Source organism: Bufo gargarizans, chromosome 5 (genome assembly GCF_014858855.1).
Source record: "Bufo gargarizans isolate SCDJY-AF-19 chromosome 5, ASM1485885v1, whole genome shotgun sequence".
Lineage (NCBI taxonomy): Eukaryota > Metazoa > Chordata > Amphibia > Anura > Bufonidae > Bufo > Bufo gargarizans.
This window is the reverse complement of record NC_058084.1, coordinates 344,143,243-344,265,138: the sequence shown is the minus strand read 5'-3', so window position 1 is coordinate 344,265,138 and position 121,896 is coordinate 344,143,243. Positions and strand designations below refer to the sequence as shown.

General features: G+C 44.5%; 2 protein-coding genes across 3 annotated transcripts; one reads left to right on the top strand and one right to left on the bottom strand.

Moving 5' to 3' along the window:
* Positions 1-2,489: 2,489 nt before the first annotated feature.
* Positions 2,490-66,487, bottom strand: HACL1 (2-hydroxyacyl-CoA lyase 1). The gene is made up of 17 exons (XM_044293734.1): positions 66,354-66,487; positions 56,610-56,714; positions 42,709-42,749; positions 42,517-42,597; positions 41,670-41,742; positions 41,445-41,522; positions 40,492-40,586; positions 31,080-31,192; positions 23,675-23,810; positions 22,031-22,136; positions 14,060-14,143; positions 11,691-11,792; positions 9,509-9,663; positions 5,279-5,437; positions 5,041-5,148; positions 3,837-4,023; positions 2,490-2,743 (listed from the first exon to the last, which is right to left on the bottom strand). The coding sequence occupies exons 1-17, from the start codon at positions 66,411-66,413 to the stop codon at positions 2,711-2,713; spliced, it is 1,716 nt and encodes a 571-aa protein (XP_044149669.1). The 5' UTR covers positions 66,414-66,487; the 3' UTR covers positions 2,490-2,710.
* Positions 66,488-66,586: 99 nt separating this feature from the next.
* On the top strand, positions 66,587-118,279 carry BTD (biotinidase). Of its 2 annotated transcripts, XM_044293729.1 has the most exons (5): positions 66,620-66,649; positions 87,632-87,760; positions 98,065-98,295; positions 101,052-101,201; positions 116,974-118,279. In XM_044293729.1, exons 3-5 carry the CDS (start codon positions 98,077-98,079, stop codon positions 118,153-118,155), a joined length of 1,551 nt encoding a protein of 516 aa, XP_044149664.1. In that variant the 5' UTR covers positions 66,620-66,649; positions 87,632-87,760; positions 98,065-98,076; the 3' UTR covers positions 118,156-118,279. The 2 variants fall into 2 exon arrangements, with proteins under 2 accessions (XP_044149665.1, XP_044149664.1); XM_044293730.1 differs by lacking the exon at positions 87,632-87,760 and having other exon boundaries at positions 66,587-66,649.
* The last annotated feature ends 3,617 nt before the right edge of the window (positions 118,280-121,896 follow it).

Here is a 121,896-nt window from a genome sequence, read left to right as displayed (position 1 = left end):
ATTTGTTCATGTGCACAGTTATACAATTACCATGTTTCCCTTCTTCCTTTTTCCCTTTCCCCCCTTCCTCTTTTCCCTCCTTATTTTTATGCACACTGGCACTTCACCATTTTATTTATTTATCTTCCTATACATTCTCTTGTACAGTATACTACTGTGATTTTATATATATATATATATATATATATATATATGTTGGTCTAATGGTGTTTGATCACTGTATAGCTTTATTCTTCTAACCGAGATATAAATATCTTACCTTATGTAACCGGCCTTTGCACAGTGCACTTTATAAACTATGTAGTTTTCATAGTATGACGACTATTTTCAGTGCAATTTGTATATTTTTTATTTCACCAGTACTACATTTTCACGCTTGCAATCATGGATCTAAATATTAACTTGATTGCATTATGTTGTTTTTCGCACCATACCTTATCATGCCCAAGGTCACCTGATTTTGATAATTATTGTTCTTACTATTTTTGTTTATGATCTATTGCAATATTTACGGTCACCGTTTCTTTCCTTTAGTATTGTCAATCTTTATATTTTGTATTTCTTTATATCATCAGATTCACACATTTTTATGTATCATGTACCTTTAACCACCATTGCGTGCGCTGTTTATGTCTGCATACTTACCTTATTATGATGTGTATATAGTGATGTGTTTAACAAATCATGGATTATATGTAGGTGTGTATTATGTTCAATGCATATCATGTTATATTGATGCATATACATATGATATCTTTCGGCTGAGACAATATTTTTTTTTCTACGGGAGGCATACTGTTACACTGTTATGCTGGTGCCCGGATCCTCCTCTTGTGTGATGTGTGTGCGCGTCATCCGGTGGCGCCTCGCGTCCTTACGCCGTAGCCGTCCGATCAGGTGACTGCGTCCCGTGGTGTGGGCATGTCGGCAGGACGCCGGCCGTGGGGCAGCTGGACGCGGTTTTGCGGGATTCTCGCGCTGCCAATGGACATGCACACCTGGGGATAAGTGAGTATCGATCTTTTCATTGGTTGAGAGAGGCTGTAAATATCAGATTCACAGTGATGGCGTTACCCTCTGACGAAGGCACGCAGAAACGCGCATTGGGGTAGCGCCATCCTGGGTAATCCAGCACACGGTTCTCATTAGGTGAGCTCTGGTCTTGTTACTCCCTTCTTGGCAATACGACCTTGGTGCTTTATTACACCTGGTCATTATGGTTGGTTTGTTGCTTACCCCTTACCTTTATTTGTCTAACATACAATTTTTTTACCGCCATGTGGGGGTTCTCATGATAGATAGATATCTCTCTCTCTATCTATCTATCTCTATCTCAACCTTATTGTCCCTTCTCATAGGTTGGGCACTGTACCCAGTATTTCCCTATGATTAACATATATAATGTATTTTTGACCTGTGTTTTTCCCCAGGGTGGCGCTCTTTCTTTTCTGTCCTCTGCTCCTATCCTGTTAATGGCATTACATTTACAGTTTTTTTCATTTATGTAATTTTAATTATGCTCCAATAAAATACATATTTTATATTTTTGGTACTATGAGCTCCATTTTCTTGTGTTTCTGCTGGATCTGAAATGGGTAGAAGCATAAATCGAGTAGGCAGTATATTGGTGGAATCTGGATATATTCTATAAACATTAGCCACATTTGCTTAGCATCCAGGGAGGGCAGGAACGGAGGTGGTTGTTTGTGTGTGGCGGTGTATTCTATGTAATGTGTTGTTTTTGTAGTATCTGTCTTACCAGTCAAGTATGTATATGTGTGTATATATATAAGCATCTGTGAGGGTTGCATGTTACTCTTAGGTGTATGAATGACTAGAGGGCCTGGGGTATGAATACTTAATGAAGGCACTATCTGTATGTTCATCAAATGAAATTATTTTACATAACCTTTATAAATGTCCCACTAGAACTTGTGGTACTACAATCATTGCTAGTTTTAGTTTAGGAATTAATTATAACTGAAATTATTATGACCGTAATAACGGTAAGTACCTTCTTTAGAAATTAAAGTGTAACGGTCATGTTTTCATAAAAAATAAAAATAAAATCAATTTTAGCATGTTACTGCTGCAGCAGCATTATGCATAAAGCAATCTTTAGTTTCTTCACATACCACTGTTTTCCTTGAGTTTTTCCCCTTCGTTATGGATGATTAAACATTTACAATATGAGGACCTTCTCAAGATGGCTCCTTTGCCAATTCTCTGAGGTCAAAACTGCCTTCCTTCACTTCCCATACATGCTTGCTGTAGCCAGCAGCTCCCTGCGAGCCAATCAGATTGGATTACTGAGGGACACGCCTCCTCACTATGAAGCCTAATGCAGGCATGTAGTGGCTTCTAGTGGCTCCTGTCTTGTAGTGGCTCCTGTCTTCTTAGCCGGAGACAGACAAGCCATAGCAACTGTCTTTTAAAAGGGAGCAGTGGGAAGGGACAGAGGACATTAATGAAAGCTGCTATTATAGGGTAGTTACAGATCTTTTATTAATCATTGACAGACTAACTCAGGTATACATGCCTAGCTCTAATAAACTAGCAAATAAAAAAAATATGACAGTTACCCTTTAAGGTTTAATGTGTACAACATTACAGAAACGTAATTAATACAAGTAGATATCCATTTAGTTTGAATTATTGTCATTGCTCCCCGATCAGATTCAGACAGATGGTCACAGGATGTGTTTGTTAATCACAAATTGGAACGAGTCAGCCACGGAAATTCCTGAAAAGAAGAAAATAAAAAGGATCGATAACATGAACTTTACTTTACCCAACAATAAGTAGGTACATACACTCATCACCTATACAAATATACTAGTTGTTTCTTTCCACTTTTGGGTGTTTTACATGTGCCGAGTATCAGGACAATTATGAGAGAGTGTTTGCAGAATGCTCGTTCTCCATAATTCCCTTGTGTAAAAGTGTCAGCAGTCACAATATGAACAAGCAAACAATCGTTCATTGGGTAATTGCATTTTTTATGAGGCACATAAAATCATTACTCGTGTGAACAGAGATGTTCTGCCAGCAAATAATGAAACTGTATTGGGATGAGCAATCACAGTAGTGATCATTCATCCCCATTAAGAGGAGATGACTGCTGTATGTTAAGCGATCATCTCTGCTCACCAGACAATTATTAAGAACATTTGGTTCAATCCCAAAAATTGGACCATGTAATCACCACATGCTACTATATAAAAGGCATTTAATAAGAAAATTGCCTTGGTTTGCACAAAATCGTAAAAGTGCTGCATAGGATGGCTATAAAGAAAATGAAAGCAGTCGGCCAGGCAAGTTTTTTGGCCGGTAGCGATTACTCCAGTTCCACTCAGTCCCATTGCCTTTTGGCCAAGCAAGCGTGTGATCTCAGTAGGAAAAAGGCGAGGAAGCCACTATTTTACTTCTCTGGCTGATACTTAGCTCTTCAAGAACAAAAGCATCAGGCAGTTGAAATCCAACTTGCCCGATCTGCATCTGCAATCAGGGGAGAGTCAAGTGCCCCAGCCCCACATACACATTATTAATATATATGGCCTGCTTAAATCGATACATTATACGAATCCTGAGGTAGCTACTGTTTGAGATTCCATGAAATGTGTTCTGAAGGTGGTGGATCCAGACAATTTTGGCGAGAACTGACTATGGTGTGCCAAACACATCAGCTTACTGGCAGAAAAATCGCCTGGATCCACCAAAATAGAAAGTTCACCTCTATCCAGCAAAACAAGACTTGTGTGCTTTTGAACTAGAGCAAACACTATAGAGCGTTGCAGCCATTCTGGTGTAATGGCTAGTGAATGTAATGACGTTACCTGTGTCTTCCGGTCAGACTGTGGATCTATCATGACATTGATAAGAGATGGCAAATTTTTATCTGAGAAGCTGGAATTCAGAGCTTGCTGCAGTTCTGCGGGAGTACGCACAAAGTATCCTTTCCCACCAAAGGCCATCATTACCTGCTCATAGCGAGCATTTGGCTTCAGAGAAACAGGAGGTGCTCTAGGGGGAAAAAAATAAATAAAAATATATATTTACATACACACACAAACATATATTACTTATATAAAGGATTCTTAGGATGCATACATAATGGGGAATTTATCATGAGGGTAATTTTTTTATTAAGTCTGCACGAGCCTACATAGCCGTAATGTGCCCCAAATTTAATAACTGTCACCTCCTTTTTTTGATAACTTTGGTGCAATTTTAAACTTTGCTCTTTTGTCTAGGATGTTACCGTAGTTTTGACACCACCCTCCTATTGGAGTAAGGCTTTATTCACACGACCGTGTGATGTCCGTGTCCATTTTGTGGCCCGCAATCCACGGGCCCTGGCCGTGTGCCCCCCCCACATTGTGGTGATGACCCATCGACTTCAAAAGGGTCCGCAATCCGGAAGATGGACCAAATATAGGATATGTCCTATCTTTTGTGGTGCGGCCGCACAGACACAGAAGCGCACCGTAATGTGGAGTGCACGCAGCGGTGCCAGGGTTTTGTGGATCTGCAGTTTGTGGTCCGCAAAACAAAAACAGCCGTGGCAGCTAAACAAACCTTCTTTTCCATCCATTTTTAAAAAGTTATCAAGAGCTATGTATATAAAAGGAAGGGGGGGGGGGGGAAATCACAAAAAGACATAAAAGTCAGACACGAAATGGCATGTGTGAAATATTATGATTTTTTTTTCTGTTGCAGATTCTGGATGTAACAGCTGCCTCTGCACCCTCTATAGCTACTCCCTTGTGAGTAAGGCTCTACCTAGATTTTGCTTCCAAGAACTCCAAAGACCCCACACATTTATCCTCAAACATACAAACGCATGTACAAATACTGAGGCATAAAACGCTCAACACTGCCACAATGAAAGCTATAACAGGCTATAAATATGTAGTGATCTCAGAAATCCTCTTCAATCTCCCCTGTTTACACTGTATGTAAAGAATTGCAAACATTAGAATTATTTTTGTTCTATACTTCTATAAAACCCATAAAAGCTGAGAGCATTATGGTACTTACATAGATGCTGGGTCCCCAGCCTTTAACATGTTGGCCCAAGAGTCTTCATCAAACCCATTATAAATTCCATTGTTATTAACAACAATTATTATTATTGGAAGGTTGTATCTATAAAAATAAATAAATATGTGATAACAGAAGAATGTACGATAACATAATACATTTGGTCAATATTACCATCACTTTTCACACATTAAATGCAATCGCATGCAGAGACATGGCTTCAATTTCATCTTACCTGCAGATTGTTTCAACCTCCATACCGGAAAAGCCAAATGCACTATCCCCTTCCACACAAACAACACGCTTTCCTGGGGCCTCATATTTAACAACCATGGCTGCTGCTATGGCAAATCCCAGACCAACACCCATTGTGCCAAAAGTGCCAGCATCCAGCCTGTTGGGAAAATAGGTAAGCTGTTATATATATCACATAATTTAATAATTAGTAACACTGATAAATGAAAGTAGTGCACAGTAAAACCTGAGCAGCTTCATAGATATGTAGGTAGGTAGATATACTCTATCTTCATAGTGATCAGAGTTCTGTTTTTCTGATAAAAAGTTTCAAATCCCTTGCAGAGACAGATTTAATATAACATTCTAGCTGCCACTAGAGGGTGCACAGAAGCTTTCTGCATACTGGTATACTGTACATTTAAAAGGGTTTTCCGAGACTTTCTAACAGCTGGGACCCCAGCCGATCCCACAAAATATATTGTACAGATTTCAAACCAGCACCTGGATCTAAATACTTTTGTAATTGCATATAATTAAAGTTTTGTATGGCCACCGAGTTATTCAATAAAATCTGTGTAGCGCCACCTGCTGTTTGAAAGAGGTCCTGTACTATATGATGTTTTATTTTCATTTTTACATTAATAATGGGATATCCACTTATATAGAAGTCAGATAAAGACAGTATGCAGTTGCAGTAGTTAAGCTCTCTCTAGAAGCAGCTGCGGGCTGCCGGAATATCGGGGCAAATTTACAATGGCAAGCGGTGGCAAAATTTGCCGCATTTCTGGTATATAATGTTTAATAAAGTTTGACCCATTTATGAACCAATGCACCAAAAAGAAAAATAAAAAAGGGAAGAAAGGGATGCTAATAAGCTCTTAACAAGCTCAGCCTTTGATGTCACCAGATGTAAGCCAGCTATCGTATAAGTCAATGTTCGACCCTTTAAATAGGCCTTGAGACATGACTTGGAGGCAGAGCTTGTTAAAGGAGTTCTCCAGGAATTAGGAAAATGAAAATACTTAAAATATTACTTTAATATAAATATATTCCCAAATACCTTTCATTAGTTATAATGGGTCGTTTTGTGTAGGAAGCAATAATTAGTAGAAATAAAATGTCCACCATCCTATTCCTAAATCTTTGTAGGAATGGAGTTCATGAGGAGACATGAAGTACAGAGAGGACAGACAGAACAGGCTGTTGTAATGGAGACTGCACTGAGAGGCGGACGCTCGCTCGGCCGCTCCATCCTCAATGCGCCTGCGCCGATGACGTTACATCTACACCCGGCGCATTGAGGATGGAGCAGCCGAGAGAGCGTCCGCCTCTCAGTGCGCCTGCGCCGATTGAAGACAGGTACGGCACAGGCGCGAGATTTTGAATGCAAACAGGGCCAGCAGAGAACGATCCCGTTCCCTGGCCCTGTCAATCAACATGCGGAGGGGGCGTCATTATGATAGGAGGATGCGGCTGCTACCAGCAAGTAGCCGCCCTACTTGCTGGTAGACAGGTAATTTACATATTATAAAAGTATGTTTTTAGCAAAATCTACTGAACCAAAATGATTAATCACATTATGTATGGATAAATCGCAGTATAGGGATTATAACTACACAAAACAAAACAAAAAAAAAAACAAACACACACAGTTTAGTGGGATGACAGAAGCCCTTTAAAAAGCAGGAAGTGCTCAACCCCATATGCAGTGGTGCATCTATACCGGGGGGAGGGGGGGGGGGGGGATCCTGCACTTGTGGTCCGCTGCGGGCATCCTCCATTGTATTCATTTTTGCTGGGCAGTGGACCACAAGTTCAGGATCTGCCCCCCCCCCCCCCCAGGTTTTCATAATTGGTATTGTCGCGTCCGTGACAACCTGCTCTATCCTGTCAGATGAATGTTGTAAATAACAAAAAATTAAAAACAGTGCCTAAACCACTATTTCTGGTTACCTTGCCTCACGAAAAGTGTAATATAGAGCAACCAAAAATCATATTTACCACCCTATCCCGTAGTTTCCAAAAATTTGGCTTCCAAAAACCGTATGGCATTCCTTTCCTTCTGCGCCCTGCCGTGTGCCCGTACAGCAGTTTACAACCACATATGGGGTGTTTCTGTAAACTACAGAATCAGGGTCATAAGTCTTGAGTTTTGTTTGGCTGTTAACCCTTGCTTTGTAACTGGAAAAAAAATTGATTCAAATGGAAAAAAATTTGCCAAAAAAGTGAAATTTGATCTCTATTTCCCATTAATTCTTGTGGCACACCTAAAGGGTTAACAAAGTTTGTAAAATCAGTTTTGAATACCTTGAGGAGTGTAGTTTGTAAAATGGGGTAATTTTTGAGTGGTTTCTATTATGTAAGCCTCACAAAGTGACTTCAGACCTAAACTGGTCCTGAAAAAGTGGGTTTTAGAAATTTTATGAAAAATTTCAAGATTTGCTTCTAAACTTCTAAACCTTGTAACGTCCCCAAAAAAATAAAATGGCATTCCCAAAATGATCCAAACATGAAGTAGACATATGGGGAATGTAAAGTAATAACTATTTTTGGAGGTATTACTAATCTATGTAAGTCACTGACGACGAAACGCGCGTCGAGGAGCGGCACCTTCGTCCATATCGTCACGTTACAGGTACAGATAGATCATTGATCTTATCCACCATTATGCACTTTACATTGCATGAGATAGATGTTGAGATACACTTGCACTTTAGTTCAGCAGAGATTACCATACCCTGCAGTTCATAAGGTCACGCATATAGTGTTTTCCTTGCACAAATGATTTGCAACTCATGTATATGTATTAAATCCATCATTAGACGCTATAGATGTTGTATTAACAACTTTGGAAACTCATACTATATGTTATTCATGACAGTGTTTTGTACACTTTTTAAATCATTAATAAAAATATATATTTCATATGTAAGGTATTATATATACTCTTCTTTTTGTTGTTGCATTAAATCTTGGAGTATTCCGGTCATGCAGGACCACATAAGCTGCAGACCTTGTTGTAAAGCAAGTATCTATAATAAAAAGTAGAGAAATTGAAATTTCCGTCATAGAGGTCGGGTGCCGGCTATACGATTCTGCAGCCAGCACCCACCTTCTGTATTTGAATTAATGGGCGAGTTATCTTCATTGGTGGTGCAGTGGCCACAGCCCCTCCCGTCCTCTTCCCCTCTAACTTGCCATTGGTGGCGGCTGCGGCACAGGGGGAGGCAGAGACTGCTTCCTTCTCCCCTGTGCTGCTGAGCGAACATGGCGCACGCTGACAGCAGACTGTGCCATGTTCTCTGATACTAGGCTGCGCAATAGCACAGACTAGTATCAGTAAAAGGCAAGTCCTGGTATCGAATCAATAATTCAATACCCGATGCAACCCTACTTACTGATTAGTGGCGGCTTTTGGCAGCTGGCAAAAACTAAATGGCTCAGGTCCTGATCAGTGGGAGCAATGGGTGTCAGACCCCAAATAATCTGATATTGATGATCTAGCTGAAAGATAGCTCATCGATATCTAAAAGTTAGAATGCCCCTTTCTGATGCAGATATAAGCCATCCAATATTTGGTGTAAAGGCAGAGAAAAGATCTTGCGGTCTAAACAGAGATCTGCTGCCCAGAAACTGTGATTCTGTAGGAGGACGAGGGATCGCAATAGCGATTCCTCAGCCTTAGGGCTCATGCACACAAACTTTTTTTTGTATTCCGTACATAGACCTTATTTTGATTCCGTATACGGAACCATTCATTTCAACGGGTCAGCAAAAGATACGGACAGCACTCTGTGTGCTGTCCACATCCGTTGCTCTGTTCCGTGGCCCCGCAAAAATTATTGTGGACAAGAATAGGCATCTCTATAATGGGCCTCCTGTTCCGTTCCACAAATTGCGGAAGGCACATGGGTCGGGTGCATGAGCCCTTATACTGTGAAGGAGATCACAGCATGTAAATGCCCCGAGTAAGCAGCAGACGGTCGGGAAGGAACGCTTCCTTCCCGACAATCGGCAGCTCCATCGGTCTGTGTAAACCCACCTTAAATCTGCCTCATTATCTTTTGGATCCAAGTCTTTTCATGGGATTTGAAGCCCTGTGTCAGAAAAACTGAGCTTTCACCACTATAACAGTATATTAAAAAATGTATTTAATAAATTTAACAGCACAGAGTTTTGGACCCCAAAATATCATGGTGCTGAAAGGTGAACATTCACTTTAACTTACCTGTGACGTGGATAAAAGTTTTGAAGTACAGTACGGCCGATGTCCATTGTGTTGGCCCCCTCACTCACAATAATACAGTCATTAGGCAAAGCCTCCTTAACATGGCGAAACACAGTATAATAGTTCATTGGGACAGATGTTCCCGATGCCAGTTGCTATGTAAAATGGGAAAAAATAAATTAGAAATTTACATAAACACTAATAAAGTTAAAAAGGTCCACAGAAACTTTTTCAGGAATTTTTACTCGGTTATATACACTGAACAAAAATATAAACGCAACACTTTTGGTTTTGCTCCCATTTTGCATGAGCTGAACTCAAAGATCTGAAACACTTTCTACATACACAAAAGACCCATTACTCTGAAATATTGTTCACAAATCTGTCTAAATCTGTGTTAGTGAGCACATCTCCTTTGCCGAGATAATCCATCCCACCTCACAGGTGTGGCATATCAAGGTGCTGATTAGACAGCATGAATATTGCACAGGTGTGCCTTAGACTGCCCACAATAAAAGGCCACTCTGAAACGTGCACAGTTTTGCCTTACTGGGGGTCAGAAAACCAGTCAGTATCTGGTGGGGCCACCATTTGCCTCAAGCAGTGCAACACATCTCCGTCGCATAGAGTTGATCAGGTTGTTGATTGTGGCCTGTGGAATGTTGGTCCACTCCTCTTCAATAACTGTGCGAAGTTGCAGAATATTGGTAGGAACTGGAACACGCTGTCGCATACGGAGATCCAGAGCTTCCCAAACATGCTCAATGGTTGGCATGTCCGGTGAGTATGCTGACCATGCAAGAACTGGGATGTTTTCAGCTTCCAGGAATTGTGTACAGATCCTGTGCAATATGGGCCCGTGCATTATCATGCTGCAACATGAGGTGATGGTCGTGGATGAATGGCACAACAATGGGCCTCAGGATCTCATCACTGTATCTCTGTGCATTTAAAATGTCATCAATAAAATGCACCCGTGTTCGTTGTCCATAACATACGCCTGCCCATACCTTAACCCCACCTCCACCATGGGCCACTCGATCCACAACGTGGACGTCCGCAAACCGCTCACCCACACGATGCCACACACGCTGTCTGCCATCTGCCCTGAACAGTGAAAACCGGGACTCATCCGTGAACAGAACTCCTCTCCAACGTGGCAGACGCCATCAAATGTGAGCATTTGCCCACTCAAGTCGGTTACGATGACGAACTGCAGTCAGGTCCAGACCTCGATGAGGACTACGAGCATGCAGATAAGTTTCCCTGAGACGGTTTCTGACAGTTTGTGCAGAAATTCTTTGGTTATGCAAACCGATTGTAGCTGCAGCTGTCCGGGTGGCTGGTCTCAGACGATCATGGAGGTGAACATGCTGGATGTGGAGGTCCTGGGCTGGTGTGGTAACACGTGGTCTGCAGCTGTGAGGTCGGTTGGATGTACTGCCAAATTCCATGAAACTCCTTTGGAGATGGCTTATGGTAGAGAAAAGAACATTCATTGCACGGGCAACAGCTCTGGTAGACATTCCGGCAGTCAGCATGCCAATTGCACGCTCCCTCAAACATTGCAACATTTGTGGCATTGTGATCAAACTGCACATTTCAGAGTGGCCTTTTATTGTGGGCAGTCTAAGGCAGTGTTTCCCAACCAGTGTGCCTCCAGCTGTTGCAAAACTACAACTCCCAGCATGCCCGCACAACCAAAGGCTGTCCGGGCATGCTGGGAGTTGTAGTTTTGCAACAGCTGGAGGCACACTGGTTGGGAAACACTGGTCTAAGGCACACCTGTGCAATATTCATGCTGTCTAATCAGCACCTTGATATGCCACACCTGTGAGGTGGGATGGATTATCTCGGCAAAGGAGACGTGCTCACTAACACAGATTTAGACAGATTTGTGAATAATATTTGAGATTAATGGGTCTATTGTGTATGTAGAAAATGTTTCAGATCTTTGAATTCATCTCATGCAAAATGGGCACAAAACCGAAAGTGTTGCGTTTATATTTTTGTTCAGTGTATTTTCTCACAAAGTGAAGTAGCCAAAAATGTTACAGGAAAAGAGTGGACAAGAAAAATAATTGTACATAAGATAACTATTAAAAATTAATCATGCATGGCCATTTCACCTCTGAGATGGACACCACGCAACCCACACATTACTTTTGTAACTGATGGTCACCTTTGAGTTCTCCTCGTTTGCCTTTATCTTCTTCCTCAGGCTATTCCACCATCCAGTATTGGGTGGATATTTCCAGGAAAGTTTTTGCAGTTGTCCTAGAAGCTTATGGAATAGTGAAAAGGAGTTAGCATAGGAAAAACCAAACCTTAATGCCAAAATTTTTAGTTTTTGCCGTTTCCTTTTTCACCTTCCAATAGCCATAATTTATTTTCCGTTCAGTCAGTCATAGGAAGGCTTATATTATTATTTTTTAAATGACACCATTTAATTAACCATATCTTCTATCAAATATATATTTTTTATATAAAATCATTCACTGTACACACAGTACAGTTAATCATACTAAATTTATATATTTTCTATTAAAAAGGTTATAGGTGTGAGGGCTTTTATTTGCAAGTGATCTGTAGTTTTTACCGCTACCATTTTGCAGTACATCCAACTTTTTGACAGCGTTTTATTCCGTTTTCCCAATTATCGCCTGCTCGTTGGTTAAGGAGACCGCTGCATTTACATGGCACTTTTACACCAGCAGATTAAAGAGGACCTTTCACCGATCCGGACATTGTGAACTAAGTATACAGACATGGAGAGCGGCGCCCGGGGATCTCACTGCACTTACTATTATCCCTGGGCGCCACTCCGTTCTCTTTGGTCACTAAGTTATAGTAGGCGGAGTCTGCCCTTGTTCTGCTGTAGCGCTGGCCAATCACATCACAGTGCGACCTCCCAGGCTGTGAGCTCTGCGCTGCGATTGGCCAGCGCTACAGCAGAACAAGGGCAGACTCCGCCTACCATAACTTAGAGACTGAAATCTCTGCCTACTATAACTTAGTGAGCGAAGATACCGGAGGGCATAGCGGGAGAACGGAGCGGCGCCCGGGGATAATAGTAAGTGCAGTAAGATCCCCGGGCGCCGCTCTACATGTCTGTATACTTAGTTCACAGTGTCAGGATCGGTGAAAGGTCCTCTTTAAGCTAACAAGCATTGTACAAACTTTAGCGATAATCTGCTTGAACATCGGACAGTCTAAAAGGTCATAGCGCACAGGGGTTTAACAAGGAATTCTACGCAGAAATGTAACTTTGCGTGTGTATGTGCTGGTAGACGAATGAATAGCTCTGTGATCTGATGACCTCAAAACACCATTTGAAAGACATTCTGTCAAGTGATGTGATTCAAAGAAAATAAAAACTGATAACCTGCAAACAGATTGTTTTTAAACACTTGTATCTGAGAAATGGCTGAACATATTTTTTTTATTAAAGACCAATTGAGCAAAAAAAAAAATTTGGCTACTTTCACACTTGCGGCAGAGTGATCCGGCAAGCAGTTCCGTCGCCGGAACTGCATGCTGCATCCGGCAAAACGTATGCCAACTGATGGCATTTATAAGACTGATCAGGATCCTGATCATTCAGAAAAATGCATTGGAATGCCGGATGAGTCTTTCCGGTGTCATCCGGCAAAACGGATCCGGCATTTTTCTTCACCTTTTTTTCAGTCTGCGCATGAGACGGATCCGGCATTTTGAATGCTGGATGCGACATGAATACATTTCTATGTAAAAAAAAATGCCGGATACGGCATTCAGGCAAGTCTTCAGTTTTATTGGCTGAAGATAAAACCGCAGCATGCTACGGTTTTATCTCTGTCCTGATCAGTCAAAAAGACTGAACTGAAGACATCCTGAACGGATTGCTCTCCATTCAGAATGCATGGGGATAAAACTGATCAGTTATTTTCCAGGTATAGAGCCCCTAGGACGAAACTCAAGTGTGAAAGTACCCTTAGCCCAAAATGCAATAAAAAATAAAATAAAAAATAAATAAAAAACTGGCCCAGAGGTGTCTATAGCCTTTAAGGCCTCTCATTCTTGGTGATAAAACTGCAGGACCCAAGTGATTCCAAGAGCAGGTTTTCCTCAGTCAAGAGTCTGAATAGGAAAGTAGCACTCACATATTCACTACTGCTCCATTCAAAAAGGGGAAAAGGGGGACTCAGGGACCACCATTTCTGATAACTCTAGGGGTCCCAGTGGTCAAACCCAAAGATATCTGATATTTGGATCTGGTCTATGGTGCAGTGATAAGATTATGTTCTCGGGGGCATTCCTTTAAGCACTAGTAGTGGCATTAAAAAAACTAAGAAAAACTTCAACATCTCTGCATATACAACATATACTTCCACTTAGATCCAAAACACGATGGCATACAAACTTTGTATATTGAAGGAGGTGAGCTTGCATAACAAATATTTTACATTAAATTGCAAAAGTATTTTTGAAGAAAAGTTTGCAGTGTGAAGAACGGCTGCTGTGATAAGTGCCAATTTATTGAGACACGTCATTACACTGTCTTCAAAATACCTGCTGAGTCACTGCATTAACATCCCCCAGGAGACTTGCCACAGGTTTAACATTATTACCAAGCTCTTCTGCACAAATGTCAACCTGTTAGATGTAATAAAAAAAATAAGAAAGCTTTTAATCTTAATTCAAAAACACATTATATAAGCATGAGTTCTAAAAATGTTATCAACTGTGCACGATCCTTATGCTCTAAACTGGATTTGTTTGGAATTTGTGAAATATATTGGTGCCATATAACGAATGGTAAGAGAATAACTATTCGAAAAGCTCCTCAGTTGTTTCAAATATACTACACTTACCTAAGCAAAGCAAAAATGGTTATTATTTAAAAGGGTCACAGAGTCTTAAAAAAAATCAAAAATACTTTAATACCGTATTTTTCACCCTATAAGATGCACTGGCCCATAAGACGCACCTAGGTTTTTGAGGAAGAAAATAAGAAAAAAAATATATTTTGAACCAAAAGGTGTGCTTTTGGTGGGTTTTGAACTAATGGTGGTCTGTGGATGGCACATCTATAGCATCTTATCTAATGTGTCATCTACAGATCCCCCATAACAGTGTCCCTGTGTAGTGAATGGGGGCCGGCATCTGGTTCTGTAATGGCAATGGCAGAAGGGCCTGGTGCAGTCACTGTATTCTACTACACTGGGCCCATCATGCACCATGCACCTGAGCCGCCTGCTTCATTCATAAAGTGGGCAGAGCAGGCGTGTGACGTAGTGAGCTATGCTGTGAGCGCCCGCCCGGCCTCCTGACTGCCAAGAAGTCAGTAGTATGTAGTACAGCGCTGGATTTAAGATGATTTGAATACTTCAACAATATTCACAAGTTAGATATGTTTATACTACAGTGAGCGGGGCCCAGTGTAGTAGAATACAGTGACTGCACCGGGCCCCGCTGCCATTACAGAACCAGATGCCGGCCTCCAGCCCCTCCTCCCTCTTAGCCGATACACCTGAAGGTCGCAGCATTCGCCCCATAAGACGCACTGCTATTTTTCCCCACACTTTTGGGCGGGGAGTGCGTCTTATAGGGCAAAAAATACGGTATGTCAGAAACACATCAAAAGTTCTGATCTGTGGAGGTCCTGCTGAGACCACCATGATCTCTAGAATAAGGGCAGAGAAGGGAGTACATTCTGTACTCTCTGCAGGAAACAGGCTCACTAGAAAGTCTATGGGCCTGTCTTAATTCAGTCCTCTGCAGAGGAGAGAGATCGAGATGCACGCACTTCTCTCTCGTTCTAGCAATCAGTGTGGATCTCAGAGCTCAGACCCCCACAGATCAACACATGTCTCTATGACCAGGATATCAAAAGTTTTTCCAAAACTCAATGACCCTTTACTTTATCATATAGTCTTAAAGAGACAGAATTGAGGCACTTCAATAATATTTAAGGAAAAATCTGTAATGGATAATGCCTCCCACTATACAAAAAAGACCCAGGGTGTCCCAGGGAGGGGTAAAGGACAGTGCCCGCCCAATGCGACCACAGAGGACACCCTTAAAGGGTAACTCGGCACAAGCTCCCGAGTACAACAGCAGAAACAGAAGAAAATGGAGCTCATAGTACCAAAATATAAAAATATGTATTTTATTAGAGCATAATTAAAATGACATAAATGACAGGTAGGGCTAGTACCCTACGGGATAGCCTCTAACCAGACTATTTACAACCAACATCTCACCAGCTTTGTGTCGGACAAGGGAGTCCAAAGACCGGGTTCAGACCCTGCGGCGGATGTGCCGCATGCCCTAATATGGAGCGATCTTTTGACTTTGTGGACTCGTCTCGAGCTAAATCTTTCGAAATCAACTAGTCCCTTACATGCTCCAGCACGCGAGTGGTGTATTATGCCTTATGCCCCTGCCCCAAGATATAAGTGGGTTTGACAACACGCGAGTTGAGGGTCCGCGTGCGGGAGCATGTAAGGGACATCCTTAAGGCACAGGAAGTAAAGGAGGTTGAGGTCCTTAAACCAGTTGCAAGGTATTTCAAGGAATTTCACTCATGTAACCCGAGCTTTCGCAAGGTTAGAGGGATGGACTGCATCCAGGTTGACCTACGTGCAGGCAATATATCCAAGAGGCTAGCCCAAAAGGAGAGCCGTTGGATCTGGACCCTTGGGACCTTACGTTCCAGGGGCCTTAATGAGAATTTGGGCTTTTCTTTTTTGTAACCGCTGGGTCCACAACTGTGGATCCCATTTCTTTCTTTTAACAGTTTGTTTGTTATTATTATTTCTACTAATTTGTTCCAAATATATTTTGTCTCTCTCTCTAGCACTTAAATTCTGTGGCGGGACACCATGTTATCTTGCCTCCCTCTGATTCGTTACAACTGGATTCTCCTCAGCCTGTTCCATCCTGGGTAATCCAGCACACGGTCCTCGTTAGGTGAGCTCTGGTCCTCTTACAATGTAATAAAGCAGCACGAAATGCCAGCAGAATGCTTGGATGTATAGGGAGAGGTATAAGCAGTAGAAAGAGTGAAGTGCTTATGCCGCTGTACAGAACACTGGTGAGACCTCACTTGGAGTATTGTGCGCAGTACTGGAGGCCATATCTCCAGAAGGATATAGATACTCTAGAGAGAGTTCAGAGAAGAGCTACTAAACTGGTCCATTGATTGCAGGATAAAACTTACCAGGAAAGGTTAAAAGACCTTAATATGTATAGCTTGGAAGAAAGAAGAGACCGAGGGGATATGATAGAAACTTTTAAATACATAAAGGGAATCAACTCGGTAAAGGAGGAGAGCATATTTAAAAGAAGAAAAACTACCACAAGAGGACACAGTTTTAAATTAGAGGGGCAAAGGTTTAAAAGTAATATAAGGAAGTATTACTTTACTGAGAGAGTAGTGGATGCATGGAATAGCCTTCCTGCAGAAGTGGTAGCGGCAAATACAGTGAAGGAGTTTAAGCATGCATGGGATAGGCATAAGGCCATCCTTCATATAAGATAGGGCCAGGGACTATTCATAGGATTCAGATATATTGGGCAGACTAGATGGGCCAAATGGTTCTTATCTGCCGACACATTCTATGTTTCTTGTTACTCCCTTCTTGGCAATACGACCTTGGTGCTTTTTTACACCTGGTCATTATGGTTGGTTTGTTGCTTACCCTTTACCTTTATTTGTCTAACATACCATTTTTTACCGCCATGTGGGGGTTTTCATGCTAGTGGTGGCTATAGGTAGTCCATTCATAATATAGTATATGAAGGAAAGCAGCGATTTCCAGCAATGTACACTCACCTAAAGAATTATTAGGAACCCGGGAATGTAGATAATAGACACGCGGCACTCACCAGGGTCGATGCTTCATAGATGCTTTAATTGCCGTTCAGCAAAATAGCGTAGAGTGCACAGGCTGGGGAGCGGACAGGCCCAGGTGTGGTTAGGCGGTGATGGCCGTTTCGCGCTAGATCGCGCTTCCTCGGACCGCTACTCACGTGCAGACGCACAAACGTGCTTTTTAAAGGGCAGACCCAGGTCATCCCCATGCTGACCATGGACGCTCCCCAGGTGCGCACTGTGAACAATACAGAAAGGGATCGTTACATTGTTATACACACTCACTGCAAAGCTCTTCAGCATGACATTTTGTAACACACCATCACATCAAAAGGAGGAGACAAGTTACACTAGCAAAGAAGAGGGAATACTTGATACACAAATCAAGGAGGTATACATTGGAATTATAACAAAGAAGCTAATTCCCTGTCGCTGTATAGTGTATGGGGGAATGGAGCACAAATGGAGGAGATGGAAAATAGATGTCTGGAAATGCAGATGGTCAGATTCTGGTATGGGCGCAGGAGACTTGCAAGTCCTTGAATATGTTGTTGTCTTGACTAGGGAGAAGGGGACTCAAAGGAAGACAGCCATGTCGTTTTTGTCATTCAGACCGTGTGGTCCCATGGCTCCCGTTTTGATGATCCATTGAGCCTCCCGCTGTAACAGAAGACGGTGGCGGTCCCCACCCCGTGGGATGGGGCCCACCGCCTCTATCCCAGCGAAGGAGAGGCTCGACGGATCACCATTGTGGGTTGAGCGTACATGGTCAACAAGGCGCGGAGAGCCATGTCCCGTCCTAATGGAGCCAAGATGTTCCTGTATACGCTCAAACAGGGGCCTAATGGTTTTGCCAATGTAGAACCGGTTGCAGGTACATGATATGACATAAACCACATGGGTAGTGCGGCATGTAATGAAATCATTGACTATGTGTGACGCCCCCCAGGGACAAGGACTTCCCCTGTGAATTGTAGGGGCAGAAAGAACACGTCCCACATTTAAAGTTACCTTGAGGTCTCCTGCTTTGGAGCCAATTGGGCTGTTTGGTCCGCCCTAATACACTGTGGACTAACCTATCCCTTAAGGTGTGACATTTCCTAAAGGCGATTAAGGGTCGCTGGGAAGCTAAGTCCCCCAGAACCGGGTCACCCTTCAAGAGATCCCAGTTATTGAGCACCGTGTGTTTTACAATGTCTGCCGCTGGACTGAATAAAGGTGAATCCATCTTCGTTATCTTTGTGGACCTGATCACTGAGTAGACTATGTCTGGGGCGGAGAGCTGCTCGATACATCGCATCAGTGACGTCTCGCTTTAGATAACCCCTCTCAAGCAGCCTGTCTTTGAGTTGGTGGGCCTGCCTGAAATAGTCCTCCTCTGTGCTGTTAATCCTGCGAAGGCGTATAAACTGCCCATACGGGACGGCTTCCTTAACCGCAGGGGGATGGAAACTTGTCTGGTGGAGCAGTGAATTGGAGGCTGTGGGCTAGCGGAAGCCCGTGGTCTGCAAAGTACCATCTACAACGGAGACCTTAACGTCCAGAAATTCTAGACTATTGCCTCCGAAGTTGAGGGTGAATTTCATATTCATGCAGTTGGTCTCGTTAATATATTCCACAAACTGTACACACTGAGTTTCGCTGCCTGACCAGACCAGAAACACGTCGTCCACATACCGCAAGTAGAGGTGGACATATCTGAGGAAGGGGTTCTATATGGAGAAGATGTAGGTCTCTTCGAATACCGCCAGATACAGGTTAGCGAAGGTGCACGACACAGGAGTGCCCATCGCTGTACCTAGTATCTGGCGGTACCACTGACTTCCGAATTGGAAGACGTTGTTGGATAATATCAGGTCTAGGGACTCCTGAATGAACTGTGAAAAAATGTTGCCTTTGTTGGAGCTGCTAAGGACTGTTGCTATAGCTCTAAGGCCTGCATCATGTGGAATTCTGGTATACAGGCTCTCCACGTCCAAGGACACAAGGTGGAATTCCTCCTGCCACTCAACAGAATTATTAGGAACACCATACTAATACGGTGTTGGACCCCCTTTTGCCTTCAAAACTGCCTTAATTCTACGTGGCATTGATTCAACAAGGTGCTGATAGCATTCTTTAGAAATGTTGGCCCATATTGATAGGATAGCATCTTGCAGTTGATGGAGATTTGAGGGATACACATCCAGGGCACGAAGCTCCCGTTCCACCACATCCCAAAGATGCTCTATTGGGTTGAGATCTGGTGACTGTGGGGGCCATTTTAGTACCGTGAACTCATTGTCATGTTCAAGAAACCAATTTGAAATGATTCGAGCTTTGTGACATGGTGCATTATACTGCTCGAAGTAGCCATCAGAGGATGGGTACGTGATGGTCATGAGGGATGACCAAATTTGGACTCTACCATTTGAATGTCTCAACAGAAATCGAGACTCATCAGACCAGGCAACATTTTTCCAGTCTTCAACAGTCCAATTTTGGTGAGCCTGTGCAAATTGTAGCCTCTTTTTCCTATTTGTAGTGGAGATGAGTGGTACCCGGTGGGGTCTTCTGCTGTTGTCCGCCTCAAGGTTGTGCGTGTTGTGGCTTCACAAATGCTTTGCTGCATACCTCGGTTGTAACGAGTGGTTATTTCAGTCAACGTTGCTCTTCTATCAGCTTGAATCAGTCGGCCCATTCTCCTCTGACCTCTAGCATCCACAAGGCATTTTCGCCCACAGGACTGCCGCATACTGGATGTTTTTCCCTTTTCACACCATTCTTTGTAAACCCTAGAAATGGTTGTGCGTGAAAATCCCAGTAACTGAGCAGATTGTGAAATACTCAGACCGGCCCATCTGGCACCAACAACCATGCCACGCTCAAAATTGCTTAAATCGCCTTTCTTTCCCATTCTGACATTCAGTTTGGAGTTCAGGAGATTGTCTTGACCAGGACCACAACCCTACATGCATTGAAGCAACTGCCATGTGATTGGTTGACTAGATAATCACATTAATGAGAAATAGAACAGGTGTTCCTAATAATTCTTTAGGTGAGTGTATATGTGCCAGCTGTTTGGTGTTCAAAGATATGGTGTTCAGAATGAGCACCATATTTCTGACCCACCTAATCCACTTTTTCTAACTCGGAAGACAGATAAAAAGAAAAATAGACATCGTCCTTGTCCACTTTATTACAATTCTTATTTAAAATTGTCAGAAGTCTAGTGTGTTGGGCTTTGCTTTTTTGTGGTGCCTGAGAGAGTGTCCCTGCTCAGGACCTTTCATGAAGATTATACTTAAAGGGGCATTCCCATCTCAAACATTGATGGTATATCACTAGGATATGCCACCAATGTCAGATAAGAACGGTTACCAGAGGTGGGACCCACACCTTTCTCCAGAATGGGCCCCCCGAAGCGAAGGGGAAAAAAAAATAAAAAAAAATAAAAAAATAAAAAAAAAAAAAAAAATCCGGTGAATGGAGAAGTGTCCGTGCACTCTCCATTCACTGCTATGGAACTTCCAAAGACTGCTGAGTATGTTCACTTGGCTATTTTTGTAACGCCCATAGCACTGAATGGAGAGCACGTTGCAGATGCTCAGTGTGTTCTCCTTCACTAGGGGCAGTTCTGGAGACAGGAGCAGGTGGGAACTGCAGATGTGGGAACTGCACCTATTTGACATTAACGATATATCAAAGATGCAGTTAATGTCCCATCTGGGACCAAATACAGACTACAGTCACATTGTCTGATTGACACCTCCAAGATTCCTCTACCCTACTCTAACCTGTCAGCAGTAGGGATGAGCGAACCTGAACTTTACAGGCTTGGGTGGTGTAAGAATACAGTTATAACAGAATTCGTAGACTGAATGCAAAATGGAAGCCTTTAAGAGGCATTCCGTTTTAATCCGTCATAATTGAAGTCTATGGCCAAGCATAGACTTCATTATGAATGATCAAAACAGAATGCCTCTTAAAGACTTCAGTTTTGCATTCAGTCTACGAATTCTGCTATAAAGGAATCTATAACGGAATTCCTACACCACCCAAACCCCGAACCTGTAAAGTTCAGGTTCGCTCCTTCCTAGTCCGCAGGATATTGGCCTTCAAATTGCCTACATTACCTTATTGATCTGTTCATGTTACCCCTGTTCTTTTAGGCTGGGTTCAGACCTGAGCGTACGCTCTGTATGCGCGATTGTACGGGCGTTTGCAATAGCGCATACAGAGACATTGTCGCGCATTCCCGATGAAGTCTATGTACGGGAACGTGCGACAAGACGCCCCAAAGAAGCGTTGGGCGTTTTACAGCGCGATCGTACGCGCTGTAAAACGCTCAGGTGAGAACCATTCCCATAGGGAATCATTGGTTCTTGCCTGTTGAGCGTTGAACGCGCTGTAAAACGCTCAGGTCTGAACCGGCTGTTAAGGTTTTTCTGACTCCAGAATCCAGAGAGAGACATCGCGCCTCCTGTCTACTGATTGACATTTCCTATCACAGGCAATGTCCTTCCCTTGACATCTACTTACTTTGCCAGATATCCAAGAGGGTTTTTAACAAATTTGTCCTAGGCTGATTTTCTACCCTATTATTTTTTGGTAAAGCATAAATGGTCAATAAAAATAAGTTTTTGAGTAAAAAACCATGCAGTCAAAACAAGCTCATTACTGACCTGAATAATCTTTACATCTGGTCGGAATCGTGGTGGGAGACCAAAGTGCAAAATCCAGTTCAGTCTGGCACCCAGCAGCAGAATAACATCAGCATTGAGCAATGCACTGGCAAAAGAACAAGCAAATGGCAGTAATAGAAGAAGTAGTAAGAGCAAAGGACTAGATTACAGAAATATTGTCTGTGCATATCAAGCAGCGTAAGGCAGAGCCACCTGAGAAAGCAAGAAGCACTTTTAACCCTTTAAAGGGTACCTGTCACTAGTTTTTTTGCTGCCCTAACCAAGAGCAGCATAAACTAGTGATAGATAACCTTAGCAAATCTAAAGCCACCTAAAGCGGAGCCGTCACCTCTCCTAACATGTCTGCGTTAGTAACATGGGCAGCATGGTGGCTCACTGGTTAGCACTGGTGCCTTGCAGCGCTGGGGTCCTAGGTACGAATCCGACCAAGGACAACATCTGCATGGAGTCTGTATGTTCTCCCCATGTTTGTGTGGGTTTCCTCTGGGTACTCCGGTTTCCTCCCACACTCCAAAGACACACTGATAGGGACCTTAGATTGTGAGCCCCATTGGGGACAGCCGGATGCTAATGTCTGTAAAGCGCTCCGGAATAGGTCAGCGCTATATAAGTGCATAAAATAAATACTTGCATTCCCTGTGCAATAACAATTCTGGAGCATCTATTCTTATGCCATTCCTTTATTATTCCTGATAGAAGTTATAAATGAATCACTAGCAGCCTGCAATGATGGTCCAGATGGGTGTTACCAGTTGGGGGATGTGTTCCTGCATAGTCTGACACTGTCCAATCAGTGCTGCCAGTAACAGACTGGTAACACCAATCTTGAATCAGTACCAACTGCTAGCAATTCAGGTAAATTAGAGGAATAGCACAACACAGTCATAAGATTAGACGATCTAGAGTTTTTACATGGGGAATGCAAATAGTCACTAAAGCAAAACATGTCAGGATAGGATACCGGTCCTCTTTAAATCCTTTCCGACATGTGACGTATTAGTGCGTCACATGTCAGGTCTTTAAAGACGGCCCCTGTAATGCCGATCTCTGACTTTTATCCCCTCATATGCCATCGTCAAATTTGACCATGACATCTGGAGGCGCAAAAACACCCCCCTGGCGGGGCGCCATAGGAACGTAGTAAAATCCTAAAAAATTGCTGATTTGTCTTTTTTTTTGGGTTGCTTCACCTCCCCCCCCCAAAAAAAAAAATAGAAAATTATCAAAGTTGTACACACCCCAAAATGGTATCAATTAATAGTACAGATCACCCCCCCCCCAAAAAAAAAAAAAGAGCCCTCATACTGCTCCGTACACATAACCACAAAAAAGTTAGGGGTCAGAATATGAAAGGTTTTTTTTTTCCCCAGTTTTAAAACGCAAGAAAAACCATACATATGTAGGATCGCTGTAATCGTCCTGAACTGGAGAACAAAAGTAATTTTTACCACATAGTGAACACAAAAAATAATAAAAAAATTTAAGTTGCGGAATAGCATTTTTTGGGGTCCAATTTCACTCCATTCCCCACTACATTGTATGCAATATTACATTTGTCCGTTAGAAAATACAACTTGCTCTATGAATACAAAGGAGAGATTATACAAGATTCTGGAAAAATACCTGGACCTGGCAGCAGCAACACAAAATGGATGATTGTCAGGTACAACACCTTTGCCCATTGGAGTGGGCAGAAAAGGCAGTCCACATTCTTCCACCAATCTTCGAATGCTGACCTCTGCACGTGAGAATGCAGCACCTAAAACACATGAGCTGAAATCAGGAGAGCTATATAAAGATAAAGAGGGGCTTACTATTCATGACTGTATGTTACATCAGCGAGTATGAAAACCTACTGTAAAGTTATAAAGCGACCATGGGAACCAACAAATTACTTTTACGCATAACTATAGTATGCAGTCAAGAAGTTGAGTATGTAGGCTTTTCAATATTTTACTATATGCTCTGAAGTAAAATCTGTTTAAAAAAATAAATAAAAAATGCTGTGAAAAATGCCGCTGGACACAGATAAATTAATGTATTAACTGATTCGATGTGGGATAAATAAATATTGGATATTGAATCGGCACAGAAAAGCATGTAAACCTCACTTACGGTACTTTACTTAAGGGTACAGAACCTGCTGCCGATTTTACGCTCAAGTAGCCATTTAATTTGAGCCTTCTGCTTCTAACAATCCCAGATTCTAGTAGTGGTTTAGGGTCCATTCACATGTCCGCAAGCGTTTTGCGGTCCGCACATGGCCGGCACTATGATAGAAATGCCTATTCTTTTCCATGGCCGCGGACAAGAATAGGACATGTTCTATCTTTTTTGCAGGGCTGCGGAACGGAAGTGAGGATGGGGACAGCACACCGTGGGCTGTCCACATCTTTTGCAGTCTATTGAAATGAATGGGTCCCCGCCCGTTCTGCAAAATTGCGGAAAAGATGCAGACCCATTTATGCGGACGTGTGAATGGACCCTTACCAGAGAATTAGAATTTATAAACTATTGCATGCTGCTTTAAAACAAACTGCACTTGTCTAGCTATAAACTACCGCCCTAAGTGCTCATTCACCCGATTCGGGTGCTGCCAGAGTGTAGAACGGACTGCACACAGACTGAACACTGACTCATTAACCCCTTAAGGACCGGGCTCATTTTCACCTTAAGGACCGGGCCATTTTTTGCAAATCTGACCAGTGTCACTTTAAGTGCTCATAACTTTAAAACGCTTTGACTTACCCAGGCCGTTCTGAGATTGTTTTTTCGTCACATATTGTACTTCATGACACTGCTAAAATTGGGTCAAAAAAGTTATTTTTTTTGCATAAAAAAATACATTTTTTACCAAAAATTTAGAAAAATTAGCAAATTTCAAAGTTTCAGTTTCTCTACTTCTGTAATACATAGTAATACCCCCAAAAATTGTGATGACTTTACATTCCCCATATGTCTACTTCATGTTTGTAGCATTTTGGGAATGATATTTTATTTTTTGGGGATGTTACAAGGCTTAGAAGTTTAGAAGCAAATTTTGAAATTTTTGAGAAATCTTCAAAATCCCACTTTTTATGGACCAGTTCAGGTTTGAAGTCATATTGTGAGGCTTAGATAATAGAAACCTCCCAAAAATGACCCCATTCTAGAAACTACACCCCTCAAGGTATTCAAAACTGTTTTTTCAAACTTTATTAACCCTTTAGGTCTTCCACAAGAGTTAATGGCAGATAGAGAAACAATTTTGAAATTTCTATTTTTTGGAAAATTTTCCAATATAATCAATTTTTTCCAGGAGTAAAACAAGGGTTAACTGCCAAACAACACTCAAAATGGGTTGCCCTGATTCTGTAGTTTGCAGAAACACCCCATATGTGGTCGTAAACTACTGTTTGGCCGAACGGTAGCACATAGAAGGAGGGGAACACCATATGGGTTTTGGAAGGCAGATTTTGCAGGACTGGTTTTGTTTATACCATGTCCCATTTGAAGCCCCCTGTTGCACCCCTAGAATAGAAATTTCAGAAAAGTGACTCCATCTAAGAAAGTACACCCCTCAAGGTATTCAAAACTGGGTTTACAAACTTTGTTAACCCTTTAGGTGTTCCACAAGAGTTAATGGCAGATGGAGAAACAATTTAGAAATTTCTATTTTTGGGAAAATTTTACAATATAATCAATTTTTTCCAGGAGTAAAAGCAAGGGTTAACTGCCAAACAACACTCAAAATGGGTTGCCCTGATTCTGTAGTTTGCAGAAACACCCCATATGTGGTCGTAAACTACTGTTTGGCCGAACGGTAGCACATAGAAGAAGGGGAACGCCATATGGTTTTTGGAAGGCAGATTTTGCTGGACTGGTTTATTTACACCATGTACCCTTTCAAGCCCCCTGATGCACCCCTAGAGTAGAAACTCCATAAAAGTGACCCCATCTAGGAAACTACGGGATAAGGTGGTTGTTGTTTTGGGACTATTTTAGGGGTAAATATGATTTTTGGTTGCTCTATATTACTCTTTTTTGAGGCAATGTAACAAAAAAATTAAATTCTAAAATTGTTTCTACATTCGCTATTTAGTTTTGTGGAACACCTAAAGGGTTAACATAGTTTGTAAAGTAACTTTTGAATACCTTGAGGGGTGTAGTTTCTTAGATGGGGTCACTTTTTTGGAGTTTCTAGTCTAGGCTACATCAGGGGGGGCTTCTAATGGGACATGGTGTCAAAAAAAAAAACTGTCCATCAAAATCTGCCTTCCAGAAACCGTATGGCGTTCCCTTCGTTCTATGCCCTGCCGTGCGGCTATATAGCCATTTACGACCACATATGGGGTGTTTCTGCAAACTACAGAATCAGGGCCATAAATATTGAGTTTTGTTTGGCTGTTAACCCTTGCTTTATTACCGGCAAAATGGATTTAAATTGAAATTTTGCCCAAAAATAGGTGTTTTGGCACAGTTTTTATTTTATATTTTTAACACCGTTCATCCGAGGCGTTTGGTCAAAAGTTATTTTTATAGCGACGACTTTTACGCACGCGACGATGCCCAATATGTATGGCTCTCAGACTTTGGACACACTAAGCAGGCATCCTAAAACTGCGGCCCTCCAGATGTTGTAAAACTACAATTCCCACTATGCCCTGATGATGGCTGTAGGTTGTCTGGGCATGCTGGGAGTTATAGTTTTACAACATCTGGAGGGCCGCAGTTTGAGGATGCCTGCACTAAAACTAATATTTTTTGGGGAAAGAAAAATAGTTTTCGTGTCTCCAAAGTCTGAGAGCCATAGTGTTTTATGTTCTCTAGTGAACTGTTGGGGATTATAAAAATTTAGTACTCCATGGAAGTGTGATACTCCCTGAAGCAATTGATAATGCAGAGGCCCGGATGATCGGGGCACGTGTCACACTGAGTTGTGGTGTCCTTCCGTATCCCCCTCTTGTGACACACTCTGCACTTTTTTTGGGTTCGTCCCTTCTTTCCAGTATGGGGGACCACACCTGGAAAGTGTTGGCCAGGGACGATCCGGGCGCCTCCAGTTCCCGAGGTACTCCGGCCTGCTCTTTCCCGGTCCGAAAAGATCAGGTCCTTGAGGACTGCCTCATAGAATTGGAGGAATGTCCCTGTGCTGCCAGCGCTTCGGGATAGTACAAAAGAGTTGTACATGGCAACCTGCACCAAGTAGACCGCAACTTTTTTGTACCATGCCCGGGTTTTGCGCATGGCGTTATATGGCGTGAGGACTTGATCAGAGAGATCAACTCCTCCCATATACCGATTGTAGTCGACGATACAATCGGGCTTGAGGACCGTTGCCGCGGTACCTCGCACAGGGACTGGGGTGGTGCCGTTACCGTGGATTGTGGACAGCATAAGGACATCCCTCTTGTCCTTATACCTGACCAGCAACAGGTTTCCACTGGTAAGTGCACGGGTCTCACCCCTGGGGATAGGTACCTGGAGGGGGTAGGCAGGGAGGCCGCGCTGATTTTTCCGCACGGTCCCACAAGCGAACGTGGATCTGGCGGCAAGGGACCTGAACAAGGGAATGCTGGTATAAAAGTTATCCACGTACAAGTGGTAACCACTATCCAGCAGTGGGTACATAAGGTCCCACACGAGTTTCCCGCTAACACCCAGAGTGGGGGGACATTCTGGGGGTTGAATACGGGAATCTCGCCCCTCGTACACACGAAATTTGTAAGTGTACCCTGAGGTACTCTCACAAATTTTGTATAGCTTCACGCCATACCTCGCCCGCTTTGTGGGAATATATTGGCGGAAACTGAGTCTCCCCTTGAACGCAATGAGCGACTCATCAACCGCGACCTCCCTTCCAGGTACGTAGGCCTGCTGAAATGTGGCCCCAAAGTGATCGATGACCGGCCGTATCTTATACAGCCGGTCATAGGCAGGATCACCTCGGGGTGGACATGCTGCATTATCGGAATAATGCAGACATTTCCGGATGGCCTCAAACCGGTGACGTGTCATGACCATACTGTACAGTGGGGTCTGGTACAAGACGTCCCCACTCCAGTATTGTCTGACACTGGGTTTTTGGACTAGACCCATATGCAGCACGAGGCCCCAAAATGTCCTCATTTCGGCTGCACTGACCGGCGTCCAGCCACCGGGTCTAGCCAAAACTGAGCCTGGGTTTTGAGCGACGAACTGTTGGGCGTACAGATTCGTCTGCTCCACCATCAAATTCACCAGTGGGTTACTGAAAAAAAAACTAAAATAGTCTATTTCAGTAAACCCCACTGTGGGAATCTGGATTCCAGGATTGCCAGCGAAATCCGGAATCTCAGGCTCAAAGTCCACTGGGGGACACCAGCTAAGTTCATCGGCAGGGGTCTCCGGTGGACTTATTTGGTGGGCCGGGAAACCAGTACGAACCCCAGGGCGGCTCGTACTAGGGTGGGCCACAGGATCCCTAGCATGTGGGGCCCCTGGCTCCGCCTGGCGGCGTCTCCGCCGCCTTGGTGGCTCATCGTCATCCGATGATGATGAGGAGGATGCGGATGATAAGAGGAACGTGGGGTCATCCTCATCCTCACTGGGGCTCTCAGAGTCGGAGGCAATCTGGGCATATGCCTCCTCGGCCGAGAACACCCGGCGGGCCATGGGTGTGTGTGCGTGTAGGTGTGCGTGTGTGTAAAACTTTATTATATGTGCGTGTGTGTGTGGGCAACGGGTGTTCGCGTACTAAAAAAGGCAAAAAAAAAAAGGGCAAGTGTTAGGAAAAAAAAAAGTTAAAACTTGCTGATCAGCGGTACAACGCTGATCAGCGGTCGGTGGGGTGTGGGGCGGGCGATGCGCTAACAGTGGACGGACGCTAAAAAGTGCCGGCCAGTCAGCGCACGCAGAAAAAAAAAAGTGAGGAGGGGGGCTGGTGGGGGGGCTGGTGGGGGGTGGGGGGGGTCTGGTGTGGGGTGGGGGGGCTGGTGGGGGGGGGGGCAAGTGGCAGGGGGGGGTCTGGGTTAGGGTTAGATGGATAGATGGAAGTTTGGATAAGTTTTTTTTTTTTTTTTTTTTCTCCTAACTTACTTTTCCCTTCTTTCCCTGCCTAACGGTGCCTCTCCCTCACTGACCCTAACCTACCTGGGTGGCGATGGGTGCAGGAGGGTGATGGATGCCGATTAGGGGGACACAGGAGCTGGTGCTGGACGATGCTGCCGGGTGCTCGTGCAGAACAGGAAGAGGAGGGGAGAGAGGAGCGCAGGAAGTTTGAATCTCGCGCCTCTCTCCCCTGCACCAATCAGCACCCTGGACAGCAGTGTTCAGCACCAGGGCCAGCACCGCCTCCTCAAATCCTCGGACTGCGATTGGTGGTGTATAATTACGCCACCGATCGCAGTCTTTTTCCGGTTCATCGGGTCACAGGACACCCGAATGGACCGGAAACGCAGAAAACCGCAGGTCTGAATTGACATGCGGTTTTCTGCGATCGCCGATACGGGGGGGTCAAATGACCCCCCCCTGCGTTGTTACGGGATGCCGGCTGAATGATTTCAGCCGAAATCCCGTTCCGATTAACCCCCGCGGCGCCGGAGTTACGGTTTTAAGTCAGGACGTACCGGTACGTCCTCGGTCCTTAAGGACTCGGGAAATAGGGCGTACCGGTACGTCCTCGGTCCTTAAGGGGTTAAAAGGAGCTTGTGCTCCCCCATTTGAAGAGTGGTGGTCACTCCTCTGTGCTGCACTATGGGGCAGCCAGACATAGACAAGACTTGTTTTTCGGCTATCACCGGCAGTCCTATTGAAATGAAAGGAGTGGCAGACTTGCTTCAGCAAATATACCTATTCTAATGAACAGTGGGAGCCCCAGGCGCTTCTCCCATCCTGTGGATAGAGGAGAACCCCTTTAATGTGAATGGGTCAGTTTACTGTTCAATGACAATCACATTATGTATCATCTTGCCCATTTTACACTCCATTTAAGTCCATAGGTTGGTGAAAAAATAAATAAAACAACAGCACATTGACACTATTTGTGTGCGGTCGCTTTTTCACTGATGGTTAGAAAAAGCTGGATGCAAATTCTTAAATTTTTTTTCCTACTGAAACGCAGGATATACTGATAGGAAATAAATAAAATAATAATAATAATAATAATAATAATGCCAAATAGAGCCTAATCGGAGACCATTGTGATTCAAAAAGGATGGAAAATCTGAGAACTCTGAATACTTTTACATTCTCCAAATGAATAGCCCCCAATGGATCAGGGTTTAGTCCCGGTGCTATCCGTTCTACAACCAGATGAAAAAAAAAAAAAACATTCATCTCAATGAGCACTGCTGTTTATATGACCAGTATTTTCTGATGCCGCCACGGTCCCTCCCGTGACAGAGGCGAGAAGATCCGATAGACTTGCTGCATGTGAGGCTGACAGGTCTCTCAGTTTTCCTCTTTGTATGTTGTCGTTTGGCAGAATCTCACCTCTCCTCAGGTTCTGCTCATCATCAGTGATGAGGCTCTATTTAGATCTGCCTCACACTGCTGACCATGTGGTTGATATTTCCTCTTGGAGTTGCTAGAGCTTGTTTGTCTTGGATCTCCTGCTTCTACATACGCCTTTAAGCTAAGTACAAGTTGCCTGTTCTGTTTGTTGTTCTCTGGTGTGTTTTGGTTCTAGGCCTCAGGGAGACACGGGTTTCTTCATCTGGGAAGGAACCAGCTGTCTCATCTCCTGCTACCTATCCTAGGGCTCGTCAGTTTTAGCAGGGCATAGGTATCCGGCATATAAGCATTTCCACCATCAGGATCTGCTCATACTGGCAGGAGTTAGGGAAAGGCCTAGGAATTACTAGGAGGCCACCATCCCTCTTCCTTAGCTTTTGAGGCCTAGACTGTTTAGTTATTTTGTGTGTACCTGGTGTTTTCCCCTTCCCCATGACAGATGCTTGCTCTATACCAGCTTCTGTGGTGGATTATATACTTCATAATAAAAATTAAAGTATAGTAATGTTATTGAAATATCATTTTAACAGATTATGAAAAAAAACTGCCCACATACCTTTCCCAACTATTATCAAAGGGTTCTGGGCATTTTTCAGCTCAGCAACTGCCTTCTGTATTTCTGATGAGTCAGCCAAGCTGATAGGACGTGGTAAACAACATTCTGGAAATCTACAAAGATACAAAGCACAGTTTATTTAGTAGTTTTATTATTGTAATTCAAACTTTGAAAATGCTTTAATTGGAAAGCAGCACCTGCATGATCATGCATATACAGGCATGCGTGTAAAGGGTACGGATGCCTTTGTGGCATTTTATTTATTTATTTTTACTTTCATGCTTGTATTTTTGTTTGAATAGCATGTGTGCAATAGTGTTGCATGAAGTATTTTGCATTGCGCAGTTTGCGTTCTGCAGCTTCCATGTATCATGGTGCAAAAACGCAACAGCACTCCGCAAACACAAAGTACATACAATAGTACAATACTAATGATACGTTATAATTGTGGGATTCTTGGCAAATACATTTTGTACAAAATTTGTGCCAGCGTCAAGGCGCTCTCTAAGACAGGAACTTGCACTAAACATAACCTCTGTTGATGCCATACTGGCCTCCATTAAATTCAGAGAATGCAGGTTCCACATGCATGCTAAGCCCACACTGTATTATACCTCTTGATGCCACAAAGGCCTAAATTCTGAATTTAAGGGAGGCCAGTACAGCACCAGAGGAGGTAGTATTTAGTGTAGGTTCCGGTCCTAACAAGATCGCCTTGATGCTGGCGGACAGGCACAAGTAATTTTTTTGTACAAAACGTATTTTCCAAGAATTTCACATTTATAATGTAGCATTAACATTAGTTCATTTTGTATAGCGAGTATTGCACTATTGTATTGACTTTATTATTTGTGTTTGCACAGTGCTGTTGCATTGTTTGTTTTTGCGCTTCCAGCCATGGTGACATGCACCTGCGCACTGGGATGTCTAACTAACCTCCATTTGTTTTTCTTTGCAATCACGGTACACAGCAGGCTGCAGAATGCCATACCAGCAAGAACTGTCAAAAAGCTCGCCCGACAACCACTTTAGAAGCAGTATAGGCTAATGATATTATATCGCACACTATTATTTTGCAAAGTCCTACACTATAATTGTATTTTATATAACTAGAGGTACACTAAAAGTCATGTATATAAAAAAAAAATATATATTTTTTTAAAATTAATGCTAAATCAGAGTGACATGAGATACATAAGCAGACTTGATACACAGACAGACCTACAAACATGGCCAAAACTATGTGACCACCCAAACATCACACTCATATGGGCTTGTTGAACATCCAATTTAAAAAAAACAAGCACGTTAACAGCCTCCACTCCTCCTTCTGGGTAGGTTTTTCCATTAAAAACTTTAGAGTTACACCTGTTCAGCCACGTGTGTACTAGTGAGGTTGTAGGATACAATAGGCCGCGTTTTAACCCCAAAGGCATTTAATGTGGTTTTGATGTGTGGGTTAGGCTACTTTTACACTTGCGCTAGGTGCGGATCCGTCTGGTATCTGCACAGACGGATCCGCACCTATAAATGCAAACGATGGTATCCGTTCAGTGCTAATAACTGGTCTGGGGTATACGTTCCACCTATCAAAAATTATATCACTGTTGTTCGGAACTGCTATAATTGCTGCTAAAACTAATACTTTATTAATTCAGTATTAATACTGAATTAATGTGAATTAATAAAGTATTAGTTTTAGCAGCAATTATAGCGTTCCGAACAACAGTGATATAATTATCCGTTCAGTGCGGATCCGTCTGCAGAACAGCTTTTTCAGATCTGAGTTTTCACAATCGTGAAAACTCAGATCCGACAGTATATTCTAACACAGAGGCGTTCCCATGGTGATGGGGACGCTTCAAGTTAGAATATACTAAGAACTGTGTACATAACTGCCCCCTGCTGCCTGGCAGCACCCGATCTCTTACAGAGGGCTGTGATCCGCAGTGTGGAACACCCCTCCCTTCCCAGTATTAAAAGCATTGGTGGCCAGTGCGGCCCCCCCCCTCCCCAGTATTAAAAGCATTGGTGGCCAGTGTGGCTCCCCCCTCCCTCCCTCGTATTAAAAGCATTGGTGGCCAGTGCGGCCCCCCTCCCTCCCCCATCATTGGTGGCAGCGGAGCGGCATTTCCGATCAGAGTCCCAGTTTAATCACTGGGTCTCAGATCGGTTACCATGGCAGCCAGGACGCTACTGCAGTCCTGGCTGCCATGGGTACTTAGCTTATACTTACCTGTGCGGGGGGGGGTTGTTAGCCACCAATGCTTTTAATACTAGGGAGGGGGGGGGGGGGGGCACACTGGCCAACAATGCTTTTAATACTGGGGAGGGGGGGCCTGCACTGGCCACCAATGCTTTTAATACTGGGGAGGGAGGGGGGGGGGTCTGGTCTTAATTGTGCGGATCACCGCCCCCTGTAAGAGATCAGGTTGTGCCAGGCAGCAGGGGGCAGTTATGTACACAGTTCTTAGTATATTCTATACTAAGGCCCCATGCACACGGCCGTGTTTCACAGCCGTGTGCGGCCCGTGGAACCGCGGCCTGGATCCCTCCTGAGAGCAGGAGAGCACGGCGTCACTGGTTGCTATGACGCCGTGCGCTCCCTGCTGCCGGCACAGTACAGTAATACACTGGTATAGATCATACCAGTGTACTACTGTATTGCGGCGGCAGCAGGGAGCGCACGGCGTCATAGCAACCAGTGACGCCGTGCGCTCCTGCTCTCAGGAGGGATCCAGGCCGCGGTTCCACGGCCCGCACACGGCTGTGAAACACGGCCGTGTGCATGGGGCCTAACTTGAAGCGTCCCCATCACTATGGGAACGCCTCTGTGTTAGAATATACTTTCGGATCTGAGTTTTCACGATCTAACTCAAATCCGATGGTATATACTAACATAGAGGCGTTCCTATGGTGATGGGGACGCTTCAAGTTAAAATATACCATCGGATTGGCGAAAACTCTGATCCGATGGTATATTATTAGGGACTCCTGACTTTACATTGAAAGTCAATGGGGGACGGATCCGTTTACAATTGCACCAATATTGTGTCAATGTAAACGGATCCGTCCCCATTGACTTCCATTGTAAGTCAGGATGGATCCGTTCGGCTCCGCACCGCCAGGCGGACACCAAAACGCTGAAAGCAGCGTTTTGGTGTCTGCCTCCAGAGCGGAATGGAGGCGGAACGGAGTCAAACTGATGCACTCTGAACAGATCCGCATCCATTCAGAATGCATTGTGGCTAAAATGAACCGTTTTGGGCCGCTTGTGAGAGCCTTGAAACGGATCTCACAGGTGGACCCAGAAACGGCAGTGTGAAAGTATCGTTATTTAAAGGGGTTATCCAATGCTATAAAATGTCCCCCCCGCCCCCCATATGCCAGGCCCACACCCTGTAGCATAAAAAGGTGGAGCCACTCTCCCACCTCAGTGAGGTTTCCTGTCCCTGGAGCAGGAGACTTGTAGTAGTTTCTTTTCAGGGACCCATGGCTTGGAAATCCTAGGAGAGCCTAGAGAGCCATGGGTCACGCCAGCCCTTACCGGTGGTTCACTGAGGGACGGGAGTTGGTCCGGGCCGGCTGCTGATCCTGGGGCTGAGGGCACCGGTCCCTCAAAGGAGAGGCCCGAGTGCTGCCGCAAGACAGGCGGCGAGAGGGAACAAGCCAAAGGGGCTGTTTTCCCTGGATGCGCACCCAGCGGGGACTGCGGGCGAAGGCCGGGCAGTGGAGCGTGTCGAAGCGCCAAACCGGAAGTCGCAGGAGTGACGTCAGCTTTGACGTGCGTTCCACTGGCGACTTTCGGTTCCAGGCCGGATATGTAAGTACCCATGCGTTCCAGCAGATCGGAACACAGCAGGACGGAGGAGGAGTGGAGTGGATAGCTGTGCTCTCACCTGATTACCAGAGCTTTGCCAGTTGTTTTTTGCCTGCAGCAGACTGAGAGGTTGGCGGCATCTTAAAGGCGCTCCCAGGGAACATGCGGAACTCTCGGAGGAGAGGTGCTGTTCCCTGCAGCATATTGATTTCAGTATTCTCTATACCTCCAGGATAAGTATGGAGGAGGAAAAGAGACCTGAGGAGACGGAACCAGAGAAGCAGCCGGTATAAGACGGACTCTGGATGGGGTAAGACAATGAGTTTTGTTAAATCACCGATTTGTGTCCCCTTGTTGGTTGTAGATGGCAGCTAAAAAAGCCGCATCCAAGAGAAAAAACAAAGAGTGCGCTCTGTGTAGATGCCCTTTGTCAACGTCCTATAATAAGAAGTTATGTCAGGACTGTATTGAAAGAACCTTCGCGGAGGAATCCCCCAATCTGATGCGGGACATTAAGAATCTCATTAAAACAGAGGTTAAGGAATCCCTTAAGACAGCGAAAAAGTCAAAGCCGGTAGAGAAAACAGACTCAGAGCCAGAGTCGGTTAGCGAAAATGAGGGGGATGACAGATCGGAAGATTCATCATTCGCGGAGGAGGAGCAGGAAAAGAAATTCCTGTTCCCAGTATCTGATACTGAAAAATTGTTAAAAACAATTAGAGCGACATTAGAGCTGGAAGGCGCCAAAGAAGATAGGTCGGTTGCAGATGTAGTCTTTGAAGGATTACAGGAAAAAAAGAGAAGATGTTTCCCCTTGCATAAGAGCGTATCCGCACTGATAGAAAAAGAGTGGAAAAAACCTGATAAGAAGGCCTTTATTAGTAAAAATTTTAAAAGAAAATACCCGTTCGAGGAAGAAGCTTCTACTTCGTGGGATAAAGCGCCAAAGTTGGACGTAGCCCAGCAGTCCGTTGGGCCCAGTTTCATTCAAGGATATTGCAATGGGAAATATTGAATTGGACAAAACGAAAGGAGATAACGTTAGACTCCCAGATATGTCTCAGCCAGAGGACTCTGATCTCCCTCAATTGGTGGCTGGAGTTACGAAATTTAGACCAGGGTATTCCATGGAGTTACCCCAATCCAGTGGTGATCACTACGGATGCCAGCCCTTGGGGATGGGGGGCTCATTTCCAGGGTCAAGTGAGGCAGGGAATCTGGTCCCCGTTACAGAGACAGTTCTCGTCCAACAGGAAGGAATTAAGGGCGGTGTTGTTGGCTTTACGAGCAGCTCGGCCAGGACTCCAGCACCAACATGCCAGAGTAATGTCAGACAACAGAACAGTAGTTTCGTATCTGAACCGCCAGGGAGGTACCAGATCCCTATCTTTGATGAGGGAGACAGGGATGATATTCTCAGAATTTCAGGAGGAACTAACCCATATATCTGCCCTACATATAAGGGGGGTAGAGAATGTCCAGGCCGACTTCCTGAGCCGTCATCGTTTAAGGTAGGGGGAGTGGTCCCTGAATCCGGCCATATTTGCAAAGATTGTGGATCTATGGGGAGTACCAGATATAGATCTATTTGCTACCAGGGAGAACAGACAGGTAGAAAGGTTTTGCTCCCTCAGTCCCTACGAATCCCCTTATGGGATAGATGCCTTTCTCCTGGATTGGAGATTCCGTTTGGGATATGCTTTCCCCCCCCCCCCCTTCAGCTCCTACCCAGAGTTCTCAGGAAGATAAGGGAAGAGAGGTCGAACCTAATAGTCATCGCCCCCTTTTGGCCAAGGAGAGCCTGGTTCTCTCTACTCAGATCCATGTCAATAGCGGAGCCATGGGTTCTTCCCGACATTCCGGATCTCCTGAAGCAGGGCCCAGTGATACATCCAGAGGTAAGGTCCCTGCACCTTACGGCATGGAGATTGAGAGGGTGCACCTGATTAAGAAAGGCTTCTCTGAGGCCTTGACCTCCACCATTCTTAGTAGTAGGAAGAGGGTAACAAATGCCATTTATGCAAGGATATGGAAAAGATTTCTTTCCTTTTCAGGTCGGGACACTGATGTTTGGCCTGAGAAGGTTTCCACAAAACAGGTCTTAGAATTTCTACAAAGAGGTCTGTCATTAGGTTTGGCCAAGAGCACTTTGAAGGTACAGGTTTCGGCCCTCTCGGGCCTATGTGGTAGAAGTCTGGCTATGGATCCCTGGATAGTCAGGTTCTTTAAGGCAGTTGATAGGGTTGCGCCTGTTAGGGGTCCTAGGTTTCCCCCCTGGGATTTGAACTTAGTCTTAAAAGCCTTGACCAGTCCCCCCTTTGAGCCTATGATGGAAAGTTCTATTAAAAATCTTACTTTAAAGTTAGTCATGCTAATAGCATTAACGTCAGCCCGTAGAGTTAGCGAGCTTCAGGCACTGTCCATCAACTCCCCATTTATGTCCATACGTGAGGATAGAGTGGTTCTTAGGCCAGATCCAAAGTTCATTCCCAAGGTACCTTCCAAGACTAACAGGTTGCAGGAGATTGTCTTGCCAGTCTTTTTTCCAGACCCTAAAAATGAGGAAGAAGATAGATGGCACTTACTGGATGTGAAAAGATGCCTGATCCATTATCTGGAGAAATCAAAAGATTGGAGGAAGACCTCTTCCTTGTTTGTATTATACGCTGGGGCTCGAAAAGGTAATACGGCCTCCAAGAGTACTATTGCTAGGTGGATACGAGAACTTATTTGCCTAGCCTACTCGTGTTCTGGTCTTTCCCCTCCACTGTCACTGAAGGCTCACTCTACCAGGGCAATGTCTACTTCCTGGGCAGAAAGATCTAATGTCTCTATTGACCAGATCTGTAGGGCAGCCACATGGGCTTCTCCTTCTACTTTCTATAGGCACTATAGACTTCAACTTGACTCTGTCTCTGACCTCCTCTTTGGTACTAAGGTGTTAGAAGTGGTCACCCTCCCTTGAATTCTATGTAATCTCTCTCAGTGGTGCTGTCGTGGGGGAGGGGAAAAATGATGATTACACTTACCGGTAATCGGATTTTCCTGACCCCACGACAGCACCCGTCTAATTCCCTCCCCAAGGTGGTGGTGGGTGAAAAAATTCACGTGGTGATGCAAAAAAAAAAGTGTATATATGTATATATGGTATTAATCAAAAGGGGAGTCCCTCTCATGCTCTGTAAACCCACTGAGGTGGGAGAGTGGCTCCACCTTTTTATGCTACAGGTTTCCTGACCATGGAGGAGGAGCCATCTCTCAGTGGTGCTGTCGTGGGATCAGGAAAATCCGATTACCGGTAAGTGTAATCATCATTTTCCTGGCATCTACCAAACACAGACACATCATGAGACTGCCTGACATTGAAGAGCAATAACTGAAACAACGGGTTCTCCAGGGCTTTACCTAAATTCTCTGTTTCAGTTAACCTGTGGAAGGAAGAGAATTTCAGCAGTAGTTACCCTATTCCACAATCTCAATTGTGAACACATGCCCACCTGTCTGTGGGCTCTTCTGCTGAAGACTAGCCTGGAAGTGCTCCAGTTTCTTCCTGTTCAGCTGCATGTACAGTGCATTTGTAAAGTCTTCAGACCCTTTGACTTGTTCACATTTTGTTATGTTGTAGCCTTGTTATTGTTCTAAAAATTCAAGTTTTTCACTATCATTCCACACTCAGTATCCCAAAAGTGAAAACAGAACGTTTGAAATCTTTGTTAATTTACTGAAAAGGAAAAACAAAAATCTTGCATTGACACAAGAATTGAGACCCTTTACTCGGGACTTAGTTGAAACACCTTTGGCAGCGATTACAGATTATCCATTCCTCTTGGATATGATGCCAAAATTGCACACCTGGATTTGGGAATTTTCTGCCATTCTTCTGTACAGATTATCTCAAACTCTATCAAGTTAGATGGGGACCATTGGTGAAGAGCCATTTTCTGGTTTCTCCAGAGGGGGTTGATTGTTTGGCTGGGCCACTCAAGGACATTAATAAAGTTGTTCCCTAAGCCACTCCTGTGTTGTGTTTGCTGTGTGCTTAGGATCATTGTCTTGTTGGAAGATACACCTTCAGCCCAGTCTGAGGTCCAGAGCACTCAGGATCAGGTTTTCATTAAGAATATCTCTGTACTTTGCTCCACTCAGTTTTACCTTAAAACTCACCAGTCTCCCTGTACCAGCTGCAAAAAAAACAAAAAAACACTCCCACATCATGATGCTGCCAGCATCATGCTTCACTATAGGAATGGTATTGGGAAGGTGATGAGAAGGGCTTGCTTTCCTCCAAACATGACCATTACAAAAGAGGTCAAAAATCTTGGTTTCATCACAGCAGAGAATCTACTTTCCCACAGCCCGAGAGTCATTTAGGTGCTTTTTTTTGCAACCTCCAGTCGGGCTTCATGTGTCTTACTAAAAGGTAAGGCTTCTTTCTGGCCACTCTGCCATAGTTACCGTATTTTTCGCCGTATAAGACGCACTTTTTTCCCCCCAAAAGTGGGGGGAAAATAGCAGTGCGTCTTATACGGCGAATGTAGCTGATTTTGCCCAGTTTTCAATGATACACCCGCCGCGATGCCGCGCGGCGGGTGTATCAGCTGTGAGGGAGGAGGGGCTGGGGGCGGCATCTGCATTAATAATGACAGCGGGGCCCGTGCAGTGACTGTTCTACTACACGGGCCCCGCTCACTGTATAATCATATCTCTCTAATAGTGTGTATTACCGTACTTAAAACTAGCAGCGCTCGCCGTTCGGAGCAGAGAGGAGGCAGGAGGCAGGCCAGGAGGACGGGCACTTGCAGCGTGAGTCATACGTCACGCGCCTGCACCGCCCACTTATGAATGAAGCAGGCGGCGTAGGCGCGTGACGTATGACTCACGTTGCAAGCGCCCGTCCTCCCGGCCTGCCTCCTGCCTCCTCTCTGCTCCGAACGGCGAGCGCTGCTAGTTTTAAGTACGGTAATACACAGCGCTCATTAGCGCTCATTATGCGATTACATGCATACAACAATTAACTATTAGAGAGATATGATTATACAGTAAGCGGTGCCCGTGTAGTAGAATAGTCACTGCACGGGCCCCGCTGTCATTATTAAAGCAGATGCGACCCCCATTCACTACAGGGACACTTATGGAGGGGATCTGTGGATGACAGCATAAGATGCTATATATGTGTCATCCACAGATCCCCCCCATAACTGTCATTCACAGATCCTCATAACAGTGCCATCCAGAGAGGATCCCCCATAAGTGTCACCCACAGATCCCCCATAAGTGTCACCCACAGATCCCCCATAAGTGTCACCCACAGATCCCCCATAAGTGTCACCCACAGATCCCCCATAAGTGTCACCCACAGATCCCCCATAAGTGTCACCCACAGATCCCCCATAACAGTGCGTCACCCACAGACCACAATTAGTTCAAAACCCACCAAAAGTGCACCTTTTGGTTCAAAATATTTTTTTTCTTATTTTCCTCCTCAAAAACCTAGGTGCGTCTTATAGGCCGGTGCGTCTTATACGGCGAAAAATACGGTATTTCACATACTACTGGCCATGTAGCATAATCTTTATACCCTAATGAACATACCTCAATGCACTTCTGTCAATCATTTTATTTACAAAGTCTCCAGGAATATCGATATAACAGGCACCAGGCCGGCCGTACATGCTAGTTCTCACAGCCTGGGAAAAGAAAAGTATTCAAATGACTACCCGTTTGACACACTGATCTATTGTCATGTGAGCCTTTAGGCCGCAATCTGCAAATAAAGAAAACATATATAATATAACTTAACCCCTTCTCAGCTTGAGCTGTAGATGGTGCCTGCTCAGGGGCCGAGTGGGTGCTATAGCTGTTGGGTTTCTGCTCTTTTAATCAGCAGACACCTGGAGCTAATGCGTATGATCAGCGATAACGCCGATAACAGACATCTAACCCCTCAGAAGTCACGATTGGGGAAGTCATTCATTAGTTGTAGTAGCCTCAAACCATGGACCATTTGTAGCAGGACTCCATAGGAACATAGTGATGAATCTCCCACTTTTTTTTTTTTCAAAGTATTAAACAAAAAAAACAAAAAATTTTTTAAAAATATGGTATTTCTGTAATAATGGTAACAGGTCAGTTTTACTGCAGAGGGAATGCCTTAAAAACCAAATCACATCATATGAAATATTAAATGGTGACATTAGAAAGTGCAACTTGTCCTACAAGAAAAAAACCAAGCCCTTATACAGCTAGGTCAGGGCTGGCCAACCTGGGGCTCTCCAGCTGTTGCAAAACTACAACTCCCAGCATGCCCAGACTGCCTACAAGTATCAGCCTACAGCAAAGCATGGTGGGAGTTGTAGTTTTACAACAGCTGGAGAGCCACAGGTTGGCCAGCCCTGAGCTAGGTGAACAGAAAAACAAGCAGAAAATTATGACTCTGGGAAGGCAAGGAGTGGGAAAAAAAAAAACTAACTAAAACACAGCAATTATCAATAGATTATGACTAACACATACGGTACATTCTATCCTCTTCACTTTCAACAACATACCTTTTCAACCACAGATGGTATGGCTTCCAAGGTGCTAGGTCTAGCAGAAAACTTACTATATAGTCTACAGGTTTCAACCTAAAAATGAAGAAAGTCACATTACAATCTAAAATGAATGATTGAATTGGTATAACAGTCTTATACTATCATAATAATAAATAATAATAAAAAAAAAAAAAATGAATAATTAAAAAACTCCCAAACAATGAAAAGGATTGCTGATACCTGAGGGAATTCTTGGAAAGCACCCATTGTCTCTTGGTTAGCATCAGAAGAACCTCCCAAGACAATAACTGGCCTAAAATAAAAATACAACACCATGATTCAAAAATACACCCTGGGGTCTGCAAGGTGAACTCCCACAGCTTTGGTTTAACCAAAGTGACAGTTGGGTGTGCGGCTCGATAGGTTTAGTACGTTACAGGATACTGTAAACAAAGGAAGGCTGAGCATTGTACAAGAAGGGACGGCTACAGTGGTTGTCCACTCCTTTTATACTGACAGCTTATTATCAGGATAGGTCGTCAATACCAGATAAGCGGGTAGTAGTTGCCAAAACTACACAGTGCCGTCCATTGTGTAGTGGTCACAGCTAGTAACTGCAGCACTGCTCCCACTGAAGGGAATAGGAGCAGCATTACACAATGGATGGGGCTGTGTCGTTCCAGCACTGGAGCCATTAACAAAACAGCTCGGTTGCAGGGAGTCTGACCCCCACCTATCTGATATTAATGGCCTATGCTAAGGACAGGCCATTCAATATAAAAGAAGTGGATAATTCCTTTAACCTCGGTCAACAGTAGCAGTTTGAAGTTTCTGGTACTTTGGATGGGAAAATAAAAAATAAAACAAAAATAATAGCAAAGTCTGCAGCACCAACCATTCTTTACCCCAAAAAAATGCTGACAATTAGCCAGTGATTGCATCTGCGTTGGAAGCTCAGTTAGGGGCCACCGCAGCAGGTTTTGTTGCACGCTTTGTTATTTTGTGTGGTAGAATGCCAGATTACAGCTACAGGTCCACTTTAAGATTGTCACAAAATCACACAAGGAGCAGAAATGTAATTTCTTACCAGCAGTTCATATTCGAATTCGCCATGCCGCCAAGAGCGTGAATAAGGCCTGGGCCAGACACGACAAGGCACGCGGCAGGTCTGAAAGTGAAAAGGACTCTGCATTAATACTAACAACTACAATTTCCAATCCCTTAGTCAAGTGTTGTCATTATTATGTGGCATTATATAAACTCTGGATTTTCTGCTTACCTGCCTGTGAGGTATCCAACAGCGGAGGCAGCATAGCAAGCCTGAGGACAAAAAATAAAAATTAAAAGGGGTTTTCCCACAATTAATAGTTGTCCCTATCCAGTGGATAAGTGTCTTATTGGTAAGGTGTAGCCACCACAAACCCCTCTAATTAGGATTTGGACAGAAGGAAGGTAGAATCACATCCTGAATTCTATGAAAATCGGAGACCACCTTAGGCTGAAAGGATGGAATCTGTTTAATAATCACCTCTCCTTCTAAAAATGGTAGTGTAGGGAGGGAAGGCAGAGAGAGCCTGAATTTCTCAAACCCGTCTAGCAGATGTTATAGCTAAAAAGGAAGGCCATTTTGAAAGTAAGCATTTTAATAGAAATCTCAGTTAATGGTTCAAACGGCTTTAGTGATAGGGCCGAAAGGACAGTATTCAAATCCCGGGGGGTTGGGGGGACAAGGGTCAAGGGTCTTAAAGAAGGGTTCATTCTGGATGCTGCCTACAAGAATCTTTCAATCCATGGATGATCTGCTAATCTGGAATCAAAGAAATAACTTAAAGCAGCTACCTGGACTTTAAATGTAGATGCTTTAAGATTGCTGTCTAGCCCAGCTTGCAAAAACTCTAGGATCTTTTGGTACTTCGGGAGACTTAAAAGGGGTTTGGGCTATGTCCTAAGTCTAAAAAAATATATATATTTTCTTGAGGTAACCACCTTCTACTCTTCAGGATAGTGGAGACTACTTTGGCGGATAATTCTAGACCAAACTTCTCTTTCAAAATCCACACGAAAGATGGAAAATTTCTGGGCTGGGATGGACTAGCGGACCCTGGTCAAGGTGGATAAAAATCTATGATTTAAAATGGCCTCAGGATACAATATTTTCAACATACAATGGTATTTTCTGACCCATCTTAAGTTGAAACCAGACTCAACATACAGTCGTGGCCAAAAGTTTTGAGAATGACACAAATATTAGTTTTCACAAAGTTTGCTGCTAAACTGCTTTTAGATCTTTGTTTCAGTTGTTTGTGATGTAGTGAAATATAATTACACGCACTTCATACGGTTCAAAGGCTTTTATCAACAATTATATGACATTTATGCAAAGAGTCAGTATTTGCAGTGTTGGCCCTTCTTTTTCAGGACCTCTGCAGTTCGACTGGGCATGCTCTCAATCAACTTCTGGGTCAATTCCTGACTGATAGCAACCCATTCTTTCATAATCACTTCTTGGAGTTTGTCAGAATTAGTGGGTTTTTGTTTGTCCACCCGCCTCTTGAGGATTGACCACAAGTTCTCAATGGGATTAAGATCTGGGGAGATTCCAGGCCATGGACCCAAAATGTCAACGTTTTGGTCCCCGAGCCACTTAGTTATCACTTTTGCCTTATGGCACAGTGCTCCATCGTGCTGGAAAATGCATTGTTTTTCACCAAACTGTTGTTGGAAGAAGTTGCTGTTTGAGGGTGTTTTGGTACCATTCTTTATTCATGGCTGTGTTTTTGGGCAAAATTGTGAGTTTACTGTTGGCATGACACAGGACTGATGGTAGCGCTCACCTTTTCTTCTCCAGACAAGCCTTTTTTCTGATGCCCCAAACAATCGGAAAGAGGCTTCATCGGAGAATATGACTTTGCCCCAGTCCTCAGCAGTCCATTCACCATATTTTCCGCAGAAGATCAATCTGTTCCTGATGGGTTTTTTTTGGAGAGAAGTGGCTTCTTTGCTGCCCTTCTTGAGACCAGGCCATCTTCCAAAAGTCTTCGCTTCACTGTGCGTTGAAGATGCGCTCACACTTGCCTGCTGCCATTCCTGAGCAAGCTCTGCACTGAATCCTCTTTAGGAGACGATCCTGGCGCTTGCTGGACTTTCTTGGACGCCCTGAAGCCTTCTTAACAAGAATTGAACCTCTTTCCTTGAAGTTCTTGATGATCCTATAAATTGTTGATTGAGGTGCAATCTTAGTAGCCACAATATCCTTGCCTGTGAAGCCATTTTTATGCAACGCAATGATGGCTGCACGCGTTTCTTTGCAGGTCACTATGGTTAACAATGGAAGAACAATGATTTCAAGCATCACCCTCCTTTTAACAGGTCAAGTCTGCCATTTTAACCCAATCAGCCTGACATAATGATCTCCAGCCTTGTGCTCGTCAACATTCTCACCTGAGTTAACAAGTCGATTACTGAAAAGATCTCAGCAGGTCCTTTAAATGACAGCAATGAAATGCAGTGGAAAGTTTTTTTGGGGATTAAGTTAATTTTCATGGCAAAGAAGGACTATGCAATTCATCTGATCACTCTTCATAACATTCTGGAATATATGCAAATTGCTATTATAAAAACTTAAGCAGCAACTTTTCCAATATTTATGTAATTCTCAAAACTTTTGGCCACGACTGTACAATGTCTCAGATTCAAACCCAACGAATCTTGTCAACTTCTCTGGTAAAATAACTGTATTAGTAGCTAGTTAGCAGCTATTCCAGACTGTTATATATAAAGACTTGTTTTATCTGTCTTCGTTATCTGCTTATTTTTTTCTTAAATCTTCATTTTCTCTTATCTTGGATGACATTTCGGGGCTGTGGACCAGACTACTCAACTTACAATGGTTTCAACATACAATGGTCGTCCTGGAACCAATCAATAATGTGTGTGTGTGTGTGTGTGTGTGTGATATAGACCACTGTATATGTTTAATTGTTTTGGTAAATAAATTCCATTAATCCATTCACAATGTCATGTTCTTCCAGAGGTTTTTGTAAGATTATTGGGCAGTTTCTCTGCCTACAAGATATTATCACAGATGCTTGGTTTACTTTTGCAGTTCTCTGCTGAGTCAAATTCAGTTTTGAGATCACATGCCTCTTCTTTACAGCAAAAATGTTATAACATGAACAGAGTTGAGAAAAATACCTTAATCCCAACTTCTACAAACCTATGAATATAGAATCAACCTAATCAAACTAATATAAAAAGTTGTTATTCTAAAAATCTTCATCTACTTGCATATTATAAGTTATACCAGCAAGAATTAGTCTTTATGTAGAAAACTATGATTTAAATAAAGCCTTACTGACTAGTGATTTAAATCAGTTTGATTTAAATCAAATCCACCCTGACCCTGGTAAAGAAGATCCTCCTTCAATGGAAGGGTCCACGGAGGCTCTACTGCCATCCTTAGCAGACTGGAGTACCAGGACCTCTTTGACCACATTGGAGCTATCAGGATAACCGAGGCCCCCCTCTCTTTGTATTTTCTTCAATACCTGGGGAATAAGGCAAAAAGGCACTAGTTCCTGACTCCAGTCCTGTGCTAACTTCTCTTTTGCTAACGGGCTGTCCAAATGGTTGAGGGAGAAGAACCTCTCTAATTTCCTGTTGGCTCTTGAGGCAAAAAAGGTCCACTGTGGGAAGACCGTATCTCTGGACTAAACGTTTTTTGTTTAGACACCATTCTCCTTGTTTTAAGGAGACTCAATTTAAGAAGTCTGCCATGACGTTCTCCTTCCCCTTCAGATGCACTACTGACAGAAACAGCCTTCTCTCCTCCGCTATATAAAAGATCTTCTAGCATAGAAGCAAAAGGGAAGGGACTCTTGTTCCCCCTTGACGGTTTATGTAGGCCACTGCTGTAGAATTGCCGGAATAGAAGACAATATTCCTGTGTTTTACCTCTGGTATAGCCAACTTCAGTGCCATCCCTACTGCCTTTTAACTCCTTGAAATTGGAGGATGCTTTCCTTGTGTTCAAGTCCCATCTCCCCTGCCAGCACCAGTTCTGGGAGTGGGCCCCCCCAACATCAAGGGCTGGCATCTGTGGTAATTATAGTTGGGTCTAGAAATGACCATGGAACCACTGCGGATAGATTCTCCGGAATTGTCCACCACAACAGGGAGAGTCTTCTCTTTGAAGAAAGGTGGAAACGCTGATCCAAGAAAGAAGGGGAGCCGTCCCATGATTTTAGGATGTTTGCCTGAAGCTCTCTGTAGTGGATCTGTGCATAAAGTACTGCTGGAATCGCTGATGTCATCTGCCCGAGTGCCGCCATTGCTTCCCTGAAAGTACACTGGTAAGAAAGGAAGACTGACCATACTTGTTCCCTGATTGACTCCTTCCTTGGATGCGGAAGAAAACTTCTTTGCAGACGGGAGTCCAGCTGAATTCCTAAGAAAATGCAAACTTGAGAAGGAATCGGTTTATTTTCCATCCGAGATTTTTCAAAGTGGAGCAGAGGAATTTTATATATTTTTCTAGTCTCTTTTGACTGAGAGACTATTAAAGGGATTCTGTCATGAGATGTTACCCCTATAACCTAAACATATGCTCATGTCTGGAGTAATAAGAATCCTAAGCTGGCCTTATTAAACTTCACTGTGGCTCTATTTGCCCCAAAACCTTTTTTTTTTTTTTTTAACCTGTCAATCACTCACTTAAGGTGCCCAAGGGGTGGTCCGTTAATACAGGGTACCCGGCTGCACCCCTCGCTGTCCAGTGCCCAACGCCACCTTCCCTAGTTCCCTAGCTCAGCGCCACCTCCGCAATCCTACCCGTCCCTCTGCCAGATCCCGCGCCTGCACACTAGGCTCAGCCTGATGCACCGCGGGCTCTTGGCAGTGGCTTCGTTAAGCGAAGTGCGCATACGCCTGCCTGATGCACATGGGCACTTCGCTCAACGAAGCCGCTGCCAGGAGTCCGCAGCGCATCAGGCTGAGCCTAGTGTGCAGGATCTGGCAGAGGGATGGGTAGGATTGTGGAGGCGGCGCAGAGCTAGGGAACTAGTGAAGGTGGCGCTGGGCACTGGACAGCGAGGGGTGCTGCTGGGCACCCTATATAAACTGACCACCCCTTGGGCACCTTAAGTGAGTAATTGACAGGTTATAAAAACCAGTTTTTTGGGCAAATAGAGCCACAGTGAAGTTTAATAAGGCCAGCTTAGGATTCTTATTATTACTCCGGACATGAGCATATGTTTAGGTTATAGGGGTAACATTTTATGACAGAATCCCTTTTTTAAAAATCGTCCAGATAGGGCACTAGTGTAATTCCAGACAGCTTTACAAAAGCCGCTACTTCTGCTACTACTTTTGGTAAAGACTCTGGAAGCCTGAGAAACTCCCTGAACCCAGACTGCTGTTCTTAAAACATTTTGGGAGGAAGCATGGATTGGAACATAGTAATATGCATCTTCCAGATCCAAGCTTGCCATCCAGCAATCCTGGAAGAGGAGATCTAAAGTTGATTTTATAGTCTATATACGAAATTTTTTGTAGACCAGAGATTTGTTTAATTTTTATTAGATTTCAAATTTACTCTGAATGTTTTATTTTGTTTCTTCACCAAAAATAGAGGGGAATAAAACCCTTTGCCCCCCTCTGTTTTGGGTACCGGGCAAACTACCTCTTTGTCCAAGAGGGAGAAAACTTCTAACGCCAAAGCATTTCTTCTTTCTGGATTTTTGGGACACGCTGTCTGGGCAAAAAAATCCGGTGGATGAGAAAACACAGATTCCGGCTGGAATTCCTATACTTAGGATCCATTTGTTCTGAGAAATGAACCTCCAGGCTGGGAGAAACTGAGACAGTCTTCCCCCCCCACCTGAGATCTGGCGTCATTGTTGTTTGTCCTTTGGTCTATTGTCTTGGGGCTTGAACAAACCCCCCACCCCCCTAGATCTTTTAGGAAATTTCTCCCCGTCTTTCCTGTCACCCTGCCTATCCCTTTGTCTTTTAAACTGGCCTGGGATTTACGAAAAAAGGAAGTTTTCTGTGGAACCGGGAAACCCCTCTTTATCTGAGGCCCTCTCTAGGATGTCATCAAGCGAGGAACCAAACAGCCTAGAACCCTCTGGAAGAGAACAGAGTCCAGACTTGGAACCCTGATTCCCCCTTCCATGATTTAAGCCAGATAGCCCGTCTAGCAGCGTTAGACATGGCAGCTGCTTTTGCAGAAAAGCGGATCGCATCAGTAGAAGCGTCCGCCAGGAAATCTGCGGCCTTAGAAAATGTAGGGAGGGAAGATATTGAGGACAAAATACCTAAAGAGTAATTACTATGAGCCTCCAGCTGATCTAACCATAGCCTTAAGGACCTGGAGACCCAAGAGGTGGCAATGGCCAGCCTAAGACTTGTTGCAACAGACTCCCAAGCACGTCTAAGATAAACGTCTGCCTTTTTTTTTTTTTTTTTTTTTAACCCCTTAAGGACACAGCCCTATTTCACCTTAAGGACCAGGCCATTTTTTGCAAATCTGACCACTGTCACTTTAAGTGCTGATAACTTTAAAACGCTTTGACTTACCCAGGCCGTTCTGAGATTGTTTTTTCGTCGCATATTGTACTTCATGACACTGCTAAAATTGGGTCAAAAAAGTTAATTTTTTTGCATAAAAAAATACCATATTTACCAAAAATTTTGAAAAATTTGCAAATTTCAAAGTTTCAGTTTCTCTACTTCTGTAATACATAGTAATACCCCCAAAAATTGTGATGACTTTACATTCCCCATATGTCTACTTCATGTTTGTAGCATTTTGGGAATGATATTTTATTTTTTGGGGATGTTACAAGGCTTAGAAGTTTAGAAGCAAATTTTGAAATTTTCGGAAATCTTCAAAATCCCACTTTTTATGGACCAGTTCAGGTTTGAAGTCACTTTGTGAGGCTTACATAATAGAAACCACCCAAAAATGACCCCATTCTAGAAACTACACCCCTCAAGGTATTCAAAACTGTTTTTACAAACTTTGTTAACCCTTTAGGTCTTCCACAACACTTCATGGCAAATGGACATACATTTTTAGAATTTAGATTTTTTGGAAGATTTTCCAATATAATCAATTTTTTCCTGGAAAAAAACAAGGGTTAACTGCCAAACAAAACTCAAAATGGGTTGCCCTGATTCTGTAGTTTGCAGAAACACCCCATATGTGGTCGTAAACTACTGTTTGGCCGAACGGGAGGACATAGAAGGAGGGGAACACCATATGGGTTTTGGAAGGCAGATTTGGCAGGACTGGTTTTGTTTATACCATGTCCCATTTGAAGCCCCCTGTTGCACCCCTAGAATAGAAATTTCAAAAAAGTGACTCCATCTAAGAAAGTACACCCCTCAAGGTATTCAAAACTGGGTTTACAAACTTTGTTAACCCTTTAGGTGTTCCACAAGAGTTATTGGCAGATGGAGAAACAATTTAGAAATTTCTATTTTTTGGAAAATTTTCCAATATAATCAATTTTTTCCAGGAGTAAAACAAGGGTTAACTGCCAAACAAAACTCAAAATGGGTTGCCCTGATTCTGTAGTTTGCAAAAACACCCCATATGTGGTCGTAAACTACTGTTTGGCCGAACGGGAGGACATAGAAGGAGGGGAACACCATATGGGTTTTGGAAGGCAGATTTGGCAGGACTGGTTTTGTTTATACCATGTCCCATTTGAAGCCCCCTGTTGTACCCCTAGAATAAAAATTTCAAAAAAGTGACTCCATCTAAGAAAGTACACCCCTCAAGGTATTCAAAACTGGGTTTACAAACTTTGTTAACCCTTTAGGTGTTCCACAAGAGTTATTGGCAGATGGAGAAACAATTTAGAAATTTCTATTTTTTGGAAAATTTTCCATTTTAACCCATTTTTTCCAGCAATAAAGTAAGGGTTAACAGCCAAACAAAACTCAATATGGGTTGCCCTGATTCTGTAGTTTGCAAAAACACCCCATATGTGGTCGTAAACTACTGTTTGGCCAAACGGGAGCACGTAGAAAGAGGGGAACGCCATATGGGTTTTGGAAGGCAGATTTTGCAGGACTGGTTTTGTTTATACCATGTCCCATTTGAAGCCCCCTGTTGCACCCCTAGAATAGAAATTTCAAAAAAGTGACTCCATCTAAGAAAGTACACCCCTCAAGGTATTCAAAACTGGGTTTACAAACTTTGTTAACCCTTTAGGTGTTCCACAAGAGTTAATGGCAGATGGAGAAACAATTTAGAAATTTCTATTTTTTGGAAAATTTTCCATTTTAACCCTTACTTTATTACTGAAAAAAATGGGTTAACAGCCAAACAAAACTCAAAATGGGTTGCCCTGATTCTGTAGTTTGCAGAAACACCCCAAATGTGGTCGTAAACTACTATTTGGCTAAACGGCAGGACATAGAAGAAGGGGGAACGCCATACGGTTTTTGGAAGGCAGATTTTGCTGGACTGGTTTATTTACACCATGTACCCTTTCAAGCCCCCTGATGCACCCCTAGAGTAGAAACTCCATAAAAGTGACCCCATCTAGGAAACTACGGGATAAGGTGGTTGTTGATTTGGTACTATTTTAGGGGTAAATATGATTTTTGGTTGCTCTATATTACACTTTTTTGAGGCAAGGTAACAAAAAAATTAAATTCTAAAATTTTTCTACATTTGCTATTTAGTTTTGTGGAACACCTAAAGGGTTAACATAGTTTGTAAAGTAATTTTTGAATACCTTGAGGGGTGTAGTTTCTTAGATGGGGTCACTTTTTTGGAGTTTCTAGTCTAGGCTACATCAGGGGGGGCTTCTAATGGGACATGGTGTCAAAAAAAAAAACTGTCCATCAAAATCTGCCTTCCAGAAACCATATGGAGTTCCCTTCGTTCTATGCCCTGCCGTGCGGCTATATAGCCATTTACGACCACATATGGGGTGTTTCTGCAAACTACAGAATCAGGGCCATAAATATTGAGTTTTTTTTGGCTGTTAACCCTTGCTTTATTACTGGAAAAAAAGGATTCAAATGGAAATTTTGCCCAAAAATGGGTGTTTTGGCACCGTTTTTATTTTATATTTTTAACACCGTTCATCCGAGGGGTTTGGTCAAATGTTATTTTTATAGCGACGACTTTTACGCACGCGACGATGCCCAATATGTATGGCTCTCAGACTTTGGAGACACTAAGCAGGCATCCTAAAACTGCGGCCCTCCAGATGTTGTAAAACTACAATTCCCACCATGCCCTGCTGATGGCTGTAGGTTGTCTGGGCATGCTGGGAGTTATAGTTTTACAACATCTGGAGGGCCGCAGTTTGAGGATGCCTGCACTAAAACTAATATTTTTTTGGGGAAAAAAAATTGTTTCTGTGTCTCCAAAGTCTGAGAGCCATAGTGTTTTATGTTCTCTAGGGGACTGTTGGAGATTATAAAAATTTAGTACTCCATGGAAGTGTGATACTCCCTGAAGCAATCGATAATGCAGAGGCCCGGATGATCGGGGCAAGTGTCACACTGAGTAGTGGTGTCCTTCCGTATCCCCCTCTTGTGACACACTCTGCATCTTTTTTGGGTTCGTCCCTTCTTTCCAGTATGGGGGACCACACCTGGAAAGTGTTGGCCAGGGACGATCCGGGCGCCTCCAGTTCCCGAGGTACTCCGGCCTGCTCTTTCCCGGTCCGAAAAGATCAGGTCTTTGAGGACTGCCTCATAGAATTGGAGGAATGTCCCTGTGCTGCCAGCGCTTCGGGATAGTACAAAAGAGTTGTACATGGCAACCTGCACCATGTAGACCGCAACTTTTTTGTACCATGCCCGGGTTTTGCGCATGGCATTATATGGCTTGAGGACTTGATCAGAGAGATCAACTCCTCCCATATACCGATTGTAGGCGACGATACAATCGGGCTTGAGGACCGTTGCCGTGGTACCTCGCACAGAGACTGGGGTGGTGCTGTTACCGTGGATTGTGGACAGCATAAGGACATCCCTCTTGTCCTTATACCTGACCAGCAACAGGTTTCCACTGGTAAGTGCACGGGTCTCACCCCTGGGGATAGGTACCTGGAGGGGGTGGGCAGGGAGGCCGCGTTGATTTTTCCGCACGGTCCCACAAGCGAACGTGGATCTGGCGGCAAGGGACCTGAACAAGGGAATGCTGGTATAAAAGTTGTCCACGTACAAGTGGTAACCCTTATCCAGCAGTGGGTACATAAGGTCCCACACGAGTTTCCCGGTAACACCCAGAGTGGGGGGACATTCTGGTGGTTGAATCCGGGAATCTCGCCCCTCGTACACACGAAATTTGTAAGTGTACCCTGAGGTACTCTCACAAATTTTGTATAGCTTCACGCCATACCTCGCCCGCTTTGTGGGAATGTATTGGCGGAAACTGAGTCTCCCCTTGAACGCAACGAGAGACTCATCAACCGCGACCTCCCTTCCAGGTACGTAGGCCTGCTGAAATGTGGCCCCAAAGTGATCGATGACCGGCCGTATCTTGTACAGCCGGTCATAGGCAGGATCACTTCGGGGGGGACATGCTGCATTATCGGAATAATGCAGACATTTCCGGATGGCCTCAAACCGGGAGCGTGTCATGGCCGTACTGTACAGTGGGGTCTGGTATAGGACGTCCCCACTCCAGTACAGCCTGACACTGGGTTTTTGCACTAGACCCATATGCAGCACGAGGCCCCAAAATGTCCTCATCTCGGCTGCACTGACCGGCGTCCAGCCACCGGGTCTAGCCAAAAATGAGCCCGGGTTTTGAGCGACGAACTGTTGGGCGTACAGATTCGTCTGCTCCACCATCAGATTCACCAGTGGGTTACTGAAAAAAAAACTAAAAAAGTCTATTTCAGTAAACCCCACTGTGGGAATCTGGATTCCAGGATTGCCAGCGAAATCCGGAATCTCAGGCTCAAAGTCCACTGGGGGACACCAGCTAAGTTCATCGGCAGGGGGCTCCGGTGAACTTATTTGGTGGGCCGGGAAACCAGTACGAACCCCAGGGCGGCTCGTACTAGGGTGGGCCACAGGATCCCTAGCATGTGTGGCCCCTGGCTCCGCCTGGCGGCGTCTCCGCTGCCTTGGTGGCTCATCGTCATCCGATGATGATGAGGAGGATGCGGATGACAAAAGGAACGTGGGGTCATCCTCATCGGGGCTCTCAGAGTCGGAGGCAATCTGGGCATATGCCTCCTCGGCCGAGAACACCCGGCGGGCCATGGGTGTGTGTGTGTGCGTGTGTATGTGCGTGCGTGTAAACCTTTATTCTATGTGCGTGTGTGTGGGGGCACGGGTGTTCACGTACTAAAAGTCCAGGCAAAAAAAATGGGCAAGTGTTAGAAAAAAAAAAAAAAAAAGTTCAAACTTGCTGATCAGCGGTTCAACGCTGATCAGCGGTCGGTGGGGTGGTGGGGCGGTGGGGCGGGCGATGCGCTAACAGTGGACGGACGCTAAAAAGTGCCGGCCAGTCAGCGCACGCAGAAAAAAAAAGTGGTGGTGGGGGGGTCTGGTGGGGGGGGGGGGGGTCTGGTGGTGAGGGGGGGGCTGGTGGTGGGGGGGATGCGGGGGGGGGCAAGTGGCAGGGGGGTCTGGGGTCTGGTAGCTGAAAAAAAAAAGTTTGGAATAAATGTGATATTTTTTTTTTTTTTTTTTCTAACTTTTCCCTTCTATCCCTGCCTAAAGGTGACTCTCCCTCACTGACCCTAACCTACCTGGGTGGCGATGGGTGCAGGAGGGTGATGGATGGCGATTAGGGGGACACAGGAGCTGGTGCTGGACGATGCTGCCGGGTGCTCGTGCAGAACAGGAAGAGGAGGGGAGAGAGGAGCGCAGGAAGTTTGAATCTCGCGCCTCTCTCCCCTGCACCAATCAGCACCCTGGACAGCGGCGTTCAGCACCAGGGCCAGCTCCGCCTCTGCAAATCCTCGGACTGCGATTGGTGGTGTAAAATTACGCCACCGATCGCAGTCTTTTTCCGGTTCATCGGGTCACAGGACACCCGAATGGACCGGAAACGCAGAAAACCGCAGGTCTGAATTGACCTGCGGTTTTCTGCGATCGTCGATGCGGGGGGGTCAAATGACCCCCCCCTGCATTGTTACAGGATGCCGGCTGAATGATTTCAGCCGGCATCCCGTTCCGATTAACCCCCGCGGCGCCGGCATCGCTATTTAAAGCCATGACGTACCGGTACGTCATGTGTCCTTAAGGACTCGGGAAACATGCCGTACCGGTACGTCATGTGTCCTTAAGGGGTTAATCTAAAGGATCTCCTAAGCAGCCTAAATCATCAAATGGTAGAGCCGATTTTTTTGGGGGGGATATTTTAGCTACCGGGGCATCTACCAGGGGGGCTCTGTCCCAGACGCCCGCTACCGACTCCTTAAATTGACATTTTCTCTTTACAGAATTAGGAATGACTTTTTTTTCCTGATAAGGGCTTCCATATTTTTATAACTGAGAAAAATATGACTTTTAGGGCCGAGACCCTCAAAAAACCTGGTCAGCAATAGATTTAGGTTGTTTTATATCCTCCAATTGCATGGTGGCTTTAACGGATTTAAGTAAAGGCTCGGTATGTTCCGGTGGAAAAAGAGCCCTCCCCAACTGAATCCTCATCTGAAGAGAAGAAATCATCTGATAAGGCCTGGCCGGATTCATCATCCTCCCCAGAAAAATCTGAATCAGAGTCCTTATTATAGGTAGACCTTACTGGAGACCTTGTGCGACTCCGACCTAGTGATTTAAGCTTGACATAGTGGTTTAATATAAGAGGCTGCTAAAGCTACTCTACATTCTCCACATTCCTTATGTTTAGTCTTGCTGGATGATTTCTTTGGCGTTTTTGCTACCTACAACAATAAAGCAAAAAGAACACCCACAATTAATTAGGAGAGGATACATCCTTAGGACCGATACCAGGCTTGTGGGCCTTGAGGGCTCCAGGGGGTCAGCACGTCCTGCATCACCTGGTTCCGACATGCTGGTGGAAAGCCAGATCCTGCACAGCACTGTGTGCACACAGGGCTGGCTGCCTTCTCCTGCTGCCAATTTATCAAACTCTCCTCGGCTCCTTTTTAACCCCTAGGCCCAAAAATGCCTACTCCAATGTTTGAGGATGCCCACACCTCTCCCATCCCAGTGCCCGGAAATTACATCAATGAGCCGGAAGGGGCTGTCCCGGCGTGCATGCACAGAACACAAGAGAAGCGTGCGCCGCCATCCTGGAAGCGGAACGCCGGGCACCCTGCTGCAATGGAACGGGAGCTGCCTGAACACCAATGAGGCAGGGAGAGGAGCAGGCTCTGGCAGCGGCTCCGAAGGAGACTGACGCCGCCTTGGATAGGTGCCTTTTATGGCATATTAGACCCGGACCTCCCCAGTCGCCCGAGGTGAGAACCAAAGCAACGGTAGGAGCCAGAGCTTCTCAGGTACCTCCTGTCCTGGATGGGAGTTCCCTGTCATACGGGTGCCGTCATGGGTGAGGGGAAAACCCCTTGAAGTGCATTTACAAAGCAGAGAAGCGCGTATTTGTATGGTATATTAAAATCGCACTCACTTTACAATGAGCTGGTAGCCTTATACACAAAACAATGGCAAAAGGCTAGCAGGGATCACAGATTTCAGTTTACAATGTGCAGCTTTGGTGGGGTCTTGGCAGACATATTAAAGGGGTTGTGCAGGCTGTATATATCGATGACCTATCGTCAAGATAGGTCATTAATATCAGATCGGGGTCTGACACCCGGCACCCCCGCCAATCAGCTGCTTGAAGAGATGGTGCTCCATGCAAGAGCTGCTTCCTCCTCATTACACTGCCCGTCGTCTCGGAAGTGGAGTGTAATTACAAGTATTTGCTCCACTCACTTGAATAGAGCGAGTACCTGTAATTACACTATGCCACCACTGCGAGGGAGGAAGCAGAGCTTATATGGAGCGACGCACCCTCTTCAAACAGCTGATCGGCGAGGGTCCCGGGTGTCAGACCCTTGCCGATCTGATGACCTATCCTGAGGATAGATCATCAATATATACAGCCTGCACAACCGCTTTAACTACCATTATAAAGTGGGGAATCGCTGTGTTATCTATTGTCCAGCCCCGGTAGTGCAAGTGTCCTGAAAGGTAGATGCTTGTGGACACAGAAGTACTTACCGCCTGCTCATTTCTCATGCCCACATACTTGATCCCAGCAACCTGAGCGGCGACGGCGACTTCAATGATAGGAATTCCAACTATACCAAACATATACTTCACATCCTGGAATACAGAAAATATCAGTAAGATGACATACAAAGCGATGTACAGTACAGACCAAAAGTTTGGACACACCTTCTCATTCAAAGAGTTTTGTTTATTTTCACGACTATGAAAATTGTAGATTCACACTGAAGGCATCAAAACTATGAATTAACACATGTGGAATTATATACATTACAAAAAAGTGTGAAACAACTGAAAATGTCATATTCTAGGTTCTTCAAAGTAGCCACCTTTTTGTTTTGATTACTGCTTTGCACACTCTTAGCATTCTCTTGATGAGCTTCAAGAGGTAGTCATCTGAAATGGTCTTCCAACAGTCTTGAAGGAGTTCCCAGAGATGCTTAGCACTTGTTGGCCCTTTTGCCGTCACTCTGCGGTCCAGCTCACCCCAAACCATCTCGATTGGGTTCAGGTCCAGTGACTGGAGGCCAGGTCATCAGCACCCCATCACTCTCCTTCATGGTCAAATAGCCCTTACACAGCCTGGAGGTGTGTTTGGTGTCATTGTCCTGTTGAAAAATAAATGATGGTCCAACTAAACGCAAACCGGATTGAATAGCATGCCGCTGCAAGATGCTGTGGTAGCCATGCTGGTTCAGTATGCCTTCAATTTTGAATAAATCCCCAACAGTGTCACCAGCAAAGCACCCCCACACCATCACACCTCCTCCATGCTTCACGGTGGGAACCAGGCATGTAGAGTCCATCCGTTCACCTTTTCTGCGTTGCATAAAGACACGGTGGTTGGAACCAAAGATCTCAAATTTGGACTCATCAGACCAAAGCACAGATTTCCACTGGTCTAATGTCCCTTCCTTGTGTTCTTTAGCCCAAACAAGTCTCTTCTGCTTGTTGCCTGTCCTTAGCAGTGGTTTCCTAGCAGATATTCTACCATGAAGGCCTCATTCACACAGTCTCCTCTTAACAGTTGTTCTAGAGATGTGTCTGCTGCTAGAACTCTGTGTGGCATTGACCTGGTCTCTAATCTGAGCTGCTGTTAACCTGCGATTTCTGAGGCTGGTGACTTGGATGAACTTATCCTCCGCAGCAGAGGTGACTCTTGGTCTTACTTTCCTGGGGCGGTCCGCGTGTGAGACAGTTTCTTTGTAGCGCTTGATGGTTTTTGTGACTGCACTTGGGGACACTTTCAAAGTTTTCCCAATTTTTCGGACTGACTGACCTTCATTTCTTAAAGTAATGATGGCCACTCGTTTTTCTTTACTTAACTGCTTTTTTCTTGCCATAATACAAATTCTAACAGTCTATTCAGTAGGACTATCAGCTGTGTATCCACCTGACTTCTCCACAACGCAACTGATGGTCCCAACCCCATTTATAAGGCAAGAAATCCCACTTATTAAACCTGACAGGGCACACCTGTGAAGTGAAAACCATTTCAGGTGACTACCTCTTGAAGCTCATCAAGAGAATGCCAAGAGTGTGCAAAGCAGTAATCAAAGCAAAAGGTGGCTACTTTGAAGAACCTAGAATATGACATTTTCAGTTGTTTCACACTTTTTTGTTATGTATATAATTTCACATGTATTAATTCATAGTTTTGATGCCTTCAGTGTGAATCTACAATTTTCATAGTCGTGAAAATAAAGAAAACTCTTTGAATGAGAAGGTGTGTCCAAACTTTTGGTCTGTACTGCTATGTACAATGATGGGGATGACTTCTCCCAATCTCCACATCTATACGCTCAGCTGACAGGACATCGCTTCAGGTGGGTATAAATAACACTACTCCCACACTCAGGCTGGGAAAACACCAAGAAATACGCTCCTCCGGGCAGCATTATTTCCCAGCTGAACCTTGAGGCATTATAATGATTTATAAGCGTACGCCCATATGGCGAGCTGCAGTCATACTGCGGTTAGTGAATGCAAGCAGATGACCACATGTGGCTACCACATGCATAATCATGCATTTAGGGGGTGTTTTTTTTGCTTGTGATCATTTATGGACTGTTTCAGCTATTGTAAATTTTGGTGGTTCATGACTTCCTGAGCATTCTGATTAAGGCTACTTTCACACTTGCGGCAAAATGATCTGGCAAGCAGTTCTGTCACCGGAACTGCCTGACGGATCCGGCAAAACGTATGCCAACTGATGGCATTTGTAAAACTGATCAGGATCCTGATCAGTCTTAAAAAATACCTGATCAGTCAGAAAATGCATTAAAATGCCGGAACAGTCTTTCCGGTGTCATCCGGAAAAACGGATCCAGCATTTATTTTTTTCACCTTTTTTTTCTGTCTGTGCATGCGCAGACCGGAAGGACTGGTCCGGCATGCCGGTATTTTGAATGCCGGATCCGGCACTAATACATTCCTATAGAAAAAAAATGCATGCAAGTCTTCAGTTTTTGGGGCCGGAGATAAAACCGTAGCATGCTGCAGTTTTATCTTTTTGCCTGATCAGTCAAAATGACTGAACTGAAGACATCCTGATGCATCCTGAATGGATTACTCTCCATTCAGAATGCATGGGGATAAAACTGATCAGTTATTTTCCGGTATAGAGCCCCAGGACAGAATATGCCGGAAAAGAAAAACGCAAGTGTGAAAGTACCCCAACTTGAAATAGTTATATATGTGGTAAAATATGGTAAAGGAGTTCTCACTTCGGTAAGTGGCATTTATCATGTAGCTAAAGTTAATACAAGGCACTTACTAATGTATTGTGATTGTCCATATTGCTTCCTTTGCTGTCTGGATTCATTTTTCCTTCACATTAAGGCCTCATGCACACGATTGTTGTGTGCATCCGTTCCGTCATTTTTCACAGTTTAGTGGAGGTCCCATTCATTTTTTATGGAGCTGTGAAAAAACCCTGATAGTCCTCCCATTTTTTTTCTGTGCGTCCGTGATTCCAGTCAGTCAAAAAAAAATAACCTGTCCTATTCTTGTCAGTGGAAAACGGAGGACAGACCCATTCAAGTCAATGGGTCCATCAAAAAAATAAATAAACGGATGCACAACTGGTATGTCGTCCGCGTCCGGTGCAATAAATTACACTTTTCATTAACCAACCTTTTTTTTTTTTTTTTTGTCTGACAGGGGAAACACAACTGAAGCAAAAAAATCAGACACGGACCACTGAAGCCAAATCACTGACAGTGAAAAAACGTTGTGTGCATGAGGCCTAACACTGCTAGTTTACACGGTTATGACCACCTGCAATCCAGCAATCGTGGACGTGCTTCCACACTAAAGGAAAAAAGTGCTGGCCTATCTGGCGGCCGGGATTGTGGGTGCGCACATAGGCATGCTCCCATCCCAGCCACTGCTGCAGCGCAGGTACGAAACAATCAAGCTGGACTGCAGGGTGGTCACAAGCCCTGGAAACGAGCAGTGTATAATGCGATGGAAAACTGGAGGATCACAATAGGGTTGGACGATATCAAAAATATTCCCACGATAATGATAAGAAATTTATCGCGATAACGATATATATCGCGATAAATGCCCATTTAGACGAAAAAAATCACTTGGGGCCACAAGGAGACATTATATTGTATGGGGGCAGCCACAAGGAGACGTTACACTGTATGGGGGCAGCCGGGCAGCCACAAGGAGACGTTATACTGTATGGGGGCAGCCACAAGGAGACGTTATACTGTATGGGGGCAGCCACAAGGAGACGTTATACTGTATGGGGGCAGCCACAAGGAGACGTTATACTGTATGGGGGCAGCCACAAGGAGACGTTATACTGTATGGGGGCAGCCACAAGGAGACGTTATACTGTATTAATCATTGGTGGCAGTGGCCACAGGGTCCCCCTCCCATCATTGGTGGCAGGGGGGCCCCCCTCCCTCCCCAGTATTAATCATTGGAGGCCAAAGGGTCATCCCCCATCATTGGTGGCAGTGGGCAGTTCTGATCGGAGTCCCAGCAGTGTAATGCTGGGGCTCCGATCGGTTACCATGGCAGCCAGGAAGCTACTGAAGTCCTGGTTGCCATGGTATGTTAGTGAGCAGCATTATACTTACGTGCGCCGTGGCCGCTCCTTCTTCTGTCTGTGCGGCGCATTGCTAATGCTTATAGCATTAGCAATGCGCCGCACAGACCTATGAGAAGGAGTGCCCGGCGGCCACGGCGCACGTGAGTATAATGCTGCTCACTAACATACCATGGCAACCAGGACTTCAGTAGCTTCCTGGCTGCCATGGTAACCGATCGGAGCCCCAGCATTACACTGCCGGGACTCCGATCAGAACTGCCCACTGCCACCAATGATGGGGGACGACCCTGTGGCCTCCAATGATTAATATTGGGGCGAGGGGGAGGGAGGGGGGCAGTGCCCACTGCCACCAATGCAGGGACTTAAGAACATTCCCGGCACCCGACCTCTGAGAGGACGCTGTGATCACCTGAGGGGTTAATTGCGCGGATCACAGCGTCCTCTCAGAGGTCGGGTCACAGAATTCCTTCCCTCCCTCACGCTGGCCGAATGGCTTAAGTACTCTGTAAATGTGCTGTACGGTTCATGCTGGGGCGGGCGGCCGCGGACGCAGATTTAGAAGCGGTCAGCGCACATGACTGCTTCTATGACGTCACGAAATACCGCGGTATTTAGGAAACTGCGATATCGCTGTTTTTGTGATACCGGTATATCGCCCAACCCTAGATCACAATACATTAGTAAGCGCCTTCTATTTAGTTTGTCCACATGATCAATGCCAGTTGCTGAAGTGAGACGACCCCTTTAAACATATACCTTAAGCAGCTGTTCACCTGTATGGCCAATGCGTTGAACAGCCACAAGCGGGTGGGCATGTTTTGCGGGTGGTTGACCACATGTACAACGGGTGCAGTCATCACGAGTTGGAAAGTGCCAGGTCTGTCTCAGAAACCTAGTTCCCCATTGACTTCTACTGGTAAAGGAGACGCTGCAGTTCCTAACCTCATCACCACCGCGCCATATGGACATACCCTAAGGGCTCATGCACATGACTTGTATCCATAGTGCGGTCCGCAAAACAAGGACCCGGGCCGTGTGTAGACTGCCATTTCAATAGAAATGTCCTATTCTTGTCAGTTTTGCAGACACGTTCTAACTTTTTGCCACTGAACAGACGTGCGGATGCGGACAGCACACAGTGTGCGGTCTGCATCTTTTGTGGCCCCATTTAAATGGATGGGTCCACATCAGAGCTGCAACAGAATGGCCTAATGCTGTGTGTCCCTGCCCGACATTGGCTGTAATGAATTGTACTGACGGCATTATATCAGTACAGTTCATTATAGCTCATGTCGGACAGGAACACAGAGTATTCTAAATAATTATAACGCCGTGAGGTCCCATTACAGGAGCAGCATTCAGTCCGGGAAATAAGGCTCCCATATGGAGTGAATATGCTCTACTTTCATACAATTTGATTTAATAGAGAATGGGGTAACTAGCAAGTTTCTAGATCACTTAATTTCAAAAATATGCCACTATCCACGTGAAAAAAGGAAAAATTAAGTCAAGGCCACTAGTGGTCTCACTTCCACCTAAATTGCAGTTGACTGCCTGATGTCATTCGTTTTCTATGGTGCCAGATTGTGTCATCCTATCCACACACATAAAACACACGGAACGGACATGGAAACTAAATACATTCGTGTCCATGAGGCCTTAGGCTACTTTCACACTAGCTCAGAATGCATCAGTTTGCCTCCGTTCAGTCACCATTCTACTCTGGAAGCAGACATTAAAACGCTGCCTGCGGCGTTCTGCTATCCGCCTGACGAAGCGGAGCCAAACAGATCCGTCCTGGCTCACAATGTAAGTCAATAGGGACGGCTCGTCAGGCGGATAGCAGAACGCTGCAGGCAGCGCTTTGGTTCCGCCTCCAGAGCAGAATAGTGACTGAGTGGAGGCAAACTGATGCATTCTGAGCTTGTGTGAAAGTAGCCTAAGGCCTCATGCACACGAACATACTCTGTTTCCATGTCCGTTCCGGTTTTTGTGGATGGGATGTGGACACATTCATTTCAGTAGGTCTGTAAAAAAAAAAAAAAAAAAGCGGACAGCACACAGTGTACTGTCCGCATCCGTAAGCCTGAAAAATATAGAGCATGCCCTATTCTTCTCCATTTTGCAGACAAGCAGAGGCATTGTTAAAATGGATCTGAAAAAAATAAATATGGATGTAACACGGATGTCTTCCTTATTTTTTTGCGGATCCGTATTTTGTGGAAGGGAGACACCCCTGCTTCTGAAATGCATCTAGCTGTGCAGCTGAAACAAGGAACAATATGGCTGAAGCCCAAAAAACACCAGTTCCTTCACAGAAGCATAGGCATTATGCATATTTTTATTTATTTTTTAAAGCTCAGGATGCATTTAAAGGTGTGGATATTGTAATGTGTTTTTCCTGAAACCACTGCAATAGCGAGGGGAAAAAAAACAAAAAAACAGCGCTTACACAAATCGGAGCAAGACCAGTGGCGTAACTACCGGGGAAGCAGGGGAAGCAGCTGCTTCGGGGCCCGGGCTGCCAAGGGGGCCCGGCGCCCCAAGCAGCGTGTGTGACAGTTTATTTTGAAGTTAGATAAATATCGTGTTCAGGGCCCCTTCACAGCCGCTAGAGTGATCTAATTTTACTGTCTGCTAAAAGTCTCCTGGTCTGGGATTCGAACCCACAACCTCCAATCTATAAGTGAAACAGTGGCAAAGCATTTACCCTCACAGCCATAAAGGCTGCATTACAACTGACTGTAAAAAAAAAAAAATACATCTATACACATGACAGCTGCCCAAACACACCTAGCACTGCTATATCTGTATATGACAGCTGTCCCTGCACATTCAGCTCTGCTACATGTCTATATATGAACAGCTGCCATGTGTATAGATGTACACTTAGCCAGCTATAACAGTAGAAGTCTCATATTTTTTCACTCAGCCTCAAGGCAGCTCTTATGGTCTAGTGGATAGCTGCTCTGCCTCTGAAGCAGAAGGTCCTGGGTTCGAATCCCAGCAGACTCTTTTCTCAAATACAAGCACTGACTCCATATAAGGGCATACAGGGCGGGACAGAATACAAGGCGGGACACAGGAAGAGGCTGCATCGCATCGCTGACATGGAGGTAAGTAGAAGTGTTTATTATTTTTTTTTAATACCCGACTGTTACTGCCATGGGGGAGCGGAAGGCACCTGATACTGGCACATGGGGGGAGGGGGGTTGGCACCTGATACTGGCACCTGGGGGGGGGGTTGGCACCTGATACTGGCACATGGGAGTGGGGTTGGCACCTGATACTGGCATGGGGGGGGGAGGGAGAGAGGCACCTGATACTGGCATTGGGGGGGGGGGGGGGGAGGGAGAGAGGTACTTGATACTGGCACTTTTTTTGTGGTGGTGGTGGGGGGGGGGGGAGATGGCACTATGATACTGGGACATAGGGGGGGGGGGGGGGGGGAGGGGGAGGCACCTGATACTGGCACCTGGAGGGGAGAGGGGGGGTTGGCACTTGATACTGGCACATGGGGGGGGGGCACCTGATACTGGCACATAGGGAGGGGGGAGGGAGAGAGGCACTTGATATTGGCACTTTTTAGTGGGGGGGGGGGGAGATGGCACTATGATACTGGGACATGGGGAGGAGAGAGGCACTTGATACTGGCACATGGGGGGTGGGAAGGAGAGAGGCACTTGATACTGGCACATGGGGGGGAGATGGCACTATGATACTGGGACATGTGGGGGGGGGAGAGGCACTTGATACTGGCACATGATAGGGGCACTTACTGGCACATTATTGGGGGGCATTATGGGGGACACTAGGCCGGCAGCCTATCAGAGGCCGGACACTGAGCGGCATCTACTGGGGCACTATATATGGGGCATTTTATACTGGTACATTTTGGGGGGGCACTAGCAGGAAGGGGGGAGAGGAGCACTATGGGGGAAGTTACTGGGGGCACTATATAGGGGTATTTTATACTGGCACATTTTTTGGGGCACTATGGGGACATTAGCTCAACTGGGGGCATTACAAGGGGGTATTTTTTGCACTGTCACATTATAAGGAGAATTATTACTACTGGGGGGGGGGGGGGGCATTATGGTGGGTTTTATTACTGCCCCATGGTATGACCCCCTAGTAGCGGCACCGGCCTCTCCCTGCTCTGCTATCCCTCTGCCCCTTCTCCAAATCCTTATTATAAAATCTTTCTCATTAGGATAAAACACAACATCAGCTCCGCCGAGCCCCGGCCAAAGTGTGGAAGTGGCGTCCGAGACCCCCAAGGACCAAGCCAAGTAATTGTAAGTGTTCATGTGGAGTATGTTTATGTTATACACATATAGCCTACACTGTGCCACACAATATACAGTATACCGCTACACTGTGCCACACAATATACAGTATACCTCTATACTGTGCCTCACAATGTACAGTATACCGCTACACTGTGCCCCACAATATACAGTATACCGCTACACTGTGCCACACAATATACAGTATACCTCTACACTGTGCCTCACAATATACCGCTACACTGTGCCACACAATATACCTCAACACTGTGCCACACAATATACAGTATACCGCTACACTGTGCCTCACAATATACCTCTACACTGTGCCACACAATATACAGTATACCGCTACACTGTGCCACACAATATACAGTACACCTATATACTGTGCCACACAATATACAGTATACCGCTACACTGTGCCACACAATATACAGTATACCTCTACACTGTGCCCCACAATATACAGTATACCTCTACACCGTGCCCCACAATATACAGTATACCGCTACACTGTGCCACACAATATACAGTATACCTCTACACCGTGCCCCACAATATACAGTATACCGCTACACTGTGCCACACAATATACAGTATACCTCTACACTGTGCCCCACAATATACAGTATACCTCTACACCGTGCCACACAATATACAGTATACCGCTACACTGTGCCACACAATATACAGTATACCGCTACACTGTGCCACACAATATATAGTATACCTCTACACTGTGCCACACAATATACAGTATACCGCTACACTGTGCCAAAGGAGTGGGGTTTACACAGGAGGAGGGAGGTGCGAAGCGCGCTGAGGGGGGCCCTTACAAATATTTGCTGTGGGGCCCAGTCACTTCTAGTTACGCCCCTGAGCAAGACTATGGTGCAAAACGTACCTTTGCAAATATACCCTAAATGTTCATGTCCACCGGTCAATTATCATATTTATTGACCGGTGTGAAATGCCATGTGTATCACCAGCGCCCGTAGCAATAACTACATTTCCATCATGTGTTCAACCCACTGATCATGCACCGGAGGGCTGAATAGTCGCCCCTTATGAAGGGGGTGTGAGGTATATGCATGGGGGGGGGGGGGGGGGGGGTGTCGTCTAGGCTTGAACTTTTTGCACGAGGACCCAGAGTCTCTGAATGCAGTTCTCTGACCAGCTGTAATGTGAACAGGAGTAATAAAGGGCATACCATGGGAAACCTCTCAATATCACCGAATCAGAAGTGGAACTACAGGTCTCAGCATGCACAGTCTACATCTGTCATATACAGACAAGCAGCGTTATGGACTCCAAGAAGTCTCTGCTTCGCAAGAAGTTCTGCAGCAGCGCTGAACACTCTGTAACGGATCTTACTTGTGCAACCAGAGCCTCAGCAATGATCTGCGCCCCGGTAACGGGCTCCTGAGACGCCATACCCTCCGTGCACCCGCTGTGCCGCTGACTTCCTTGCACTGCCACTGCGAGACGTCACATCAGCTTCGTCCCGCCCACACCACGCCCCCCAGTGACAGCTAGAGCGAAAGCGGGGCGGGGCATACACCTCTGTACCAATCAGACGCAAGGTACAGTACGGTTCCGTCGTGAACCAGCAGGGGGCGTAGACGGTACAGAGTCCACAGTTAACAGTCCACAGGAGATCCGTGTCAGGGGTGAGTGGTGATCGGGCTGATATGGTGTGGATTATGCAGGGCTCGGGTTTACATGTTGGGTGTAATGGATTTGCTGCAGAGATTTTTCACAGCAAATCTAACTAAATAAATCTTCAGGGAATCCTTAGGGCCTGTTCACACTGTGGATTTTGCTGTCAAAATCTTATGCATATAACACTGCAGAAACCGTGTGGTGGTTGTCCGCACACCATGTCAGGGGCCCCCAGAGCAAAAAGCTTGGGGGACACCTAGTGGCCTAGTCGCTGTCATGTTAAATTGAAGGTGTAATGGTTTGGTCCATATGGCTATGTATTCTATAGGGCTGGTGTGGTGTCTCCCCCCTTTTTCGTGTGCTGTCCGCATCAGTATGTCCGTTCCGTTGCCCCGCAAAAAAAAATAGTGTAAGTCCTATTTTTTTTCTAGTTTGCGGACAAGGATAGGCATTATTACAATGGATCCACAAAAGAAAAGTCATCCTTTTTTTGCGGATACGCAATTTGCGGACCGCAAAACACATACGGTCGTGTGCATGTAGCCTTACTTAGATGATTTCTTGTTTGTAGGTAGTTCAGGGTCAGACGTGTTTTCAATTGTTAGTTAAAGAGGATCTTTTGCAACACGCCAGACCTGCAGGGTATAGCGAAGTGAGGTCACGGTTATGGGCAATCGAGGGTTGCTCACTGTATTGGAGAACCCTGGGCAGGCATGTGGCAGTGAAGGAGAGGTAGACACAGTTCCTCTGGGGCACACTCGGTATGTAGGGGCCAGGCCTGATGGTGGATGAGGTGCCCTGGATGTTACGGGTATTTTGAGTGCCTGGGGCAAGGTCCCTTTAAGGTTCGTGACGCCAGTGCCTTTGACGGTGGCACACCGGTTGGTAGTTGGAATGAGTGAGGCACACAGATGAAATAGTGAACCAAACGTTACTTTACTGAACAATCCAACTTTGTACATGCAGGTGGTTCACAGTCTCTTAAATCACAGCTTCACAAGTAGGCTTATTCACAAGATGGCAGGTATTGATTATGCAAGATACTCAGAGGGTAAATCCACAATGCACTCAGAATCAGGTTGTACCTTTCCTCAGAAATAGCGTACACTGTTCCTTCTAGAACTCCTGTCTGGCTTTCTATCCCAAGGCCCGGATGCCTAAATGGTGGCTTAGTTCCTTGGTAAAATATATCTTCCTCAGGTATTAGATTCTTGCTTTATTTTCTACTGCATCTGCCCATCAGGGTTACTTATCTTTCCCTGGGATTTCCTTACTTGTTTGGTGAATGACTGTGGGTTTCTCCCAGGAGGTTCTGTCCTGCCACTGGGGTGTCTCTACTGAGCTAATCCTAGCCTCAGGAGCTTCAGGTGGACGAGGTGACTCCTCTAGTCCCCTGGAATGAACTAACTCTCCCCTGGCTGGGCCTTCCTATATGTATCTAGGGCTCTCTAGTTCCCCCTAACGCCTGGGAGGCTAAACTACACCCTGACAGGCCTGACACCCAGATAACACAGGGAAAAACATGCACATGTCATTCAATGCAATGAAACACATTAACCTGTGTAGTGCCCACCTTTACCTAGTGGGACACTACACTTTCACTACAATATAAAATCTAAACTAAGCATACAGACATGGAGAGCGGCGCCCAGGGATCTCCCTGCACTTACTATTATCCCCGGGCGCCGCTCCGTTCTCCCGGTATAGGCTCCGGTATTTGCTGATTTTCAGCTCAACTGGGTGGAGCCTGCCGGCGTCTCCTTCTCCCAGGCTGTAGTGCTGGCCAATCGCAGCGCTCAGCTCATAGCCTGAGAGAAAAAATAAAACTTGTCTGTATGCTTAGTTTAGATTTTTTATTGTAGTGAAAGGTCCTCTTTAAGTTTGAAGAGTGTTCCCGTTTGTTCGGTATTCCAATAGCGTTACAAAAGACAGTTTTAGGCCGAATGCACACGGCCGTGAGCGGTCCGTGGAACCGCGGCCTGGATGCCTGCTGAGAGCAGGAGCGCACGGCGTCATTGGTTGCTATGACGCCGTGCGCTCCCTGCTGCCGCCGCAATACAGTAATACACTGGTATGATCTATAGCAGGCATCCAGGCCACGGTTCCACGGCCCGCACACGGCCATGAAACACGGCTGTGTGCATTTGGCCTTACCTTGTGATTGTTTGGAATTTTGGGGTATAATTAGTTATTGATTCTGCTAAGATGGAATTTAGATTGCCTGAAGATAAATTGAATAAGATGTGCGCGTAGTTAGTGGTTATGTTGGCCAGGAAGGAATCCACCTTGAAAGAGATGCAGTCATTGCTTGGGCAGCAGAATTTTGCTTGTAGGGTGATTCCGTTGGGCAGAGTCTTTTCTAAAAGACTTTATTTCGCGACAAGGGGTTTAAAATCACCTTTTTCTCAAATTCATTTGACAAAGGAATTGAAAAAAAGATTTAGGTGTTTGGCTTGAATTTTTTGGGTACCGTATTTTTGCGCCCCATAAGACGCCGTTTTTCCCCCCAAATGTCCCTGCGTCTTATGGGGTGAATACTAATGAGCGCTTCCATTATGGAAGCGCTTATTAGGACCGGAAAGCGATGAAGGCTCTTTACCCACCGCTTCCTGGTCCTCTGCTGTTGGCTGTGCCTTGGCTGCGCACAGCGTGGGGGCGCTCTGTGTCACAGCACAGCCGCAGCAGGAAGAAGACAGAGCGTGCTGGAGGTGAGGAGTGGCGGAGTCCAGAGCAGGAGAGGTAAGTGTTTAGTTTATTTTATTTGATCTGTGGCATGGGGGCTCATAAATGACACTGGGGCTTATAGATGGCATTGGGGCTCATAAATGACACTGGGGCTTATAGATGGCATTGGGGCTCATAAATGACACTGGGGCTCATAGATGGCATTGGGGCTTATAGATGGCATTGGGGCTCATAATGGGGGCTCATAAATGACACAGGGGCTTATAGATGGCACTGGGGCTCATAAATAGCACTGGGGCTCATAAGATTGCATGGGGGCTCATAATGGGGGCTGATAAATGGCATGGGGGCTCACAATGGGGGCTGATCTGAGGCATGGGGGGGCTGATCGGAGGTCTAAATGAGGGTCTTATTAACACTGGGGGTCTGATTGGGGCTGTCATATGAGGTCTATTAATATTGGGGGTCTGATTGCTGGCCTGATCTGAGGTCTAATGAAAAATATTTTTTTCTTATTGTCCTCCTCTAAAACCTAGGTGCGTCTTATACGTCTTCAAAAAGTGATTTAGTGATAAAATGACTTAGGCCTATAGTTTTGTGCTGTTTGAAATTGAACGTATGGGTCAAGGCGAAATATATACCTGGAAAAAGTAATGACCTTGCTGATTCTTTATCACGTTTGCAGTGGGAGAGATTTCGGAGTTTGGCCCCCTACACAGAGTCGGAAGGGACGCCATGTCCGGGACATCTATGGAATGTCATTTGGGACTAACAATTCATAATATTAGGAAGTCTGTTGCTGTAAGGACATAGGCTAGTTATATGGCCGCATGGAAAGATTGGCAGCTTTTCTGTAGTTTTGTTGAAGCTGACCTGCAAGATGATGATTTCAGTTTAATCCTTCTTTATGTCTGTGATTTAATTCAGAAAGGTTTAGCGATCTCCTCTATACACAAAAAAATGAGCAGGGATTTATTTATTTTTATTTTTTTTTCTTTTGGTAAAGCAACCAGTGACTAATCATTTTGTTGTCAAGCAAATGTTGAAAGGCTGTGGTAAGTATTTTATCAGTGGAGATTTGAGAAGACCTATCTTCATTGATATACTACAATGTCTGTGGGTTGTTTTGGATAAGATTTGTTTCAATAATTTTGAGACTTGTCTTTTCAAATCAGTTTTTGTTTTGGCATTTTTTGGGGCCCTACGGATAAGTGAGTTGGTCTCTGGAAGCAGTTTCTCACCATCTGGTTTATTATTTGAGGACATAAAAGTTGAGGATGGTTCTGTGGTTGTGGAGAGTAAGGAGGTCAAAAACAGACCAACTGGGTAGAGGTTGTTTATTAAGACTGTTTAGCTTTATTGGTTCATCTATTTGTCCTGTTGAGAACATTATTCGTTGGGTAGAGATTAGGCCAAAGGTTGGGGACGTTTTATTTTTTAATTCGGTTTTTAAGAAGTGTTTGTTGAAATTAGGTTTAGGGAGTTTCTGTTTTTTGTCTTTCTTTCAGGATCGGAGCTGCAACAGATCAGCTAGGTTGGGACTGAATGATGCGTTGGTAAAAAGATCCGACGGTGGGAATCAAATAGATTTAGATTATATGTTAGACCTGAGTTGCTAATTACGAATGAATTTTCTCTTTAGATCCTATTGTTATATGGATCGTGGGCCACTCCTTCGTTTACTGGGCTTAGAAGCAAGCTGGCTCAAGATGTTATTCTGAGAATTTAGGTTTTAATCGTGAAATGTTTAATATTTTTTGGTATGGAGTTTGAGGCTTGAAATGGAGGAATTTGCTTAATGAAATACGTAAATTAAATAAAGAATTAATGGGAAATAAAGATACAATTTCAAAATCTAACTTTTTTAGCCGATTTTCCATTTTAATATTTTTTTACTTTTACAAAGCAAGGGTTAACAGCCAAACAAAACTCAATATTTATGGCCCGGATTCTGTAGTTTACAGAAACGCCCCATATGTGGTTGTAAACTGCTGTACGGGCACACGGCAGGGCGCAGAAGGAAATTAATGCCATACGGTTTTTGGAAGGCAGATTTTGCTTGACAGTTTTTTTTTTTACACCATGTCCCATTTGAAGCCCCCCTGATGCAACCCTAGAATAGAAACTCCATAAAAGTGACCCCATCTAAGAAACTACACCCCTCAAGGTATTCAAAACTGATTTTACAAACGTCATTAACCCTTTATGTGTTCCACAAGAGTTATTGGAAAATGGAGATGAAATTTCAGAATTTCAATTTTTTTGCAAATTTTTCATTTTTCCAGTAACAAAGCAAGGGTTAACAGCCAAACCAAACTGAATATTTATGGCCCTGATTCTGTAGTTTACAGAAACACCCCATATGTGGTCGTAAACTGCTGTACGGGCACACGGCAGGGCGCAGAAGGAAAGGAATGCCATACGGTTTTTGGAAGGCAGATTTTGCTGGACTGGTTTTTTTTGACACCATGTCCCATTTGAAGCCCCCCTGATGCACCCCTAGAGTAGAAACTCCAAAAAAGTGACCCCATTTTATAAACTACGGGATAGGGTTGAAGTTTTGTTGGTACTAGTTTAGGGTACATATGATTTTTGGTTGCTCTATATTACACTTTTTGTGAAGCAAGGTAACAAGAAATTTTGGCACAGTTTTTATTTTTTGTTATTTACAACATTCATCTGACAGGTTAGATCATGTGGTATTTTTATAGACCAGGTTGTCACGGACACGGCAATACCTAATATGTATACTTTTTTTTATTTATGTAAGTTTTACACAATGATTTCTTTTTTTTAAAACAAAAGAAATCATGTTTTAGTGTTTCCATAGTCTGAGAGCCATACATTTTTCAGTTTTTGGGCGATTACCTTGGGTACAGCACAATTTTTGCGGGATGAGATGACTGTTTTATTGGCACTATTTTGGGGTGCTTGTGACTTTTTGATCGCTTGCTATTACACTTTTTGTGATGTAAGGTGACAAAAAATAGCTTTTTGGACACCGTTTTAATTTTAATTTTTTTACGGTATTCACCTGAGGGGTTAGGTCATGTGATATTTTTATAGAGCAAGTTATTACGGACGCTGCGATACCTAATATGTATACTTTTTTTATTTATGCAAGTTTTACACAATGATTTCATTTTTGAAGCAAAAAAAATCATGTTTTAGTGTTTCCATAGTCTGAGAGTCATAATGTTTTTTCATTTTTGGGCGATTACCTTGGGTAGGGTATGATTTTTGCGGGATGAGATAAAAGTGCGTGGGACTTTTTGATCGCTTGCTATTACACTTTTTGTGATGTAAGGTGACAAAAAATGGTTTATTTAGCACAGTTTTTATTTTAAATTTTTTACGGTGTTCATCTGAGGGGTTAGGTCATGTGATATTTTTATAGAGCCGGTTGATACGGACGCGGCGATACCTAATATGTATACTTTTTTTAATTTATGTAAGTTTTACACAATAACAGCTTTTTTAAAACAAAAAAAAATATGTTTTAGTGTCCATATTCTGAGCCATATTTTTATTTTATTTTTTTGGGTGATTGTCTCAGGCAGGGGCTCATTTTTTGCGGGTTGAGGTGACTGTTAGATTGGTACTATTTTGGTGGGCAAACGCCTTTTTGATCGCTTGCTGTTGTACTTTTTGTGATGTAAGGTGACAAAAAAAATGGTTTATTTAGCACAGCTTTTATTTTTTATTTTTTACGGTGTTCATCTGAGGGGTTAGGTCATGTGATATGTTTATAGAGCCGGTCGATACGGACGCGGCGATACCTAATATGTATACTCCCCCCCCCCCCCCCCCCTATCTTTTACCAATTTTTTTGAACTTTATTTGGGGAAAATTACGTTTTTGTTTATTTTTACTTGAAACTTTTTTTGGGGGGAAAACTTTTTTTTTTTTCACTATTTTTTGTCCCACTTTGGGAACTGTTGGGGGTCTAATCCCTTTGCAATGCATTCCAATGCTTCTGTATTGGAATGCATTGGCTGTATGAGTAATACAGCGAGTATTACTCATACAGCTTCGGGCCTGAGAGATCCAGGGGGCTGGATCTCACAGGCACGTCACAGAAAGGCAGCGGCGCTGCCTTCCATGGCATCGGGCCCCCCTACAGCCCCATGGGGACCCGATGGCACCGCCGCAACCGCAGGTAAAAGCCGCAAACCGCAGGTCTAAATTGATCTGTGGTTTGCGGCGATCGCTCCGCAAAATTGATCTGTGGTTTGCGGCGATCGCAAGGTGCCTGCTCAATGGTACGTCATGTGTCCTTAAGTACCAGGCCAACATGCTGTACCGGTACGTCATGTGTCCTGAAGAGGTTAATAATGGTTTCATGAACATGATTGCGCAATGGCTGCCGAGTTTTGGTGGGGCCACTCCTCTTTGAGTCTTGGCGTGTGGGAGTTTGTCGCCCAGCTAATGCTGGGTGGACTGGTTATTGTTTTCTAAAAAGTTTAATCGATGGTTTTATTTGGAATGAATTTTAATTAATTTCTGCAAATTTCTATTTATTATGGTAATTTATTATGCTAAGTTATTTTTTTATTATAATGTTATCCTTAATAAACATCGCAGCCATATATTTCCAAATAGAATGTGTCTGTGTGTTTATTTAAGGTTGGATTAATGACTATGTGACTTGGGCCACCATGTCCTTTCTTGGTACGTTTGCGGCTTTAAACCAAACTTCCGCAAGTAAATTGTGCTGTGTGAACGGGCCCTTAGCATCAAATTGTTGATGGAGACACTTGCCAGGCACTTCGCCGGTCTCCATTTCTTGGTGGCATGCCGTCACGTGACTGCCGCTGTCAGGGGCAGCCTGGAGCACTCACATGCTGACACTGTCTCCGGAGGACAGGTTATGGAGACCAGGCAAGTGTCATCATGGGGAGCGCCAGGGGATCGCTGAGGTGCTTGCGTCTTTCCAAATGATACAGGTAACCAAGTGGTTCTTACCAGTGTCGGACTAGGGTACTTAGGGCCCACCAGTGTAACTGATTCTGGGGGCCCACCTTAGGGCTCCTGCACACTAACTTATTTTTTTTCCATGTCTGTACCGTTCACTTCATTTCAATGGGGCCACAAAAAAAAAATGACTCTGTGTGCATTCCGTGTCTGTATGTCCGCATGGCAGTTCTGCAAAATGATAGAACATGTCCTATTGTCGGCATTACAGACAAGGATAGAACTGTTCTATCGGGGCCGGCTGTTCTGTTCCGCATAATGTGGAATGCACACACCCGGTATCCATGTTTTGCGGATCCGCAATTTGCAGACTGCAAAACATCCAATGGTCGTGTTCATGAGCATTTATTTTACAGTGATAACAGAAATGTTAAAGATGAAGTATGATGGCAGACATTCACAGCAAAATGCGCAAACATACATGTGGCAGGATTTACACATATATGGATATCCTGCACTTTAGTCGGTCAGAAACAAGACACATGCAGCGCACACCAATCACTCATTGGACACATGTGGCACACAAGACACTTATACGTGGCTCACATGCCACTGATGCATATGTCACATGCTGCACATACACCATTGATACGTAGAACATGTATAGCACACACCACTCACACATAGGAAACACACAATGCACACACCAAGACATTTATGCCTAACCCTATTATGTGTAGCACACTTAAAGGGGTTGTCTCACTTCAGCAATTGGCATTTATCATGTAGAGAAAATCTAATACAAGGTACTTACTAATGTATTGTGATTGTCCATATTGGCTCTTTTCTATCACATTATACACAGCACGCAGTGGCGTAGGGATCGCCATAGCAACCATAGCAGTGGCTATGGGGCCCTATGCCACTGGGGGCCCGTCCGGACCGCATTAATTTTTTATTTTTATTTTTTTATTTTATTAACACACAGGCAGCCAGGCCCGACCGCCCGCCCAGTGTAGTGGGCGGGGCGCGGGCGGTCCGCGGCTCGGGCCTGGCTGGGGGGAAGGCAAGGAGTAGTCAGGACTGGAGGCTGAAGCAGGCGGGCCCGGGGCGCACTGCCGCACGAGCAGAAGAAGAGGTAGGCGGTGGAGGGGGCCGGAACGCGGGCTTACCTGAGGGACGGAGGCGGAGCCAGGCACCAGAGCCGCAGCGCAGGAAAGATTCCTCCTAGTAACTAGAGGGAGGAGGAGGCGGACTCAGGCGGTGGAGGGGGCGGGGCCGGGCCGTGGAGGGGCGGGGCCGTGGAGGAGGGGGGTTACCTGTTGTGGAGGGACTAGGGAGGGAGAGGGAGTGCGGCCGCACTGGCGCCAGTCAAATTCGCGTTATGGCGCTGGGCATTGTAAACCAGTGGCTGTGCACCATGCCAGGTACCATGGGGTGGTAGTGGAGTAGCCTTCCTTGGAAGCATACTGTAGCAGCATCGAAGGTTTGACAAAGAAACTTGAGCCATCATGGATGCTACCTGCTGACAAGGCCTCACCAGGAACTGTAAGTGTTCCGCAACTGTATCCACCCAGAGTGCACTAAGATTTGTACATCAGCTACAGAGTCTAACCATTATACTTGCCTACTAATTAAAATGATTGTAACCACTAAGAATAGCATAAGCCCTAAAAACTGTCATTCCAGCGACCCTTTTAATGTCTATTTTACACTGAGAGGAATACTACATTTCAATACAAAATATTGCAGTGTAGTATAAAAGCGATCAGACGATCACATGGTCAAATTCCCTAGTAGAACTAAAAACGTTAAAAAAATAGTTAAAAATGTAAAAAACATATATATTTTCCATTACAAAGTGCTTAAGTATGTCAAAATACTGTATGTAAAAGTATTTAAAAAAAGGTCATAATTGGTATCACTACAACCACAACAAACCATACTAGAAAGCTAAAGCAATACTTATCTCTTTGGGTGAAAAAAAAAAATAATGTTTAGGATAAAATGTGATCAAAAAGTCATAAGTACTGTAAAATGGTACCAATAAAAGCTACGACACGCACTGCCCAGAAAAAAATAAGTCGGAATACAGGTCCATTCATGTAAAAATAAAAAGTGACTGCTCTCAGAATATGATACACAAGCTATTGTCAACCTTGGTTACCCCAAAAATGTTTTTCAATACTGTATACCCCAAAATGGTGCAATAAAATATACAACCCGTTCTGCAACAAAACAAAAATAAAACAAGCCCTCATACAGTTACGTTGATGGGAAAATTAAAATGTTATAGGGAATATGGGGATGAGGATAGTTTTTTAGATTTATATGTGGTAGGGATCAAAACCTGACTAACATGTTAAGATATGAGACTGATAGAGATTAAGGGCACTTTCTCACTTGCGTTAAACATTTCCGGTATTGAGTTCCATCCTAGGGGCTTAATACCGGAAAAAAACTGATCAGTTTTATCCTGATGCATTCTGAATGGAGAGCAATCCGTTCAGTATGCATCAGGATGTCTTCAGTTCAGTCACTGTACGGTTTTTGGACTGAGAAAATACCGCAGCATGCTGCCGAAACACTTGCCGGAATGCCGGATCCGGCATTATTTTACATTGAAATGCATTAATGCTGGATCTGGGCCTAAGTGTTCCGGAAAAACAGATCCGGTTTTGCGGTCTGTGCATGCACAGAACTTTAAAAATGTTAAAAAGATAAATACCGGATCCGTTTTTCCAGCTGACAACTGGAGAGACGGATCCGGTATTGCAATGCATTTGTGAGATGGATACGCATTTGGGGGATATCTGTGGATGACGCTGAAGGGGGATATCTGTGGATGACGCTGAAGGGGGATATCTGTGGATGACGCTGAAGGGGGATATCTGTGGATGACGCTGAAGGGGGATATCTGTGGATGACGCTGAAGGGGGATATCTGTGGATGACGCTGAAGGGGGATATCTGTGGATGACGCTGAAGGGGGATATCTGTGGATGACGCTGAAGGGGGATATCTGTGGATGACGCTGAAGGGGGATATCTGTGGATGACGCTGAAGGGGGATATCTGTGGATGACGCTGAAGGGGGATATCTGTGGATGTCCAAAAAATAAAAAAATAAAAATAAAAAAATGGAGACAGCACGTCCAAAAAGGTGACAAAGGCTATCACTAAGCCGAAATGTTGCATCTGGAATTAAACCTCACCTTTTTGGACGTGCTGTCTCCATTTTTTTATTTTTTGGACATCTATAAGTTGTCAATATTGGGGGGCCTTTTACCACCTCCCTTGGAGACGAGCACCCGCAGCATTTTTTCTTAGGAGTGCTGTCCACCCGTGTTTTTTCTAGGGGATATCTGTGGATGACACTGAGGGGGATATCTGTGGATGACACTGAGGGGGATATCTGTGGATGACACTGAGGGGGATATCTGTGGATGACACTGAGGGGGATATCTGTGGATGACACTGAGGGGGGGGGGGAATCTGTGGATGACACTGAGGGGGGATCTGTGGATGACACTGAGGGGGATCTAGGGAGGGGTGTGGGGATGTTGGGGTGGGAGGTCCTGGAGGGGTGTTTGGGTGGGAGCTCTGGAAGGGGTGGGAGGTTCGATAGGTATGTGGGGGTGGGAGATCCGGGAGGGGGGCCCATACATTTTTTTGCTATGGGGCCTAGTCATTTCTAGCTACGCCCCTGACAGCACGTATCCACTCTGACCACTCTGCAATCCAGCAGAGGTGGCCGTGCTTGCACACTATAGGTAAAGGTGTTGGCCTATGAGCACTTCCAGCCTTTCCCTATAGTGTGTAAGCACGGCCACTACTGCTGGATTACACGGTAGTAATAACCACAGATACGTGCTGTGTATAATGTGATGGAAAGGAGGCAATATGGACAATCACAATACATTAGTAAGTGCCTTGTATTAACTGCATGATAAATGCCATTTACTGAAGTGAGACAAACTATTTAACCCTTTTAAGCATAACTGTCTGGCATGAAATTTACCAAATATTAACCTCCTGTGGGGATTCGCTCTGGTAGACAGGACAAACGGACACAGTATAGAGGCAAAGAGCAGTTTGTAACTCAAACTTCAGTGTTTTATTCACACTTATGGCAACAAAACAGTACGACAGTCCATTTGCAGTTTTGGTGTTCGTTCACACCTAGACAGTTCATACAGCAAAAGAGTCACCTGTTATACTAGTGGTTAGTTCACACCCGATCGGCATTGCTCAGGACAGAGCAGACCTCCCAAACTCAGGCCTCCAGCCTAGCACACGGCTCAGATCCCAATCCAGCGATTGCCAGGGCTCCTCTGTCAGACAGAGGTAATTACCACCAGCTGACACTGCTGGCTGGGTTTTTTATATAGGCCAGTCAAGACCCGGCCTGGAACATTATGGGGAGTAGTCACCCACCCAGCACTTTGACTACTCCCAGTAAGAGCCGTCCCGGAACAGCTATTACAGCTATACTAAATAGCAAGAAGTCAAACAGCAATTGCTGCTGACACATGAAAACTAGCTTTTACTCCACCGAGGCCAGGAACCTCGGTGACACATACCTTCCGTCAATGACTGTCCCTTGCGCCTTCCTACACTCCTCATATTGTACATAATCTACATTATAATGAAAAGGGTTGTCCTGCCATAATGACTATTGCCTATATACAGGATAGGTGATAAATATCAGATTGCTGGGGTCTGACCGCTGGAACACCCACTGATCATAAAAAAAGGGGTCCTGAGACATTGGGGGGTCCCAGCAGTCAGACCCCCATCAATCAGACACTTATCACCTGTTGTGTCATAGCTGTTGGACCTTCTCACATTCCCTATCCTTAAAGGTTTTCTTTGGGTGTAGTAAAAAAAAAATTAAAAATTAAAAATTTGGACATTAAATGGTGTTCATGACGGACCCATTTTGGGTATGTTATAGATAATACAACTGGATCCGTTCATAATGGATGCAGACGGTTGTATTCTCAGTAACGGAAGCATTTTTGCTGAACCCTGCCGGATCCAGCAAAAACGCTAGTGTGAAAGTAGCCTTACACCAGTATGAGGCTGCATCACTGTGCGATACTGCCACCTAGTGGCTACAATAATTATCTCTCCTGAGAAACAAGATAAATAATTACTGTATTTTTCACCCTATAAGACGCACCGGTCTATAAGACGCACCTAGGTTTTTGAGGAGGAAAATAAGAAAAAAAAAATGTTTTACCAAAAGGTGTGCTTTTGGTGGGTTTTGAATTAATGGTGGTCTGTGCATGACACTATTATGGGGGATCTGTGGATGATGCACTGTCATGTGGGGGACCTGTGGATGGCACTGTCATGTGGGGGACCTGTGGATTGGACTGTCATGTGGGGGACCTGTGGATGGCACTGTTATGGGGGACCTGTGGATGGCACTGTTATGGGGGACCTGTGGATGGCACTGTTATGGGGGACCTGTGGATGGCACTGTTATGGGGGACCTGTGGATGGCACTGTTATGGGGTGGGGGACCTGTGGATGGCACTGTTATGGGGTGGGGGATCTGTGGATGGCACTGTTATGGGGGGGGGGGAATCTGTGGATGACACTGCTATATGTCATCCACAGATCCCCCTCATAACAGTGTCCCCCAATACACCGGCCCTCTGCTCACAGAAGTATTTATAAACATTAAAGGGGTATTCCCATCTTAATGATCACTGTTAAATCTGTTAATGATTTAACAGTGATCATTTTTCTAAATATATTTAACTAATATCCACCCCTTAGAAGAAAATGAACATATACTTACCTGGCTGTTGTCTTCCGTCTCCCCTGGTTACGGCCACCGCTCTTCTCAGGAATCGTGGTGGCCGCGCTTGCGCAGATGACTTCTTCTCTTCTCCCGGCCGGCCGCGCGCAGTCCCGAAAGCGCACGTCGAGGCCGCGCATGCGCTATGGTGATTTCTTCCTGGCCAGTATAGTATACTTGCCAGGAAGAAGTCAACAGGGCGCATGCGCGGCGGCGTGCGCGTTCAGTCCTGCGTGCGGCCCGACCGGGAGAAGACTTCAATCAAGATGGAGCCCGCCCCATGCCGAAACCAGGAAGTGGACAGCGCGCCGGGAGCAGGTAAGTATAAAACAGCGTGATGAGAATACCCCTTTAATCCTTATCCTGTTAATAAGTTTAACTAAAGCTGTGCTCTCCCATGTTCCCACAGCACTTACAAACCGGATTCCAAAAAAGTTGGGACACTAAACAAATTGTGAATAAAAACTGAATGCAATGATGTGGAGATGGCAAATGTCAATATTTTATTTGTAATAGAACGTAGATGACAGATCAAACGTTTAATCCGAGTAAATGTAAATTTTAAAGGAAAAATACGTTGATTCAAATTTTCACGGTGTCAACAAATCCCCAAAAAGTTGGGACAAGTAGCAATAAGAGGCTGGAAAAAGTAAATTTGAGCATAATGAAGAGCTGGAAGACCAATTAACACTAATTAGGTCAATTGGCAACATGATTGGGTATAAAAAGAGCTTCTCAGAGTGGCAGTGTCTCTCAGAAGCCAAGATGGGTAGAGGATCACCAATTCCCACAATGTTGCACAGAAAGATAGTGGAGCAATATCAGAAAGGTGTTACCCAGCGAAAAATTGCAAAGACTTTGCATCTATCATCATCAACTGTGCATAACATCATCCGAAGATTCAGAGAATCTGGAACAATCTCTGTGCGTAAGGGTCAAGGCCATAAAACCATACTGGATGCCCGTGATCTCCGGGCCCTTAAACGACACTGCACCACAAACAGGAATGCTACTGTAAAGGAAATCACAGAATGGGCTCAGGAATACTTCCAGAAACCATTGTCAGTGAACACAATCCACCGTGCCTACCTCCTTGCCATCTGAAACTCTACAGTGCAAAGAAGAAGCCATTTCTAAGCAAGATCCACAAGCTCAGGCGTTTTCACTGAGCCAGGGATCATTTAAAATGGAGTGTGGCAAAATGGAAGACTGTTCTGTGGTCAGACGAGTCACGATTCAAAGTTTATTTTTGGAAATCTGGGACGCCATGTCATCCGGACCAAAGAGGACAAGGACAACCCAAGTTGTTATCAACGCTCAGTTCAGAAGCCTGCATCTCTGATGGTATGGGGTTGCATGAGTGCGTGTGGCATGGGCAGCTTGCATGTCTGGAAAGGCACCATCAATGCAGAAAAATATATTCAGGTTCTAGAACAACATATGCTCCCATCCAGACGTCATCTCTTTCAGGGAAGACACTGCATTTTTCAACAAGATAATGCCAGACCACATTCTGCATCAGTCACAACATCATGGCTGCGTAGGAGAAGGATCCGGGTACTGAAATGGCCAGTCTGCAGTCCAGATCTTTCACTTATAGAGAACATTTGGCGCATCATAAAGAGGAAGGTGCAACAAAGAAGGCCCAAGACGATTGAACAGTTAGAGGCCTGTATTAGACAAGAATGGGAGAGCATTCCTATTTCTAAACTTGAGAAACTGGTCTCCTCGGTCCCCAGACGTCTGTTGAGTGTTGTAAGAAGAAGGAGAGATGCCACACAGTGGTGAAAATGGCCTTGTCCCAACTTTTTGGGGATTTGTTGACACCATGAAATTCTGATTCAACATATTTTTCCCTTAAAATGGTACATTTTCTCAGTTTAAACTTTTGTTCCGTGATTTATGTTCTATTCTGAATAAAATATTAGAAGTTGGCACCTCCACATCATTGCATTCAGTTTTTATTCACGATTTGTATAGTGTCCCAACTTTTTTGGAATCCGGTTTGTACAAACAAGCTTCCATAGCAGGCAGAGCGGACGGCAGCAGTAACGTCACTCACTGACGTCGCGCGCCTGCTCCGCCTGCTTTATTCATAAAGTGGGCGGAGCAGCCGCTCAACGTCAGTGAGTGACGTTACTGCTGTGGTCCGCTCTGCCTGCTATGGAAGCTTGTTAGTAAGTGCTGTACGGATACAGGGGAGAGCGCAGCGTTAGTTAAACTTATTAACAGGATAAGGATTAATGATTACAAATACTACGGTGAGCGGCGGGGCCCAGTGTAAGAGTACAGTGACTGCACCAGGCCCCGCCCCTTGCTCCGGACTCCAGCCCCTCCTCTCTCCCGGCTCATACATCTGGAGCATCGCAGACTGCGATGTAAAATGGAAGCATTTGCCCCATAAGACACAGGGGCATTTTCCCCCCACTTTTGGGGGGGGAAGTGCGTCTTATGGGGCAAAAAATACCGTACTCCTCAGTCTTATCTCCGGGCGCAGGAGACTAGGGACCTAATGAGGAATCCCCCACCTCCCCAGTGGGCCAGTCCGAGCCTGGTTCTTACTGTAAAAACTGTACTGTACGAGAAGGAGGGCATCTCAAGTCAGTGAGGGTACAACTTTTCTGTAGTGCCATAGTGAGAGACATGAATCGCCACCTCCTCTCCCACTATTATTTTTGTGACCTTTTTTCAGTATTTTTTTATGGAATTTTTTGCACTTTTGCCTTTGCTGCAAAAATGCCAGCTCCGGGGGTTATCTGTAAGTCTTTAAAGGGAACCTGTCACCGGGATTTTGGGTATAGAGCTGAGGACATGGGTTGCTAGATGGCCGCTAGCACATCCGCAATACCCAGTCCCCATAGCTCTGTGTGCTTTTATTGTGTTAAAAAACCGATTTGATACATATGCAAAATAACCTGAGATGAGTCCTGTATGTGAGATGAGTCAGGGACAGGACTCATCTCAGGATAATTTGCATATGTATCAAATCTGTTTTTTTACACAATAAAAGCACACAGAGCTATGGGGACTGGATATTGCGGATGTGCTAGCGGCTATCTAGCAGCCTATGTCCTCAGCTCTATACACAAAATCCCGGTGACAGGTTCCCTTTAAGAAATATGAAATGGAAAGCACATAAGCTTTTTTTTTTTTTTTTTTTTCTGCCTACTACAATTTTTTTTTCAGGCATTTTTTCATCTCCTCTATAGGGGAAAATGCCTGAAAAAACACATTTGGTTTGAAAAAAAATTGCACTAAAAAAGCAAAAACAAATGCATTATGATAAAAAAAAAAATTCTATGGCACATTTATGCATTTAGGAGCCCTAAGTCCTTCACACTAAATTTTTTCAGTGGTTTTAAATGCTTGTTAAAAACACTATTCTCTGCATATTTGCCGGTTTAAACTGCTAGGTGGAGGCTTCCGCCTAGCAATGAGCCTGGTGACATCACTGACACTAATGGGCAGGCTTTAGCGGTGCCCTAGCCTATAAAACTGGGAACACTGCTAGGAGGAAGGCTCCGCCTAGCAGTGTAAAAATGTAATCAAATAGCCCTTGTTATACAGCGCAGGGCAAGGGAGAGCATCGGAGCATGAATGCCTATCCCAGAGGGGCGGCTGAGGTAGAAATAGGGAAATGTCACGCGGACAACCCCTTTAAGGCTCCATGCAGACGAGCGTGTCCGGATTAGGTCCGGATGTGTTGCAGATGCGTTCAGTGAAAACTGCGATTTCGCAAGCAAGTCCATTCAGTTTTGTTTGCGATCGTGTTCATTTGTTCAGTTTTTATCACGCAGGTGCAATGCGTTTTACACGCGCGTGATAAAAAACTGAATGTATACAAACAACATCTCTTAGCAACCATCCCTGAAAAACGCACTGCATCCGCACTTGCTTGCAGATGTGATGCGATTTTCACACAACGCACAAGTGATGTGTGAAAACCAACACTCATGTACACAGACCCATTGAAATGAATGGGTCCGGATTCCGTGCGGGCGCAATGCATTCGCATCATGCAGTGCACCCACGCGGAATACTTGCTCGTGTAAAAGGGGCCTTAACATTATTTGCACCAAATGTATGAAAAGTTGCATGTTCTTTGATAAAGTTGCAGCATCCCCAAATATATCTAGAGATGTTACTCCACTTGTTATGACATCCCCTACTGGAGTGACATTGTGACAATTGCTTGACTTAATGTCTTGTATCTGGCATACACCTAACTAACGTAACTTACCATACCTACCTTTCAAAAGTGTTGAAAAGTCAAAAACTTTTAAGCATGCATGGGATAGGCATAAGGCCATCCTTCATATAAGATAGGGCCAGGGGCTATCCATAGTATTCAGTATATTGGGCAGACTAGATGGGCCAAATGGTTCTTATCTGCTGACACATTCTATGTTTCTATGTAACTTCTGTGCAAATAAACGCAAAAAGTCACAAAACCCTATTTAGCGATTTTTTTTTTTGAAGGCAGAATTCTGGAGTATAGGGCCTGATAAGTATTTTTTGTGGCTTTTTTATTTTGTTAGATTTGTAACATGCATTTTTAGGAGTTTTTCAAGTCCTAGAGAATAGCCTCTAGGAAAAAAAATGGAAAAACGCTATGACCTGTGCTTTCTTTTGGGAAAAAAGGCCACAAACACTGTGCATGTAGACCGCATTTATGACCCTAAAAAAATATAAAACAAAACAGCAAACTGCAAAACACTGCAAGGGAGATTTATCATTGCTTTAATGCCACTAAGCCCTGTCCCTTTTCTTGTCACTTTTGATAAGTGCAGAGAACCTATAAAAGTTGCAAATTATGGTGCAAATATAGTGTGCTTCCGTGCTACTTAATTTGTGACTTTTTTTACACGACTATTGTGGCACATTATGGAATACCCAGGTGGCACATTATGAAATACCCAGGTGGCACACTGTGTCACTCACAAGCTGGTGTCTTTCAGGAAGGGGACAAGATTCCTGCCATCTGTACAGCCAGCAGTGTTTTGTAGAGTGACCGTGCAGAACATTACTTGCTGCAGTGACGGACCAAGCAGCTTGCCCCCCACCCTGTCCTAATAGTACCACTGCGCTGGGAGTGTCAATACTAACTTCTCATTCCCAGCACAGCGGTCCTAATAGGACAGTGAGGGGGGAAAGCTGCTGTATCCTGTATCCTCTGTTGTACTGTGCAACAATGCTGCGCACCTCTGGCACTTGACAGTGTCCCTCTAAGCCTTCAGAGGTAGTTAGCAGGGCTGTCAAGGACCTGAGAACTGCTCTGTTCAAATAAATATTAATGTACAGTGGCCAAATAATTGACTATAAAACAGACAGCATTCAGATAAATAATATTAAACAGCAAGCAGTCATTGTCTGTTTGCCTGGTAGTCTATAGCAGTAAAGGTGCTAGTGTCAGCATCCCTGGTGATGTTGGTTAGAAAAATGTCAAAATTCCAGTTGGTCCAGGGCAACTGTCAGAATCTATGCCTGGTGGTCTAGGACAGTGATGGGTTTAATTTCAGTATCCCTAGTGGTCTAGGACAAGGATGGGCAAACTGCGGCTCTTCAGCTGTCGTAAAACTACAATTCCCACCATGGGAGTTGGAGTTTTGCAACAGCTGGAGAGCCGCAGTTTGCCCATCCCTGGTCTAGGACATTAAGGGGGTTAATTTAAAGAATTCCTTAGGACAGTTTAAGAGTTAATGTCAGTAACCATTGTGGTATAGGGCAGTGGGATAATTTCTGTATCTCTGGTGGTCTTGGGCAGTGAAAGGGTTACTGTAGGTATTACTAGTGGTCTAGGACAGCGAAGTGGTTAATGTCAATAAATCTGGTGATCTAGGGCAATGAGGGGGATAATGTCACTAGTGGTCTAGAGCAGTAGAGGGGTTGATGTAGGGATCCCTGGTGATCTAGGGCAGTGAACGTATTAATGTACATATTCCTGGTGGCCTGTGACAGTGAGAATGTTAATGTAAGAATCCCTTGTGGTCTAGGGCAGTTAAAGGGTTATTTTCAGTATCCATGGTGGTGTAGACATTGAGGGGTTATTGTAAGGATCCCTGGTCATTTGGACAATGAAGTACACATTATCCCTGGTGGTCTAGGACAGCGTGGGGGCTATTATCCATTTACCTGGTAGTCTAGTATTTTGAAGGGGGTTAAAGGGGTTATCTGACTTTAACTGATGACCTATCCTCTGGATCACTTGAATGGAGGTGAGCTGTTACTAGGCCTTGAGACTAATGGTTGTGATGTTACTGGCCTATGGTAAGTTGGTAGAAGGCTCAGAGTTCACAGGAGCGTCAGAACCTTCTCAAACAGCTGATCAGTGGGGGTTCTGGGTGTCGGGGCCCCCACTGATCAGAGGCTGATGACCTATCCAGAGGATCGTTTATCAGTTACAAAGAGTTGGATAACCCCTTTTAGATAAGGATCCCTGGTGGTCTAGAATAGAGAACAGTGAAAGGGAGGCTAAAATAATACAGTGGACTGATAGACTTTGACTTACCAAGACCTCATCATAAATTACATGCCGTCTCCGGCTGTCCACGCAGTAAACTGAAACTGCTCGGGCTGCCTGAGATTTTGATCATTATTTATGCTAGTTTCTGGTGTAAATAATTATTTAATGAGCCAGAGCCTATAGCCCCGTCTACACATCGTCCTTGCTGATTTCTTGCTTTGTAAGGGCTCATGCACATGAACGTGTGTCGTCCATTTCATGCATTGGGGACTGCAGTTTGCGGTCCCCAATGAACCTTCCAGACCCATTCAACTTGAATGGGTCAGTGATCTGTCCGCACCGAAAAAAAAATAGAACATGTTCTATTTTTTTGCGGTGTGGAGGCACAGAAAGAAACCCCATGGAAGCACTCCGTAGTGCTTCGGTGGGGTTCCGTGCCTCCGTGCCCCACCGCACTTTCCAGATTGCCGACCCATTCAAGTGAATGCGGTGCACAAATGGCTGGGCCCCATATATTGTGGACACGCTGTTTGCGGGCTGCAATACGGGCTCGGCCGGCACATGTGCATGAGCCCTAAAAGCCTGGCAAGGTTGGTGCCAATTTTCAGTTGCTACTAAAAGTTGCAATGGCATTGAAAACCGGGATCTTGTGACTCTTTCTTGCCAAAAATGGGGGGGAGTGATAAATTGGTGTATGTGTGGGGGGAAAGCTCACTACCAGGCTTTGCTGCTCGTTGGCCACTGCAGAGATGGGCAGGGGATAGACCAGACTCCTAAATATGTGTCCACTGGGCTTTTTTCAGTGCTCCTATTCATGTCACAGAGTTTAGTTGGACCATTGAAGCCTATGTTCAAATTGAATACATTGCAAAAAAGGAGTAAAAAGCACAGCAAAGCTTTATTCCAGCAGATGAAAATAGTCTAAATTTCTATTACCATAAAATATGAGAGGAAGATATGTACAGAATGTGTTCTATATTAGAAGTTTCAACAAATTAGTAAAGCCGTGCCTCAGGATCTAGTGCGTGCTACCGTACGCCAACTTGCTGACTGATGCGTGTATTTGACACCTGAGCTCAGACGTCCACGATTTCATTGTTGTCCATGTATTGGAGCAGGTTGCTGTACTTGGACTCTCCATTTGTTCTTGCGTCATCTGCCAGCTTTTCCTTGGTCGCAGGATTCACCATGTGTGCTCCCCTCCCAGTGATATAAGACTTCAAGAACTTGAAAAACTGTACAAAAAAGTAAGTATAAATTAATTAATTGTTATTATTTTTACTAATATGGTAAATTTATTTTTATTTGTGGAGGACACATTATAAAAAAAAAAAAGGCAGTATTTTGTGAAAATTGCATAAAAATATTATCTCATCATAAAAAAAATGCAAAAACGGTGGCAAGCATACTAGAAAAATGCTACAGGAAATGTACCTGTATAAAACAGCATCCGATATGAGTCCAGGATAAAAAACAAAACAAAAAACCTGGTCAATTATATAACATAGATATGTAATACTGCCATACACATCTGCCCTTAAAGAGCATCTGTCAGCAGGATAAAGCCTATTAATCCCGGCATACTGCCTGGTAGGGTTGATCATGCTCATTAAATCGATGCCTGTCTTGTCAACATCGGTTGTGGCATTCCAGAGAAAAAAACGACTTTTATTTTTCATGTAAGTGATGGCTTCAGTGTATTGAGGGGCGTGGCCAGCACTGGAAAGCTGAGTAGTCTAGGAGGGGATTGGCCCCGCCCCTCTCTGGAATTCTGCATCCAATTTTTACAAAACAGGTATCATTTTAATCAGCAGGATCAACCCTACCAGGCATTATGTCTGGTTTAATAAGGTTGATCCTGGTGACAGATGCTCTTTAACCAGTAGGAACAATCTGATAAGATGTGGTTCATGGGAATATCTGCTGTATTTTCTGTGAAATGCAACCACTACTAAAAGGAACAAACTTGATAAGATCAGGTTACAGTTGCCAGAAAAGTTACGGTAGTTCACGTTACTGTAATCTTTACAATTTATTTACAGAAATAATTACATATTAAATGATGACACAATGATGTGCAGGGTAGGTCATTAATATCAGATTGGTGGGGGTCCGACTCCTAGCACCCCCACCGATCAGCTGTTTGAAGGGGTAGCAGTGCTTGTTCGAAACACTGCTTCCTGTTCAAATGACCTGCCACTTCTTGTCAGTGTCATTACAACTGCTTGTCGCAGTCAGGCTAGGTCTACACGACGACATATAGGGCTCAACTACACTGCAACATTTGTCGCGCGGCTATTTTTATAATGATAGTCTATGGTGTCGCAATGCAACATGCTGCGACTGTGACGCGACAGTCGCAGAAAAATCCATTTCAAATGGATTTTTTGCGACTGTCACGTCGCAGTCGCAGCATGTCGCATGTTGCAGTGCGACACCAAAGACTATCATTATAAAAATTGTCGCGCGACACTGGTGCAACCAATGTCGTCGTGTAGACCTAGCCTCACTCTACAAAGGAGACGACGCTCAGGTGATTTTGAAAGCATCCGCTCCAGTGTTAGCTGAAAAACACTGGACACATGAGCAGTTTTTTACTGCTGGCCTTTTTTGTTCTTTAGGTGGTGTTTTTTTGTCTTCATAGCTTTTTTTTCTAAAATACAGATTGGCGTTTCCCCTCTTCTCTATGGGAAAATGCCATGAAGGCAACGCTAGTGGGCAAACACGCTGTTTGAAAAAAAAAAAGAAAAAAACACCCGGAAAAAAAGTACATGCAGTTATTCTGGCATATTTGGGTAGTGGTAAAAAACTGGTAAGACATGTGTGTAGGGACCCTGGTACTGTCAGCTCTTCATCATCATATTTGTGGGATGATCACTAGTACATTGTTGCAGTGTTTTTGCTCGGCACATGACATTTTTAATCTATTAATGTATCAGTACAATGCATATAGAGTATAAAGTAATGGGCACATAAAGGCATAAAAATAATCTTTACCAAATCCCTGTTGTATGGATTTCCCAAAGATTTCCATTCTCTTTCTCGGGAGGACTGAGCGGCTATGCTTGCAATAAGTAGCGATACTATATAGGCTGCTACAACATGGGCTTCTTTCATCCTAATAAAATATGGAAAATGTATACAGAGATGCAGAAGATACAGAAGATGTAGCATTCCTGTGTGTGGATTCCTCCCTATGGGGGGAAGAAAGCCTCTTACCTTGTGAAGAGCAGCAGCCGTGCTGTGTGTCCACCACTGCCTCCTTGTCATCCGCTCCGCACAGTGACAACCACATTCACTGACTCAATTTATACGTCGTAATGACAATACGCTTCCCACACTGAAGTTCTGTGCAGATGAGCAGGATCAGTTGACCAGCTTTGTTCCCCCACAAATGGAGAAGCAATTAGAGCCCTTTTGAGATAATTTTTAATTAGTAAGAGGGATTGAAAGAAAAAAAAAAGAAAGAAAAAGCTCAGGAATAAAGCAAAGTTTTTCTGAAATGTCTCATTTGGGAAAACTTTGAGTGGCCACTCATGTTTGGAGAGGTGCTTCACTCTTACGTCAGAGATGCTCTTTTCAGAGATGTGTCTTTAAAAAAAAAAATCCAGATGATTAGAAGTGCTGTGTTCATTTATTTAAGGAAAATGTGTGTTCATAACTTTAACCCTCCATCTGCCGCTGGATTGCTAGAAATTGCTGTGCTAGTTATAATGAGTATGGAAGACTAGAGCGATGATGTCCCTCGTAATTACAAATAATTCTACAACTGAAATGTTTCTTATGCATGTCATTAGTGTATGACTTATAACATACATGTAAGAGGTTTACAAGGGGCAGTGTCAATATATACGAGGGATGTTCAATAAGTTATCTACCCCAGTGTTAGGGTCCATTTACACATCCGTATGTGTTTTGCGGATCCGCAAAAAATGGACACCGGACACATTGTGCTCTCCGCATCCATTCTTCCCCATAGAGAATGAATGGGTCCGCACCCGTTCCGCAACTTGCGGAACGGATGCGGACCCATTATTACAGATTTGTGAATGGAGCCTTAAAGAGCGGAGCTTGTCTGCGCAGGTTGAGACATGTCTGGATATGCAACACACACAGTAGCAGTTCAGTATGATGAAAGCACTGGAAGTGACAGGAAGTGCAGTATAGTGCGGGTCTATAAAGAAAGTGAGGGATTTAGAGCTTTGTTCTGTGATTAAAGGGGTTGTCTCATCTGAGACAATGAGGGGCATAATGCTAGGGTATGTCCCCATTGTCTGATAGCTGCTGGGACCCGCACCTATTTCGGGAATGGAGCCCCGCAAAGTGGTGGCTGGAGGACTCCGGTCCTGCCACCACCAAGCGTTCTTCCCATAGTAGTGAATGGGAGCACAGCGCGCATGACCAGCCACCACTTCCATGGGTCTGACGGAAATAGCTCAGCCGACGCTCGACTATTTGCAGCGGCCCCTTACAAAATGAATGGAGTGTGGCTGCACATGTGCAGTGCGCCCTTCACCACTTTCGGGGCTCCGTTCTCGATATAGGTGTGAGTCCCATCAGACAAAGCTACCTAGCGATATGCTCCCATTGTCTGAGATGAGACAACCCTTTTAAATTCCTTACAAAGGAAGAAAAGAAGCCTAAAGTAATCCATGAAAGGATGATTGCTGTATGGTGATGATCCACCTTCGTACTACCAAGTAAAGTATTAGACCAAGCAGTTTCAATAGGGTAGGGAATCGATTGAAGATGACCCTAGTTCAAGGTGACCTGTCAAAGCATCTACAAAGGAAATGTGTCGCAAAGTGGAGGTCATGATTTTTGAAGATCGTCGGGTCAAAGTCAGTGTTATAGCTCCTGAATTGGGGATTTTAGTTGGCACAGTTTCTAGTATCATTCATAATGTTTTGATGATGTGAAAGGTCAAGGACTAACTAATCATCAGGGCTCAGACACCCTGTACCCCCTCCTGATCAGCTGTTCGCCGATAGCTTCAGCGCCAGAAGCAGACAGGTCCATCAACGGTGTAGTGGACTGAGCTCGTCATTGCAGCGCTGCTCTCACTGACTTCAATTTTGACAGGTATAATACACTGCATTCAAATCAACTGCAGTGTATTATTTGAGTGTAGTGGGACGAAAATAAAAAGTAAAATGTTTTATATATTTAGAAAAAAAATGTAAAAAATGTGATTTACACTGTGACGAATACCACACCTCGTGCCCGCTTAACGTCACCTACGTCAAGCTCACGAGACGCAGTATGGTCACAGGTTACGACAGCGTGACGTTACGCCCTCCAGAGGAGCAGGTAAGGTCAGCTTGGTACAGTTTACACAGATACCTTCTGTCCACGCGGGCACAGAGAGGCAACAAGCTGAGCCTTTTCACTGCCACAGTGAACACAGCGCTGTCTCAGCCCGGGTATCTGCCACCAGCTTCTCGTTTGATATAAGCCCGGTCCGCTAATGGGATTATATAGGGTGAGAAACCAACCCGTGGTAGCTTATAACTAGGCCAAAACACGAACGTGTGGATTCGTGATCGAGATACAAGATAGCACACGATTAAATTATATATTTAATCGCCGTAAGGGCACACTAGATATAACACAATATACACAGAGAATATATACAGTGGTCTAAGGTTACAGATACAGGTTATATGGGTACAACAGGGTTAAGCAGAGTAAAAGTCAGTTACTGGGTAAGATGAAAGTTCCTCTGGGTTGTGAGGTGTTCTTTGCTGTAGTCACATGAAGGGCAGTGATCTCAGCTAGTTCCTGGGTCCCCCTAAACACATTACACAATGTGACCCTTCTTCAGAAAAAAGACACGCCCGCTTGCTGGCACAGGCCTTTTAACCTGTAGCCGGCTTTTGGGAGGGGTTCACTCCCCTCCTACTGGACTGGCTGCAAATGACTCACAAAACCCTTTGGGGTTCATAGCTCCAGTCCACAAGGTCACAGGGAGATGGTTCTGGGACCAACGGATCCGCCTGGGTTCCGGCTACAACTAGAGTCCAAACATGGTGCCGCTAGTTGGTTTTTGTGGGGAGATATGTATATCTCCCTTCCCTGGCATCCCACTATCAAACCATGAACATGGGCACGTTCCTCGTGGCCACCGGGACACAAATATGTATCCGGTTTGCGCCTGCGATGGCTGGACGATTCATAATTCCTTATGAAATGTAGGTGCCAACATGTCTGGGAGGTAGCATTGATCCTGGGCAAAAGCTGAGACCCCGTTCCCTGCTGGGGGTTTTCCTGCAGATTTGGTTGCCTTCAAGCTGGCTGGTTGAGGTGTGACATTATCCACTTGGGCCTCCTTAAAGCCTGGACCCCTGGGGCTTTTTCCCTTGCTAGCTGACGATCAGATGGCTGGGGGGTGGGAACATATTTTGCACGTACACTGACTGTGTACAAGCCAAAAGATGAATCAACTGACAATCAGGGCTGCCAGTAAATAATAATCCATATTCTTGACATACCCCTGGCATAGCCAGACACCTCTGTATGCAAATGTGAAAATACACTTAGGGCTCATTCACACAGCCGTTGTGCGGTTTGCGGTCCCCAAAACACAGGCAACATCCATGCGGTGGCTGGGACGGATCGAGACCCGTTCAACTTGAACGGGTCCGTGATCCGTCCACACTGTAAAAAAATAGAACATGTTCTATTTTTTTGCGGTGCGGAGGCACGGACAGAAACACCACGGAAGCACTCTGTAGTGCTTCTGATCCGTCCTTCCATTCAAGTCAATGGCTCCGCATCCGTGATGCGAGGTGCACGTGTATTGCAACGGCCACGTGCAGGAGGCCTTGGGTTAGATAGAGAGCAGACACCTGAAAATATTGTCACGTGTGTATCCCTCTGTGGGTGGCTGTGGAGGATCATTGTGAGTGGCTTTAGTAATAAGAGTTTGGAGGTGGCTAAATAGTGTGTGTCAATGGGAATGTTGCCTTTGGACTACACTGATAAGACACACAATTTAGTTGCTATGGCTGTAATAACTCTTTCATTTTATGGCTTTCTAGCATTAAAAAACTGTTTATTATTATTTAGAGTATTCTTTAACGCTTCCCCTCACTTTCAAAAAAAGTTTGCATAATGGCTGTGCTTCATTGTGCAATCATATGGAATATGTCATTTTTTTCCTTTTCTTAGCCTAATTATTCCCCTCTTCAGCTGCGCATCTAGATGCATTTCACTCAGAAGCAGGCTCAGGATCTCTAGCTCTGACACTCCCCCACTTTCTGCCATCTTCTGAGTCTCTGTTACCAGGGCCAGATTTTACCTTACAACAGGCAGTGGACTGCAAATTGGATGCAAGTGAGACCCCTAGTGGCCATGATGGTACAGCTTTTTTCAGAAAGAAAATGAAGTGATTTAGAAATTTGCTAGTTACACCATTCTGTATTAAATGAAATTGTGTGAAGGTACAGTAAAAGTCTTTAAATGTAATACATTTATAACAGGGGCACTCAACCTGTGGCCCAGGGGCTTCACGTGCACTGGCGGATCCAGGGAGGGCAACGGGGCAATTGCCCTCTTCCCGCCAAGCTGGCGGCGCGGCCCTGGTGAAAAGTGGGGGGGCGTCAGCAGCAGGCCACAGGGAGATGAGCGCTTCCATTGTGAAAGCACTCATCTCCATAGTCATCTGTATCGCCGTCCTCAGGACAGCAATACAGATGGTTGTGCTGCAGCGGGGCAGGGGAGGGAGAGGCGTCTCCCTTACCTGTTCCTCTGAAAGGTTGCCGGCACTAGGCCAGAAGCCTATCAGAGGCAGGTGGCGTGATGTCATTGCGCCGCCTGAGCCGTACAGTGCGGGACACAGGCACTGTGGATGATGTGTGCATCGCATCGCTGACATGGAGGTAAGTATAAGTGTTTTTTATTTTTTGTATATTTTTTTTTATATGTACAGTACAATACTTTTACTGGTGCATAATTCTGGGGGGCTCTTGTTACTGGCACTGGGAGGGCTCTTATTATTGGCACATGATTGGGGCATCTATGGGGGCACATCTTACTGGCACATGATTAGAGGGCATCTATGGGGGCACTTATTACTGGCACATTATAGGGGGCTCTTTTTACTGGCACATTTATTGGGGGCACTTTTTACTGGCACATTATTGGGTGGCACTATAGGGGCATCTACTAATGCCACAAAGACGGGGTATTTTATATGGGGGCTTCTGTACAGTAGCTTTTTATACTGGGACACATTATGGTGGGTGCTATGGGGAAGGGGGGGAGAGGAGTACTATGGGGTCATCTACGGGGGGCACTAAGAAGGGGTATTTTATACTTGCAAATTATGGGGGACACTGAGGGCATCTACTGGGGCATTTTTATACTGGTACATTATGGGGGGCACTAGGAGGAAAGGGGGGAGAGGAGCACTATGGGGTCATTTACTGGGGGCACTATATAGTGTTTTTTTTTTTATACTGGCACATTATGGGGACATTAGCTCAACTGGGGGCATTACAAGGGGGGATTTTTTTGCACTGTCACATTATAAGGAGAATTATTTCTACTGGGGGGGCATTATGGTGGGCTTTATTACTCCCCCATGGTATGAGCCCCCTAGTAGCAGCACCATCCTCTCCCTGCTCTGCGACCCCACTGCCCCTTCTCCAAATCCTTATTATGAAATCTTTCTCATTAGGATAAAGCACATCAGCTCCACCGAGCCCCCGGCCAAAGTGTTGAAGTGCCGTCCGAGATCCCCAAGGGCCAAGCCAAGTAACTGTAAGTTTTCATGTGAAATATGTTTGTTATACACATATAGCATACACTGTGCCACACAATGTACAGTATACTGCTAGACTGTGGAGTCTGTTCTATAAGCACCATTGTTTTGTGGCGGCGGACAGAAAATAATCGGGAAGTGCCCCTCCCGAGACCAGGCTCTGGATCCGCCACTGTTCATGTGGCCCCCAGCCATCTGGTCACAGGCATGCTTTTTTGTGTCTAGTTGCTGCTCCCATGTATTGTCCATGCCAGGGAGAAGAAGAATAATGATGTGTAGTACAGGAACACAGAGATAAATACTAATGCTATCCATTTTCTGTAGGAACGGGGAAGAAGAGGACCCCATTCTCCCAATATGTGGCAGTCCTGTAGAAGAAACCTGCACCTACCAGACATTCATGGCATGTACTTTTGATATGCCATTAGTGTGTTGGATTAGACATCAATGTCTAGTTTATTGTGGCCCTGAGACTGGTTCATATTGACTATTTGGCCCTCAGACAAGAGACTGTTGGTCATCCCTGGTTTAGAACAGGGACAGTTATAACTTCCACTAGTACTTGGACTAGCACAAAGGTTCTTTTATTACTTTGACCATCCTAAATAATGCACCTGTGGTGATGATGAGGTCACTTTTACTTTTGTAAGTGGCTAAGAAGTCTTCAATTCTCATGTAAGATGGAAATTAGGCAGCATCCTACAGTGAAAGGAGCAAGAAGGCTTGAAACAACTTCTAAATACTGAATTGTGCTCCTTTCACCAATGGAACGGAATTATATGATGATTACGGTACTGTACTTCTGCAGACCATGCTGACATTTTACAGGTTATGTGGTTAGTGGACTTTTGAATTGCAAGATTACAAAAAAAGCTAAATAATTCTGTAATAGCAATTACATAAAAATACCTATTTCGTTTGTTCTGCAGACAGAAAAGATCTTTGTTTGACTTCATACAGATTTAGACCTACTCCTGAGAAACCAACAATTTTAACCAGCTTTTTCTTCAGTTTAACCCCATGAGGACATGGCAATATTCCATTTTTGCGTTTTTTTTTGTTTTGTTTGTTTTTTACTCCCAGTCTTCCCAGAACGATAACTTTAAAAAAAAAAAAATTCTGTTCACATAACTGTTTGAGGACTTGTTTTTCTAATGGCACCATTTAATATTGCATACAATGTAGTGGGAAGCTGGAAATAAATTCCACAGGGATAGTTTTATGGGCTTCGTTTTCACGAAGTTCTCTATACGGTGAAACTGACCTGTTCCCTTCATTCTCTGGGTCAGTACAAATACAGCGATACCACATTTATATATATTTTTTAATTTTTTTTATTACAGAACTTTAACATTCATACCTAAAATAAGCTCATAACATGTATTCCTTTTAAAAAATTGTAAAAAAATATATATAAAAATCATAAATTTTAGGAATGCTGTTTGTTCAGTTTCCAATGGGCCAATAGGCAGCTCCTTGCTGCATCTAAAGTACGCATAACAACCTATCTCTGTCCCAATGAAACAGATCAGCCATTTGAAAACCAGGTGGCGCTCCATGCGAGCGTTGCTTCTTCGTCATTACACAACGTTTAGTCTCCAGTGGAGCGGCAGCGTAGACTAGTACTCGCTCCATTCACTTGAATCCGAGACGAAGTGCAGTGTAATGAAGAGGAAGCCGCACTCGCATGGAGCGCCAACTCCTATTTTAACAGCTGATCAGCTGAGTTGCCGGGAGTCGGGCCTCTGCCGATCCTGATGTTAGGTCATCAATAATTATGGCTGGAGAACCCCTTTAAGGGACGATAAGTATAATAGCATTTGAATTTTCTTTACTATTGCCATTTGGTTCAGGCAGCCGGTACATCTGCAAGTCCATTCCACAGCCTGGTTCCAATCTTGTTTGTCAAAAACCCGCAGACACGTATAACTTAAAGGATAACTGTCACATTTAGACCCTAGTTTCAATTTTCATATATGTAGTTACTAATAACATGATATTCCAGAATCAGTTACTATTAGGCTGACTTACCCCATATTTAATAAGATTCAGCCCTTAGCAACCAGTCTGCATAAAACTGCAATTTCACTATTCAGTTCAGATGGCCGCCACTTCCCTCACCCTGAGGCTAATCCCGCCTGCCCTCACTAGCCAGTAACAATAGCCCCCCCAAAAGTGTCAGTAACCAGAGCCCTCCCCCTAAAGGGTTAATCTCCTGCAGCACAGTGAAAAGTTGAAATAGGGCCACCAAGGATTTATTAATCACCACAATCCAATACTCAAAAAATAAATAAAAATAAATACAACAGTTATCCTTTAATTACTAAGACACTGCCCTACTTGTAGTTCCTGATATGTGAGATATTTCGCCTTTACTGTAAGGCTAGTTTCCCCCGGAGGTCTTTTTTTATTTATATTTATGTATTGTTTTTTACTGTGTTGTATTATATACATGAATTAGTAAAGTTATATGCAAATTACTGTGAGCCAGCCATTTTTTAGAATTTTTTGTGTTTACTTACATCACTGAGGGGTGGTCAGTGGGCTGTGAGCATCCTCTATTCTATTGTTAATTATTTTGAATAAAACAATTGTATCAGACAGGAAGAACCCCTGTCCCCCCCCCCAACTAAAGGCCCCTATTAGCTGATGAAAGACAGTGGGGATGTATATAAATTCTGGTGCGCTGTAGGAACGGTACATCGGCATCTCTACCCATGTCCTCAGTAAACAATGCCAGCTGCTTATTTCTAGGCTAATAACAATTTTCATACATTTTTTTTCTAGACACAACTCCCTATGACAGAGATGGGCATCAAAGTGGTAATCCAGGTGGTTTACTGCTGTTGTGTGGCGCAGGTCGCCTGTACAATCCACTACTACACTGCCGCGGTGTATGAGCACCATGCAATACTGAATGACAACTCTACAGCGCTGGCCAGTCGAACATTTGCCTTGAAATTTATGTCCAAAAACCTAGATATATATGAACAGCAAGTGATTGCTGCAAGTAAAAGAGTGAGTAACCTATTATAACGGCCAAGCTATTGTATTAGTGACGCTGTATGTCTTTATGTTCCCACCGTTCACTTTCGCCACTTGCTTTGCACTTTACCCTTGCTTTATATGACTTCACGTACTGCAGTAGGGAGACTTAGAAGCCCTTCTCCCTGCTTGGCTCATAATGCCAAGGCTTTATATTTCGTTCGTGCAGCCATGTTGTAATCTGTGATGCGAGTCCAACGTAAATGTTAAATGTTTGTCATCAGCAGAAGCCGTGCACTAAAAACCAAGCAGAACCGCAGAAGAAGTATTTTTAGCATTTGATTTTCTGACAGACACAAGTGGTATACAGCAAGTTGTAGCCGTAGTACAGAACATTATATTCTCATATATTTGCAGTTCATAGCCAGACAAAGTAAATTCAGCACAGGCTTTAGACAGTGTTCTGCCCTCTATGGATTCCAATGTCTATACGTGGCAGCAGGCATACAGATGGCAGACCTTTGATGATGATGGGTGTGGAAAGGAGCCCGGCAGTGCTGCAGAAAACTTTTTCACTCTTAAAGGGGTTGGCCATCTTTTGGGGGGGGGGGCAGACATGCATAGGGAAACGCTTCCCAGTGCTGGGTCTCTGCTCCTATTCTCCCCAGCCTCGGCTGCCTTGCTCGGGTTCCCTCACTGTCAACATCAATTTTGACACCACTGAAGCCAATCGCTGATCGCAGCAGTGACCTGCTCCCCTTGTGTCATTCCAGTTGATCACATGACACAAGAGGAGCAGGTCACTGCTGCATCCATCGATTGCCTGCATCAGTATCAAAGCGGATGCTGGCGGTGGGGTGACCCAAGCGAGGTAGCTGAGGCCAGGGAGTTAAGAAGCCGGGGTCCAGAGAACAAGTAAGTATGCTTCCAATGCAGGTCTGTACAGAGGGGGGAAGGTGCCACCCCCCCCCCCCACCCCCCCACTACTCCAAAGGTGGTTCTCTAGACTACATGTAATATGATGTATAATTCTTGATGTTTATCAGACTATTGCCAACCAGGATATGTCCTGAGAACATGTTTAGCCCAGCCCAAAATAATCTTTTCCAACTATCTGCTTGAGCCTATCCTGAGTCCATACGTTCTTGAGAGGGTTAAAGGGATTCTACAGATATCGATGACCTATTCTCCAGTCTATATTAGGTCGGTTGGGGTCTGGCACCCGCACCAACCAGCTGTTTACAGGAGGATCTGTGCACAGAGTAGTTTCTGGTGCCACCATACTAAAGCTCATCTCCCATTCACTTGAATAGGAGCTGAGCTGAGCTGCAGTAACCCAGTATGACCACTACACCGTGTACAGATCTGTGTGCATCCTTCTCCAACCAGTCTGATATTGATGACCTGTCTGGAGGATAGGTCATCAATAGCTATAGTCCTGAAAACCTCTTTAACCCTTTTAAGTCCTTAATGGACTTTATTGTTCAGATACCCTATCCTCAGGATAGGTCCAAATAGAGAATTGGAAAAGGTTATATTGAGCTGGGCTAAATATGTAGTCAGGACAGATCTGGGTTGGTGACAGGCTGATGAACGTCAAGCATGGCCAGAAGGTCAGACCAGGGATCATTACAAGAATAGTGAGGTCAAGTAAAGTTAAGCATGCTAGGTCTAACACAGGGAATAAAAGAAATAATAAGACAAGAAACTCACCCTAGAGGCTAGTAACAATGAACTGCAAGATCGGAGCCATACCTTTAAAAAGGCATTCTCATCTATACCATTCATGGCTAGGATTGCGATACCTGTCTTGTGTGGTGGCCAGATCATTGCCTTTATTTCGACAGGGAATGCGAGCACATAGGGCTACATTGTATTTATAGCTTCCAAATTACAGAAACAGTAGCTCTGTGCTATGTTGTATCCATAGCCATCATGAATGATGGAGATGGTGATAGCTATTTTAGGACCTGAAGGAGTTACATCCCATGTCATGTCAGGTCCCAATCCTACAGCTAGAGACAGGTAGTTTAGAGAGCCTGGAAGCATATCTCTTGGGACATGCGCTGATGTGATTATCCCTTTAAAACAATATTCCCATCTTTAGCATTTTATGGCATATCCAAAGAATATACCATAAAGATATAATTGCGGTACCACTACTAGGACCATAACCTGTCAAGCAAAAGTGAGTACAATGACCTGCTTTTGACGATTCACAGGCATCTCAGTCTCCATACAGTTTAATGGGGAGGTGAGATTAGTAGGAGATTAGGGAATATCCTTTTATGCCTTAAAGGGAACCTGTCACCTCTACTATGCTACCCTCACTGAGCTTTTCTAAATGTTCATTGTGTTACCCTAAACATATAAATTACACTTTTAATTTCATTTGCAGACAAATTCAATAAGTATTATGCATTTCTGTACTTCCCGCCTTTTTGATGCAAATTAACATAAAATAGTCATATCTTACTTGTGTGACCGGAGAGGAGTCATATTTTCAAGCTCTGACACATCTCTGGTTAATTTGCATATGTATCAAATTGTTATTTTTACATAATAAAAGCACACAGAGCTATGGGGACTGGGTATTGCGGATGTGCTAGTGGCCATCTAGCAACCCATGTCTTCAGCTCTATACCCAAAATCCCGGTGACAGGTTCCCTTTAACCAGTGGTATGGGAACTGGTTACACTTTCCATTTTACCCCCCTCTTGGGGTTGTCCACCCTTATGTAGCAGATGTGTTACGTGAAATGCATTTAATAAAAATTTCTTCCATGACAGGGTGTTGAAATTATTGTCTTCCCTGAAGACGGAATTCATGGCTTTAACTACAGCAGAGCGTCCATTTACCCATACTTGGATTATCTTCCTTCTCCAGATTTGCTGCCATGGAACCCATGTCTAGATCAGGACAGGTTTCAGGATACTGAGGTAATAAGGATATTTACAGTATTGTTGACGAGGTGCCCACAGACTCTTCCTGACTGCATATGTCAGGGAAAGAAGGATCAGACATATTGTATTTCAACATACCCAGTCCCTTGGTGTCTGGCATCAGGGTAGGGTACCCGAATACATGTTGGACACAAGTTGTACGTTAGAGGAAGCCACCTACTGTCTGTGTATAGGGGTGTCTCTCCCTTCCCCTGACAGTAGATGTCGGAAGAAAGATTGGGTGTGTTGGATTTAGGCATGCCTGATCCCTTGTTCCCACAGGAGATCAGCTATTGCCAGAGGTGCCCGGCAATTGCTTAGGCTGCTCAAACCCATAAGTTGTATGTCAGCTGAACCTTCTGATTATCTAATGACTGTGAGTGTCCTGACCCTTCCTTGACGGCATATTTAGCAGCAGTGGTGACAGGTCCTTTTTATTGTATAACATATAGACATTGAGTATTCTGTAATATTTACAGGCATACATGGCTAATAAGGTTATAATAGTCACTTACTCGTAAAGGGAGTCTGTCTCCAGTGACCGTCCCATCAAAAAAAGGAAGGACATAGGTAGTTTTAAGAGTGCTGAAGAGAGCATAGCATTGGTGCAACATGAACAACGATGACCCCCCTTCCCCCCTTGCTGCGCCAAATGGCTCACTTGCATATTTAGAAAAGGCTTAATTATATTTTGGAAACGGATCCTTGGAATGGGAAACAGAAAAAATAGTTTACTCAGGTTACCTAAAGCTATGCCCTTAGTTACATAGGGAGGTCGCAGATAACAGACTTCCTTTAAGGGCTCATGCACACGAGCATGTGTGCCTGCCGTTTCTTAGAGACCGCAAAATCCACCCCCAATGCACAGGCACCGTCCGTGTGGCCTGCGCTGACTGATGCAGACCCATTCAACTTGAATGGGTCTGCGATCTGTCCGTGCCTAAAAAAATAGAGTATGTTCTAATTTTTTGCTGTGTGGTGGACCGAAATGCCACGGAAGCACTCTGCAATGTTTCCGTGGCCTTCACCCTCCATGCCTCCACTCTGTATCTTCCAGATTGTGAACCCATTTAAGTGAAAATGTATGCGGGCCACAATACGGGCACAGCCGGCACACATTCTTGTGCATGAGCCTTAAAGGGGATTTTGTTATGTTAATTAGACATGTCATCACATCATTCGATTTTTGGCAGCTCGGAACCCCATTGGTTCTCAGAATGATCTGGTCTGTTGCCTTCTTTCTAGCTCTTGTTGAATAAAATGTTGGAGTACATTATGCCATATTCCCACCAACGCTATGGCTTGTCATAAAGGTACACTTTGGTAGTAGCACTTTAAAGAAGCATTCCCATAAAATGTTTTATTTTCTGCCCAGTTAGAAAGGTACAAGATGTGAACTATAGTGAAGGTAATTTTACCAGTGACTGTATTTGTAAGTTATAACCTCCCTTCTAATCCTCAGCTGTGTCATGTGACTATCACTCTGACTCTCCAACTGAGTCTCCAAAGTCAATTACTTCTTTATTCATTCCTATGAGACCGACATTGAGGTTCCCATAGGAATACATAGAGAAACTGGCTTCCTGTCCACACATAAGATGCTGTATTATTATCTTTTTTTTTTTTTGGCGGCATAGTTTTTTGGGCGGCATAGAAAACGGCGTGATGACGTGAACACAGCACGTCTCGTTCTCCCCTCGCTGGCCTGCTCCCTCCAAGTTCCTGGTTCATCCGAACAGCTGAACAGCTGATGCCGCACAGCTGACGCCGAAGCGCCGATGTATTGAGTGGCGTCTCTGCGCTATACCTAGGTTGGCTCCTGGATTGCCCCGTTTGCCGTTCGTGGCTGCCTGGTTGCTGTTGCGGAGGTGGCCGGGCGTCCTGCACGGGATCTTCCGCCGCCTTCCTCCTGCTGTCGGTTCCTCTCTCCTGCTCTGTCTCTGGATTCAGCTGCTTTACCATTCCGGGGACCTCCTGTCTTCCTCCCTCGCTGCTGGCTCGTTTCTCGTCTCGTCTCTGCTTCTGGATCCGGCTGCTTCACTGCTCTGCCTGCTGCTTCTCTTCAGCTGACGTGCGGCGGGTCCTATGGTCTGCTGCCTTTCCGGTCTTCTTGCAATCTGGACTGCCTGTTACTCTGGTGACCCTGGTGACACCCGGCGATTAGCGAGAGCTCCCTGTCTCCCTTTCTCCTCTGGACACGTGAGAATACAGCCCTCGTTGACTTTATTTTTGCTGCACTGTTGGTTCTTGTGTTTGCTGGGAGGACGTATTTTTGCCTGATTTTTTCCTGCTTCTCTCTGTGGTGTTAGGTAAGGGGGGGGGGGGACGGAGGGGTGGGGGAGGAAAAAAGAAATAAGAGAGGCGGAGAGGAAGGGGTTAAAAGGAGGAAGAATAAGGGGAGAAAGAAGTAAAAAGGAGACATAAAGGAGTGTATAAATTGGGAAAAAGGAAGGAAAGGCTGAGGTGAGGAGAGTGGGGGGAGGGTGGGAAAAAAAAAATAATAAAAAATAATAATAAAGAAATTTAAAAATTAATAAAAAAGGAAGAAAACGAGGGGAAAAAAAGGGAAGAGAATGGCCCCAAAGCAACGATCAGTGGACTCCTCTGCAACTAAATTGGGGTCTAAGACACCAGAGAATAAGATCGACAAGTTTTTGAAATCGCCCTTCCTTAACGAAAAGAACTCAGCTAAAACTAAACTCTCTGCTAACTTGAAGAAAAATGCTAAAACACCCCAGTTTGAGGAACCCTCCGAGGACGGATCAATGGAGGCAGACCAGGAGGTGGTAGAGGAAGGTTTCCCTGTACAAATGCGAACAGAATATGATCCGTCTGTTTTGGATAAAATCCTTTGTGCCGTGGAAAACAACGGCACTCTGGTGCAGGGGATGTCTGCTCAATTGGGTTCATTGCAGAGCGACATCTCCTTAATTAGAGAAGACTTAGTAAAGATCCGTGACCGAGTACTCAATGTGGAAAAAACAGTTGTTTCCCTGCAAACCGATATAGTCACTTTAATGCATAATCTCGGCAGTGATAATTTTGCAGGTCGGGTTTTTTTATTTATTTATTTTTTTTCTCATTTTTTCTCTCTTTGATTTGACTGATGTCCATTAGAATTGTATCTTGGAATGTCAGAGGTCTCGGGGAAAGGGTTAAAAGGCAAGCTATCATGGATGCAGTAAAAAGATACCTTCCAGCAATTATTTGTATAGTAGAAACTCATCTTACTAAAGAAACCCTGTGCCGTCTGGCAACGGGATGGCACTCTCAATCTTATCACTCCACTTTCAGCGGATCTTCCAGGGGCGTTTCAGTCCTGATTCACAACTCTGTAGATTTCATCCTTATAAAATCCCATATAGATGATCAGGGTAGATTTATTTTCCTACATGGTAAGCTGTATGGCCACAGTTATATTCTGGCTTACTTCTATATACCCCCTCCATTTTCAATGTACCCATTGATTCAGTTAATGCTTTTTTCTGAAAATAGATCAGAATGTCAGTTAATCCTGATGGGGGATTTTAATGCAGTCATGGACCCCAATAAGGATAGATTCACTTTAGATGCAGATCGGGGGAGGAACCCTTGTAACTCCTCGTTGCCCCAGTTTTGTTTAGAGGTAGGAGTGGTAGATATATGGGAACACCTCGGCGGAGGAAAGAGAGTATACTCTTGTGTCAGTAGGGGCGGTAGAGCAATGTCTAGGATTGATCTAGCATTCACCAATGAGAGCAACTTGAGTAATATCCGTAAGATACGATACGGAGTAAGAACTGTTTCGGACCACTCACCCGTATTAGTTGAGGTTCGCACTGGGGAGAATAAGGATAGAAGGGGGTTAGGATTCAAGCTGAACCCATATTGGCTCACCATTTTGGAGAATCCTCAGTCTATTAAACTACTGATATCCTCCTTTTGGGAGATGAATCTTCCCTCTGCTAGCATCAATATAGTATGGGATGCCTTGAAAGCATACTTAAGAGGGGTCTTTATAAGTGAGATTGCTGCAGCAAAGAGAACATTTAGGGAAAAAGAGGAGGAATTGGTTAAGATTGCTGCATCTACAACTGAGCGATTTACCAGTCAACCCACGGAATACAACAGGGAAGAGATGCAGAAGGCTAGCTGCTTTTTGGAGAATTATCTAGTAGAGAAAGCAAACCATAGAGTATTCTTTAAGGGGCTTAAATATTTTTCGGAGTCTGGACGCCCTGGTAAGCTCTTAGCAAGAATAATTACACAACAAGATAGGAAAAATCAATCTATCACCTCAATCCGTAACTCAGAGGGGGAAATTATAACAAACCCAGAAGGGATTAGGGATACCTTTCTACAATATTTTGCTCAGATATACAGATCCTCTTCTGGTTTGTCATCCGAACTGGCGATGCGGTTCTTGGAGAGGATTCCACTTTCTACCTTAAATGAAGCTCAAATAGAATATCTGGAAGAGGAGTTGTCTCTCTCTGAGCTGAGGGAGGCTCTGGGGTCTATCTCGGGGAGCTCATCGCCAGGATTGGATGGCCTTCCATATGAGGTTTATCGTAAGTATAGCGAGACGATTCTCCCCCAGATGCTAGAGGTGTTTTCCCAAGCAATACAGGGAGGGGGTTTACCATGCTCTATGATGGAGGCTCTCATTGTCTTAATTCCAAAAAAGGATAAAGACCCGGCAGAATTGAGCTCCTATAGACCAATTTCTTTATTAAATACTGATGTTAAGTTACTATCAAAAATTTTGGCTAGGAGGCTCTCGCGGGTTATATCCACTATTATCCACTCAGATCAAAATGGTTTTATGCCAAAAAGGGGTACCCATCACAACCTGCATAGGCTATTTATGAATATTCAGTCCCCGGGGAGCGGTGCCCGCTCCATCCTGTCGTTGGATGCTATTAAAGCCTTCGACAGGGTGGAGTGGACCTTTCTCTGGGAGGTGATGAAAAAAATGGGCTTTGGCCCAAGATTCTTGGCGATGGTACAGCTTTTTATAACTCCCCAGCTGCCAGGATAAGGATTAATGATATGACAACAGAGAGCTTTACACTAGGAAGAGGCACCCGTCAAGGCTGTCCTCTTTCCCCCCTGCTATTTAATATTTACATTGAACCTTTAGCGGCTAGTATAAGGCAGGATCCGAGGGTGGCTGGTTTTGGCACAATGGGGAATCATGATCGAGTATCCCTTTATGCTGACGATATCTTGATTTTTATGCATCAAACAGACACTACTCTTCCCCGCATAATGGACCTGGTTGGTCTCTTTTCCGATCCTTCTGGTCTGGAGATCAACTGGGAGAAGACCGTTCTCCTCCCTATAGACGAACTGCGGGGTGAATGGGATAACCAGCTAACGATCTCTGATTCAATAAAGTACCTGGGGATAACAGTTTCTGCCAAACCCCAGGAATACCTACAACTCAATCTGCTTCCCTTGCTGATAAAGCTGAGGGCTAAAATTAAGATATGGCAAAAAATCCTGTCAGCGAGAGCGGACAGAATTTCATTAATAAAAATGGTAGTGCTGCCCCAGGTTCTTTATGTCTTGCGCAATTCGCCTGTATGGATCGTAGATAAGTACTTCAGATTGATAGAGCGGATGCTTAATGATTTAATATGGGGGAGGAAGCGTGTGAGACTGAAGGTACTCTACTTCTCTATGCCCTATAATCGGGGAGGTCTTAACCTCCCCTATTTTAGGGGCTATTTTGTGGCCTCTCAACTTTGCTTGTTTAATGATTGGGGAAATAGCCATTTCTGCAGTAAGGTGGTGAAAGATTCAGGTTTTGCGGATTTTTTTTACAGTACTTGAGTCTGACTATCTATCAAATGTACTAAATGGGTATACACTTTTCTGCAGAATGGCTATAAAGACTTGGCGAAATATAAGGAACTGGTGTGGAGCTGGGGCATCACTCATTTGTACTCCATTATGGCATAATCCAAAGCTTTTGAATTTAGATGATTTGAGTTGTAGCCAGTATTGGAGGACCAAGAATGTTCAGTACCTGCATCAAGTGGTCAGTGGTGGACACATTTTGCCCCTTGCGGAACTAAAGCAAGGGGCAAATTTAGGTGAGGTGGCTTGGTATGCATATTTTCAACTGAGGTCAGCACTCTCTAACACTGTGAATCGCTATCTTTTTACTATAGATACTCCTGAATTTTTACACGATTTAATTTGCAAGAAAATTGTCACGAGAATTAAAGTATCACATTGCTATAGACACTTAATGAAAAAAATAATTTCTGATGTTCTTTCACCAGGACAGAGAGCCTGGTCATCTTTGCTCTCAGAGACGGGCCCTCCAAATTGGGAGAATATAGGAGAATATTGGTTTCACATAATTTTAACCACACTGTTGTACAATTTAACATTTTGCACAAAATATATGTGACACCTATATGGTTATATAGGAGAGGACTTAGAACCTCCTCTGACTGCCCACGCTGCGGTGAATCCGAGGCAGATCATTTACATCTGTTCTGGGACTGCCCAATGGTGAGCAGGTACTGGAGATTGGTTCAAACCAATCTGGCTCGTAAACTCAACATTGTTGTTCCTTTGTCCCCCAGGATATGGGTCCTGGGAGACTTATCGGAGGTTAATTACCAACCAACAAAAGGCCGATTGCTGATTAAGGTGATGTTTCTGGCTAGGCTTATCTCCAGAGCATGGTTTTGCTCTTCCGCTCCAGACTGTAACAACTGGCTGGGTCTGGTTGAGAAGGTGAAAAGCTACGAGAAGATTTTGTACAAACAAAGAGGATCCTACTTAAAGTGGAGTAAACTGTGGAAAGATTGGGACACGATTAATTAACTCGGAATTCCTTTTTTTTATTTTTTTTGGTCCTGCAAGGTGGGGGGGGGGGGGGGGATGGTGGGGTGGCTCTGGGGAAGATCCAATTAGTCCGGTTTCTTTTTGTATGCAATGTATTGGTGAAGAATGCGAAGTCATAATGGAGTATTGGAGTATCTCTAGAAATGCTGGAGGTTGGCAGGACCCACCGGCATCAGATATTGGTTAATTTTTGACCTACCTAAAATATTGAGTAATACATGGGCGGGGGCCCGGGGCTCGGGATCTCGGGGGGTCCGGGCATCGGGCGTGACCCGGGATGCGGCTCTTCCTGTCGGACATGAGCCTCAACCACGGGCAGTGATCTGACATGTGTGGGATGGGTGCTACCATTTGTCTTCTTTTAATGAGATGGAGTCGATGTTGGGTTGTGCTCTCTTAATGAGACAGTGCTGGTTTTGGCTCTGTTTTTGTTTATATTCTCTTCAATTGCCGGAGACTGCTGAGCGACATTTGACTCGAGTCTTTTTCTACACGAGACACCGTGGTAAACACGTGAGTTATGCTTAAACAGAGCATTAATACTCAACTTAACCACACGGGGATGAGGCAGTAAAACATGTGAGTGGGCTTTACACCACTGTGATAGAAGACTGCTGGACCCCCCTTTTTTCTTCGGTTCTATGGAAGTGTGCGATTAAAGATCGTTGTGAGCTCGCCCTGCACGGTGTATGTGAGCACCAGATGATTCGCCACACGAGTGTTGATCCTGTCGATCGTGCTCACTTATGTTTGAGGGAAGCTGTATGCGGTGCATGTTCGCTGCTTGGCGGGCCGCCCGGGCTGCGGGCCTCTGTTCCCTGCCCCTTATAGAGATAATAATATTAAATAAGATGTTTTTGTCCATCTGCATTATTAAAGCTTTTGATGCCGGGTGGATCCTGCTTTCTTCCCAGGAAGTGAGATCTCCATTTGATTTTGTTAACATGCACATAATTATGGTCACTTGCATGAAATTATATTTAACTATGTTTAAAAAATTAGAATTGACGGACTTATGGATTTTATAGTATTGTAAATGTAATATTGGTATGTAGTTTTTGTATGATAAAAAAAAGAAGAAAAAAAATAAAAAAAAATGCTGTATTATTTGAAGAGTCAGATTTTTGGTAACATGACACAACTGAGAATCAGAAGGGAGGTTATAACTCACAAATACAGTCACTGGTAAGAAGATACCCTTCACTATAGTTTACATCATATGCCTTTCTAACAGGTCAGAGAATTATTATTTTTTTTCTTTAAATGCAGCTCATCTAGCATTTACATCAAGATAAATATACTTGCATAACATACCAGAACAAGGTTCTCAGGTCTAGGGATCGACCTATTATCGGTTTTACCGATATTACCGGAAGATATTCAGGATTTTGAAAGTTATCAGTATCTATTTTGGCGATATTCCGATAACTAATCGGGAACACGGATCGCGCTGCCGTCAGCGCTCTCCGTGTTCCCTCAGCAGCACAGGGGAGAAGGAAGCAGCGTCTCCCTCCCTCTGTGCTGCCCCTGCCATCAATGAGAGGAGGAAGGACAAGTGGAGGGGAGGGGCTGTGGCCACTGCGCCACCAATAAAGATAACTCTCTCATTAATTCATATACAGGAGGTGGGAGCTGGCTGCAGAAAGAATCACATACCCGGCTCCCGACCTCTATGACAAGTAGCTGTGATCTGCGGTAGTTAACCACCCCGCGGATCGCAGCTACCGGTCAGTTATCTTCATTGGTGGCGCAGTGCGTCCCCCCCACCCCCAGTATTAAAAACATTGATGGCGCAGTGCACACCCCCAAGCCCCCCCAGCATTAATCATTGGTGGTGCTGTGCGCCCCCCCCACCCCAGTATTAAAAACATTGGTGGCACAGTGCGTCCCCCCCCACCCAAGCCCCCCAGTATTAATCATTGGTAGCAGTGGCCACAGGATCCCACCCCCTCCTCCTCAGTGGCAGTTCCCATCGGAGCTCCAGCAGTGTAATCCTGGGGCTCTGATCGGTTACAATGGCAGCCAGGACTCTATTGAAGCCCTGGCTGCCATAGTCAGCTCTCTGCTGCTGTGTGCACAAAGCACTGGGCAGCAGGTAGAGTGCGAGATCCTATTCACCCTGATAGATCTCTATCAGGTGAATAGGACAAGGGTTCTAGTCCCTAAGGGGGCTAAAAGTTTGTAAAATAAAAAATGAAAATTTATTCTGTCGATCCCTACTCAGGTCCTACCCAAGTGTCATTGATTGAGAGGGCCAGCTTGTGTAGAGAGTAGTATCAGATAGCCCATATGTTTTCAAGTATGTAACACTGAAGATAAAAGGCTCAGACTGCATAGGCTGTAAAGAGAATTCTGAAGCTTTGTTTCAGTGATGACATGCTTGTCTAACCGGGATCAAAGGGAATGAACACTTTTAGAGGCACAGTACGTTAAATTGGATGCGTCACTTATGTTCGTGGTTTTGTTTGCCTAAGTGAAGATAAAAGAAAGTAATGTTCACTGACAAACTGTTACATTCATCAAGAGGTTCTTCTGAGCTTCCCCTAAAGTATTACAACGATTCATATTTGTTTCTTTATTCTTATAGCGTTACATAATAACTACTAGCAATCTTGAAATTGTGTAATATGCTTTATATTTCTTTTATATTTTATAGTATAATAACCTAGAAATCTGTAATAAACCTGCTGTTGCCATTGTCATGTGGTAGAACAATCTGTTTTTACAGTGATGGCTTAATCAAATACTTTATTGTTGCCTTGTGAGTCCATTGGCTGAATACAGGCTTGTCACAGCGAACACTTGTTATTGTCTACCGCTTTCTGCTCATAAATTCATTAGTTGTGATAATAAACAAAGCCATAAATCAGGCAGATCCTTGAAGTTTTTCCCAGGGTAATCAGTTTATTTAAACACGGGGACGGACTGAGTTTAAAAAGGTAAAGACAAAAAAAAAAAAAAAAAAAAAAACTGTTGCTGCTCTGATTCCCCGCTCCTCTCTATTTCCTGGTCTTGGACTTGACTCTGAGGATAACTCATGGACTGCTACAATAATGGTTGCCAATCACTGGCTGATGTTGGTCGAGATGGCCATAAAAGCCATTGGGGAAAGGTCAGACAATGGTATAATACAGTGATGCCCAACCATCCGGCCCGCGAAGCTGTGTCATGCAACCCTTGCGACTCCCTGGAAAAAGTCTAAGACGTATCAATACTCCGACTTTTCCCCCATATTCATCAGTGCTGTGAACGGCACAGGCAGCTCAGCAATGCTGCCTTTTCCTGAAATAACCAATAGCAAAGCTCCTTACAGCAAAGAGCTTTGTTATTGGTTGCATAGGCGCGCACTGGAGCGATACAGTTTCTGCAGCAGGGGAAGCCGGCGGGAGCTGGAAGGAGGAGAGGCCGGCTCCATGGGTGGCTAATGTAAGGGGAGCGGGGGGCGCTGAGGACCTTGGGAAACATGACAGGGTGGCTGGAGAGGTAAGGAGCTGTGTACTCATGTGACTGGTCCCCGGTGACCCTGCTCCCCCCTCCTCCTATCAACCCACTAGTGACCCTGATTCCCCCTCCTCCTGTCACCTCACTAGTCAGGGCCGTCTTTAATATTGATTGGACCCTGGGCAAAAATTTACTTGGGCCCCCTGGATCCCGCCTTCCCACACCTTAGCAGGCAATCACGCCCTCCACCACAACACACACACACACAAAATCCACACATCTGGTAGAGTACAGTGAATGACTGTATATACTTCCAGTTCTGAAGACTCCAGCAGCTCAGGACCAGTGCTCTGGGCAGCTGGGCTCAGGCTGGAAGTAGGCACCGCTCTGCAGGAAGGAGACCAGGGCTCGGCTCACCCTAGTGTTACAGTGCACCCCACAGCATGCAGTATAGCACCCTATAGTATACAGCACCACACAGTATGCAGTATAGCACCCCAAACTATACACGATACAGCCCTCCACACTATACAGTACAGCAGTATAGCACTCCACCCTATACAGCACCCACAGTATACAGTATACAGACCCCCACAGTATACAGTACAGCAGTATAGCACTCCACGGTATACAGGCCCCCCACAGTATACAGCCCCCCACAGTATACAGGCCCCCACACAGTATACAGCACCCCACTATACAGTAGTTTACAGTATATTAACATAACAGACCCTGTCACCGTTTTCTGATGTAATCTTCACACAAAAAAGCTCCACAGTTAACTTTTCCTGCAACACTCCTGGTAGGACCTGTGATGACCTCATAGCCATGTGACCAGTAATATTGCTAGGTTACTGGTTACATGGTGATGATGTCATCTAAGGTCCTAGATCACAGCTCTAACACAGTACGATGCCTGGACTCAGTGCCGGTAGGCATGGCAGCACCCCCTGTGTAGCTGACCGCCTGACACCCAGGGCAAGGGCTAGCAGGGCTCAAGAGGCAGCTGCCTTGGGCCCCCCAGGAGCAACTGGGCCCGGGTCAGCTGCCTTTTTTGCCCCTTGGTAAAGACGGCCCTGTCACTAGTGACCCTGCTCCTCCCTCCTCCTGTCACCTCACTAGTGACCCTGCTCCTCCCTCCTCCTGTCACCTCACTAGTGACTCTGCTCCCCCCTCCTCCTGTCACCTCACTAGTGACCCTGCTCCCCCCTCCTCCTGTCACCTCACTAGTGACCCTGCTCCTCCCTCCTCCTGTCACCTCACTAGTGACCCTGCTCCCCCCTCCTCTTGTCACCCCACAGGGAAGAAGCTGAACAGACTCCAACGACTATGATGGGATCCGTTCAGTTTCTGTTCGGGATCCTGTCTTTTTACCGGATACAAAAGTGCTGCATACAAGTCCTTTTTGTCTAGTCTTTCGACAAAATCTGTGACAGAGGCTCCAAACGCAGCCTCCAACGCAGATTTGAAGGCCTACGTATTATGTTTTTTAGTAATGCTCACACGTGCCTCACAGTGTTTGCATTTCTTTCTGGTAAAGCTACCTGGTTCTGGCCCGCGAAATTTATACCATGTCTAGTGCGGCCCTCAGACGAAAAATGGCTCAGCACCACTGGTATAATATATTCAATCATTTTCTCCAGCACCACAATAAAATCAAAGTTTCTCTTTCTTGAAGACACATCGGATCACTGCAGTACATATTGAGGATAGGGACAAGTGAAGTAATAATTCCGGCTCATCTGAGCCAATACATTCTAATACTGTACGGAGCTCTTGCTCCGTACAGTATTGAAACAAATTTTTATGTGAATCGACTTCGGATGTTTCATCCGAAGTCGATTCGCTTATCCCTAATTGAGGAGACAGCACCAAGACCAGACTTGTAGATAAGTTTCGGATGACTATGCATCTGTAGTCGAAACTAAGTACAAACAATTGGTATTCCCGATCTACTATTTAAATAACCCACCCACATGATCACATAATAGACACACTCAAAATGTGAATACTAGAACCCATCAAGTGAAACTAAAAACATAATTGTAGTAAGAAAAAAAACACATGCAGTATCTGCATTGGTGAATACAGGGGCTTCAAACATATGATTGCAGAAACTCAATATTGACATTAGTTAATCTTAGTAAAACTAAGCGAACCCAAAACTGTGTACATTAGCACATTAAAACAGAATTTTGTAGCTCTACCAAAATAAAATAAAACGAGCTATTTTCAGATATGGAACATTAAAGGGATTTTCCGAGATCTTACTACAGATAACTTACCGTCTGGATAGGTCATCAGTATCTAATCGGTGGGGGTTCGACATCCAGAACCTCTGGCCAATCGGTTGTTTCAGAAGGCAGTGGCACTCGCAGTAGCCTCGTGGCCTTCTCACAACTTTCCCTAGGCAGAGTGACGACACGTTTATTGGTCACATGGCCTAGGCACAGGTCAGCCCTGTTGAAGTGAATGGGGCTGAGCTGCGATACCAAGCACGGGGAAAGCCGTGGCAATCACAGGAGTGCTGGTGCCTTCTCAAACAGCTGATCAGCGGGGGTCCCAGGTGTTGGACCCCCAACGATCAGATACTGATGACATATTCTGAAGACAGGTCATCATTAGTAAAATGTCGGAAAACCCTTTTAAAACTCTTCTCAGATTTAAGTATAGTATAATTTTGTTTGGTTAAGTTGCAATGTCATTTCTCCTTTTACATCAAATCCACATAAGATAGCACTTTTAGCGTTGGGAGACCACCTCGATAATTAGTAATAATATTACACTTGGATCTAAAGGAGTTTATTTTAGCGAAGATGTAATTTGTAATGACACAATTATTTTTTTATTTGATAATACTTACTATCTTCAATGTCATGATGTTTCAATGGTGGCCAAATTCTTCCCTTCTCTTGCATCTAGTAATGTCCTATTGGGAAGATAATTTTTTCTTTACACTTCCTAGTAACCCTTTTGTTGACTCAATAAATCTGTATCACAGATACATTGATTACCTCCTATTTATTCGGGAGGGGGATGTGTCTGCCATACTAGTTTTTGAAGTTATAATTTCATTGTAAATCTTTTAATTTGATATTTACATATCTATTTAATATTACCTCCATCTTTTTTCACTACTGCTACCTGCCACAAAGAAATGACAGGAAATACAATTCTGCGAGCCAATAATCATCATCCTTCCCACGCCATCAAGTCCATTTCAGTGGGAGAGATGATCCGAGCAATCAGAAACTGTAGCACGGATGAGGCTTTTCTCCAGGAAAGCAGCAGCATACACTCCCATCTTTTAAACAGTACCTATCCTGCTTGGACCCTGGACAGAGCATTTAAAATTGCATCAAATAAAAGTGGGGAGGATTTTACCATTTGGTGGCATTAATACCGGAAATATTGCAGGTTCTAAAAGAAAAATAAATAAATTGAGCATGGTAAAAATAAAGAAGGTAAAAACATAGATGCTACATATGGTTCTCGCATATAGCCGGAAATTTCTCAGGATTAAAAATATGTTACCTGTATCATTTGAGGACGACAAGCTACAGTAGCTAGCATTCTTTCAAATGGTTGCAAAATTATATCTAGAAAGTCACACCTTTTAGGTAATCTACTTACTGATTCTTTTTCTTTTTGATTCAGAGACAAAAAACCTGATTAAATTATACTGGTGTTTTATAGGTACGGTTTGCAACCTAGAAAAAGAGAATACTGAAACATTTGAATAACCAGATTAATATATAGCAGCAGCAAAGTACTTGACCACTGTACATAACAGACCAGAACCGTACGTACATTTAAAGCCTTTAAAATAGATAAAATCTCTAGATCTCCACATGGAACTGATATCAAACAAAAGGCTTTAGAAAAGGAAGCCTTCTGGATTTTTCTTTGGATACTAGAAGAGAGTTAATATTCCATTACTGAATATAGCGGGTTTATTTTATTCTATATTGGTAGAGCTATAAAATCTTGTTTTAATGTGATAATGTCCGCTTAACCTTACTAAGATTAAAGGGATTATCCCATGACTAATGTAAAAATGAAAATCAGACATCATATACTGTAGTACATGACAACCTCTTTCTAATAAAGCTAGAACCAGCCCTGTACCTCACATGGATCCAGAGGTCTCCCCATTCATTGCTCTGCTAGATTTATATCAAGCTGACAGCTCAAGGGGAGTGTCCTTTCTGCTGCAGCTAAGGGGGCGTGTCTATGCTCTCCCTATCACAGCTCAGGGGGCATGTCTCAGCTCTTCCTATCACAGCCCAGGAGGCAGTTGAAGGATGTGCGGCCTTATCAGTGAGCAGGTCAAAGAAATAAGAAATAAAAACAGACAGCAGGTGCCGCCATACAGATACATTTTATTGAATAAGTCGTGGCTATGCAATTGCAATTGCAAAAATATTCAGATGCCAGTGCTGGTTTGATAACTGTAGAATATTTTTCTTTCGAGGCACAAACCCCTTTAATTCCAACATTAAGTTGCTGTCATGATGTGGTCATGTGTTTGAAGCCAATGTATTCACTTATGCAGATATTTTATGTGTTTTTTTCCTACTTCAATTATTTTTTTAATTTGTTTCACTTGGTGGGTTAGGTATCCACACTTTAAGGGCCCATTCACAGGACCGCATCAATTCCTCAATTTTGCGTATCAGATGCAATCACATTAATTTCAGTGGGGCAGCAAAAGATATGGCACACACTGTACTGTCCGCATCTATATGTCCGTTCCGTGGCCAGGCAAATAAGATAGAGCATGTCCTATTCTTGACCGTTTTTGCGGACAAGAATATGAATGTCAGTCATAGAGAAGAACATTCTGCAAAATGACGAAGCCACATGGCCGTGTTTTGCGGATCCGCAAAAACACATACGGTTGTGTAAATGAGCCCTAAGTATGTCTATTATATGATCATGTGGGTAGGTCATTGAAATTTTAGATCTGGAATACCACTTGTTTGTACTTTTTTATGACTAAGGATGTGTAGTCGTCCAAAACCTGTCAACTAGTTTTGTTGGGGTGCTGTCTCTCCAATATGTACCATCATCCTTTGTGTCTTCAATAAGGAGAACCTTGGATTTTATTCTGTAGCTGGCCAATATTATGTTACTTACTTGACCTAGCAAGTTCTGTGATCCTTGGAAGTGCTGGGAGCACAGGTGAGCTGGATCTTTGCTGTTGAATCCCCCAATGCTCCCCACTGGTCTTTGCTTACTGTGCTGCAGTGATGATGCCATGTTGACAATACGTGAGCACTGCACCACCTGAGTGGTGGGGAATTCAAAAGGTAAGGGACGCTTCTTTTATTTGATATCGTTGACTGCTCCAATTTTTTTATGATTTCGGATAACCCCTTTAAGCCTCTAGTGATGTATATAATGTTTTAATTATAAGATTAGCAGCACCATGAAAAATGTCATCTTTAATAGTTTTAAATATTTTCTCTTTGATCCACAGGTCCTTCAGAGGCTTAGCTGTATGGCGTCAAAAGGTGCCATGTTTCTGGTTGCAAATTTAGGAACTAAGAGGCCTTGTGACCCCCTGGACCTTCAGTGCCCACCAGATGGAAGATACCAGTTTAACACAGATGTTGTATTTGATGACAAGGGTACCCTAGTTGCCAGTTATTTCAAACAAAATCTATATTTTGAATATGGTTTTGACACCCCCTCGGAGGTACAGTATGCATTTTTTGATACACACTTTGGTAGGTTTGGACTCTTTACTTGCTTTGATATCTTGTTCTATGAGCCAGTTGTGAATCTCATTAAAGAGCACCAAGTGAGGCATCTCCTGTATCCCACAGCTTGGATGAACCAGTTGCCTCTTCTTTCTTCCATTCAGATTCAGAGAGCCTTTGCTACCAGGTTCCAGGTAAATATCTTAGCTGCAAATATCCACCACACAACACTGGGAATGACTGGAAGTGGTATATTTAGTCCTTCAAACTCCTCTTACTATTATGATATGGACACTGATCAAGGTCACCTTATTGTAGCCAAGGTCCCAGTGGATCCATCAGAAGATATTGGCCCAAGACATGATGAAAAGGTTTCACTTGAGCACGCCGACTCACTTGGGGGCAGTCACTTCCACACTAGTGTACAGATCTGCGACAAGATGGACAAGACAGAACATTGCATGGAATCAAGAGGGCACAAGCAAGAAACCTTTTTTCATGCCAAAATGATGTATGACAACTTCACTTTCATCCCTCTAAAAGATAACGATGGGAAAGTACATGTATGTGCTGGTGCACTGTGCTGTTACCTTACTTACAGGAAACACAATGTGTCCAATGAGCTGTATGCCCTTGGAGTATTTGATGGTTTGCACACCGTACATGGCACATACTCCCTTCAGATTTGTGCGCTAGTGAAATGTGGCGGTCCGGATATGGTAACTTGTGGTCAGGAAGTGACTGAGGCAAGCAGCACCATGAGCTTTCAGTTATGGGGCAGGTTTAGTACCAAATATATATTTCCCATGATAGTAACGTCAGGAGTCACTTTACAGTTACCAGACCACTGGGGCTGGAAGGACCAGAATTGTTATATGAAGAAAACAGACCTGGAACTGGGGTTAGTGACAGCAGCACTGTACGGGAGAGTCTATGAAAGAGACATTATTTCAAGGTAGCATCAGCTGGCTCGAATGTTTCACATGCTATCCGTGAACTACGGTACATGGAATGAACCTGCAGCACATGTTGAACCATATAGTCTGTTCTATCCCTTTTCTAATGATAAAACTCAAAATTGAAAGAAAAATTACTTCTGTATTTTGAATCTTTATTTTGGCTCTTTTACTGTGATGCACATCTAGGTATGGGTGGTGTTATTTCCCTGTCAATGCAATATGGCATTATCCAAGTAGGCTATTTTGTTTGCCATAAAAACGATGTGAAACGGTTTTTACAGGATTTGGGTGCTTGTATGCTTTTGTCATATTTTCAGTAGAATCGAGGTAAAAACCGGTGGAGCATTGTTGCTTGCTAGGTGGTGGAGCACAGCCAGGAACAGGCAGTCAGATTGGTTTGACTGCCTATTCCTAGCTCTGCTCGGCACCAGTCAAGCTCCCCCACTCCAGCTGTTTTCCCCCTCAATTCTGCTTGCACACTCGGAGAAATCCTTTCTACCTTTCCGGAGCTGGCAGCTTCCATTCCCACACTAACCGATATGCCAGACTCCAGATATGTGCATGGCTGGCACAACTATTTGATGTAAACCCCTGCCTACCGCGCTCGTATCATGCACTGACTTGCCCTGCATTATTTTAGTGCCTTCCTGTTTATTTATTTTCTCTATTTCAGCCTTAGTTATATGTTGCGGCCACCTCGCTGTGCCTTCAGCCGTTTTAAAATGGCTAAGGGTACTTTCACACTTGCGGCAGAGGATTCCGGCAGGCAGTTCTGTCGCCGGAACTGCCTGCCAGATCCGGCAATCCTGACGCAAACGGATGCATTTGCGAGACTGATCCGGATGCGGATCCGTCTCACAAATGCATTACAATACCAGATTCATCTTTCCGGTTGTCATCCAGAAAAACGGATCCAGTATTTAGTTTTTTTCCTAATCTTTAAAGGTCTGCGCATGCGCAGACCGCAAATCCGGATCAGTTTTGCCAGAACACTTGGGGCCGGATCTGGCATTAATACATTTCAATGTAAATTAATGCCGGATCCAGCATTCCGGCAAGTGTTCAGAATTTTTGGCTGGAGAGAAAACTGCAGCATGCTGTGGTATTTTCTCTGGCCAAAAAACATAAGAGGGACTGAACTGATGCATCTTGAACGGATTCCTCTCCATTCAGAATGCATTAGGATAAAACTGATCCGTTTTTTTTTTTTCCGGTATTGAGCCCCTAGGACGGAACTCAATATCGGAAAACAAAAACGCTAGTGTGAAAGTACCCTAATACTGTAGATAACATTTGAAAAAAAAAAGTCTTACTCCTGTGGGTCTGCAGGAGCCAAACACTGTATTCATAGAAGTGAATGGAGTTTTGGTCATGCATGGGCACCACCGCTCCACTCACGCAGGAAACTTGGGTACCACTGTTCTTGTGATCAGTGTGGGTCTCAGTCATTGGACCCCTAACAATTGGGCCATTATCACCTATACTGTGGATAGGTGCTGAAAAGTCCTATTTCATTTTATTTTTCGTTTTCATTTTTCTTCCCTGCCAACAAATTTATTCATTGTATGACAGCTTATTTTTTTACATTATGTGTTGTATTTTATTTAATGCCATTGTTTAATGTTTTATTCACTATGGGATTGTTGACGCTAGATGAGTACAGCAATTGGCTTTTTCCCCAGTCGTCTCCATGACACCACATGCTGAGATTGACTCCCTTCTGATTGGACAGGAAAAACACAGAGAGGTTAAAACCCCCACCCCCTCCTCACATCACCAGTGTTTTTCCTGTCCCATCAGGATAAGGAAGCAGGAGAGGTGCACGGAGCTCGTTGGGCTCACCTGGAGTATCGTCTCGTCTACAGGCCGAGGTCGGATCTGCAGTGCAGCTCTCCCTCCTCTGTTCGGTTAGGCCTGGGCTCGGGCACACACGTAGTGCCCCTGCGAAGATTCCCTCTGCGGCGGTCCAGGAGGGCTTGATGCAGAGGGAAGGAGGACGCGGCGGATCGGCGCTGAGATGCGTCCCTTCCGGCTGGCAGGCAAGTGACGTCAGACGCCAGGGGCGGAGCAAGCGCGCTGACGTCATCCACATGCGCCACAGGTCCTGAAGCGAGGGAACACCATAAAAACGCACAGGACCTGGGTAATGGCGCCCTGCTTAAGCGTGGCTCATACTAGGAGCATCTTTGTGCGGTCGGGAGTCAAGATGAGCACCCCCCTCACGCCGGGCTCTGGAACCGAGCCTGCATCAAACCCTGGGACAGTGAGTAACATGCTCTCAGGCATATGATTTGTATGGTGGGTTCAGTTTGCTCATCCTTTCCTCCCTTAACATTTTCAGGGAGAAAAGGATTCCACTTCTGCAGCCAAAAAAACCAAAAAATGTGGTATTTGCGGCAAGAGATTATCTAACACAGGATCCAAAGCCCTGTGTAAAGAATGTACAGCCAGTGTCATCAAGGCTGAGTCTTCTGGTTTAATTGAAGACATTAGAAAAGTGGTAAAAGAGGAGGTCCAGCTAGCCTTAGCTGCCAGAGAACCCACTCCCCCCAAAGTTGCTCCCACTCAGGATTCCCGTAGTGTTAAATCACTCATCCTGGATTCCGACTCTGAGGGACTGGCGGTCTCAGACTCCGAATCGGTGCAAAAGCACCCAGGATCTTCAGACGAAGAGAGCGAATATAAGCGCTTCCTGTTCAATCCTGAAGATATTGAGGAACTTATCAGGGCCACCATTCAGATGGAGATGCCCAAAGCCCCTAAGTCTACCCAACAAGAAATATTTGGGGGTCTAGGGGAAAGAAAGAAGGCGGTTTTTCCGGTCCCTGATAATGTACAAAAACTAATTCGATCAGAATGGGAAAAACCGGATAAAGGATCCTTTATCCCAAGGGGAATTAAGAGACGCTACCCCTTTAGCCAAGAGGATTGTACGGATTGGGAAACTATTCCAAAAGTGGACGCGCCTGTGGCCAAGGTAGCAAAACATACGGCCCTGCCGTTTGAGGACTCGGCACAGTTGAAAGATCCTCTAGACAGGAAAACGGAGAGTCTCTTGCGAAAGACCTGGGAGACTACGGCGGCCCTTCTCAAACCAGGCGTCGCCTCTACATGTATGGCCAGAACACTGAACCTCTGGCTAGACCAGCTAGAGATACATCTGGTTAACAAAACGCCACGAGATCAAATTCTAGAGAGCTTGCCTCTACTAAAGATGGCAACCTCGTTCCTAGCAGACGCAGCAGCCGAATCAGTGAAACTATCTGCCCGTACAGCTGTTCTCTCAAATACTGCGAGAAGGGCATTATGGCTCAAAGCGTGGTCAGGAGACATCACATCTAAAAATAAATTAATCGCACTCCCCTTCCACGGTCAGTACGTCTTCGGTGAAGATTTGGACAAAATCCTAGACAACGCAACAAATAAAAAAAGGGTGTTTCCCGAGGAAAGATATAAACAAAAGAGACAGCCCTTTCGTGACCGATTTTTTCAACCCGAAAATAAAAAAGATAAAGGGAAGACTGGGAGGTGGAGTTATGCGAAGGGAGGCAGAGGGAGAAGTTTCCTCTTCAACCCAAACCGGGCAGAGGCCTCCTCATCCAATAGCAAACAATGACGCTATACCTGTGGGGGGGAAGACTCAGCTCCTTTCTAAAATCTTGGGAGCACGTAACAAACAGCAGGTGGATCTTAAGTATTATACAGGAGGGTTATCAGATAGATCTTCTTTCCCCCCCCCCA

Coding starts and splice junctions, on each gene's coding strand:
- HACL1 (XM_044293734.1), bottom strand. CDS start 66,413: ATGGCGTCTCAGGAGCCCGTTACCGGGGCGCAGATCATTGCTGAGGCT. Junction 23,811..31,079: donor TTTGATAATAGTTGGGAAAG/GTATGTGGGCAG, acceptor CATGTGTTTTAG/GTGCTGCATTCTCACGTGCA. Junction 9,664..11,690: donor CAAACGAGGAGAACTCAAAG/GTGACCATCAGT, acceptor CATTTTACATAG/CAACTGGCATCGGGAACATC.
- BTD (XM_044293730.1), top strand. CDS start 98,077: ATGACAGAGATGGGCATCAAAGTGGTAATCCAGGTGGTTTACTGCTGT. Junction 98,296..101,051: donor TGATTGCTGCAAGTAAAAGA/GTGAGTAACCTA, acceptor CTTCCATGACAG/GGTGTTGAAATTATTGTCTT. Junction 101,202..116,973: donor ACAGGTTTCAGGATACTGAG/GTAATAAGGATA, acceptor TTTGATCCACAG/GTCCTTCAGAGGCTTAGCTG.